At 45.8% G+C, this 144,179-nt stretch overlaps 1 protein-coding gene and 1 long non-coding RNA gene across 10 annotated transcripts; both read left to right on the forward strand.

The window, feature by feature from the left end:
- The first annotated feature begins 45,688 nt into the window (after positions 1-45,688).
- ppargc1a (peroxisome proliferator-activated receptor gamma, coactivator 1 alpha) lies at positions 45,689-80,883 on the forward strand. Of its 9 annotated transcripts, none has more exons than XM_035519711.1 (13): positions 45,689-45,880; positions 48,618-48,797; positions 65,230-65,424; positions 66,425-66,547; positions 67,267-67,603; positions 69,256-69,301; positions 69,503-69,576; positions 72,548-73,580; positions 74,894-74,986; positions 75,372-75,492; positions 77,344-77,465; positions 77,830-77,981; positions 80,592-80,883. In XM_035519711.1, the coding sequence occupies exons 1-13, from the start codon at positions 45,833-45,835 to the stop codon at positions 80,693-80,695; spliced, it is 2,628 nt and encodes an 875-aa protein (XP_035375604.1). In that variant the 5' UTR covers positions 45,689-45,832; the 3' UTR covers positions 80,696-80,883. The 9 variants fall into 9 exon arrangements, with proteins under 9 accessions (XP_035375604.1, XP_035375605.1, XP_026870847.2 ...); XM_035519712.1 differs by having other exon boundaries at positions 65,233-65,424; XM_027015046.2 differs by lacking the exon at positions 45,689-45,880 and adding an exon at positions 63,453-63,526 and having other exon boundaries at positions 48,713-48,797.
- A 32,809-nt stretch (positions 80,884-113,692) lies between these two features.
- On the forward strand, positions 113,693-117,836 carry LOC113580467. Its single transcript, XR_003410966.2, has 3 exons — positions 113,693-113,785; positions 114,158-114,218; positions 116,531-117,836. It is a non-coding gene; the product is annotated as an uncharacterized LOC113580467 (long non-coding RNA).
- The last annotated feature ends 26,343 nt before the right edge of the window (positions 117,837-144,179 follow it).

A 144,179-nucleotide genomic window follows, 5' to 3' on the forward strand; every position in this document is an offset into this window, starting at 1 on the left:
TCAAGCCATATTAAATCATTTTTAAACAAGGGGCTCCAGGTATCTTTAAAAACATCTCACGTCTCTCGTCTAATAGCCATTCTCTGTTTCAAAATCAGGCAGTCATTTACTGTGTTTAACCAGTTGCTTAATGTCAAGTTTCTTCTGTTTCCAGTTTTGAACTGTAATCTTGGCTATAGCAAAACAACAAAGCCAAGAAACTGAATTCCTAGCCATGATATTCATTAGTGATACAGCTCACAAAACACAGTGTAAGGATAAACTTACTTTACAATGTCTCTCCAAAAAGACCGAACCAAAGCACAGTCCCATATGGCATGAGAAATGTTATCTGTTGCATTTGAAGTACAATGAGAACAAGAATTAGTATTTATTGACACCATTCTATAAGGTTTATTCTGAGTAAAACAATCTTTGTGAACCACTTTATACTGAATACGTTTCATTTTACAATTTATAAACGTTTTCTGTTCATAAGAATAGCTTTCCAAACAGATTGCATACCTAAATCCTTTTCTAATTTACTATGGATAGAAATGGTTTTAGCACAAAATGTTCTGCAGTTTAGAAAGTGACAATTTCCTAATGACTTATTTTAACATTTCTTAATGGCTTATGTTCATTTATTAAAAGATAAGGAGCAGATGTTTTTAATGATTTATTGTTCAATACACAATACATGCAATACATGTACAAAATACATGTGCACAACACATGTAAGCCGGATGTACTGATAATATAAGGAATCTTCGGAGTTCTGTCTACTACTTACTTCATGGAACTCCAAAAAGGCGCAATCAATTCACTGATGCACATGAGTTAGACCTCCATGAAGTAAAGGAGAATGTCTTATTGTTAATGAAAAATCAGCTTTTCACCAGATTGGTGAGTATCTATTATGAGCAAGTAGATCATTCAAAAGTGTGTTTGTCCTTCACAATGTGTTTAACGAAAGCGAGATTGAATAATTCCTAACTTTCATGCTTCATTAAGGTTTCTGTCATATATGGCAAGACACTGAAAGGTTCTTCACAGTGATTTTCAATATCTACCCAAGAACAATCGACAGGTCGAAAATATACCCATTTAACAGCATACTGCATCCGTGTTGCCAAAAATGATAGTTTGGAGCATTAAGCTTACCAAGAAGAAGCATTATAGTTTGGGACATACTAAGACAAATATGAATATGTATGTATGCATATATATATGTAGAAAAGAGGAAGATACTGCTGGGTGAGCCCCATGACAAACTCCTTACTGTCAATGGTAAGCCATTGCACACTCAGTTCTAGGACTTGGCTTCCATAAGATATTTTTTAATTAACAAATTTCATACATTAAAAAAAAAAAAAAAAGTTTGGTTGGCATTGGCTGGCCACCAATTTCATTAATCAAATTCTACAAGGTAAACCACAGAGTGCAAAGTTCCAACTAAACAATGTCAAACTAACCATGGAGTACCAATAAATACCAATAAAGCTGGCCATCACTATACAGTCTGAATATTACCAAGGCAACTTTAAAAAATGTTTTAAAATTTTAATTTCTTTTTATAACTTATAAATTTTAGACAACAAACAAAAAATACACACACTGCAGTTTCGGTATTGTTTTTGGGATTCCCTTCAGAGATTCCAGGGAAAATTATATTATCCCACACGTTACGGCATCTTGGCCCTAACATTGTTTCTTTGAGCACCTCGTTTTCGATTTCTAAGCTTCTTACAGTGGCCCATAGCCGAGTTGTTTTCATTGTCATTTCATTCTCTTTCCAGTCCTCCTCGGTCCTCAGTGGCTATATTTGATACTAGTTTTCAGCTCTCCAATGTCACTTTTTAAAGTGTCTAGTAAGTCAAGTGTAGTTAGTTTCCCATGAATAGCCAGAAGAATATCATGACTCACTTCAATTGTTTCTGAGCCGCTGTCATCTGAGAGAGGGGTGTTCGGTTTCTTTTTTTTTGTTCCTCGATGGAAGACTGGATGAGGCGTTTCTGGAGTTTCTGACATTTTTAAATTCCTCAATATAGCAGTCAATGAAATGCTGAAGCTCTACAACTGTTTGGTGGAAAGCAGACTCCGATGACACCAGCGAGGACGAAAAACCTAGTGCATCTCAGCCCGCTTGTAAAACTGACAATTCTAATATGCAGTTGGACACCGATGCACTTTAAACTGCCTGAAATAAATATCACATCTATTTAAAAATCCCTGGAAAAAGGTCTTAAAATTCTGTGGAAGCTCCCCGCAACGTGCAAACAGACTCTATCACGTGTGCGCATGTGCATCGGCGTGGACCGTTTCCAGGAAAGGGGCGTGGCGTTGAACATTTGAGGACAGTACTTCTGGAATGGCAGGGGTGTGGATGACTGTTCCACAGACAGGTTATACTTATATTTGACAAAGCCACGGTGCTTCTATATGAAGAAAACATGTTTCTTGTTACTGTCGAGTAATATAGTAATATATGACCTCGACCTCAAGCCCGTCCTTTTTTTAATTACTACAGCAGCAAATGTCTCCGCCATGTATTTAGATGTGAACTGTTTCCATGCATCTGTTAAGGTGTATAACAATGTAACGCGCTCCCCGTAGCACTTCACTGTTCTCGAGCAGCCGAGCGTACGGGCTCCAGCTGTTCGATCCGTGACCCGGCGCGGGTTCTTTCCCAGGCAGCAGTTGCCAAAAGGAACCCTCACGGACGTCACCACACAGGAGACATGCTGGCATGCAGGGTAATACAGACGAAGGCCCCGGTGCTCATGTGCGGACGCGCTTGTCGGCGTCGGTGTCAGGGGGCATCCAGGCACACACCTCGGAAAGGTGCCAAAGGAGCTTGTGGGCCAGGGCGCTTCTTTGATACCACCAGGGTCTCTCCCTCGAAATCTGCTGGATTTGCGGCTCCGTGGACTCAGCCAGGGAAAGAATGAGCGGGATTAAGTCGGCCGGCATCGGAGAAAGGATTTCACGATGTCATCCGCATGAACGAAGCAGTTAATGGATTAGCATCCAAACAAATGAATACGAATGCTTTGCCCAGAAGTGGGTGGAGGCGGTGCGGGGAGGGGGCAGCTCAGTCTCAGTTATGCAGTAAAGGTGAAGGGTGAACTGGCCTCTGTGGAATTGCAGAACTTTAATCCAACTGATCTAATGACAGGTGGTTGGTTTTGGTCCAAGTTAGAGTAGCTCATGAGAGCAATGGAGCGCTGATCATAATTCAGTCTTCTTTCTTCCCATAGCACTTAACTCAGCCTTTATTTAAAGGTGTTTTCTCTTGATTTATCTGTTGCCGGCTTCCTGGTCCAACCTGCTCTTTTATCACACAGCGGTAACGTCAGTCTGGACAGCCAGAGGTCAGCAGGCAGAGGTCAGGAGGCAGAGGTCAGCAGGCAGAGGTTAACCCGTGAAGGAGCTGCTTCATGCCGAGCGCTCAGCTCCAGCTCTCAACTGTGTAGATGCTATAACCACCGGTGGAGACCTCGGCCAGGTCCAGAGGTTGGTCCTCTCACAAACTCAATTCTCTCTGCGAACTAACTGCAGAAGTCCATCGCAAGGTGTCTTCCTCTGAGAATTTCTGCAGCTCACCTCAGAGTCCAAGCAAAAGCACTGGTCTGCTAAATAGTAACAGAATGAGGTACAGTAAGGGATTTTGCTGATTGGTTTCAATTTGATTGGTTTTTTAAATTTTTTTTATTAGGCTCTCTGGACGCCTCAGTTATCGTTTCGTGCCACCATTTGTTTCCTTTACTCTGAACACAGGAGCCTCTTTGACAACCATGTTCAAAAGACAAAGAAATATTCAATGAAAATTAAAACACCTGCTAAGGTGGAAGTTATAGTAAGAATGGTGTTGTAGTCAACCCTGTTTGGAATGCAAGCTGTAGGTTAAAAACAATATCTACTCCACACCGACTTCAGTGAGACAACCATTCATAAATAATGCACTTCATAAATGATGTGCCTCCTGTACTTTCTATCCAGTAACACTTTCCATGACTGTAGCATTAGACTGCAGTCTTTCCCCTGCTCCAGCTGATTAACCAATCAAGTCAGGAAGGGCTAGATAAACTATCCAAAGCCTTAAATCAGGTGTGTTAGGATACACTAAAGTGTACTGTGCTGCAGGACTCCAAGGAAACATCAATGTGCGGGGAGAATTGTGACCCTCCGTGAGTCCAAGTTCCGTTCCGTCGCTGCTGCCGCTCGACTATTTGAGCATATGACACGAAGAAGCCCCCCCAAATTATCGGCTGCCTGTGCCATGGTGTCCCAGGCGGAATGCGAGCCTCAGCCGCAGCTGTCAGGGAGGCAGTGGGCCGCCAGCCAAGCTCTCCTGCTGCCTGCCCTCCTTATCAAAGAGCCTGGCTGCTCTGAGCTTCCCCGGCGAGAAGGTTAAGGACAGGGCCATGCCACCCTTCCCCAGCAAACGGATCGCCTTTACCAGCGCACGTGCCACCCGGCTTAGGAGGCATCAACCCTGCTGGCTAACTTTGAGCTCCGGTCATTTATTTAATTTATTTATTCTCTGGTGGAGCGAGTGGTCAAATGTTATTGTCTTATGCCCTTCTCAAAACCGGGAGGCAATATACGTGTTTATGGTTAATAAGTGTTGCGGTTTGTTCCTTGTGTTTTTGGTTGGGCTTCATCACACGAACCAAAAGACTGCTTTGTGATTATGTAGTATCAGTACATATTGTGATGTGCTCTGTATGCAAATGCTCGGTTGGAATAACTACAGGATATTCAGTTGGAAGATTGGTCAGCACGGTTACAGCACATTATAAAAATCTGGGTTTCGATATATGGCTTGTTGCCATATTGCAATGCTCTGCGATATAAATATCACCAGTAAAAATATTATCATAAGGGTTATTAAGCAATATATTGCGCAGCCCTGGTTTTTTTTTTTTTATTCACCTTAAACTACATCTCGGATCAATACGTTTCCTAACAGTCATGTTCAGTTCTGGGTGGATGAAGCGTTTAGCCTTGGCTTTGTATCATTTACCCATGCAGTAATCTATTAAAAAAAGGGCTTGGAAAGTCTTACTTACCCACACCAGTAAGCTTCTGTTTTTGTTGTGCGCTGTTCTCCCAGAGCGTCCGAGGGCCGGGATAAAGCGGTGTGTGGGTTGGACTGGACACATCGTGCCCCTCCGAGTCACTCGGCAAGGCCTTCGGCTTTTCACCACACCCCCACCGTAAGAGGTCAGCTGAGGATAGCGCGGCCCCGCGTCAGATCCCGGCCAAGCGTATAGCTGCCGCTAGGCGTGGCAATTACGGAACTCGCGGAGCTGGGATGGGACATGCAACCGCCTTAGCTCACAGGCCACTTGTCTTTCATAAATCACATCTGACGTGCACACAAGAAAGCTAGCTCAACTACAGTAATATTTCAGGGCCTGAGAATCATCAACCAAAACAAGAAGAAATGGCAAGTTATTAAGTTCCCTAAAGTGTCTGTGTGTAGAAGCTGCCGGACGCTCTGCAGCGTCCCTGGTTGCTCTAAAACACTGTTTGTTTGATCAGCAGAGATCTGCACTACAGTAACAGATGGGTCACAGCACGCTAAATAATTGATGAGCCATGTTCCTAATTCAGCTCATGGCTGTCAATCAGTGTGTTGGGATTTCTGTACATATGACAATGCAGCGGGATTGGCGTCAGGAATCCTAGCCTTTCCCCCCAGTAAAGCCCTTGGCACCATCAGCATCTGCTACGCCAAACAGAACAGGGACTGGAATTTCCATTTAATGTGAGCACCATCACGAAAAGCGGGTCGGCCATCACTGCAATGGTTTTCTTGTTTCTTTTTTTTGCCGCAACGCGTGTCAAAACGAAGCCCGAGTTGGTTATTTCCTTCCCAGAGCAAATCAGCGCCTAGAAGTGCATAGTCAGGTTTGCATGTTTTTCACCGACAGGGCGTCGCACGCGTGCGTCCCGTCTGCCTCCTGTACCCGCGCGCTCGTGCGTGAGTGCCGTCGCCGAGGGCAGGCGCGTTAGTGCCCTGCGTTGCGGCCCACGGGAGCTCCATCGCCTCCCTCATCGCCAGGGCGCGTTCAGAGTGCAGGCTGTTTTTCCGTTCCGGCGCCTCTGTTTCTGTCCTCTGAGATTTAATTACCATCTCCCTTTCACCTCTAATTAGAGGGGCCAGGCCTCTCAGCCCTAATGCTAATTCACCACAGCGTCCTGTTCGCTTTAGAAATAAAGCTGTGGGCCTCCCCTTCCTGGATTTCATGCTTTCCCTGCACGCCACGTCTGATGCAAGTGCACTAGGACTGGGTATCACAAGCCTAGTGATTATGTGTTCAGGGTTTTTGCTTATCAGAGCAGTTTAACGATACCTCTGCGTAATTCGCTGCATAATGCATCCAGCCTCCCCTTATGAAAAGGATGCGTAAGTATCTCTCGCCTCTCCCCGTCTGTGCCTGTGTGTGTTTGCGTGCGTGCGTGTGTGTGTGTGTGTGTGTGTGATGAGCCTTAGATCTCTTCCATCTGCTATGTACGTCGGATCCATCATTTCTGTGCTCTCGTCCGACAACGCAGCAATCATTAAGCCGCCGCGCTCTCTACAAGCCTGGGATGAAGGTAGCAGACATGAGTACAAAGAACCCTGAAAGGATCCTGACATCCAAGTTTGAGAGCGTCTGATTCTGCTAATACAGATTAGCTCCTGTATTGATTGAACAACAGAGACAGGCAGAGAAGAATGCACCAACGTTGAATTATCCACACCGACAGACATGAAACCAACATGCAGTTACCCCACCCCCAACCCCACCCCCAGGCCTGCATCAACCCCACCCCTTTTCATGGAAGTTAACTGGCAGAGAGATGTGTGTTTTGGTAATGAGTCTTTGCTTGTTTTGTTTATTTGTTTTCAAGGCGAGTCCATATGTCATTGCGCATCCTCACTTTTTTATTTTTTAATTGGACAGTGGAATTGAATTTGAACTAGGGTTGAATTAGAACTGTATGTGGCTGAGATTATTAAATATGTCATTACAATCACAAACTGTGGTTGTTTTTATCTTTGCAGCAGTTTAGGAATTTCACAGTGGAATACCCTGTAATACCCTCAAGTTTCCTTAGTAAGACTTTCTGCCTTTTTTAAACGTACTATTTACTTAATTTTGATTCATGTGGATGTTATCCGTTCAAATTAATCTCAGATTCAGATTGCTTCCTAGGGAATGTGTGCACTGTCATCCTGATACAGTCATGTGAAAAACTAAATAAACCCCCGTTGAACTCTATGGCTTTACGTATCAGCGCATAATAAGAAATCATCTGGTCCTTAGCAGGTCTTAAAATTAGGTAAATACAACCTCAGATGAACAAAAACATGCAACGGATTCCACCATGTCATTACTCATTTAGCAAAAACGAAGCCGAAATGGACGAGCTGTGTGTGATAAACTGAGTACATCCCATGAGCCAATAGCCTGGAGGACCTCCTTTAGCAGCAGTAACTCGACATAATCGTATTTCGTATGACTGTCAGTCTCACATCACTCTGGAGTAGTTTTGGCCCACTCTCCTTTATAAGAGTGCTTCGGTTCATTGAGGTTTTGGGCTGTTCATTTATGCACAGCTCTCTTAAGGTCCGGCAGCGTTGAGGCCTGGACTTTGACTGGGCCATTGCAACCCCCTAATTATTTTTCTTTGTCAGCCATTTTGTTGTAGATTTGCTGGTGTGTTCGGGACCATTGTCCTGTCGCGCGACCCAGTTTCGGCCGAGTCACGTTCGACTCTAGAGTGCTTCGCTATCTGGAGGAGCTCATGGTCGATTCACTGACTGCAAGGTGCCCAGATGCCCAAAACAAGCCCAAATCCTCACGCCTCCTCCACCACCACACTTGACAGGTAGTGTGAGGTGTGCGCACACTGAGACTGGCTATGCTGTGATTGGTTTTTGGCAAATGTGGCACTGTGAATTATGTGCCAAACATCTCCACTTTGGTTTCGTCTGCCTGACGCGCATCGTTCCGGACATCTCACGGTGCGCTCGGGTGAAAGCCATCCTGCATTGTCCTTTTTAGAAAGCAGAAGCTTTCTCCTGGCAGCCCTTCCAAACAAGCCGTACATTTCCGGCCTTTTTTTTGAGCGTACTGTCATGAACATGAACGCGCTAACTGAGGCTTGTGGCGTTTGAGACACAGCTCTTGTTTTGTTTTTGGTTTTTTTGGGTTTTTTTTACAATTTCTCTGATCATTATGTAGTGTGTCCACTCCTGGGAAGATTGGTAACTGTTCACCGATTGTGAATAATCTCTCTCACCGTAGAATGATGGCCTTACAACAACAGTTACTTTCATACGATCATCGATGATGTCTTTCCTCCTTGGCATTAATGCACCTGAATGATCCAGTCCAAAATGTCTGCTTTTATAGCAGTGGTCACACTCGTTGATGACAATTAATCAAGGCATTTGATTAGCAACACCTGACTGCTACTTACCCTTACGGAACCCCTACAGAAGCAGTAAGGGTGTCCCTCATTTTTCACACACTGCTTCGTTTTGCACTACTTTTTGTTAAATAAATAATGACACGGTGTCATTCGTCGTGTGTTCATCTTAGGATGTATTTACCTCATTTTACGACCTACTAAGGATGATGTTTCATTATGTCCTGATATGTAAAACCACAGAATTCAAAGAGGGTGTACTTTATTTTTCACATGGGTGTAAATGTGCAAATTGCTCTATATATGAGTACCTACCAAATGTCATAAATGTACATGTAACTGTAAATTTAGAAAGAGCTCACATAACAGTTCTGAATTACTCCTGGTCCCTAAATGTCAAGGCCACACTGCCATATTTAAACTCACTAAAGGTCGTCGGACTCACCTATTTTTTATGTGTGGGTTTTGTTTTGTTTGTTTTGTTTGTTTGTCTTGGTCCGCTGAACTTCCATCAAATTTAATCATTAGCATTTAGCACTAATGGCACTATCATATCCACTCGTCATGTCTGGATGCTGACCTCCACTACTCTACTTGGCAAATGACACGTGCTGCCCCAACTCCCACCACCCTCCACCCCCCTCCACCCCCCACCACCCACATTGCCGCCAGGGTCTGGGTCGTTACTGTCAGACATAAAGCAGCAGCCAATGACTGCCTATGCCTGAGGATTCCGGGCTAATGTCACGAGGTCAGGCCATGGGATGATCTCACTCAGCATCAGAGGACCTGGCAGCGATACCCCTGATGTGAAGGGCTTGTCAGAGAGCACTTCATATAAATATTGACATCAGTTTAGACATCTGATTCGCAGTTATTGTTTTTCACCAATTTTTTGTACTCACCCAGCACGGGGCGGTACCGGGGGCTCCGGGATCAAGGGCTCGACGCACCCGCCCGCGGAGGTCTTAAAGCGAGCTGTTCTCGGCCTGCCGTTCACCTGCTCTTGCCTCTCTGTTAAATGAACTCAAACTTCTCAGCTTGTACATCTGTTTGACGGACCCGGCTTAAACAGTGCATGACAAAAGCCCGATTTAAAGACTTTTCATTAAATCTCATGCATATGTAACTGACTGTCACGTGGATCCATTTCCCCATTTACATGGACTTTAGTAGGTAGTGGGTAAGGGCACTCTGATAGGTGTTCACACTGCTGCCAACCAAATGAACAGGTTAATATGCAGATATTACATGTTATCAATTATTTCGATTTCTTATCTTTAATTCTTTTTTTTTCTTTTTTTTTTTTTTAACCAGTGCATCAATAACATTAGTAGGTGGAGTCATTTAACTGAGATTTGTGCAAATATCTATAGCACGTGTACCATTTCTGATCTGACGAGCAAAGATACAAAGACCTTAAATTCACCCTGTGTGTCATACCCATACCATACCCAGCAGGACATCGCTTCAGCTGCCCGTAACGGGAACAAAGGTGTCGTAGTGGCATTCCGATTTACGTCCGTTCAAAGAGCGGGCACCACGGCGCTCGCCCGGGTTCAAACAGGAGACGGGGTTGGCGGAAGGAGGTCGCGGCCGCCGCCGTCGCCGAACGGAGGCCAGAAGCGAGTGGAAGGGAGAGAGCGACGGAGCGAGGCAGAACGGGGCCGGAATAGCGTGGCGCAGGGAGGTGGCGGAGGTCTCCAGAACACCTCCTCTGGGCTCCGTGGACGCGCAACTCTCTTTCTATCGCCAATAACAGAAGCGGTGACGCCGGAATCGAGGGATCCATTTGTGCGGACAAAACCAACCAACCAACCAACAAACAAACAAAAAAGCACAACTGCTTTGTATTATGCCCCCCCCCCCCCCACCTCCCCCCCTCACTTGGCAATGCAGGAAAATTCCGGAGCTGCTCTGCAGTGGCGGAGCCTGTGATGAATGAAGGCTTCGGCAGTCCCGCGGCCTAACGCACTGCTCCGCACATCCCAGCGGACGGAGGGGGCACCCTGACATCCCCTCGCTCTCAGCCACGAAACAAACACAAACGAGCCTTAATGAAAAGGCTTCAGATATTTTTTGCCGTTGGTATTTTATCTTCTCCAAATTCGCAGCAACCATTGCCGGTCTCTTTGAAGGCATTTTTGGAAAAGCCGCATTTCGGCTCGCCCGAATATACACGCTAAATGATATTCATAAGGTCAGCTGTGGATAATCTTAAATAGCGCATGCTTTATGCGCTGTAATATTCTCAATTATGGCTGCAGGACTTTGAGCGCGTCGATGAAGTGTCATTTTTGAGCATCCTAAAACGCAGTTCATTTAAGCTGTGCACAGATGAATTATAAAGTGCATACAAATCATCCACTGACATCCTCTTCTCCCGGGGTTTCTCCTCAAAAACTTTATGATTCATCGTTATGTATTTTTAAAAGTTATATATTTTTCTTTATAAGCCTTATTATGCCTCAAATGGGTTCTTTTGCAATTTTGTTTTAGCATAGCTCCCTTCCAAATTTCTATTGCAAGAATCCCTGTACTATGCTAGTAGTTTCAGTACTGGAGTTGTATTCAGAATTGATATCAGTTGGTGCAACTATATATATTTACACGCACAACACTAAACATGAACTTAAAAGGATAAGAGCTTCTTCATGCTGTAAGTGTCGATCTGGTCTCAGAGATCAGACTCTGTCTCCTGTATCTGATTCACATGCAGCCTCCCTCCGTGAGCCCTCAGTGAGCCCACAGTCACATTGGACTTTTGGCCCTCAGTGGGGTTTCTGGTGATGCAGGATTACACGTTACATAACGAACACGACTTGTTGATGGCCGTCCATGTTGTAGAGGGAGCTGCAGTCTGGGAGTGGCGTGAACTGACCCTGAACTGCAGTCCCGACTCCCTCATGTAGAGATCTGAGGGAGACATGTCTGAAGGCCTCCCACCAAGCTGCTCCCTCGGTGTGTGGATGTGTGTGTGTGTGTGCGTGTGTGTGTGTGCGCGCGTGTGCGTGTGTGCGCATGCGCGTGTGTGTGTGACCACCAGATAAATGAGCTGGGGAGATGTGCTGCCCCCAGGCGCTTGTGTTTTAGAGGTTCCCTTGCTGAAATGTCAAGACACACAGACCCACACCCACACACAAAACTGCTTATCTGGGTCCTATATAGTCACACACAAGCACTTTTTGAGCCCCCCCCCACACACACACACACACGGTCACTTACTGTCACGCACACATCTTCTTTGTATCACACACACACCTATCTGCCGAGGCCATTTCATGTGAAGACCTTGCATTATGGGGGCCCAGAGCAGTACCCCCCCCCACCCACCCCCCATTCCTGGTTTTCAGCTAATCCCTTCCTAGGTTAATACAAGTCGCACCTTCTGCAGCCGCGTGCGCTCTGATGCTATCGTCTCTTTCTTTCATGGCCAGAGTGGACTTCAGTAGATTTCAAAGTCCTGTCGCAGCAATAATAAACCCCAGCTCTGACCCCCAGCGCAGCGAGGCCAATCTGATAGCTGCACTGATGGCCACATGTCCTACCCTCGAAAGCACCCATTTCTGCCTGTTTTTTACTGCAGCCCCTGTGTGGGGAGCTGCTTAGGGCAAATTTGGAGCCTTTTTAAAAAAAAATATATTTTTGGTGCTGCAATTTAGCAGCTGGGTGTAATTAAGTTGGTTAATTTCGAATGTGTCATGTAGTCTCAGTGGCAGTGTGCCACTTTCTAGGGTCCACAGGATGCATTAGCAAACATTACCTTGTGCTAAGTGACAATAAGCTGTAAAGGGAAGATGGGAAACGTCATTGCATAAAAAAGGCATTAGGATTATATCCGCGGCGTTTGCAGGGCGTAAATACGCGGCGCATATAAGTCTAACAGGCCCAAGGTGCACGTTGGCCGGCGGTTTGTATATATGCTCTTTGGAGGATGGAGTGCTCTGTGGTGGGCACCTCGGGCTGACAGGAGTATTCACGCCACGCGGCCCTCGGGTCCGCGCCTCGGCCCAGCCACGGTGGTGATGCCATGGTGTCTAGGTCTGTAGTTTCCTTAAAACCTGCTTTTGGTGGCACGGTAGAAAATGTAACCCCCCCCCCCAACAATCTTATTGGTTGCTGTAATGATTGACATTCGTTAAAGATACTGAATTTCTGTTTCAGTTTGAGCTGCCGAGGGCAGCTGCAGAGCGGAATGCAGCCACTGGCACGACAGGGCCGAGGCGGACGAAGCAGGAGCTCGTGGTGGGAGCGGCGGCCAGGCCAGCACTCCTGACTGTTGTTCTTCGGTGCGGGTGCATCCGAGGAAATGGAGCGCGACGTTCCGTGCCCCATAAGGCTCTAAACCTCGGAAGTCCGCACAGGAGAACAAAGAATGAGGTTGAGCGGTCCAGCCGCTAGCGCATGCCACATTTGCAGCAGTCGAGATTTCCACAGTTATTTCTCCAGATTCACGAGTGACTTCTGCCGCTCACAGATGAAAGACCTAGTTTGTTGAGCTACTAGTGCATATCGATCTGAACACGCTCTGTGAACGCCTTTTTTGCCTTCAAATTATTATATAGTTATTATATAGATATTTATATTATACAGTTACTTATTATATAGTTTGCTTTGGTTTATAGAGGCACTTCCCATTCCTAAAGTCACCGTTCATGGAGAATCTTGAATCAGTTCTTTAAAACCAGTTAAATCGTGTTCGCCACCTTTCTGCTCCTCATCCAGCCAGCCATCCAGCTGTTGTCCAATAAGCCGCCACCATGTCTTCTCTTCGGACAAGTTGCCAGATGTTGGCCGTTCTCGGCATCACGGCAGAGACGCGCGGACCGTAAAAGCCGCTCTCGCAACGGTCGTGTCCTCGGCTAAAGCCACCGGGCACGGACGAGACTGCTCCCGGCCTTGCAGGGGTCATTAAGATTTGGCGCACCCTCATCACTTTTGGTCCATCTGCTTTCAGCCGGATAGCTTTATTACACTAGGGAGGAATGAAACACAGAGATCTGTATCCTATAACTTTTAAGTCCTTTGTTTGGGGTTTGGCAGCATACAAGCCTTCACAGCTGACTGACGGAGGAGACGCATCGGCAGACGGCATTCTGGGAAATAAAGGGAATTCTGTAATAATGAAAAATATGTAGCGAGTAATGGATACGTAGCTGTGCAAATTGAGGCAGCTGTATTTCTTGAACCGGGGCAATCAGTGCGGCTCTACCCATGATCCTGCAGAAATATGCAAAGACAGGGAAATCTAATTTGTTTTCCCTTTCTCTGTACAAAAGAAAGCACACTGTTATTGTATGTGTGTGCCATTCCATGTTTGGGGTGTGGATGACTTTCTGCATGTGTGTGTGTGTGTGTGTGTGTGTGTGTGTGTGTGTATTTGTGTTTGTGTGTGTGCGCGCGTGCGCGCACGGGAGCACGTGCGTGCTCGTATGTGTGCGTGCGCGTCAGGGATTCTCAGCCGACACCTTTGCTTAGCTCAGCACCTCATTACTATTCAAGATGATGTTTATTAAAAGCAGCAGTTGAAAGTAAATAAACAGTACGGCAAAAGCGTGTAAACAGAAAGAGTGAGCGGGTGAATTAAAGTAGCATCTGCACAAAGAAAAACATCCTCCCTCCTTCTGTCTGTCTTTTTCTTTTCTCTCACACTAACGCAGCCTGATAGGTTGTAGTAATCAAAGAGCAGAGAGCTTCTGCTAGTGCTGGATTAAACGTTAGCTGTACAGACATCCATCACAGGGATCAGACACCAGACACAATGTCCAGCACGAGAGTGTGTGTGCGTGTGTGTGTGTGTGTGTGTGTGTTGCAGGCCAGGCTGGCCACTCTGTCTCCAGGGCAGATTATTGCTCCTGCCACAGTGAGCTCAAGAAATTGAGCGAGCACGGCCTGTCGGTTGAGAAATGCTCGCCTTGTGTGCTCTATGGGGAGACGGATTTTCTAAGAGTCCGGCGGCACATTTACCAGGCGCGGGTGTGCTGTTCTGTGTTTGGTGTGTGTGTGTGTGTGTGCGTGCACGTGTAGCTGTGTCTGTAGCTGTGCATGTCTGTGAATACAGCTTTGGAAAAATTAAGAGACCAAAATTTTGTCTCTACATGTGTGACAACCACTCCATTCCAGTATTGAATTCCAACACAGGTACATCTCATTTGGATAAATGTAGTGATTATGTGGCCACCTGAGGAGAGCATGCCAAGATGCATGTCAACTATGATTGAAAATCAGGATTATACCACCAAATATTCTTTTCTGAACCTTATAAAACATATATTTTAAACATATATTTACATATTTATATTACTCGCATTTTAAGTTGCATGTGTTGCATTTGACACCCAGTGGGGTACCAATGGGGGTTTGTTTTCCTACTGTGTCCTGCCTGTGCTTTGGTCCTGATTTCTTGCGTGCTGGGTGCGGGGTCGCTGTGAAAGGGGCCTGGCTGATTGATCGCATGCTTCCCCTTGCACACTGCACCCGGGGGGGGGTGCTGATGGAGTGGACGTTTACAGCCTTTGATCTTACACTAAAACACGCGGATGGCCTCGTCCCACCTCGTGCGCACCCCCTCTCTAGTTGTGCTTTTTCCGTGCCTGTCTCATGCGATTCCCCGGGTCGTGTTGCCTGGGTCGTGTTCCCTCGGCCGCGTGTCATGTTCTTCCAGCCTTTGTGAATTTCGTGACGTTATGGAGAACACGTTTCTCTCTCTCCTAACTTGGTACTTCCGTTCCTGTGGTTCCTGACAACTCTTTCTCTCTCCCACTTCCGCTCTCCCTCCCTCTCTCCCTCCTTTCCTTTTATTGAGCCTTTGTACTCTCTCCTCTTCTGAGAGACGCAGCAGACCTGACCCCACGGCCCCTCCTCCGGACGCAATGCTCTCGTTCTCCTTCTCCGTCCTTTGCCGAGGGCAGTGGAGGATGGAGGGGGAGCCCAAAAAAAAAACTCTACACGAGTGCCAGGCCTCAGGGGAAACTGCACAAGTGTGGCACGAGGCAGCAGGCACACGCGGGCGCACGCGGGCACACGCGGGCACTGCTAATTGCACACGGCGGCATCTGGATCATGCCCGTATTCGTGCTGCTCTGGGCACTGGCCCGAGGTTCTTTCACATTTCACATTAGTCAAGAGAGTGTATTTGATGGGCTGAGTGTGTGAGGCTTGTGCGCACGCGTGTGTCAGTGTGTATGTGCGCGTTTGTGTAGAGCGGTGCGGAATCATTTGCACACGGTGCTAAAGAACACCCTTATCCTTTCCCATGCAGCAGGGCCAGTGTAAACTTAGTGGTTGCTTTTGGGTGCAGAGGACAGGAAGACTGAAATCAGTGGGTATAAATTGTATTTACACAGGCACCTGAGCAGGGACTTTTAGCCAAATTCTGCGTTCGCAGGCACTGTAACAACACCACAGACCACAGCAGTGAGCACAGCCGTACTGAAGTGAGCATTTATGGAGATCCAATAAATACATATGGCCTTAAAGAGATGCGTGCGCCTGGCTGTGCATCACCTCTGGCCCAAATGCAGGCGACCTTTGAAACTTAAATAAATGATCTCTAAGGACCATCGCACGTCGGGACTAGACATATAAGCTGGCTTGCTGGGATGCCAATGAAATGGCGACAATAAAAAAAGGACGGGAAGGATGTAAGGCGCTCTTCTGAGAACAGGTTCAAAAGCCTCTTGCGCATTGGATTGTGTGAACAGATAATAACGCTCTAGGTTTTTTGGCAGGATCTGAGGCCAAAACATACACACGTTTTATCTGGTCAGTGGAATAAAGGCTTATTAAGTTTTTATGTGCAGACTGCATGGGTCCTACCCACACTTTTATAGACGATGTCATAACCCTTGACCAAAGAACGCTAGTAGAACCTCACATCTTATATCATATCTTTCATCATACTTCGGAGATGCAAAAAAATTTAAACCTATGAAGTATTACTGAAATGTCTTAGGCGAAAACATACCTTGTTATTCTAACTGTTCCGTGTTTAAGTGTAAATGGTTACTGCTAGTATTAAAAGATAAATAAAGTAAAACTGATTTCTGGTTCCTTAGTTTACTAGATGTCCTGCATTTGTTTTATTTAAATTCAGGTTTATATGAGTTACTAAACCTAGCCCAGTGGTTAAATCTCTAACTGTTAGGGTTTCAACATCGATGGCTTGAGCTGCATAAATCTTTTATAAGTATAGGTGGATCTCTCCAGTGTCAAGGTAGCTGGTTAAGGTGGCATTCGCTGTGTCAGGGGCTAAGATTTGGGTTTAAGAACCTCTAATAGTTGCGTTTAAGGTTAAATGGCCAAGTCTCGGTTCTCGTCAGAGTAAACTATACTCATGCGTATTGACACTTAGACATGTCAAGGCCTCTGTCACAGATTCTAAATGACTGAGTCAGATGATCAAAGTGACTCTGTGCATATAAGTGAGCAGCTAGCCTACCTGGAGGTGCCACACCGTGGAAGCTGGAGGTTCTTGTGGAGCTCTGTGGCCTCTCTGCCCACGGCCAACGTCGACTTCTGTGAGCCCCCTCCGTCAGAAGGCACAGAGCAACTGCACCCCCGTGCTCAGCTAACCATGGCACCCCAAAAAAAAAAGCCCACGGTCAACTCCTGGCGAGCAGAAGCCTTCAGGCCGGCCAGGGCAGAAGGTCGCCACCTCGCCGCGTGATGGATGGAGCCGAAGCCAGGGTCTCAGCTGGCCTGCATGTTGACCCCGACAGAAGGAGGTTCCGGGATCGGGCTGTCCGGGGGAGTGATCCCCCCAGGCACTACGGGGCTCTCTGACGAACTGACAGGACCAAGTCGGTTCTCGCAGGCTAGACACGTAGCAGATGTGTATGTGGCCATGAGAAACTACTTGAAACGTGTATTGTTGTAGCTGGATAGGTTCACGGTAGTTCATCACCAATATGGGGCCCTGTGTGGGTTTGTGTTACTGTATATGCCCTACTGTAGTGTGTGCGTCAGCCTGTGTGTAGGTGTGTGCACTGGAGCGTATGACTGCATACATTTGTTTTATTGTGCGTTTGTCAGATTTTTGAAAAGTACATTCTTAAATGCTCTGAGTCTTATTTATAGTATACCCTCTCTTTTTCTCTCTCTGTCTCTGGCTGCTGAGAGTGAATGTGTGTGTGTGTGTGAGTGTGTGTGTGTGTGTGTGTGTGTGTGTGTGTGTGTGTGTGTGTGTGTGTGTGTGTGTAAGGGGAGTGTATGTGGATGCATGTGTGCTGAAAACGGAAAAAGAAAAGTTAATGCATAGATCTAATGTTAATGCTCTATGTCAGTTTACCTCAAAACCTCCTTTTGCCCATATGCATACAGAACCAGTGGCAAAGTGTCCTGTGAGTCCTGGGAGGATAGACTCAGTGTTGTACAGCAGATGTTCCTCTGTACTGTATGTCATAAGTTATCAAGTATGATTAGTGTGCCTACATTGGCCCACTGACTCAGCCTCTCTCTCTGCATTGCTCTGACTCATTCACAGAGACGTGACTGCATACCGAAACAAACTCAGGCCAAACTTCTAATCAGTCATCAGGCTTTCTGGAGAATTAGCGCTTAGAGGACCAGGCCATTTCTGCCTTAGTATTAATCCTGCCTTACGCCCCGCCCCTACGGCCCCGCCCACAGACTCTTCCTCTGCGTGCGCTGGCGTTGCGTTGCCTCGCCGCCGTTGCCTCGCCGCCGTTGCCTCGCTTCTGCCCCCCTGAGCTTGGATCTCATGCTGCAGGCTGCCCGCGTCCTTGCACGACCGCTTCAGACCCAGACGTCAGAAGGCCCCCAACATCACATATATAATACAAACTGAGACGTGCACTTTACTCACGCGGCTAACCAAACGGTGCTGTTTCTCTGGACGGCTCGTGAACGTCACTGCAATTTTGACTACCTCTACATCTTTTAGTTGAGCACACCGACACATTTCCTCCCTTGGAATCTTCAGATGTATATAAAAATAAGCCTATCAGTTCTGTCAAGCTCTCCGTCAGGCTTAAGCGCCTGATTTTTATATCTCTCGAGGACAGTATTTCACTTTATCCCCTAGCCTTTACCCGATCTTTCCCCACTAAACCTTTACATTTCATTTAATTTAGTCCAGTTCAAGTTTTTTTTTAAATGAAATATTATCTTTTGTGTTTAAAGCGGTTGTTGTTGACACATGTTTTATGTGCAAGGCACCTTGAATGGCCTTGGGTCTGAAATGTGGTATAGAGACAAACTTGCTCAAGTAAGCACAAGTTCAACTGAAGGGCAGGGGCCCGGGGTCATGTAACTGAATGGCTGTACCCAGGGGCCCCACCTTTAGCAGATCGCACTGTACCTAAGATTCTGTTAACAGCACAGAGTTGAGGAACAGCAAGTCTATTCTCTATCTTGTATTTGTTAAACAAAGGCTTTGTTGTCTGAGTAGGAGTGAGAGTAAAACTAAAGCACGGTCCAGTCAAACATCTCCCTGCAGGACGCAGCCTGCTAGAGTGGAGCCATCATCACACAGCGAACAGGCAGGAGAGACATGCAGCGCTTCAAATGAACACACGCACACAGACACGCACACTGCCTTGAGAGAGCACTAGGTATACACACCGGCACACACACTCTGAGAAAGCAAGCCTGGACTCCAAATCAAACGTAGACCCAACATACCCAGAGAAAGGCTTTCAACTAGGCCTTCCTTTCTCGGGCTCCCTCACCTGCTGACGCGCCAACCAGAACAATGCTCGCTGGCCATTCTAACCCGACACGTCCAATCACACACCACGTTCTCCTGCTCCGAAGGCGCCGCCTGCCTGTTGTTTTCCCTGTCGTTTCCTCTGTGAAATGCAAAGCGTCGGGGCTTCCCACCGTCGCCATGGCAGGCGGAACGCTCGCACGCAAGGTTTTTGCGTCGTTAATCCACCAGCCCGTGCGAGCTAGCAGAGGATGAGGGTGGGGTGGGGGGGTGGGTGGTTTGTTCGCCTGAGCTCCGCAATAGAGCTTATGTTCACTCGGCGGGGAGCGCATCGTCTCCGGCCGCGTTCTCTGACTCACCAGCGCCGGTGCCAGGGCCAGGAACTCCGCCTGCAGCCTTCGTTGTACCTAGAACACATTAGGGTGGGACATGCTCCCTCTGTGTGCCTCTGGAAAAATTTATGTGGGACAGAAATTTATGTAACAGTGCAGGCACAGGAAAGGTGAATCACGAGACTTGTGAAGACTAGAGAGAAAAAAATGACTCTTTGTATGTCAGGGGACCCGCATGTAAGCTTTTGCATGACTAAATTTCATGTAATAGTTGTAACATCTCCACAAACTGGCTTAAAATTTTAAATGAGCGCCGTTAGCTAATGGGTCGTGGGAGCTTGTTGCGTCTAGGATGAAACAAGGAAACCTCTTTGCCATCCCTTGTTTGGGAAGTAGCCGAGATAGCTACGCCTCGATCTGATTGGTGTGTTGCGAGCGTGGTGAGGTGTCTTTTCCTCTGGGCCCAGGGGTTCTGGCACAAAGCGAGTACCATCCCACATCCTTCCCAGCACCACAAGCAAACCATTCACCGACGTTAATTTGTTCGGATACGCTGACGATGTGCTGACGTACTTCAACGGTATATGGTGCCACCAGTCCCTTACTGGGTATCCCGCCAGCCGAAGTCCCTCTGCTCCTCTGCGCGTGAGGGCCGGATAACCTTTTAAGGTGGAAATGGTGACGAAACTGCATTACACAGGGTGAGGGCTGTTGTATACAGTCAGCAGATATTTTCACACTGGTGTGTCGAGCCGATTTACAACTGATCTAATTTTCAGACAGTTTTGACATGTCTAACAAAATCCGTCCAGTTTCTCATTTGCAAATTATTTCATATTTGCATTATGCATGGCCAGAAATAATGGACATGTATATACAAAGTCTTCATATACAAAGTGAAAACATATATTTGTTCATTTTTACTCATTTATACGTGATTTTAGCCTGTTAACTGCTTGATTCACTCATAAAGAGATTTCTGGACCCCTTTGGGCTGTTAAAAAAAGGACATCATGAATATTTGGAATGTGAATTATACTCTTATCTTTGTCTCTACTCATAAAATGTGATTCAATTAATGGGTGACATTTAATGCATACATATAATGTTTTAAACAGCATTAAAATAGCATTGAACTATGCGTGACGCAGTTTCCGATGCTGTCTCCTGGGCTGTGTGCTGAGACAGGCAAAGCACTAGCTGGAAGTCCCATTATCCATGACCTTGCACAAGTGAATGTTGGTTTAATAAGAAAGGAAAGTAATGGAACTCGTTTCTTTCAGGGTTTCACATACATTAACATTTGGATGTTTGTCAGACAATCTTATCCAGGGGGATTTTCAATAAATTTGCAACCAGGCAAAGGTTTTAAGTAGTTTAAGTAAAAAAGCACACAAAGGCCCTGAACCTAAATTACCAGAACATAAAATAACAGGAGTTCTATCCTTGAGTTAGATTGGACAGGTGGAATAGCATGCCGTGACTGAAGATGTGCACAAGTGTGTCATGGTTTAGTAAGAACATGCTGAGGAGTTTGGAATGTTTTGGAAAATGACACCGACGCTAACGTCTATGTCTGCCTGTCTCCTCTGAACAAAGACTTCTATGACCAAACTCACACCGCGTGCTCTCCCAGTGAACTCGTCATCTCCCTTCGCTTATCCCTGCGATCCAATAGGAATCTCCAGCTCGTTTTGTTTTACATAACGAGGGTGTGGGCATGAGGTCCCGTCAGCCAATGGCGCGCCTGGGGCCATCTCCAGCGACTGAGTCGTGTCGGTCGCGTCACCACGCGCAGCTGCATGGTCGCGCAAATAGTTGCTTCGCTCGTTCGAATAAAGACCCCATCCGTCCTGGACACAGTCGTTGGGGCTAAAGAAACGAGGAGGTGTGGAGCGAGGGGTGGCAAGAGGGAGGGAGAGAGGGAGGGAAGGAGAGATGGTGGGGGGGGGGGAGAAGCGGCATTGGAGATTTAGTCAAAGAAAGGGAGGGAGCGTGAGAATGAGAGATGAGAGAGCGAGCTTCTTCACTGTGCATGAAGATCGGGATGGTTTCTCATGAATCACCTTGCGCTCACATCCACACAGTGCTATGATGGGACCCGAGCAGCCAAACAGCTGCTCCAATAAACATTATTGATCCCCCTCTCTCGCCTTCCTCCCCCTCTCATCTGTCTTTTGATATACAGCTTTTTATCACTGGAACGTTACAGGAGATGATCCATATGCTGATTTATACAGCGCCTTCTGTGGGCCTTCATACGGCTGTCCATCCCACAGGTCTTGCCATTGTGTGTGTGTGTGTGTGTGTGTGTGTGTGTGTGTGTGTGTGTGTGTATATACACACACACACACACACACACACACGTGCATTATGCTTTCAAACACACGTGTGTACAATCTTCACATTAACCATGCTCTTCCATGCCGGTCCATTTGCATGTAAGGGCTTCGCACCATTTAGCCAGCAATCCAGGTGGAAAGCGTCTGCTGTTATCAGACTGGCCTGTTCTGGACAACACGCCTGCTATTGAGTCGACTGTTAAATGTGAATTCACGCCGCGCCTTTAGTATATGGCCACAATTTCTTTGTTCTATTGGGCCTTGGGCTTTGGGCCTGCGACTTTGTATTGGAGCCCCACTCTGTGTGTAGGCGATTGCAGTCAAAACGCAAAACCCTTGCTGTTGGTTGGTGGTTATTAATTCTGTTTGTTGAGGTGACGTGGGCAAACACACACACACATACACATACACACACACACACACACACACAAACAAACACACACATACAGAAATGAATAAATAAAAATAAAACAAAGAGGAAAAAGAGTGATTACCAGTAAATCCCCTACCCAAATCCTCAGTCTTAAAATCCAGACTACTACCACCCTCCTACCAACAGAAGGCATCTCACAACTGAAGAAATTGGGATTTCTTTTTGGGAACTGTTTTTTGTTGTGTGGCCCCGAGTGATAGTACTCTACGTGTGTGTGTGTGTGTGTGTGTGTGTGTGTGTGTGTGTGTGTGTATGTTTTGAAGGATCACCCTGATATCATTGTGTTCAGCATACCCATATACGGAGCAACGTCTGCCACAGTGAGTGAACCATGCTGTAAAAACTAGCTTCAAGTGGTAGCCTCAGGCGATGTCTGAGGACTTTCTGGGTTGTTTGTTTTGTTTCAGGTTCAGATTTCTCTTCTGTTACATCAAAACTGTAAAAGAGCCAAAAGGCAGAACTAGGACTGATATTAATGATTTTGCCTAGCCCACAGAGTGTCTGACCGGTTCTTAATGGACATACAAAGAGACAGTGCAGGCAACGTAATAACTTTTTAAACCTGCTAATGTTAGCAAGAACCTTCCAGCCCCAGACACACTATTGACTTGATTTGGACCTTAATGGTAGCACTGTAGACATTGCAGGCCATAGCAATGGCTCAGTGTCTTGTTATCCAATTAAATACACAGCAGGGGCTGGAGAGGTTACATCACAGTGCTTTGGTAAGACTTTTCCAATGTGTAAGAATAATAACTTTATATCCTTTTGTGTGTCCTGCTTATCTCCCGGACTAAATGGCTGCCCCTTTTTGCATATTTTACACTCGGCTATTGGTGATTATTTGCTTGGGTTCCCAAGCAAATATAACATGGACCTTCTTTATCATGCAATGTGAATGTGTAGATTGACACACTGACACAGCCTGTGCATTGTTTTTGTTGAGCTGTTTGGTCTGTAGTGCCAGTAGTTGGTTTTCACTTTGGGTCTCCCAAAACACTCTCAAATTGATCACATCTTTGTGCTCAATCTTGGCTTATCTCCTCAGCCTATAAAGAGCTTTGTCACTCCTAGATGTCTAATTCTGATCGAGAACTCTCTCTCCCTTTTTCCACTTTTTTTTTCCAAACAATCAATAGTCCATAGTTTAGCCTTTCATAGGAAAGATTACAGAGAAATAGCTATTAAGGCTTTGGTGCTATCAATTCTGATATCGTAAAAAGCCACTTAAAGGCCTGAGAAGATCTGGTTAGGATTCTCGACCTAACTCCTCAGTGCAGAGAGAGAAACAGCGAGTGAGAGAGAGAAAGAAAGGGAGAAGGAGACTCAGGCCTTCTGAAAGACATCCTCTGCGTTGCCCACTGAAGATTCTCAGTATTAAAACACTTCCTTGAAATAACATTATAAAAGGCAAATGAAAACACACTGTCACTCAATTACGAAACCCACACACACAAAAAAAAAACAAAACAAAACACCCAAGCACTACTGTGGCAGTTCCTATTGAACTGATGGCACTATTCCCCTACCCGTGTTTCCAGAATGTTCCTTAATGTTAGACAGTGATTGGCCACCACAGCAGGCGGCCTGGAACTGAAGCAGCCCACATAATCAGCGCAGTACAAATGAACTTCACCTCGTCCCTCACCTCCCCCTCCCCCCCGGAGAAGCTGGGGCGTAATGGGCAGATTGAGGCCACATGACCCCCAGGGCTACGGGGTTAACGCCAGTGCAATGCAAGCGGAGCTCTGGGTTCTCATGGCTCACAGTGGGCAGCTCACAGCCTGGCTATGCACCACCCGGTCTTGTGACTGGCTTTCATCTCCCCGGCGTGTTTCCGAATGACACCCTATCCCCCTGTCGAAGCGGCCTCATGTGATACAGCAGAGAGGGCCAGAGCTAAGGGAACTGGGGGGGGGGGGGGGTTGGGTTGGGGTGGTGGGCAGGGACATGCTGCGTTCCACGCCACCGCTTCCACTCGCCGGGGGGCTTACAGCGACCCCGCGGCCATCTCAACTCCTACAGGTCGCAAACGCGTGCTCCGGGTCTGTGTGATAACACCTCAGCGAACAGCTGTCACTGGCCGTGGCGAACTCAAGTGTGACCAACTTATTTAGAAGTACATTCGTGCACCGCAGTCTGAAAGAACGCATCGCTCTATATATAGAGCACATTTATTGGCAGTGGATACAAGCACTGCAGTGGCCAGCACATTACGCTTACGCTGCAGTGACTGGCATGGCCAGCCAATGAGCAGCGTGCGTTTCTGAGTCACGACAAAGCCTCACCCCTCAGTCTAAATCAAACTTTCAAGATTTGAAAGTTTGTTTATCACTCTCGGTGAAGCGCAGATAGTGTTTTGGCTTTGAAAGTTGAACCCAGGCAACGAGAGGGAAATATTCATTTTCTTAAAATAAAGCAGTCATGACCTTACAGTCATATAAAGACAAAGGAAACTTATTTTTATGTGAACCCTGTTTTCAGTGTCCTTCACTCTTCCTTGCTCTCTCCTAATCATTCAATTTGTGCTCATGAGGTCCACTCACTCTTACAGGGTTGGGCTCTCCAAGCAGTCAGTGAACCTGAAACTTGACTACGTATTGAGGGGCCGTGGGCATGGTATAAATTGATAACATAATGTGCCTCTCGTTGTGTACTTAAGCAGTCACTCAGTCAATCTTCCCCCAGCAGTGGCAGAATTTGGCTGACCCAGCTCTCTGGCATGGAAGTTCGGACCATTCTTCTCCTTCTACCTCCCTATACCCACCTGGGTACTGTTACCTAACCAGGTGGAATTGATATAGAAAACCTGTCAATGGAAAATGACTCCAGTCAGTGGAAAATCGTGCTGGTCAACAAAAAACTGCATCACAGTGACACTGTAACACATGACCTGCAGTTTGTTTTTTTATCTATGGGAAAAAAACCCAAAACATTTGAGCATGTATAGTTACCTGAGAAACAGAACCTAGGCATTTAACAGGCAGGCTGTGTTTTAAGGGTGTGCTGCGTTCAGTGTCCACACTATTTACCAGTGTGGTGGGGCCCGTTCTGGATGAAATCGAGAACATAACACTTTTTTCACAGAACTTTCGGCAAAGACCAGGACGTGATCCTGTAGGCACCAATTCGCCACCCGATTTGGCCCTGCCGTGCCTGTGTGGGCTAACGTAGGATGCCAAACCTCCCAGTCAGGCCTGCAGTAACCCTCATCTCCCAGCTGGGCCTCTCACTGGCTGGCCTGTTGCTGTGGCGATATGGCTCCACTATGCCCCTCAAGTTCCCCTCACTGTTTTTCTGGCCGGGACAACTGTGGTTTTGGGCTGCGCTCCAGTTGGCCACCCGCAGCGAAAGCTGGCCCGGGCTCAGCGAGGGGAACGGAGGTGTGATGAGGACACCTGGCCCACCGTCTCTGTGGACTCAGGAGGGTGCAAAAACGAAGGCACCTTTCGCTGCATGTTAGACTCACTTCTGGTCGGAAGACAGAGAAAAGACAGCCACGGATGGAAGGACTTTTTCTGGAGTCAGGTGACACCAATAAATGTTTGCAGTATGAAGTCTGCAAAATGCGGCATGAAGGAAAATACATTTACACTAATAAAGTCTGTGTGTATGAACACACGGGAAACAGCAATATAATGTTTTCAGCGTAAAAGTCGCATAAATTTACTTGCTTATGGTCAGCTTTTGTTCTCACATTATTTACTAGCTAAATGAACCTGATCTCAGACCTCCAACCTCACCACAAAAGCCATTCATTATTTTCCCATGTTCTTAATTGATCAAGGTGTGACCACAGAAAATATGTCATTGTGACCCATCAAGTACAGCGGTGAAGCTTGTCCACTCCAACCATCTCCATGGTGATAGATTAGCATAATTAAATTGCAAAGGATGCTTATGAGGTGACACAAATCCGTGGATCAAAGCGATAAGCATTAGCGGCCTTGTGGAAGGTGTTATCAGGAAGCAGCAAAGCTGTTATCCTTTTTAATTTAGATGATGATTTAAATCCCCCAGGATGAACTGCTCATCAACAAGAAGTGGCACATTGTGTCCGACCCCCAGCCAAACACACACAAAAGTGCTACCAAGCTAAAATAGTCTTGTGGTTTCCCAAATAACTTTTGAATCTGTTTGTATTTGTAGTTGGTGTTTTAGCTATTGCTCACGTTTGCCCACCATAAACAAAGAGCCCACACTGTTTGCGCGGATTCTCTCCGAAGTCAGTCAGAACTCCGAACTCAGCTTCAGACAGAGGTAACAGGATTAGGCATGTGCCATCCAAACGTACACAAACTGTGGGAAAGTATCCCAACACGGGAGACCCAAGCTTTCTGAGCTGAGGATCGTTTCTGTTCTGACGTTTTCCGATCCTTGTTTACACGGGATTAAATGACGTGGGGACCCTCGTCTGACAGAGAGGAGAGACACCGGCGAATGCTGCTCTGGTGGTGCACTCCTTTGTCATGGACCCCTCTCTTTCCCCTCTGCCCTGCCGCCAGAATGCCCACGATATGTCCCACCACCACTGTTTACTGAGTCATTCTCCGAGCGGGAAATGATCATTGCAAGAAGTGGAGGCTTTACACATTATGCAAGTGCTGCTTCATGACTTTTGGAGGGGTACGCACATCTTATTAAAGCTGTGCCGCTCGCCTTCTAATCTATTTCCTGGATTTCGGAAGTTTCAGCAATCCAGGGATTAGAAGGTTTTCTCTCCCCTCGTCACCCGCCCCTCCGTTCGCAGCTTCGTCCTCTGTCCTGTGCTTGTTCGCGTCTGCGTTTTTGGCCATAGTTCCACTGCTCGTCTGCGTGTTTGGGATTTAGGAGGCTCAGATTGTAAACAGTACGAAGTACAACAGTCCCTAGAGTATATAAAAGCAATTAAAATATTTAGCACTGGCTGTCTGGACTAAAAGCTCTTCTAGGCGGTGAGTCCCCGCAGAAACTTTTATTTAGTCTAAGATTAAGTTTAATCCCCATGTGGAAAACCAGTTTGTGTTTTAGCGTTTCCGAAACACTATCGGAGCATTTCTTTTTAAATTTAGTCTCATATTTGCGAGGCTAAAGTTAACAGAGCTACATCTCTCACTTGAGGATACGGGGACATAGCTCCGCGCAGCGCAGCGCCGGTCGCGTTCACGCCAGCGCCCGTGCATGACCTGCCCGGCTACGCGCCATCCGGCCCCTTCTAGCTCTTGGGTCACGTATGTTGGTTCACGCTCCCTCGCCAAAGGCGCCTGTCTGGGCTCGAGTTTCTGATGCTGCACCCTCCTTTTCTGTTCTCTTCAGCAAAGCCTCATCCCGCCCAGTTCAATTTCACCCTTTGACTGAGATGGGAGCTCTAGCAACCCACATGCTAATAATATCCAGTGGGGGGTGGGGGGGTGGGGGGTGGAGGACTGTTTGTTTCAGTGGACCCGAAATGGCATGCTTCTGAAGAGAAACAATGTTAGAATTGACCCAAAGCTTTCCAGGGCTTTCACAGAATGCTCTACTGCTGTTGGGATGCAAACACAACTGTGCTAGCACTGATAATAGGTTCTTAAAATATGGCAATGAATATTTTCAGATTTTAGGTTCAGGGGTTGTTTAAGACCTAATGTAGTTTAATGTCATGCTGAAACTGCATTGTTGTTATGTTTGGGAAACAAATGTTATGGGCTAATGCATGCAGAAAGTGGGTTTTTATGATGAGACAGCTGAACAATGGGGGCCTGGAATGTGTCAAAGGTCATCACATCCTGGCTGGTCATTTTATTTTAAACTGCCAGTATATGCATGCAAGCATGTGCATGTACGTGATGGTGTGTGTGATTGCGTGTGTGTGTGTGTGTGTGTGTGTGTGTGTGTGTGTGTGTGCGTGTGTGTGTGTGTGTGTGAGTGTGTGTGTGAGTGTGTGTGTGTGCATATATCTGCACTGGAAATGCTTTATACTGTCTCTGATTAGTAATCCCTACAAAACACAGACACACCACCACCACCCCCACAACACTAAAGCATAGCAAAGCAGAATAATGTCATCCATCATATACTGCCATACTACATCAATGGTTTCAGCCAATGGAACGACGCTTTTGATCCTGATACAATTATAAAGGTGAGTTCATAGGCAATATACTCAATACTGAGTATATTCATACTCCTATAGAAATGATTACACACTCACACACACACACACACACACACACACACACACACACACACACACATTTGGTATTCATAATCCCAAACAGTTTGTATATATGGATGTGTGTGTGTGTGTGTGTGCGTGCGCGCGTGCGCGTTCGCTCACACTCACACGTGCGTCATGTTTTTATGTATTTTGCGTGTGTCAAGCCAGGCTTCTTCCCCAGCTCTGGGAGGTTTCATGCCGCTGTCATGAGGTCAGGGAATTCAAAACATTATTTCAACCCAGCCCCAAGGCCCGAGGCAGCCGTCCTCTGTCATGTTTGACCTGCGTTTGTAACTTGTTTTGCCCTGTTGTTTTGAGAGAGCTTATGCAGATCTGCGGGATGCAGGATGTGCAACTGCCGCCATGGTAGTGAAACTGAGAGGCCGGTAGATTATCCTCGTGTTTTGTCGAATCTTGTGGCTAAGCTATTGAGCTACTGAGCAGCTAATTCAGCGGCAGATCTAGGGGAAAAACAGAACGCAAATGTGGCATGTTTGACTCCACTGCTCACATACAGTACAAGCACAGTGGGCATTGATTTTAAGTGAATACACTATTACATAAATGCTCTATAAATTAGCATGAACTAAACCGAGTGATGCTCATTACAATGCAACAATAATTAGCCCAAAGCATTGTTCTCGTAGAATGATAATGAGCCTTTTTAATTCCGTGGCTATTCCAACGCGGCAAACAGAGTTCTACCAGGACTCCGCGTCTGAATGAAACCCTTATGTTGCTGTGGATTTTGCCGGACATCCTACAACCCCTCCAGGTGCTACTTGGCTCTCCCGCAACCCCCGCACACACAGACCCACCAAACAGAAAGAGAGAGGATATTTTTTAAAAAAAAAGAAAAAAGAAAAAAAAAACCAACAGATTTGGTCCTAAACATTACCTATTAGCGTACAAAACTCAGGTTTGGCTAGAAGGGAAGGGGCAGAACATCCATTAGCAAAGCCCTCCCATCATTTTAACCTCTGCTTGCATGTGTTTCTAAGCACTTTGGATGCAATGTTAATGTAGTGTTAATGTAATGTTAATTCAGTATTAATGTAATGTTAATTTGTGTAGCTTCACTAATATTCTAAAGCCTTGATATATCGTCACCAACATGGGCAAGGAATTTTGTCCAGTAAGTGAATGTGAACGTAAATAAATCATGCATACAACTTAAAAACAAACAAAAAACAATATTCATAAATCTATAAAAAACACATTTGGTTTATTTGATACCTAGATTTGTCTGGAATCAAACCTTAAACCATACATTCAAACAAACAAACAAACAATTGTGTGGCCACAATAGCTTATTACTGCTGCATCTGCCTCTCCTGTAGGCAGCTTTGATCAGCAGATTTAAATCTATACTATGGCTGTATTGCTGGCCCCCTTTTCTCTGTGCAGCACCTTGCCTGGCTGACACTCTCCTGCCGACGTTTGTTGTAGGTATTGACGTCGGCCTGCCCCTTTGTGCCTTGCTCATTATGTCTCTTTATTGCTACTTTATCAATGAGGCCATGGCCCATTCATATGCCAGTCACAGCAAGCCTCTCTGGATTACTAAGCAGAACACTGACCTTCCACCCGGCCCACACGAATACACGCCTACCCTCCTTCAGACTCACACACACACACACACACACACACACACACACACACACACACACACACAGACACACACACACACACTCTCTCACTCACTCTTCCATGCACACAAGCATTTTTATCCACCGCTCCCTCTTACAAATGGTCTTTTAGGGGTGCCTTGCGGCACTCTTACTTAATCAACCGGCCCCGCATGGAGCGATACAAGCCACCGAGTCGTGTGCCCGGGTTGCTACGGCACTCGTGGGCTCCTTCCTCTTGGCAGGGCCCACACTGGAGGGTGGAGGCTCTCAGAGGTCACTCGCATGCCACAGGCTACAAAGAAAAGCCAGTGATCCACGCTGTTCTGCGGAATGTGCCGGACTAACGGCCAGCACGCTTCATATCCGAGCTGAACTTCCCAGAATGGGCTGCGCTGGCTCCGTAATGAACTGGTTTAAATTCTAGGTAGTGCAGGTGGGTAATGAGCTGCACTAATAAATATATTGTTGGGAAGGTAATATTTGACTCTGCCTGAGAGGCAGCTCGTGCATATTAAGACCCGGAGTCAAAAAATGCAACAAGCAATGGACGTGAAATTCGGGCAACGTTTCTGCGAAATTAGGGCTGCCTGAAATTTCACTTGGGAGAGATTCCAAAGGAGGATATAGTTAATTGGTAATCACATACCTCATATAGAGCCATAATGAATGTATAAATGACTTTGATATGTCATTAAGGGTTAAGTGTGAAGTCATTTACACCAGGAGCTGCTTTCAGCTTATGATCAACACATCCATGTGGGTCCTCCAAACCCCCCAATGTTAACTTTGACCAAAGCTTGAGCATGTAAGACCAAGGAGATGATCCTCTGTCTCCCTGGTAATTACACAGAGTGCACTGAAGTCTCTGATCTGTCTGAAAGTGTGGCTGTTAACACATCAGAGGGTATTGCTGAAATCTCTATGTGTGTGTGTGTGTGTGTGTTTTGTTTTGGGGGGTAGCCCACAGTAGAAGGATATCACACCCAAGGTGTCGGCTCAAAATGACGTCCAGCAGCTGATGCCTTTGTGAGGGTGGTCTTTGGCAGATGGATCTTTCAACCTCGCTCTCCTCTCCTTCACTCCATCTTTGGGTTCCTGTCTCTCTCTCCACCCCCCACCCCCTCTCAGTCTCCTGTGTGAGATCCTCTTGGGGCAGCAGATTGGGAAATGTCCCGTTTGTCAAATGGCACTGAAGAGTAGCTTTGGACTGCTGCGTAGGAGTTGTGGTTCTGTTTTAAGAGGCTTAAGATGGCGGTGGGCTAAAGCCTGTTGTTATTAGCGAGAACTCATCCGTGTGTGCCTGTATTTTATATAATACACTTGAGCTGATCCTATAAGCATCCACCCTTCCTCATCAGACCATCGTCAACATGCCAGATAGATCAGCTAGCTTTGGATTATGAGTGTTTTCCATAACCACTACCAGTGTAGTTGTTATATTCTGATGCAGTCGATCATGTTACCAGGCTTATGTGTCTGTTTCACTGAGTCTCTGCTTCCTATAGATTATATATTGTGTGACTGCACTGCCTTGTCCTGTGTCTGCATATCTTTAGCCTGCTCATGGCTGTGCAGTTTCATGTCATTGCAAATGCACGTCGGAGCTCAGCTCTAAACAATCACCAACGAGTGGAAGTGTCATTACTCTTTTAGCTAACATGGATGTGACATTTTCCTCCTTGCCAGAGGGAAAAATTTGTGCACATTCCTAGGCATCTATTGTGCGTGTAGCCTCTGTAAAGGGGCCTGCGTTGCTCACCTGGGCTCCGAGGTGCGATATTGTTCATATGAAGCATGCAGAGCGCTATGTATTGATTGCATGCTACACACTGGTGTTTGCGCTCTGAGCTTTGTGCCTGCAGGGCCAATTCCCTGTGTCTAGTTTATCTGGACCGGTGCGTGTGCGAGCGAGCAGGGTGTGTGTGTGTGTGTGTGTGTGTGTGTGTGTGTGTCAGGTGGTTTGGGGGAGATGGGGGTGGCAGGTAGTGGACTGGAAGAGCAGCAGACGTAAACCGTGCTTGACGCTGGCTGCTCATGTGGAAGAAGTGAGCGAGGGAGCACGTGCGTGCGCTGCCTCAGATCTGCCTTTCATCGTGTACACACACACCGGTAAGGGGAAACCAGGTGGATGCTCGGTGGAGAGTTGGGGTTTGGGGGATGGTTAGGGGAGTGTGTGTTTGTGGTTTGGCCGGGGGCGGGGGGGTCAGCGATGTAGGTTTGGTTGACTATTCACTACAACTTGGCCTCTGGGTGTAATTCCCTCAAAGTGCTAAAGAATTCACAGAAGCCATGCATTGAAACTACTTCATAATGTTGCAGCTTAGGAGAATTCATTTTGCTCTGATCATTGAGGAGTGGTGCCCTCCTAGAGCTTGAAATGTCAGCAACTCGCATTATGTTCTGAGAGGCTGAAGCCGTAGAAGGAAAAAAAGACAATATGAAAGAAAACAGACTGTTCTTTAGACAAAGAGAGAAAAAAACAAGCTTGTTAGAACACTGTACTCAATTTGCTAGAGTAAGGGATAACTTTATTGCAAGCAACGGTGTTGGGACGAGACGGTATGGTAATTTGCATGTCAGAACAGTGCATTTAATAGGAGCTGTAAATGAGGTTATTCAATATTGGACAAGTCCACAAATCTGGTTTCCGAGCAATCTCGCATGAAAAACCATGCGCGACTTAAAATAGCCGGTGGAGAGCCAATCATAAAGCTTTATTTTGAGAATGTAATTTTCTCGAGCCTCGCCAGTAATTAACCTCGCTACAAAAAAGGTATTGGAAGCACGGTAGCCGCGACTGCAGCTATACGGCGCGAATAGAGCGACCACAGTGCATGATAGGCCGAGCGGGGGAAGGTACAGGAGAAAAAGGAGACGGAGAGGGGAGAAAAAAAGACCGGATTCAACTTTATCTGCGAGCGTAGGGGAGTCTTTTCTTTTCGCGCTCTCTCTCTGGCGCGCGTGTTTCTATTTAAAACTGCTACTTCTTTAGCTTGTGCTGAATTGGGGTTTTGTTCACGGTTAATTCAGCGCCCGCTCATTGGAGGCCTCCTCCGTGCCACTGGGATCGGTTACAATGATGACGGTCAAACACCGTGGCATATAATTGACTGTAGCCGCCTTGTTTTCCAAAGTGACAACAATGGAGACAAAAAAACAAAACAAAACAAAAAAAACAGTGTTTGGTGGAATGCTGGACTTCAACGCTCAGGCTGCTTGGGGCGGTTCTGGGAGACAAGAAAACCCTCTTGCACACAGGATCTTCTCTCTGGTTTACCAAATCTTAGTAATAATGAATAACGATAATTATTCCGTCACATAATCATCACAATTAAAGCACTGTGAGAACTTGAAATAACGTTTTTGCCTCTGACTTTCTCCGCTGGAGAGGAGCTGAAGTTGAAGATGTTAGCATGCGAGGTGAGGTGTGTCGAGGTGTGGGCTGAGGTTGATGTTAAGTAATGCAGGCAAAATGTCAGGACGGGAGACGAGCGAGTGGCTAGCCTTTAGCCCAGCTGGCACATTCATATAGTGCTTATTATAAACACAGAGTTATTTATAAAGGCTAGCATGTGTCACTACCTCCTGATGTGCTATCACACTCTCTGTTTTGACCTGCTGGTTCTTACATCTCTGACTTGTTTACTTGCCAGTCCAAATTGAGGGCAAACTGAGGGCAAGTGTTAACGTACGTAGTCCTTGCTGGGTCCCGCATACCACTAACCACATACAAACACAGACAAACAGCCATGTGCAAGTGGACACACATACCCATCATGCTCTGCGGTAGAGAATTGTTCTCTCGTTCTCGCACTTCCCAATCTGCTGTGCTCTCTCTCCCTCTCTCTCTCTCTCCTCTCTCTCTCTCTCTCTCTCTCTCTCTCTCTCTCTCTCTCTCTCTCTCTCTCTCACACACACACACACACAAGCACCTGTTTAGCTGACTACTTGAGCGTCTCCCCCTCTCTTCTTCCCCGCCACAATCTCATATGTCTCTTTTTCGTTCTCCCTGGCTGACTCCTTAATTGTCTTCTGTCATTACTATATATTCACCTTGTCAACACCTTTATCCAATGCATTTTGATATGACAATGGAAACAACAACGGCTTATTGGTCCACCGTGACACTGTCCTCTACATGCTAAACAAATGTCTCCCCGTTCAACTCTACCTATGCAGTGCTACTTTAACATCACTGCTGGCATCCATGCATGTGCACCATGTATGTCTCTGATGCCAGGGGAGTTCAGGATGCACAGTCCAATGGAGAAACGTGTTTGGAGCTGTCCCAGTGGTCTAGGTCGCAGTGCTGACAAGCGGGATTAGTCAAAGGGCAGGGGACGGAATGTTGCCATTCAGCGAATGAGGCAATGTGACTGAGCCCCGCTCTGAAAATCATCCAATAAAACTGCTGTAACCGCCCGCCACCAACAGTCCTATAAATAGATATAGGAATGTGCATGGAAGTTCTTAAGAAGGCAAGTTCCCTCTTTTAGGGAGATACTACTTCTAATAAAAGGGGGAAGTTGTCATCGGCCGTAAAGCAACAGGGATTCATTCGTGCTTGTCTGCTGATGTGTGGCTATCGGACACCCTGGGTTTTTTTTAATCTCTTTCCTGTGAAGGTCTCTCATAGGTGATCTTTTTTGTGTGTGCTGAAGTCAAAGTAGCTGCAGAAGGAGCATGCTAATATCGCATCGTGCGATGCTACCATCTTTTCAGAAATGAGTGTGATTCATGCTCCATAGCCGAGTGACTTGGAGAAAAAGAGTGTGTTCAGTGGTTCCTGAGTCATACACCACTACTGCTCTCTTTCCCTGAGGAGAATTGGACTGCCCTGTCTGCAAGCAGAAAGCCTGTGCAAGGTATCGGTACACAAATGTTGCCATTAATTAGCACTTCTGGCAGGCCAGTGAGCACGTTCGACCCGAAACACAAACTATATAAACGCACGGAACAGACGTCTAGGGTTAAACCCCAAGATTACTGCGCTTCATTCTCGTAAAACCTATATTTAGATGCTCTACGTTCACTCCCCCTTCATTGTGCAATTCGCTCGTTTTGCCAAATCACACCTTACACTTTCTGCAACCCGAGGGCTCACTGTGCCTTAATTGCATCAGTTTATAGAGTGTACGTTCAGCCAGGGTCACACCGCTCCCGCCTATTTTTTTATAACATTTTTTTTTTTTTTAATGCGGCTCAAAGCTGCCAGGCTCCATCTATATAGGATGGGAATCTGTTCGCCACCATTTCGAGACACTGGCACAGAATGAGAGGCCAGCTGGCTGTCACGTGATTGCCAAGAACCTGGCAGAGCTTGGCCGGTCACACACCGCGCCTGCACGTGCATTTGCACGGCCAGACACCGACGTGTAGATCGCGTCGGTCTTTCTCTTGCATTTCCACCGTGTACCGAACACGCACTCATCACTCTTACGGACTTGTAGATACCTTTAGGTTCACCTCGCGCGGCCGCCCGCACGACAGGCTAATCACAGAGATCCCGTGATAACAGGACGATCGATGGACCTCGACGAATGCGTATTCTTTCGATTTATTATTGAAAAGTCATGCAAATTGAGAACTCAACCTATTAAATCGATGTCAGCACCATAGGCCGATGCTGCACTGACGTTAAGATAAGAGTCCGCCCCCATTGCGTGAATAAAAGCCACGGTGGCATGGTCGGACTCGCAAGATTGCTCTTTCTCACCTTTTTCTGTCTTGTTCCCATCTCTGCTTTAGAAGTGTCTTCCGTAGTGACTTTGCTGGCCTAGCAATTCCTTGTCACATTCAAATTAACTTGTATTTTAAATGGACAATTAACTTCAGATTTTAGTTTAGCACTTTATAGAGTTCAGCGTCTAGTCTTCCATGATGCTGCCTTTGGAGGAGAGCTTAGTATCTTCAGACTTCTTCTTTTGCTCTGTTTGGATCACTTCTGTCTTTTTTAAAGTTTCTTTTTAAAGGTCAAAGTCTATTTATGGTGTTTATGGCCTAGGAAAATACCCACCAACTGCATGCTGTCATCTAAAACTTTACATAATGTATGTCTTAAAATCTGGACAAAGTACACCCAGAGGGGGATTAATGTATAATCCCACGTCATTAAAAACCTAATCTGTTTTCCTCAAGTACACTGTTCTTCAGTCCTTTGCATTATGAATGATTTGCAAAATCGTCATTGTCCTGCATGGTAGACCATTACGTGTAAGTTGTTTAATTCACCCACCGCAAACTAATTGCCAGCATCCTTAAGGGGAGTAATAAAAATGCTATTACATTAAATACCTGTGTCATTAACCTAACTGGGTTAATATGGCAATCAGCAGGACATAATAAACAAAAGAAGTGGTGCCTGCTCCACGCAGGGCCAATTAAAAATGTGCCGTCATTAATTACGTATGCCTTCGTCACAGCAAGAGTTTGGTTCTCATTGGCACTAAGAGTTTTGCCTTCTCCAATGTCTGCACTTTCTTTGATTTGTTTTGGGGGTTTTTTTTGGGGGGGGGGGGCAGATTATGGAGAAAAGACATATAAAATTATTAATAAACTGTTATTGAATTATTACAGTCATCTGTATCTTATATTCCTTCATGAAAATATGTCATTTTGGTTAAAAAAAAAAGTCTAGGATGTATGAATGAAATCAGTCTAGTTCATTTGGAAGATGCTGTGTAGTTACTCACACGATTACGCGATTAACATCACATGCATATCATATGTGTGTCCTCCCCCAAATGAAATTGTATAAAATAGTTCAATTCCATCAGATGGATGTATGCTGTGTCTATGGACAACCACACTGTCATGGACACCCAAGGAGTCTGTTGTATCATTGACATGCCATAAACGAAGACGTGGAGCCCAGTGGAAGTGCACAGTGTGCACTGAAGACCGTTTTCACACTAGACTCATGGGACTGGCTATACTGTGTGCACATAGGACAGGGATTGCAACAGGCTAGCCTTATACATAACAAATAATATCTGTATTACCCAATACTTTTTCAAGAATTGGAGCAAAGGATTCGGACTCTTTAGTGCCTAAAACTCGAGGTTCGATAAGCCCAGTGTAGCTCGAGGTACCCAGGCAAGCTCCAACCGCATGGCATTCTCTTTGTCTTCTTTCTTATTGACTTGTAGCCAATTAAATCTCAACCTGACATATTCAGCGGCCCCCTTCATTGGCATTTTCTCAAGGTGAGTTCATCGGACCCTGAGGCACAACCATGGCGTGGACGGGAGAGTGAACTGTAAATGATACAATGCTTCCCCAGGAGGAACACGCGACAATGGCAGCGTTACGGTAATACTCCTGTGTCCCCTCGCAGCCAGTGTGCCTTTGAAAGGGCCCCTCACGGCTGTCTACAGAAATACCTGCGCGTGTCGTAGCTGAAGTCCCTAGGTCAAGAAAACCATAAAGGAAAACGCATGATGTTACACATTAACCACGCGGTAGACAAGCTCAGATTGGGTTCCTCGGATCTTCAGAGTGGCTCTAGACCCGAGTAACAGATTTTAGTCATAGCGCTGATCTGATTGAGGCACTGGACCAGCCCTGTCAGAGGGGAGTGAAAGCAGGGCAGAGTTTAGGGACAGGAAAGTGCTAAGAAGCCTGCAGGCAAGCACCACGTGTCACGTGAGATTCTGAGTCCACTGAAGAGGAACGTGGCATGACAGATACTGGGAAAGATACAAAATATCTGGCCATTTAAAAATAGCAAGCATCCAGGGAAAAATGCCCCCATGCAAGGTATTTCTTTTTCCACGCTGGTGAGAAATGGCAGCACCGTTTTCCATATGCATGGAGGAAGGAATTTAATGTCCCCCAGAGAATCTGTGAGCTGCCTTTAACTTCACCTTTAAAGGCAGGCACCTTGAATGAGTAATGGGGTGAAATACATGTAGCATTCTGGCTTAACATACTAATACATAATAAATATGCCCAGGAATGAACAAGTGATATGTGACAAGTGAAATGGGTTGTTTTCTGTTGCAGAGCTTCCAGAAAATTGTAAGAAGCTATGACCTAGTTAGTCTCTCCGTACCATGTATGCGTACACAAGGTATATCTTTTTTCTTTGTTAGTTTCTCTCCCTGGCTGGCTATCTCTCCTTCTCTTTCTCTCTCTGCCTGGCTCTCCTCCTATTAAGCGCACGCGCACACATGTTCAAGAGAAGCTCAAAACCCTGATCTGATTGTGGTCTGATTCAAGCAGTAAACCTCTCTCTTCCCCGCTCCACCCTCCCCCCCCACCGTCTGCCAGTCTCCTGTCCTGTTGAGAACGATACACTCGCTATACAGCGCCCCCTCACCCCCACCCCTTTCCGATCTCCCCTTTCTTCTCTCCATCCCCGCCCCCGCCTCCGTCTGTCTCGGGCGGATCGAGAGGCGGAGGGTCTGGCGACAGGATGGCCATCGAAATGGTCGTGATGAGCAATGACCGGGCTGTCTCCGTGAGCCATCGGGCATGCCGTTATGACCCTCCGGCCCCGAGTCGAAGAGTGTCCGCACATCCGCCGCGACGGCGGGAGCCCGCGGCAAATTAGACTGCTCTTGGGGGTTATCTGCCCTGCACGGCGCTGACCACCCACCCTCTGTGCTGTCGGCCGGGTTCTTGCAGGCTTCAGTCGAGTGGATGCTTGCGTTCTTCTGCTTATTCCAGTACTCGGAGGAAAAGCCGGCATGGCTGTTTAAACAGACGTCCGGCACGGTGGTGCTTGTGCCGTGGATTTGTTATTGTAATTGGATCAGACAGTAAACTATGTCAAACACGGCATCTGTCTAAGGTGACCAGTCATCCACCTGGTTTACAATATCACTTGTATTAAGTCGTTAGCCCGCCATGATCTTACACCCCTTTCTTGAATATTCAGTTTTTCTTTTGTTATTTGCTGAATCTGTCTCATTCCATACCTGTCCGAGGCCTTGGATAATGCTTTGTTGTTGTGTGAGATATATTAGCAAGCACCAAGACTTCAGTAAAAACGTGGGTAAATCAGTAAGTTGGCAATTAAGAACACTCAATGAGTTACTGCATGAAAGAGTGTCATTTAGTATGTAAATCAGCGCATAAGTAAGTGACCAGGAGTATAAGTGAATTAGAATGGAAATAGATGAAGAGGTAAATGAATAAAAATGTTATGTAAGTGAGTTTGTATGTAAATGGATGCATAAGAGAGTTTGGGAGCAAGTCAATAAATAGCTTAGTATGTAAATAAATGAATAAATACATGACTTAAAGGAAATGAGTGTGATTTTTGAGGGAGAAAGAAAAAGGAGAGAGTGGATAAGGCAAGTGAACAAATGGTGTCAAATTAAACTTCTAAATGGTTAAAAACACACACACACACACACACACACACACACACACACACACACACACACACACTAGCAAGGGCTCTCCATCTAACTTTTATTAGCCTTGCAAAAAAATTGCTTGGGTGGTGTTTGGACTCATGGGTCACCGTTCCTATCCACAAAAATAAATACATAAAAGGCAAAGCAGCCATTATTAATTGCAAGACTTTCGATGTGTTTCTTAGCTGCAGATGGACCGGTCAGCCCGCCCAGGTCCCGGCTCCCATTTCCGCTGCTTCTCTGGCTCCGTGTCGCCTGCGTTATCTCTGCCCTACCTGGATCATTTTCCCTCATGTCCAGATGATGTGCCAATTACTGCCCAATTACATGCGTCATGTGGATGTGAGCGGCTGTCGGCGGCCTGATAAATCCAGTTTACCACGGCGACGAGCCTCCCGGGCGGCCGCAGCGAGGCCACAAGGGAAGGCGGCGGGAGGACAGACCCGGGGCGAGGAGCCGAGCGAGGGGTAGCCGAGGGCCTGTTCTGAATGCGGCCCCCGGGGCGTGACACTGCTGGCAGGGCTGGGGGCTGTCTGGGAGCGCATTAGGAGTGGATGCGGGCGATGCTGCATATGTGTTTATATACAGGCAAATGCGTTCCACGCGGTGGCACAGGATGGGTTAGAGAGCATCTGCTGTAATGCCTCCATGGAAAAGCAAAGCTAAGTTCTTTATTAGTGTCAAGATACACTGATAGGATTCGTAGCACCAGCAGAAGTATTGTGGGCTGTAGCGTCTCATGGGGGACTTTTGAGGTCACCAACTCTATTCCATCCAAACCCCTTTTAACAGCGCAGACATCGGATAAGCTTTGATATTACCACGCACCGAGGCTTTTTCTCCTCTTGCAGCATTAACTGCTAGCATCTGAGAACCAACCAACCATCCCCACCTTAATTACACTGGTGTTGTGGTGCTGACACTTTGCTGCATGGCTAACTGAGAGGCCATCTAGGCTTCCACACTTGATTGTACACGGTTTAAATGGAGAGAGACATCAGCTATAGACTTCATGACTCAGGACTTTAGGAGCTAGCCAGGAGAGCATTCATTAGCTTGGCCACAGGAGCTGCCTCCAAGAGATCAGATCTCAGCTGAGGACACCACCGAGCCTCCTCATGCAAATGATTCTTGTGGTCGACCCAAGAGGGCCATAAACGATAAGTAGCCACAGGCCCCCAATTGTATTGCTTAAACAAATTCTGGTCTGGTTTGAGGGGTTTTTTTTTCTCCCTCCTCTGAACAGTCACTAGGCAGTGAATCAGATCGCAGTTATTCATGTTGCATGTTGAGATTTCTCATAGCAGAATAGTTCATAAAAATTTCTGTGAAAAATGCTACATGCTCTCCGTGCGAGGCGATATTCACTTCGGCCTTAGTTGAGGGTTTGCTTATGCTTTAAAGCAAGGAGGAGGGAACAGATATTACTCATGTTACTGTAAATGAACGCGCAGCACAGCCAGTGGTGGGTAAGATGCACATCATAAGCAAGGAGAGCTGGAAATGCAGGGTATGGGGTCAGCAGAAACTCGGGGCATTGATAGTAAGAATGGGCGAGGAGTCACGGAGGGGCAGAATCGGGTTTGGACAGTGGAGTTTGGTGTGTATTTGGTGTGGGTATTTGCATGGGACATCTGCTTCTCTGATTATCCGTTGTTAGGTGTTCCTGTCTTTGCTAACACTGTAAAGTCGTTGACTTCTCCTTTTTGCCTTCTGTTTATTGCTGTCTTGTCGAGCATCACTATCTTTGTGATCTGCCCAGTATCTGATTTCACTGCTCTCATTCACTTAGTCTCCATTATTCCCCCTCTCTCTCTCTCTCTCTCTCTCTCTCTCTCTCTCTGCCCGTCTCCCTAACTGTGAATGTGTGCGCGCGCGTGCGCGCGCGTGCGTGTCTCCTTGTAACTGTAAGGAGCCTCAGTGGAATGAACTGTGTTGTCTCTTCCCAGTTGCCCCAACAGAAGTCAGCGTGTTGGGGGTGGGGTGGGGGGTGGGGGGTGGGGGGGTGGAGAGAGAGAAAGTTCCACTGTAAGGGGAAAAAAAGATGATGATACACTGTTTTTTATGATGCCGTAAGGATATTTAGCCTCACCGTTCCACCGTGTATGCAGGCCAGCCACAGAAATGCATCTTGCATTTAATTTCTTTTTTCCCTCAGCCGCTCACGTTTTCTCAAAATAATTAGGCCGGTCATGGGCAGTGCACAGCTTTTTGATAACGTTTCGTGAATGTTCCACCTACTGTGCCTTAGCCGACAACCTCGCCCCTCCGTCAGCTGCCACCCGCCGCCACCACCTCATGATATGATTTTAACATAGAATTGCAGCTAGCACACCATTCAAATAGTGACCTAATTCTTCTCTGGCATGCACACACTGCTGAGGGAGCGAGAGAGACGAACTCATCTTCTCACACAAAGGGACTTCTAGTTCTAATCATGCCACAGTTTCATAAGAGCAGCTGCTAATAATGCACGTTCCACGTTCCTCGGTTTAATGAAGCTAACGCTTTTGATGATTTGGTCGTGTGGCCTCGTCCGGTTCGGCTGTCACCTCCGCAGGAGGACCGAAAACCGTCCGTTAACGCGCTTTTTTCGATTTCGCGCCGGAATCTAACCTCCCCACGGCTTTCGTGCGCGTATGTCATTCAAGACTCAAGGAAAGTTGCCCGACCGCTGAATCCTTTTCCTGACGGATTCACGTTGTTGGCAGTGCATCTTTTATGACTAGTGATTCTAACTCACCTTAATGACAGCCTCAGACAGGGGTAGCTTTTTTTCTCCCACACATCACTGCAGCGTGAGGCGATGTCCTTCTCTCTTACGTGACTGGGGAGGAGAATCGAAGCTTCCACCGAGCGAGGCCTCTTCACAAAGCAACGCAGGCTCTCCCCACTGAGCCCGTGAGCCCCCCCTCCCCCCCATCCCCATCCCAAAGTCATTTCCCATTGTTGACATACCTCTGTTTCACGCCATCGTTATTTCCGATTTCATAGTCGAGCCCTGGCTAGCGTCTCCCACCCGAGGTACGACATTCACTGCAGTAATACGCGCCGGACTCTGCAAGGTGGCAATCAGCCACACTCCAAACTCTCTGTGTAATGGCTGACTTCGTCAATAGAAAGGCTATTGTTCTGCCAGAGAGGGGCTGAATGCCTTGCTTTCATTCTCCTCTGGAGATGACTTCCTTTCAGAAGTGTGGGCTTTGATTTGCTGTAATTGTCGTCAGCTTTATTTGTGGACTTAAGACGGTATCCTGTGCGCTAAGGTGGAAACGCATTTTGTGGGAAGAATATTTTGGTCTCTCTCATTATTTTATAAGTAGCTTTCATCTTTTTTTTCCCTTTTGGTTTTTTTGTTTGTTTGTTAGGTTTTTTTTGTGATTTTGGTTTTGCAAGGGATATGTAAAGCTCTCCGAGAGTGGTAGAAAGCTTTACAGATGTTGGATTTGAGCAGGACTTGAGCACAACAGAACAGTATTGCACTTTGGTATAGCGTTCCTGTCACTTTTACATATGAGTTATAAAGTGCATCACATGGACACTGGTGAGACTTCCTATTTCATAACAGATGTACGTATCACCCAGTCGTTCTCTCTTTTCCAACATAGTCTGTGGTTTTAGTGGAAACACACTGTGGCAACAGGCCTGTACCGAAGGGCTTTTGGTATGTTAGCTGTATACTTACTTGGACCGGCACCCTACGATTCCAACACGATCCTCATATGTTTTCTAGAGTAGCGCAATGACAGAATGCCTGAGAATATCAGTGTGTCTTGCAGGCTGAACGAGCACTGCTTCGATGTGTGGATAATCATATCCGATGGATAGTTGTAGTCTGTTCCAGAATGTCTAAACCATCGGCTCACCCTATCTTAGTTAAACTGTAATATGTAACTCAAACACACAAGATTACAAAATGCATAGATGCCACATTGAAGGAATCATAGACACTCTTTCCCTGTGTCTTGGAACCATGGGTCCCCCCAACACAAATGGTGGGATACGGCCCACAAAAGGAAAGAGTCAGCTTAGCAAACATGAGCACAGATGCCTTTAAACTGCGAGGTAAGCTCCACAGGCTTTGCCCCAGATCTGCCTCCAAGCCCATGTTAATAAATGTTTTACTGGGCTGGTGTCTCAAAGCCTTCAGTGCACATGGCTTATCAGTGCATTTCTATGGGCAAGTAACCTTATCTAAAAGAATTATACGTGTGCTATCTTTACTGGCTAGTAAAGGGGGAAAAAATGCATGGTCTACTTCCAGTATGCAATTATGTGGTCATATCTGAATTAACTGAGATCTTATCGTCGTTTTAAATAAGACATACACTCAAATTGCTGTATTTTTGGATTACTGTGCACTGCTGAGATTTATGGCATCATGATTTATCAGGCCCGGAATATGGGCCAGAATGATATATCTTGTGATTCTGTTGATTTTAAGCTATTTGAGTGCATTCTTGCTTTGCCAAATCAGTGTACAATCCTTATACGTGTGCTTATTGAGTACACACTACATACTGGTCTTGCTCTGTCTAGAACAGACCAAATCTACTTTCGTTACATCTGCCAGCAAGGAGACAAGCAAACCCAATCAAGAGCCATTTGAAAGGAAATCGCAACAGACAAACTATTTTTAGCCTACGTTTTCTTAATTAGCATGACGAGTGCAATCAGATAAGGTATGTAAGTTTGCGAGTGTGTGCGTGTGATTTGTGTGTGTGTGTGTGTGTGTGTGTGTGTGTGTGTGTGTGTGTGTGTGTGTGTGTGCAACCATCCGTTTCCGACCCTTCTGCTTTAGCCTGCACTCGTAACACTGGTGGGCTGCAGATTCATTTCTTTTACCCTGATATTGTATTTACTCGATCATGCACGAGTTACCCAATATCCGAAAATCATCGTGACCGCCCGTGACACTTGTTTGAGGAACTGCTATTGTCGCTGCAAATGCTTTGGCCACCATAACTCCATAATTGACTTATTATGAAATAGATCCTGCTTATCTGTGCCCATGCCTTTGTGCATTACATGCACTTGTTACTCTTTGGTGTCCCACGTGCGTTTTCGTTATTTTATAGTAGACTAATCATGAAATACCTCTGGTCGGTCCGCGAATATTATTAGTTATTTTCCTTTAGACGCATTAAGAAAGGAGTTGGTTTATTGTCCCTTTAAAAGTCCACATGATATTCCTACCGATGGCAGTATTAACTGACTTGGCAAATGAAGAGTTCTTCGTGAATAGCCCGTAATGGTGGGCTGCATTTCCGAAGTTGTTGGTAGTCAGCGGTAGACTATTACCTTATGCTGTGTTTGGACTGTCTACAGACGGTTTGTTTGTGTTTTCTGTGCTCGTGTTTCATATACATGCAATGTTGACACTGTACACCTTGTCACCTGCTGCTTCTTGCCGTTTGTGTGCAAAAAAAATAGCCATCGAAAACGGATACAACTAATCTCGCAGTGGCGACGATTTTCCATCGCAGGCAAATCGGCTTTGATAACTGACTCCAAACCCAAAGAAGGGGCTTGAATAAGCGCTCTGCGCTCGGACGGCAAATCTATAAGGCTGTATATAGATAACGTAAATGAGAAGATTGTCTCTATTACTCATTCACTACCTGTCAAGCTGCACACGGAAATAAGACAGAAGACTTCTGGCTCCGTTGAGGTCGGAACGAGCCCACTTTCCGTCCTCACCCGTGGGACCCGAGCAAAAACGACTCGGGATCACGATGTTACCGAACGCCTACCGACGCGGTTCTCTCAGCCGGTGCATTATTTATTTATTTATTTATTTCCCGAGCATGTTTAGAAATTTGCGATAGATTGTCTTAGTAATATAGCCTACAGCAACTGTTTACCTCGCTGAACGAAAGCAATTAAGGATTAAGAGCTTTTCTTAAGCAGCGCCAATGTAGTAATTACACTGATACGGCCTCGGTGTAGTTGCACTGCGATCTATAGTCTCCGTAGCTAAAGCGAGACCGTTATGTTGGAACAGAGACAACATGCCCACTTTAAATATCATCCCGCTTGTTTTAAACCAAACCGATCTCAGATGGAGCATAACAATACAGTGGCCTGCTTTTTCCCCCCACTTCCAATCAAACTCCACTCCGCGGTGTGAAATCTGGCGTTGCAAATTGGGGGAGACGTCCGATATTAAAGCACGCGGTTAGGACCGAGCGCCTTTATAGTCGGTGGAAGGTTTACTATGCGCGCGCCAGCCCCCGCCCGCTGTGCGGTCGGTACGTCATTGGCGAGTAGCGGCTAAGGGGAGTCACTCCCCTGCCTTACTTTTAATAGCTTTGTCATGTGATGGAAAGCGGTTGTAAGACAGGTGCCCTCGGTTCATTCTCAGTGAGGGGGCACTTCCCTGCACGAGAGCGATCTGGGACGGTTTGGATTTGCTCCTTTTTCCCCCTGATTTTCTTTTTTTTGGTTTTTTCGTGCCGTCATTCAGCGGCTGGATGGCGTGGGACAGGTGCAACCAGGATCCGGTGTGGAGAGAGCTAGAGGTGAGAATTATTGTGAAACTCGGTTATCCGCATCGGAACTCCGTTTTTGGGGGAAAGGCGGATCGCGTAGTGCATTCGGCACCGGTCCGATTGCTTAAAATGCCACTTTCCGTTATGTGAAGTCGCCGCCGCTATCCGGTAACCTGGGCGAAGGATACGGGAGCTCCAGATGCACAGGAATATACCAGGTCGTGAGAGAAAAGCTATGTTTTTTCAGCAGAAATGCTGGTGTGTGTGTCCCCCCCCCCCCCCTGTCTGGTATGTATTTTTTTATCCGATGGTAGCCTGTGCTTTTGCAAGCAGGGCAGGAGTTGAGCGGCGCCGGTCTACTTAGGACGTCTTGTCGTCGGAAATTGTGTTTACATGCCAGTGGAAGTCTTTCCAGTCCCGGAGACGATGAGACAGGTATCTGCACGAGTCAGAGCTTAGAGACGCTGGCGATGTGGTGGGATTACTGATATGTATCCGCGTCAGGTATTGGACATTGCAACTTTTTGTCGGTTTTTTAGATTTTAATGGACTAGAGAGGTGAATACCTTACTTTAACTGTAGAGTGAGCATTTGGCTACATTGTCTGATGGCAAAGAGAGACTTTCAGACATCATATCGCGGCTCATCGTCGATGAGGAGAACTGGTTAAGATTTGCTTGGATACAAGTAGGCTTCAAAGGAATAAAATGCGTTGCACAATTTGTTCTGACATCTATTATCTTGCCAGCGTTGTAAATAAAGGAAAGTGTTGTATTTTAATCGCATATAAGTCATGTAATTTAATATAAACTACACCTCAGCCTCGAGTTTACGTTATTTTGCTGTTGTGTTTTTAATGATCGGAACTTAAATGATGGGCTTATTCCTGAACCATTTTGCCAGTCGCCTTTCTTCCAGCGCTTGAGTGAAATGGTGAGATTACACTTTCTGATCGCACCGCTTTATTTCTAATGGGAATTACTGATAGTGAGCTGGTGTCATTTGGCCAGCGCCAGACCTACTTGGTTGCTTAATATGTATGTATGTATGTATGTATGTATGTATGTATGTATGTATGTAACCTATGTATGTCTTTCTTTTATTTGTACATTTATCTACCTTCTTTGGCTCGCTTGTTCATTTATTCATTTGCTTACTGGACCAGTATAAATATGCACGATTGAAGTAATATGTAAGACTTCAATTATTCATAATGGAGATGGCTCAAGGCTGAGGTTCGATATCGATTTTCTTAGCCTATGTATAGTCTTCGAATCTTACATTACTTGCGTTGCTGCTTTTTTGAGCGCAGTGTGTTTAATATTTCAAAACGTCTTGTCATAGGAGCATAAACCCAACACAGAACACTCGACGAATCGTTCCTCACTGCTAGTCCTATAGTTCTCCTCACCTTAGTATGGACGTCCTTGCAGGTGCTTTTCTTTATACCCACCATAGGACAACATCGCAGTAGCGCTTCATCTTATCTCTGTTTCTGTCTCTGTCTCTCTCTCTCTCTCTCTCTCTCTCTCTCTCTCTCTCTCTCTCTCTCTCTCTCTCTCTCTCTCAGAGAAATATTCTGTTAACCAATACCCGAAGAAGTCGAGGGAGAACGAAAGACCTTTTAGTTTTTGAAGGATCTCTTTTAGATCTGCATAATCGTTTTAATCTGCTTAAGCGGAGGTTTGAATCGGTGCTCCGCGGTAGCGCTCCCGTAATGAATCTGTGTGGATTTGCTAACTGCAAACGGATTTTTCTGTATGGTAAATAAAAGCCATGTCATGTAAGGCACGGCGTTATAGTAATAATCAAGCGTGGCACACTGGTGCGGGGTCCACCAGCGTGTTCGTTTCTTCTGCGCCTTGGTAACGTGCCCGGGGGCCTTGTGCACGCCCCGAGACGAACTCAGCACTCGTGGGCAAGCGTCTACCTTCAAGAAGCTCTTATAGATTGACTCCCCGCCCCCCACAGCCCTCTCTCTCTCTCTCTCTCTCTCTCTCTCTCTCTCTCTCTCTCTCTCTCACACACACACACACACACACACACACACACACACACACACACACACACACACTGGCACGCGCGCGCAAATATGTGCAGAAAAGATCAAGCTTGCAGAAGTAGCTCGTGTCACTGGGAAAGGAAGAAAAAAACGGAGAGACTGGGAATCTAGAAACGACCAGTCGAGCAAGGGTGACTACAATACCGCAGCTCGAGCGTTGCGATTATAACCAGCCTGCTTGGTTCACTTTTTTGAGTTGCAAACACAACCTGATTTGGACGCATTTTTCTATGTTATGATTATGCATCCATAACGCTATAACGTAGGCCTATATATTGACACGACTCCAGTTCCTGTATAATAATAATAATAATAATAATAATAATAATGATAATAATAATAATATAGTTTTGCAAAAGCATTTTAGTTTGTTTACACAGAAAATGCCACCCATTTGTACACATACAGTGCTATAGAACCTCAGCTAGAACTGAAGCCTGGCAGATTTAAAGTGTGTTGATCCCTGTGTTAGCAGTTCGATGAAGCCTGTAATTTGTGTGCGAGGAGCCACAAAGCAGCTGTCGTGCAGTTGCATACTGAGGCGAGCAGTGAACAGTCAAAATATTAATAGGCAGCTCCATACAGCAGTGAAGTCTTTTTAAAGCAGAAAGAGAAACAAACAAGCAACAACAAAAACACGTTATCCATATGCCTGGGAAGCAATGTGTTGAAAAAAGTCCCAGCATCTCCCTTCTCCATTTGCAGTGTGCTGCCTTGGTTGGGGAAGATCAACCCCTTTGTCCCGATCTGCCTGAACTGGACCTTTCCGAGCTGGACGTCAGTGACCTGGACGCGGATAGCTTTCTGGGTGGACTGAAGTGGTACAGCGACCAATCAGAAATCATTTCCAGCCAGTATGGCAATGAGTCATCCAACCTGTTCGAGGTAAGCAGGGCCATTTTTTTTGCTGTGTACATAGTGGTTTTGAGATGGGGTTTTAAGTTGACTGGATAGGTGCATATTGGATAAGGCCCTTAGTGCATTGTACTGAAGGCCTTGACTGAAACAGTGGGAAAGGAAGCTGAACTCAGTGGAGCATATCATTAGCATGCAGGAGATTCCAGCCCATTGGATTCTCACACCCTAGTTTACGGTGATTAGAGATAATGGAAAGTGCGCTGAATCCTGGATTTTTAAACGCTCTAGTAGTTAATATTGGATAAATTGCTGTGCATGAGCTTTCAAGCGGTAAACATCGCCAAGAACAAAGTAAAATACTCCATGCACACTGTTTTATGAGTTATCAGTGAGATATTGTGATAAGCCGTCAACCTTTGCCATTCCCTTATGGATGCCTTATCAATCCTTAAACTGTTCACATACAGAGGACTTTATGATCAGACCTCTTATGACCTCATTACTACTCGAGGGTTTGTGGTGGAGTGACGCTGTTTTGCTTCTGATTGTGAATGGAGGAAACTGTAGCCATCTCTGAGCGTCATTTGTCGGCTAACACCTCAAGTGATCCGCACAATCATTTGCACGCTGATACCCTCCTTTCATGCCACAGTGGATCCTTTAGAATTAGTGGAGCAACTTGCCGCTGAAAACTCACGGGTGTAGCGGTAGGCGCAGCGGCTAAATCCCACGTGCCGGCCTCTAAACCGGCTGTGCTGACATGTTTCTGAAAGAGGAGGAGGAGGGGCATGAGGAGGAAGGGCTTAGAGTTCTACACTTGTTACTCGACTACAACGTTTCCATCACTCACGCAGAAAGCAAAGTCCAGAGGAAAGGAAACGTGGCAGCTAAAAAAGTACGGTGGAGGCCTGAGCGAACCGGCTAGTTCATTAGGCCTTATCTGTGGAGATAGGGGTCAGGCGGGGGGGGTGGGGGGTGGGGAGGGGGGTGGAAAGGCTTTGATAATGCTGCTCTTCGTCAGTGGAGCTCCTGGCCAAGCAGCAGCATTAGCTGTTTTGCTCAGGCTCGTGAGTGGTCGTGAGAGTCACTGCAGGGCTGGGAACCTGGGCGACTCTGTGGGGCCCCACAGTTCCTGTGACAAGAAAGGGAGTCGTGAAAAGATAAAAAGCCTGCGCGTATGTGTTATGTCTTTCTTGAAAGTAAGTATCAGTGTCAGGGTTCACGAAGTGGTTAGGAATCCATTTTCAGGCACTGCCAGTTGTGTGTGTGTGTGTGTGTGTGTGTGTGTGTGTGTGTGTGTGTGTGTGTGTGTGTGTGTATGCGTGTACATATGCTTGTGTGTGCATGTCCCTGTGCTGAAGAGAATCATAAGAAAAAAGTATTTCTTGTTCATCTCAATAAAATCAATAAAAGGAATACAACATTGGTTGTGCTTAACCATTTTCCCTTTTGCTTGTGCTTAAAATCAGAGGAATGTGAGTTCATTTAAAATATTAATATTTTCTGCAAACTGTGGTAAAGCGACTTACATGCTCTGATATTCTTAGCTGTTATTAGTGAGTGAGGTAGGCTTCCATTTCCCCAGGCCAGGGCTATCACCAGGCCCCTCAAGCAGTCGCTCACTGTATAGGTGCCTGTGTGTTTCCAGAGCACTCCCAGCACTGGCCTGTGTGGGTCAGTACAGCGACATGTTAATAGACAGGTTAATAAATGGCCCACTCTTGTGTAAAGTGACTTGGCGAAACTTTATCATTCCTCTCCTTGCTTCCATATGAACTCCTGGCAGTGTTTTTTTAAACCCGCATGACTGCAGTGTAGTTAATAGATGGCCTGCCTAGTCTGCTGATCTCCTACACTCATACTTTCTCACACGTGCTTTCTCACAGACTCTCTCTATCTCTCTTTCTGTCTCTCTCTCTCAAACCTCTCCCCCTTTCCTCTCTTCCTCCACCTCACACAACAACCACACCGTGTCCCATTATTGCAGGGCGGCGCGGGGCAGTCTGGCAGGTAGATGAGGCAGGGATATGGCAGAGCAGACCGGTGCAGCCTAGCGATTGTGTGTGACATGACAGCTGATGCCCTTCAGTGCCAGCTCAGCCCCCCGGTTATCAGGGCCGTCTGGGGCCAGAATGTTCCCGGGGGGGGGCGCCACTGGCCCCCTGCTCAGTTCCAGGGAGGGTTCTCTCAGGCAGGGCTGGGCTGTCACTGCTGGTGACTCTACCGGGATAGGACTGGAGGCAAGTTAGCACCACTCATGTTGCATATGCTCTGCACATTTACATTGATGTCAAATGTTATATCATGGCACCGTGTCAATGTTGATGTTACAACATGTCAAACAGATTTCATGTGCTGTGTATTTTCAGACAGTACTTCAACAGTCAGGTTTTACTGTGTCGTCTCAAGCAGCCTATTTTAATTATACCTCTGTAGTTATTCACCAAATATTGATAGATACGTTGTGGATAGAGTGGGGAGGAGGTTGAATACATTCCCAATGCTAAATGCGTAGTACTCGCAGAAACTTTTTTGCTCTCCTGGAATTAGTTATAAGTCTAGTAATGCGATAGTCACTTACTTACAGAGCTACAAAAGTCTTTAGTATAAGGATTGGTTACAAAAGTGGCACACACACTTTTCTTTGGTTCAACATGCATGCGGTTCAAAACCGTCAGCTAAATGAACAAAAAACAGTGGCTAATGTGTAAAGGGACAGTAACCAAGCAGCAAAATTTCACAGGAATGAAAGAATCTGCACTTCAGCAAGGGAGCGGGTTTGATGATTAACCTGGGAGTGGGGGTGGGGGGGGGGTGAAGCTGTTTGCATCGACTCGTCTTTGACATGAATGGAGAACGTCAGTATTCTGACCAGTCACCAGCACAGATCCTGACCCCGCAGGCCATCAGAGCAGGCCTCCCTGACGCTGGGAGCCCGGGGCGTAACAAGAGCCCTTGTCTATTTATACCTCCTCAAATATAGACCATTTCATTAATTTCATTCACAAGCTAAAACATGCCAGCAATTGTGCTTGCACCCGGCTCAGCTGCGTGCCAGATTGGCACGCTGCAACCGAACCGCGCCGTCTGGCCTAGAAGCGCTCCCGAGAATCAGATCAAGGCAGAGAAGCGCCCCCTTATCGCGCGCCTTCACGGGGGAGCCGCCTGCCCACCGCCCTCGTGTGCCTGTCGGCTGTAACCTGGCACGAAGGCACCTGGATAGCCCTTGCCTACCGACTCCAAGCTGAAGTACGTCCTCTGTGGGCAATGCGTGGAATGGAACACTCTCCCAGTTCCAAGAGGTCACGGCAGCCACTTGACACCTAGTCAAAAAAACAACAACAAAAAAGTCATCCCCTCATGCCCACAGACTGCGCTCCTGTATTAGGTCATCCCAGGAGGACCTATTTCCACACGCAAATGTACTGCCAGAGACTTTGTGGAATTATGACTTGTACACAATGTAAAAAGTCCTGCCTTTTGAGTGAGCAAGGCTGGTGTCAGTTGATGGAGATTTTGACCACACATCAAGCTGTCACCCAGCACGTGGGGGCGGCACACCCAAAGGGAGCAGAAAGGGAGTGTGTGGGTGCGCATGTGTTTGTGCTTGTGTGTGTGTGTGTGTGCTTGTGTGTGTAAGCACCCTTGCAAATTAGTTTTTGAAGTAAAAGAGACTGCAACATATCACATAGCACACATGCACACTCCCCTGGACAGTAGACTTCCTGCTTGTCTACTAATTCATTGATCTATCACATAGACACATCTGCCCAGTCATACATCAAACAATGGACGGAGCAGGGGATCGATTGATTATTCCATGGCTATGCTGCATTCCAGGATCAACAAGCACCCCCCCCCACACACACACACACACGTGTTACCAGTGACTGCTGATGGCTGATGGCTTTGCATGTTTAATTTGCAAATTTATGCTGACATTTGAAGGCACAGCACTACTTCGGCTGCTGCAGTTCAGCTGGGCCGAACACATTATCATATTGTGCTGTATAATATGATGTCCTCAAGTGAACACTTATGGAACACACACACACAAACACACACACGCACGCACACACACGCACACACTCGCATGCACGCACTCACACACACACACACACACACACACACGCACCCTGCTCTCTTCTGCATTTCTAAGTGGCTCAGAGTCAGCCCACTCAGATACACTGCTAGCATTTGGGTAAATCGCTATATAGTTTGGTTATGTTTAACAGTGTCTGAAGTGACTGTCATTTCTTTTTCTTGAGGGGGGGATTTGTTTACAGTGCAGTGTCATCTCACCTCCAAAGAAGCTGTTGCCAGCAGCTCTGCTTTGATCCTGGTGTTTTCTTCAACGGAACTTGTGTAATTTAAGCACACTATTTGTGAGATAATTTAATTTTAATCAAAGCGCCAGAACTTTTGGTGAATATCGATGGTTTTTACATTTTAGACTACTTTAATTTATGTGAGCAAGACTGTAGGCACGTTTTGTGTTAGGATAAAGATATGCCCATTACTGCAGGGACAGGCACATTATGGCAGGAGCAGACATTACTGCAGGTACTGATATGTTACTGCAGGTACTGATGTGTTACTACGGGTAGTGATGTGTTACTGCAGATACTGATGTGTGTGTTACTGCAGATACTGATGTGTCACTGCAGGTACTGATGTGTTACTGATATGTTATAGATGTGTTACTGATGTGTTACTGCAGATACTGATGTGTTACTGATGTGTTACTGCAGATACTCATGTGTTATTGATGTGTTACTACAGGTACTGATGTGTTACTACAGGTACTGATGCGTTACTGCAGGTACTGATGTGTTACTGATGTGTTACTGCAGATACTGATGTGTTACTGCAGATACTGATGTGTTACTGCAGATACTGATGTATTACTGATGTGTTACTGCAGATACTGATGTATTACTGATGTGTTGCTGCAGGTACTGATGTGTTACTAATGTGTTGCTGCCGGTACTGATGTGTTACTGTAGGTACTGATGTGTTACTACAGAGACAGACACATTGCTGCAGGTAATGTGGGTACAGGCACACTACTGCAGGTACTGACACATTGGTGCAGGTACAGACACATCACTGCAGTTACAGACACTTTGTTGCAGGCACACACTCGATGTGGGTACAGAAACATGACTTCAGGTCTAGACACAATACTGCATCAGACACAATACGAAAATGCAGATACAATACTGCAAGTGTGCGTAAAGCATTCTAAATGAGCCTCTCCTCCATGCTTTGGGCGTTTTTAACCCGGCCTCATGCCTCAGCTTGTTGTCGTCTGCGCACCAGTGCTCCGGAGGCCAGCTGAACAGCTGGGGAGGAGCTGTAGCGCTCCCTGTAGCCAAAGGCAAACGTTTGCCATGGGGTAAAGAAGGGTGAGCGAAAGGAAATGCAAGGGAGCATGGGGAGGAGAGGGGAAGAGAGGAGAGGAGGTACAGAAGGAGCAAAGTATCACTTGTAGTCGGAAAAGTGTACCCAAGGGGCATGTTTGGAAGAGCAAGTTAACAACTTAACATCTCCTAGGTGTTAGTTGGCTTCTACCACATCTCTCTATCGCTCTCTTTCTCTCCCTCTCCCTGTCTTCCCATGTCTTCCCTTCCTCTCTCTCTTTATACATTTCCTCTCCCTATTTTCATCTTTTTCTCATGTGCACCCCCCCCATCACGTGTTCCTCCTTGGCGTTATGTTCCATGTGTGTCTGGCCGTGTCTCGCCTGGCCTGGCTCTCGCTCTCTAGGCCGTGAGCACTCTGAAGGCGGGGCTTGAATAAGACTTAAGGAGCGTGAGCATAAACTCACTTTATCATATTCAGCACATTGTTGTTATAAGCTGAAACAGACTGATGGTGAGGAAGGAGCCGTGCGCTGAGCAAAAAAAAACCTAAAGTCTGTGCTTGTGTGCAGCCAACTTTGCCAACTTTAAGCCAAGAACAGAGTGTTGTTTTGCTTAATTACGGTAAGCAATGCAAGTCGCTTTTAAGTGATAAAGTTACAAACATGCTAGAAGTGCAGGGACAAATAGCAGCGTAGTGCGTTTATGTGGTGGATCGCTCAGCCAAAGGGTCTCCATGTAGTCTGCATCTCTGGGCGGAGAGACCGACCGAGATAGCTGCAGTATGTCTTAGGAAGAATCCAAAGGGAGAGGGTCACAAACTCCGTCCTACAATTGGAACGACTTAAAAAGAATGAGAAGCGCTGGTGTAAGGACCAAGACAAGAATGAGTTTATAGGTTATAGACTGATGGGAGTTTTGATCTGTATTTTTTGAAAGTGAGGTGAGCGTGCACTATGACTAACCATTAAGTTGTCACAGTATAAAGACCCTAATGCATTTTTTTGTTGTTGATTTCTGATCTTTGCGTATGTACACATTCACCATTGTGCCTGTGATAACAGTTTAGCAACACTGCATGTGCATACTAATTAACTGTTGCTTTCATGTTGCCTCCCTGGTGTGTGTACATGTCTGCATGTGTGTGCATGAGTGCATTTGTGTGTGTGTGTGTGTGTGTGTTCATGATTAGTAGTGTTTACCAGCACTTTAGATGTGCATACTAATCCTCATGTACTGCTTTCATGTTGCTGGTGTGTATTACCCAAGCATTCCTGTGTGTTTGTGCATGCGTGTGTGTGCATGTGTGTGTGTTTGCATGTGTGTGTGTGTGTGTGTGCCACACTGGCATTTGTCTGATTATAAAAAAAGCTTTGCCTGCTGCAGTCCAGGGACACACTGTTCTGTGGCATACGTTTCAGCTGACCTGCCCACTATTTAAGGTTAGGCCCGAAGCTGGGCATGCATGACTTCAGGGGCCTTCCGTGACATGGAGATCAGTGCCGTAAGTCACATTTTACTCGTGTAAATTAAGTTCCTCGTTATAGAAGATACCCTTTTTCACAGCTGTTAGAGTTGCTCCTTTCACTCCACCACTCGTCTGAACCGTTCTAAGAGAAATCGGCACAGAAAATACATAGATCAAACAGCACAGGGCAGTCAACTAAATTTGTAAATACAACCTCGGGGGTACAGGAATAGTTGGGTGCCTGCAAATGATTCAGTTCAATTCCACGTTGCTCAATTATACATATGCAACACAGTGTACATGCATGTGCTGTACGCGACATGCAGCACTTTTCACCCACAGCTGCGTGCGGAGCATTAGCGGTGCATTAGTGCTAGCGGTGCATTAGTGCTAGTAGCAAGGGTGAGCTACCACAGGCTATTTTTAGCCCGGGTGGGTCATCTCTTCTAAGACCCCCGGTGCTCTCTTAACCTGACCGGAAATGCTAAACCAATAAGCCACGGGCGTCTCTCACCCGGTCGAGAGAAACCAGGAGGGAGGGACCTTACGTAACTGTTCATCCCATTGATAAGAGGAACTTTGTGTGTGTGTGTGTGTGATTGCAGAAACACTGCTTCTCTCTGGATAGCAGCTGTTTTCAGCTGTACTTCTCCATGCCTGGGGGGATATGGCATGGCTCATCATAGCAGCAAAGCACGATTCAAATTCGGGCTTTTGTTCAGTTAAGAGACGGGTAATAACAGCGCAGTGAATACTTTGAGACAGTCGAGTGTTTTGAGGTGGTATAATGAACACTTTAGCATTCGACTGGCAGCAGAGTGCATTCTTTCCCACACGCAGGATCCATCTGTGCAAAGCCCCCAAACTATCTTGATAGAAGATGAATTGTCCATTTCTGGTAAACCATCCTCTAGTCCCGATGGAGGTAAGAGAGGTTCTGCTTACCTGATCGAGCTGGGCTGAAGTGGCCTGCAAGTTTGCAGTGCCAGTCACTGTTGATAGATCGGCTAATGAAATGTACGCATTTGATAGAGCAGTCCATCCTTGTCACTGAGGATGGCGAAGGGGAGATTTTGTTTTCTTTCTTCCAGTGAAATCCAATCCAATCTTCCTTCCTGTTTTCTGGCCTGGCTATCGATTTCTGCTCCCTGTACAGGTTTTCCCTATTTAACCACACGTTAGATGGGTTTTCTGAGACGTCTCTTATGTTTAACAGCCACGTGCGTCGTAGCCAAAGTCATACCCTTAGAAGGTCACACACACACACACACACAAAATGCAGGAAACACACAGGAATAATCTCCTTACCAAGTCAAGGTCTGATAGAGCTTCCCTCAACGATACCCCAGGCCCTTTGAGAGAGAGAGAAAGAGAGAGAGAGAGAGAGATTTGGAAGTCAAGGTAAAAAGATAATGCATTTATTTAGTAATCAGCAAAGAGCTTTTATGCAGTGGGATGTGGGTGCAGCGGCACACTCTGATAAGATCATTTGCTTTCAGGTGTTTTTGGCTACTGTACTTTGCACCGAGTGTAAATTGAATAGCATGACCTTTTCCCGCTGAATCAAATTGACTGCATTTCCACAAAGATTTGGTGGTTTCAATTACCATAAATTTTTGATATTGGGGATGTAACCTCTCCCCCTCGGCGCAGATTCAGACATGTGCACACACATAAACACACACACACACACACACACACACACACACACACACACACACACACAACCCAGTGCAAGTGCACACACAGCCCTGCGCTGTCATTGAAGGCAGGGTGGGGCTGGGTGGGGCTGGGTGGGGCAGGATGGGGCTGGGTGGGGCAGGGTGGGGCTGGGTGGGGCTGGGTGGGGCAGGGTGGGGCTGGGTGGGGCAGCGTGGGGCTGGGTGGGGCTGGCCCGGTGTGGTGGCAGTGCTGATGGCATGCCCTCGCCACTGCTGCTGGTGATAAACGACAGGCTGACCTGCGTCAGTGCCACCACTGAGCGGTCGAGAGGTCAGATGGTGGCTGTGGAGGGTAATGAAAAGAGGGCGAGCACACACAAGAGGGTGAGCACACACAAGAGGGTGAGCACACACAAGAGCACACACAAGAGGGTGAGCACACACAAGAGCACACACAAGAGGGTGAGCACACACAAGCGCACACACAAGAGGGTGAGCACACACAAGAGGGTGAGCACACACAAGAGCACACACAAGAGCACACACAAGAGGGTGAGCACACACAAGAGCACACACAAGAGGGTGAGCACACACAAGAGCACACACAAGAGGGTGAGCGCAAACAAGAGCACACACAAGAGGGTGAGCACACACAAGAGCACACACAAGAGGGTGAGCGCAAACAAGAGCACACACAAGAGGGTGAGCACACACAAGAGCACACACAAGAGGGTGAGCGCAAACAAGAGCACACGCAAGAGGGTGAGCGCAAACAAGAGCACACACAAGAGGGTGAGCACACACAAGAGCACACACAAGAGGGTGAGCACACACAAGAGCACACACAAAAGGGTGAGTGCAAACAAGAGCACACACAAGAGGGTGAGCACACACAAGAGCACATGCAAGAGGGTGAGCGCAAACAAGAGCACACGCAAGAGGGTGAGCGCAAACAAGAGCACACACAAGAGGGTGAGCGCAAGCAAGAGCACATGCAAGAGGGTGAGCACAAACAAGAGCACACGCAAGAGGGTGAGCACACACAAGAGCACACGCAAGAGGGTGAGCACACACAAGAGGGTGAGCACACACAAGAGCACACACAAGAGGGTGAGCGCAAAAAAGAGCACACACAAGAGGGTGAGCGCAAACGAGCACACGCAAGAGGGTGAGCGCAAACAAGAGCACACACAAGAGGGTGAGCGCAAACAAGAGCACACACAAGAGGGTGAGCGCAAACAAGAGCACACACAAGAGGGTGAGCGCAGACAAGAGCACACACAAGAGGGTGAGCGCAAACAAGAGCACACACAAGAGGGCGAGCGCAAACAAGAGCACACACAAGAGGGTGAGCACACACAAGAGCACACACAAGAGGGTGAGCGCAAACAAGAGCACACACAAGAGGGTGAGCACAAACAAGAGCACACACAAGAGAGCAAGCACAAACGAGCACACATAAGAGGGTGAGCGCAAACAAGAGCACACACAAGAGGGCGAGCGCAAACAAGAGCACACACAAGAGGGTGAGCACACACAAGAGCACACACAAGAGGGTGAGCGCAAACAAGAGCACACACAAGAGGGTGAGCACACACAAGAAGCACACACAAGAGGGTGAGCGCAAACAAGAGCACACCCAAGAGGGTGAGCGCAAACAAGAGCACACACAAGAGAGCCAGCACAAACAAGAGCACACACAAGAGGGTGAGCGCAAACAAGAGCACACACAAGAGGGTGAGCACAAACAAGAGGGTGAGCACACACAAGAGGGTGAGCACACACAAGAGGGTGAGCACAAACAAGAGCACACACAAGAGGGTGAGCACACGCAAGAGGGTGAGTGCAAACAAGAGCACACACAAGAGGGTGAGCAGACACAAGAGGGTGAGCGCAAACAAGAGCACACACAAGAGGGTGAGCACAAACAAGAGCACACACAAGAGGGTGAGCGCAAACAAGAGCACACACAAGAGAGCAAGCACAAACAAGAGCACACACAAGAGGGTGAGCGCAAACAAGAGCACACACAAGAGGGTGAGCACAAACAAGAGGGTGAGCACACACAAGAGGGTGAGCACAAACAAGAGCACACACAAGAGGGTGAGCACACGCAAGAGGGTGAGTGCAAACAAGAGCACACACAAGAGGGTGAGCAGACACAAGAGGGTGAGCGCAAACAAGAGCACACACAAGAGGGTGAGCACAAACAAGAGCACACAAGAGGGTGAGCACACACAAGAGCACACAAGAGGGTGAGCACACACAAGAGGGTGAACACAAACAAGAGGGTGAGCACACACAAGAGAGTGAGCATAAACAAGAGCACACACAAGAGGGTGAGCGCAAACAAGAGCACACACAAGAGGGTGAGCGCAAACAAGAGCACACGCAAGAGGGTGAGCACAAACAAGAGCACACAAGAGGGTGAGCACACACAAGAGCACACAAGAGGGTGAGCACACACAAGAGGGTGAACACAAACAAGAGGGTGAGCAGACACAAGAGAGTGAGCATAAACAAGAGCACACACAAGAGGGTGAGCGCAAACAAGAGCACACACAAGAGGGTGAGCGCAAACAAGAGCACACACAAGAGGGTTAACACAAACAAGAGGGTGAGCACAAACAAGAGCACACACAAGAGGGTGAGCACAAACAGGAGGGTGAGCACAAACAGGAGGGTGAGCACAAACAAGAGGGTGTGCACACACCAGCTGAATGCATAAAGCCACATGCAACAGCAGGGAGTGAGTGCACATGTACCCACAGTTCTCCATACTTGCCAGTTCCACCTGCAATCTCAATTAAAGACCAATGCTTCGATATTACCGCTTAACACACACACACACACACACACACACACACACACACACACACACAGAGCCATATCGTTCTCATATGCACTATCCTGTCTGTCTCTCCCTTCTCTCTCTCTCTGCATGTTTGTACATTTCTCACAGCGTGCTCTGGAATGAAATGTGACATTCCCCATTTAACAGCATGAGGTCAATTTTGTATTCCCTTCACCTCTAAATACATTTATCCAGTGGCCAGTAGTTTTTCCTCTCCGCCGCCTGCTCTGCGCCGCGTATTCGCCCCTGCGCACGAAGCACGGGCCTCTTTGCGGCCTCGCAAAATGGCGTTTTCTGCATTTTCTTTTGTCAGCGTTTCTGTTTGCTCTACCACAGCCATTGAAGTGTCTGATTTCGGCGAAAGGCTTTCTTGAGGTAACACGAGAGTGCTGTGACAGCCTGTGACAGCACTGCCATGCCAAACGCTAAAAAAAGAGCCGCGATATGTTTGAGCATCCAAACATTACCCTCTGTTAGAACAGCCCTGGATACAACCCCCTTGACCATCTGTTGTGCAGCAGATGACGAGCCTTAATTCTACACATAAGCCTAAGAAGCTGTTTCACCACCTCATGTTGATTCTCTTCTTTCCTCTTTTCTATTTGTGTGCCTTTCTGGGGTTTTTTTTTATCCTGCCTGCTCTTTTTTCGTGGTCGCTCGCTCGCTTTCTCTCGCCTTCTTTCTCCCCCTCTCTCTATCTCTCTCTCTCTCTCTCTCTCTCTCTCTCTCTCTCTCTCTCTCTCTCTCTCTCGATCTTCCTCTTTCCCTCTGTATCTCCCACCCTCTCCCCTGTTCATCCCTGGGGGATGGGATGCTACTGTATAGCCACATGGGTAAACCCCAGTGGAACCAGCTCTGCTTGCCGGAGATCTCCAGCTGGCGTCAGAGAAGGTGAGCAGAGCACTGTTGGCCCCCTTGGGGGTCCTGAGGGCTTGCTGTTGCCTCATACATGCACCCTCTTTGGAACAGGCTCCTGACTGTGGTTCCCCACCAGTTTCTAAAGTGTCTACATGTGGAATTCATTTTTCTCTACCCTGTTTAAGTGTTCAGCGTATCATTATATCACTGTGATTTACAGTGAGAGCGGAAAGCGTGCGATTCCACTAGCGTCAGCCACGAGCGTCGCTTCAGCGTGCCTCTCTGAAAGTGCTGTTGACACTAATGGAGTAGTCCAATAAGCGATCGCACCACTCGTCAATATGTTTGACTAGCAAAAATGACTCCACGACTCACAACTGGGCCCTTCCTCGTTTTGGTCCAATTAGGGCCAGAGATCCGTGCCATGCCGTGCCTTTGCCAGGGCGGGTTTTCAGGCTAAAGGACGGCACATCCGGCCAGGTGGGGGCATGGCGCGGGCCGGGTCGCTGTGATGTCTGAGGATGTTATGAAAAGTTAATCCGCGTGGTAGCCTGCCACACTGTGATCATTGCCTCTGGTGCTGGTATGCATCAGTGGGTGGCTTGTGGGATCATTTGCAGGGGAAATGAGGTCTAAAATAGTGCTAGTGATTCCACTGGCCGAATCCTATTTTGTGGTTGACAGATGAATGCCGGGCCATTTTTATATGTGCTGTGACATTATCTGGTAGACGCATTAGAATATGATGGATAACGTGAAATTACCCGGATTTTCTCTTTATTGTCAGTTTTGGGTGTGCTGTGTGGCGCACAGTTGTGCTCATAAACACTGTTTTGTACAATGATTGAACAGCACACTTGTGTTTTTGTATTTATCTCGCCCAAGCGTTTTTCTAGATCACATTTCCCTGCCTTTCCTCTATTAATCTTGCGGCTCTGTCCCAGGATTTGCTGCAGCCCCCTGCATAAGCGATGCGGGATGACCAGGCGGTGCGCGTGAGCACAGTTCATGTATTGCTTCAAGTGACATTGACTTATTTGCTCTGAAATCAGGAGGCAAACTAATCATGCAGACTGACAATATTTGCTTAGCAGATCTAATATGCTTTCTCAGTGTGTCCGAAACACTGGGACTCAATTCCCTGCACACATGTTCACGTATCTGGTTGTTTTGATTAGCGAATCTGCCAAATTCCTGAACCTAATCTTGGATCTTTTTTGTTTACATGTGTGAGGGGATATATATATATATATATATATATATATATATATATGGTTTTTTTTCCCGTGAGTGTGTGTATGGAAGTGAGGGAGAGACTGAGTGAGAGAGCGAGACAAAGCCTCTGAGATAAGGTAGATATCATCGGAAAATTTCAACTCATTCCTAGTCACTCAATGTTTCTTATGCTACCGCTGGTGCAAGGTTTTGCTTGTAAAACTGAGTAATTGCATTCAGTTTTATTACCTACTGAATGCCTTTCTTCTATCATGTGTATGGCTGTGGACACACATGACATTTTATCTATTACACCATATTATTTTGGAGTGGATTTCTACAGCAGTATGTGTTTGCTTAAATTTTATGTATTTGCCTTGAACCATTCAAACGTATTTAGTGAAGCAAAAATAGCAAAATATATATATATAAAAAACTATTGCCTGTTATCTGTTGCATGAATTGTATCTTGGGAACATAATGGCTCATGTGGAACTCAATAAAAGAGTTAAAGAAAGGACGATTTCAAAGACAGCCTGTCTGATAACAAAAGGACTCACCTGATAATGAACACTGCCTTGCCTCCTGTGGGGATGGGGGGTGGGGCGCTGAGGGGTTGGAGATGGCGTGAAGGCGTCTGGTGCTTGCCAGTGTCTTTTATGGCTAATTGAAGCATTTGGAGTAAAACAGCCGTGAATGGCACCCTTTAGAATTGAATCGGGTTAATATATTGTGATCCCACAATTAGCCCGTGATTGTTAAGATGACTTTAATTCTGTTGGGCCCATTAAACAGGATTGGAAGACGTTGGCTATTTTTCTTTTACTTCTTCTTCTAGCCCAGGCTCGCCACATCTGTCAAGAGTGATTGATGGAGGTGCACATGCCTATTGTGGGACTGTTGGTCATTTCTGGCAGATCCTCCCACTAACATTTTCCCTGGCACTAGAATCTGCTTTGCTGTTTCAGTCGGAATGGACACTCCAAATGAGGCTTATGGAGTCCACACCAGTTGTAGTGGCAACGGAGATTGACAGGGATGCCATTTCTGACACATCTCCATGGCTTTGATTGTTGGGCAAAGTATGGAACACCATATACCCTCTTAGATGCCTCCTTACCAGGAATGGACGCTGTGTTTGACTGATTTTAGCTTTGGTGTGCTACTAATGTGAAGGCTATTTTCACCAGTAAGGTGACTAGGTCACAGACTAGATTTCGCTGAACACTAAGTGATGTACCTCTTTTCTTTCTGTGAAATCAGAGACGTGGACACTCCTGGTGACATTCCCGATGACGTTCCCGGTGACATTCCTGGTGACATTCCCAGGCCTGAAGGTGTCCTGCTCTGTGACCTTTAAATGAACATGGGCTGATGGTAGCCTTCCACTTCAGGCACCTCATCTTCCCAGGAAGGCATCATTCTCTTTCATGGCGTGATGAGATAAAAGATTTACCCAAACCTGTATGGAAAGTTTTGATCCGAACCTAATGGAGAACACAACCAGATGGTTGACTATTAAAGCAACATTTGAAATAATCTTGAGTGATCTGAGATATAATCAGCATGGTGAGAAGTGCACTGTAAAATGAACAGAAGGCTTTAGTCTACATCAACTGCCAGAGCTCACTTTCTCAGTGCCTCAATGGGAATGATATACTGTATATTAAAGTGCTGAAATAAAGTACTGAAAAGCAACCAGGGTCCAGTGAAGGGACAGGGAATCATTAGCTGGCAATTACACTGCATGCTAATTCACAGGCAACAGTTGTCTCCAAGCAGTTTCACCATCAGAGCTCAGAGATCCCAGTGGGTATTTGGTTATCTGTGAAATGCTTCTGTTATCATTTTCAATAATGAATGATGGAGGATCCCCCAGAATGGCGTTATCTTCTCAATGAAGCTTCACTTAGGCTTCTCTGCTTGTCTGTGGTTCATCGAATGCCAGCGCTATCAACCACTGGGGTCCGGTAAATGGGGAGAGATAGGTGGAACGGCCCCTGTTTTGATTTCTCAAAAGCGTCTCCCATGAGGATGGGGCTATGTTGGCATGTAATCACGGGAAACTAGGAATAGAAAGAGGATCAAACAGGGTGATCGCTGCACATGGGACCAGCAGCTAAGCAGTGCTGTGCAGCTATCTAAAGAGGACTCTTTGCCTGTAGCCCCAATGATTGCACCCGAACGCTATCGGCAAGCGATACTAATCCTGTGGTGTGCATAAAAGGATTTGTTCTTGTTAGGCTGCATGTGCCATGACCCACAGCAGTTTGGGTGTTTATCTTCCGTTGCTAAGTCCCGTGGGTTTTGGCAGTGGAACCTCCAGTGCCTGTCACAGCTCCTCCCCCTCCCCGGTTGCCATTCCTCAGAAAAAGCCCCTCCCCGGTTACCATGACCACAAGGGAAAATGCCTCAGCAATGCTTTACATGTGAAATATCAGGATGGATACTACACATGTAAACGGCCTGCCGCCAGCTTTTGTTTTTAAACCAGTTTGATGATTCTGCGCTTACCGCCATCCACGCTGTTCATTTTCTAGCATTTCTTAAAAATTGATCACGTTTACTCGCATAGCATTAGCAGTTGATATTTGTCCTGCGTATGGATTGCTTGCAACATTTTGCAGATCGGTTGCCATGTTTTGTTTGTCCTCTGCGGAGACAGAGTTAGGCGCTGGAGCAACTTTCCCTCCCTTTCCCTGGGTGGTTGCTGTGTGTCAGTCCAGTTAATGGGTTTCTTAGGGGAGATATTATTTTGGTCCAGTAAGCCGCATGCTTAATGTATGACTGACAGCACTAACTCGTGTGGCTAAGGCAATTTGTAGTTGAAAGAAATGTCTGTGCACACTTTCCTGTACAGCACTGCAGCGAAAAAAAAAAAAGGCGGGGAAGCCCTCCGTAGTCTATTAACAACGGCAGAGTCGCACCTCTCCCCACCGTGCTCGCATAAAGACGGACAGAAATCGACTTCTCCAAACTAAACTGTCCTATTTTTGCCCACTGTTCTTTCTCCTGCCCCTTTCCTTTTCCACCTCCTAAGAAGATAGATGAGGAAAATGAGGCCAACTTGCTGGCAGTGCTCACAGAAACCCTGGACAGTATCCCGGTGGACGAGGACGGATTGCCTTCGTTCGAGGCCCTGGCAGATGGGGACGTGACCAACGCCAGTGATCAGAGCTGTCCCTCCACCCCTGACGGCTCGCCGCGCACCCCAGAGCTGGAGGAGCCCTCCCTGGTAAGGCCCACCTCCTTCTACCCACCTCCCTCTACCCACTCCGTGTCGGCACCCCTCCTCCTCCATCTCCAACCCTGCCGTGACCACGTCCAGGCCTGCTCTCACTCAGCATCTGCGGGTGCCGCGTTCCCCTCTTGCACTCCCTTGCCCTCAAAGGCACCAGATAAGGCAACGCTGCGGACCCGTGACCAAAAACGGGCCCAGCCGCGGCAGACCCGTAGCACTGGCAAGTGGCATGAACGGCAGAGCAAAATGGATCAGTGTTTTCTGGATGTTACTGGCATCGTAATGTACTTAGGAAGAGGATGATACGTTTCAGTATCCCCTGCTCGAACACAGCAGCTGGGCATATGGGTCACTGGCTTAACGCACGTTAGGACCTGCAGACTTTTAGGCTGCTTGGAGGGTCACAGCTGGCATTCCGGTCAAGGGATCACCAGATCTGAGCGTGGGTCCAGTCCCCTTTGTGCCACATATCCTTGTTTGTTTATTATTAATTGGTCATAGTTCAATGTGTGTGCCGTGGGTACTCCCTACTGTTGTCCACCATGTCAGACCTGTTTCCAGCAGCTACTCATGACACCCCACAGTCTCTATATTTTGCTCAACACAAAATCTTTTAAAGTATCTGTGTGGGCGAATGTGTTATGACAACAATTACTTGATTTGGTTTGATCTTTTAGCACAAACAATTAAAGGTATTTGCGGAATCTTTGTTCCATTGGTTTAGGGTTAGTGTTAAGGTTATCACTGATAAGGCAAACACTTTCACAATCCTATGAGGAAGCATTAGTTTTTCCATAGGATTAGTATTAGATGTAGTAGTAGAAAAGCTAAATTATTTAGAATGGCACATTGCTTAGAACTGATCCAAGTGACACAAGCAAGTATATCCAGTAATCGTTTGAAATTTAACTTTTGAAGTCTGCCTTTTAGTAGTTCATTTTATTCTGGTTTTGTTAATACTCATCTTCTAATTATTTCTTTGCTGTGTTTGCAGCTGAAGAAACTCCTCTTGGCTCCCCCTAACTCCCAGCTCAGCTATAATCAATACCCAGGTGGTAAGGCACAGAACCATGCAGCCGGCAACCACAGGATCAGACCCACACCTGCTGTTGCCAAGGTAGCTACGTGCCACGTGCTTCATCAAAAGCCTGTGTTCCTATACCTCTCTCTCCTAGTTCTTTCCTCTTTTTATTTATTTCCTCTGCGAAACCTTTTTGCAGTTTCTCACAGACACTATATTTTGAAGATATCACGAATGAGAGCAAGATGTTTAATTTTTGACTTGTCTGTAACTGAGTATATTGAAAATTTTACAGAGAGATGACAATTTTCCTATTTTCCAATGTTTTCCTGTTTTGTCCTCTAAATTTAGCACCTCAAATTATATTATCCTCTGTGATAGGAGAAAAAAAGCTTCCTATTTACCTGTACTTATCTGCTACATTATCTATAAAAGTTAAGTTATCAGTTATTGGGTGTCATCTACCCTCAGTCACCTACACACATCATGTGCAACTTTACTGCGCACATTCATGTGGCTTTCTTTGAGTAGTTCATTTTCTTTAATGACTTTGACTCCTCTGTTTCTGGAGCGCTGCACATGGCAGGCTCCCAGAGGACACTACACCGCCTTCCCCCTGCCCCTGGCATGTAGATCTCACCGGAGCTATCCCGAGACCTCGTAATTAAGATGCCGGGCGAATCCCGCTTTCATTACGCTGTGCAGAGACAACACTGAGCTAACTTTTTCCCCCTCTCCTCCTCTTCTCCCCTTTTTCTCCCTCTTCGTCCCTTCACCATGCCTTTTGTGTCTCCCTCCTGGCTACGATTATCCAGACGGAAAATCCCTGGAGCAGCAGACAAAGAGGGGTTTGTCCCCAGCCGGGCCGCCTGGTGAGGCGCCCCTGCACCGAGCTGCTCAAGTACCTCACCGCAAGCGACGATGCCTTCCCAACCAGAGCCGGCGAATCCAAAAGCACGTGGCCAGGCTATGGCAAAGACAGGGGCGGGCCCGGTGCCTCCTCCTGCTCGTCCTCTTCCTCACCGTCCTCCTCGTCCACCTCCTCCTTCTCCTCCCTCTCCTCCTGCTCGTCCTCTTCCGCCTCGAAGAAGAAGTCCTCTTCAGCCCCCCTGTCGTCGCAGCAACAGCAGCTGGCAGCGCAGGCCCAGAGAGGTGAGAGCCAGGCGGCTGGGGCGTGTAGTGTGGCTGGTGAGGGGGCAGGGCAGTGGCAGCCGTGTCCACACGGGGAGCGATCCGCCCCCGCTGTTCCGTCCTGCGGAAGCGGCTGTGGCCCCGCCTGCTCCGGCGAAGAGGGGAGGCCACCGGGCCTACAGCCGGGCGCCGACGCGGGCGGCCTGGCTGCCGCCCGCTTCATTAGGTACATGCACTCTTACTCTCTCCTGCCTAGAGAAACGGGTCGCTCAGGCAGCTGTGGCCGTTGTCTTGAGGCGGGCGGCTGGGCTGGGCCCAGCTCTGCCGACAGGCACATCACAGTTACCAATAGGAAGAAGAGGCGAGAGCAAGAGCACCCAATGCTCAGCCAGCTGCTGACCTCCAGCAACAGGCAGGGCCGTTACCGGGCCCGTCTGCACAAGTCCAGTGTCCCCCAGGCAGACAAGCGGGACCGGCCCAAAATACCTCCTACAGATGTAGGGAGGCACACAGTGAAAGCTAGTCAGAGATACAAGAATGGAAAAGCCATTCCAGAAGGCAAGGAGCCTAGTCAGGCTGACCCATCAGATCTTGAGCTCTCTATGCTGGGTGACTTGGACTTAGAAAGCTGGCTAATGAAATTAGAGCAGGAGATAAGAGGGTCAACAGATCCAGTGGGCCAAACTAGGGCAGATGTTTGTGATGATGTCGTGGGCAACCCCATGTCATTCCCATGGGGTCCACCAAGTCCACTCTTCCCAGACTCTTTAGTTCCAGAGCACATCCCCTCCGCCACACAAGGGCAGAACCCACACAGACAGGCAGTCTGCAAGCACCCCGATGACCAGGTTCCACCACCGTTAGGTAATCATTGCTGCATCCCTGCCCTCTCTCTCCTGCCTCTCCTTCTCTAACTGCTTCCCAGTTTGACTACAGACTAACCCAGATGCTAACTTAAGCTAGACACTAGAAAACCAAAATGCAGCCAGCTGCACCATGTCTTCCAAAGGGCAACGTTCTGAATGGGCAGAGATCCTTGGCTTGACACTAATGAGCAGCAGGTGAGCTAGCTACTCATTGGCGCTCAGATGCAATTGGAGTCGACCAGTTTCTAGCGTTTTACATGTGAGCTCAGGAAAACATGGCCACCTTGCCATATTTTAATGGAAAGACATTCCCTAGCTGCAGTCGGAGACAGTCGCTGCCTCAGGCAACTGCACATGCTTCCTCGACTCTTCTTTCTTCTCCTGCTTTGGTTTTAAAATGCATGCCAAATATTTTGCTCTTCTGTTGGGTTCCCACCATTGCCATTTGTAATGCGTGTGCTGTTTATTTTCTTTCTCAACTCATTCTCTTCTCATTTTCTGTCTTCTGTGTTGTGGGGAAACGTTCATGTGGGTTGGATATCTGAACACATGCCATCATACCATCTTGCCTCAGAAAGTGAACAGTCAGACACACAAAACAAAAAGATTTTAAAACGTGAAGAAGCAATGGGGTCAAGTTGCTTTTTAAATGGCTGATAATACTCTAGTCACGTTGTATTGGGTTGAGAGTGCCACATCATTGTTCTTAATCGAAATCTGAAATTGATTTGTAGATGTGGACCTGATATCTTTTGGGCACATTGTAATTTAGTTAATTAATTACCCATGCTCCTTTGTGTTCTGCAGCCAAACCAACCACCTTGCCACTTCCTTTGACCCCAGAGTCTCCAAAGTAAGTGAGAGAGTTTTTCCACCATTCTTGTAGATCAGACACAATCTGAACTAGAACACCAAACCAAAAAAAAAGTGATCTAAACCAGCAATGAGGCATTTTTCTTAGATTTCATTTCCATTTGTAAGCTCTGGAACCACACAACCGTTTTAAAAGTGCCCCTTCGCTGTTATTACAACATTTACTTTTTATGTGTTGCAGTGACCACAAGGGATCTCCATTTGAGAACAAGACCATTGAACGCACATTGAGTGTGGAGATCTCTGGAACCCCAGGTAAGCAAATCAGTGAAGCTTGCTGAAAACACACACAACAGACAGGCACAATTTCAATTCTTAACTCGTACAAACTGAAAATCTACAGTGCACCTTTTCTACTCTCTGGCAGGTCTTTCTTTCACTTTCACTTGGTTATAGTCTAATGTTTTCGGATTGGGAGTCTCCATACATCGGAAGCAAATTGATGCGTTGTTTGCAGCATTAGTCCTGTTTTTAATTAGTTTTGCCATGCAATTTGGTTTGCTGATGTTATCTGTAACGTTGCTGTTTGGCAATTTGATTAGAGTCATTGGCATGTTTCCATTGTCCCGTCCAATATTTATAGGTAGCACAGCATTTGCCAAATAGGGTCAATGTGAAAGGATTTTATTATTCTTATTGGTGTCAGTACTGTCCGTTACATGTGTCATACATTTATTAATAAAGCACGTTGGTAAAAGCTGTAGGCAAAAGGTAATTAAAGTCAAATGAAGTGAATGTCGGTTAAGGGTAAAACACAAAGCTTCAGCAGTTCTGCCCCCCACACCCCCCCTCCTCTTTCTCTCTCTCAGCGTAAATCATGCAGGTAATTATTTCAGTAGCCCCCATGCAGAGATTAATCATTCCAGGTCAATAAAAACAAAATGGCTGCTCTTTTCCTCCCCCAACGTGTCAGAATGAATAGGCCATTTGATATTCATTTACCACCACATAATGGCTCTCAATGCACAGATTTGACCTAGCCATGAGATTCAAGGTAACACTTTGTTTGGTGCTGTCTTGTAGTGGCTTAACGAAAGCACATGGAGGATTTTTGTGGAATCTGTGGTTCTCGCGACCCTTTACATTTTGACCTCGTTGGACATGCCACTTAACCTTGTGTTTATGTAAGAGTTAAAGGTTACACTGGGTCTCCCCTCAAGCCACTAAAGTTGCGCTCATAAGTCATCAAGGGCCATTAATTTTCCTCTCTGTTTATTGCACATGACTATATCTCCTAGCCTGAGGCAAAATCCAGCTCCGTTTATGCAAAGATGCTTTTATTCTCCACAAACTCTCCCCGTTACACAACACAGATTTGGGATTAGATATTAGCGTAAAGCAGCCATTAAGGCAAACACTTTGATGAAGTCTTTTCCAAGGATTAGTTGTCCTACACTGGTTCTGCGTCCTTTGGCCTACCTTAAGCTCTCCAGGCTTAGATAATGTTGATCTGCGGAGTATATTTCCTGTCACGGCTGATTAATTGGTAACGAGTCAGTGCAGCTGTAAGGGCGGCAGAGATAGTTTATTCAGGAGTAAATTTTCATCTCAGCAATACAAATTGTAACATTTCCTTTCCAAGGCTTCTGTGGCCATGACAGTTTCCTCTGACGCTGAGAAAACTGGAGAGGTAGAAAGAGTGCAATGGTTATGATGTGCTAGAGAGAATATTTAAGTTAGTCAAGGCTGGCGTGGAGAAAACGACAGAAGCAAGACACCTGCAGAATAGACAGTGGACAGGAGCTTTAACACTGCTCGCTAATCCCCTCCTCTCTAATAGATTTACTGTGGGCTACTGGTGTCTTTAATTATGGTATCTATAACAGCCAGGTCAGTCTACGTGTCACTCTCATGGCTTTTAGAGATTACCTCGGGGATCAGCTCCGTAAGCTTTTGGTAGTAATTCGCTCAGAGGTCCCTGTGCAATTCCCACCTGGATGGAAACAGATGAACCCCCCCCCCCCCCCCCCCCAGCTGTTTGATTAGTGTTTGTGTCTACGTCACATCCATCACTGACTGAGTGGCATGCATTTATCTAATTCTGATTTATTCCGGAGGCACTAATGGCTCTTAGTTTACAACCCTGTGTGCATTGTTTTGCCCAGATGCTGTTTCGCTGGTAGAATCTGCCCTGACAGCAGCTTTCCTCTCTACTTTTCACGGCTCTTGTGTTGCCATAATGGTACTTATAATATGAGCCCCGTGTTTTCAAAATACAGCACCAGCCATGCTGGTAATGGCGCCGCATCCTTCTAATGGACAGACGGACATAAACAATGCTAGAGGGTGGTTTTAAGGAGAAAGACTGAGACATTTCCTTTTGTTAAAATTTGAGATAAAAATTTTGCCTCAAGTCTCGCTCAACTACTTAATAATCATATCTATAACAAACTGAGAAAGAAGTGCCACAACAACGCAAGAGGCACAACAGACACCCTTCAGAAGGAATTCAGAACTATATGCTTTAGGAACTCAGACATAGGAAGTCAAAAATTCAGATGATTCCTAGAGAGGAAACACACAGAGAAGAGAGAAGCAGAGACAGAGGGAGAACTACATTCAGTTGTTTGTGCAAGTGCATTAACAATGTCGTAAAACGACACATCTCAGGATTTCTCATATAACTGCCATCTGGTGCCACATAAATCTGTCAGGAGTGCTGTGGTTCATGAGGGGAACGCAGTGGCAGAGCCGAGGAGAATAATAATACATTCTCCAACAGCCACTGAGCTCTCGTTCCAGCCTCAAAGACATGTAGCTGTTGTCTGTACCAAAGTAAGCTATCAACATACTAGCCAAGGATTTAGATGTAAGGACTTTCTCAGGCCTTGGTGAGGTTGATTGGACCAAAATGATCAGTCTCTATTACAAAGAAACCCTAGAGCTCTATGTGTGTCCTGTGTGTGTGTGTGTGTGTGGGGCGGGGGTGGGGGGGGGTTGCTAATGTAATATGGTTGCCTAACAGGCCACTTTTTTTTATTTATAAAGAATGGGGTTATCCAAGGTCAGTAGGAAATTAGGAGGAGTGACTCAAGCCCTTTCAGTGTTCCATCTGAGGTTTCATTAATCTGTCAATATTCCAATAAAATGCAGATCAGGATTAGGAATATTTTAATCAAAGCTATTTTCAACATGCCAGCCAAGCGGATAGGCTCTGGGCTGCGCTGTATTGTAACATAAACCTGTACTGTGAATTTATACCTGGCATCTGTACTCTTCTACACAGGTCTGACACCACCAACCACGCCTCCTCACAAAGCCAGTCAAGAGAACCCTTTCAAAGTATCACTCAAAACCAAGCTGTCTTCATGCTCCTCTTCAGCCTTGACATGCAAGAGGGCCAAGCTGAGCACTGGAGGCCCTTGCACTCAGCCAGACAGTGGCCCTGACAGGAAAGGGCCCAAGCAGACTGAGCTCTATGCCCAGCTGAGCAAGGTGTCCATCGCCCTGCCTCTGGAGGGCTCGGAGGAGCGGCGGAGCAAGCGGCCCACGCCCCGCGTCTTTGGCGATCATGACTATTGCCAGTCCTCGAGCACAAAACGAGACGGCGGCTCCACCGTCCCCGCCGTCGCCGGGCCGGCGGGGGGCCGGCACGCGGAACGTAAGGACTCAGCCGCGCTGCCCTCCTCTGCTCCCGCATCCTCTTCGTCTTCCGATCGCCCCTCATCTTCCTCTCTGGCCGGGCAGCCGCACAGCAGCGCTCTGCCCATGGTCCAGGAGGCTCGTCCGGACAAGGGGGCTAGGGGGCAGGACTGCAGCCCCGTGTCAGGCGCTGAAGCATCCGCGGAGCTCAGCGGCTCTGCCGGCAGGAAGCCTCTGTGTGACCAGGAGATACGGGACGAGCTCAACAGGCACTTCGGTAATCCGCAGCAGGCATTCTTCAGCGAGGCCGAGCCGAGAGGCTTCCAGCCAGTGGACGAATGCGACTCGGGCGATGAGCACTACTCCCCTTTCGGGGGCTACATGCACCCGGGCCTGGCCGACTTCGACGGGCTGGAGGCAGGCGGTGAGCGCTTTCTCTGCTCATGGGAAGGGACTCCTCTGGAGCTGCTCCTCGAGAGCTCGGCCTCCTGCTCCCCCTCCAGCAGCTCGCCGTCCCGGAGCTCCATCTCGCCGCCCTCCACTCTGCTGTCTCCACGGCACTTCCGCTGGCCACAGTCGGGCTCGCGCTCCAGGTCTTCCTCCCGCCACAGATGCAGGTCCCTGTCCAGGTCCCCATACTCACGCTCGCAGTCCCCTGACAGCCGCTCCCCCTCTTGGTAAGTACCAGCGGAGGGGGTCTTGCTTACACCTACGCGGTCTCTGTAGCCCGGACACGAACGCGCACAATTCAGTACAGGCCACATAGGGAAGAAAATCTCCTCTGTGGGCTATCATGGGATACACCCAGAACAAGAGTCTCTCAGCATGACCACTTAAGGCCAGACAGCTGACCGTGCACATCCTGAGAGGAGAATGACTTGTTACACGCTGCACAGAGGGCCTTGGCGTCAGGAGGGGAAATGCACTTTGAGCATTCTTGATCACGAAGTCTTGACATGGCTTATGCGATCCAGCTGTTATGCTACATGAGTTGCACCCACCACCATTACATTTGGCATTAGAAATTTTTAATGTTAAATAAGCCAACTTGAAAAGCACGTAGCTTTATAGCGCGTAGATTTAACAGTCTTACTGTGTCCCCTCATTTCTGTGCGATTCATTCATTCTTCTCAATAGGGACTTTTTTGTGTTGTCTTGATCACACAAACGTATTAGAGTGTGTGAAGATCTCCTACCTCTGAACACCGCCTCCCCATCTTTTCTGTGTTCTGTCGGACCATAGATGGTGTCCCAACACTGTTTGATGGAGCTTTGTTGTTTTTAGTGGCAGCTGTTATTTTTGCTCATCAGCATTAGCTGCTAGGAGGCCCCTGGGAGATAAATGCAGCGGAGCCTTTTAAAAGCCATTACATCATCACAGGGAAGCCGGGGAGAGAATACTCGCAGCGCTGCCTTTGATTTTGCGGCACAGGATAGGAGGGTGCGCGCCGAAAAGGGGATTCTCCAAAAAACGGCATTTCCGAGGCATTCCTGTAGTGCTGCGCCATCTCTGCCTGCTGCCTGATGAATGAGATTTGCCTCGCAAGTTCGCAAGCATACTCAGATTGGATAATTGCTGGTTTATGTTTGGTTTTCACAAAAAAAGATGTCATTTCATGGCTCGCTCCATGTAGAGATGGATAAGTTCAAAGCATGTGTATTGAAATTCCAAACAGGAATTTTAGACCAAAAATGTTCCCCTCTGCAGTAGAAAACATTGTCATTTATATTTAAAGATTATCTTTTTAAACTTTGATGTGTTCGATGCGCTCGAGTGTTTTAATGGTAAAATTTTGAGAGCAAACCTGCAGTATAGAATTTTTAAACCCATGCACTACACAGTGTGAATATGTGTCAGTTTATGTTAAGACCCAGTATAACCCATTTGTCTATAGTCCTAAAGGAGTGTAAAATAGATAGGATATTCTGTGGAAACTAGGATATCTGTAATATGTAGTTTTTACATGTTTACTTGATATTCGCTACACAGGTCTCGTCACACTGTTGACAACAGCACTCTCAAATCCAGGAGTCACAGAAGCCCTCAAACCCAGTCACGCTCTGTTCTTGGTCGGAGGCCCAGGTAAACATCTAACAAAGCTCCTTTGCATCACTACAGTGTTAGCAGCCTTTCTTGCGCCTTTAAAGCCTGTTTTGCAAACGAGTTTCAGCCAATTGCAGATCAGGAGAAAAGCTCCATTTCTGGGTAGGAAGCTCAGCCTCAGCAGACAGTTAAAGCACAAGAAGGTGTGCTAACAGATGCAGCTGCCCAGTTCCTGACATGCCCCCTCTAGAGTCCCACTTAGGGGAGCCAGGAGACATCTTAATAATGTGTTTATTTGTCTTCTTCACTCAGGGAAAAAATAAATTAACGGGGAGGGGACTATGATCTCGCCATTTCACCTATATGAAACCAATGCATGAAGGTGCACGATAGCTTTGTGACATGACCCCTCCCCCGCGCATAGGTACGACAGCTATGAAGAGTACCAGCACGAACAGCTGAAGAGGGAGGAGTACCAGTGGAACCATGACAAACAGGAGGGCGAAAAGTCCGAACAGAGGGAGCGACAACGGCAACAAGCGATAGTGAGTAGGCATGTGTCCCCCATCGTTCGGTTTCCAAACTTAATTTGTTCATTTCCTACGTCGCTCCTTTTTGCCGCCCTGCAGACCTGATGCGGATCCGTCCTCCTGCGCCTGCAGAGCCTTTCCCCTCACGCTATTGCCGTTCAGGCTACCTTTCAGTGTTCCCTCTTTATCGCCCGCTTATGTGTTTTTTACACCTCCTTGGCATCTTGGAGTGGTGCTGGATCCTATTAATCACATCATGGGGTAAATATTCTCGACCAGACAGCGGGGTGGCGTGGCGCGGCAGGGGGAGTGGGGATAATTATGTTAAAATAAGACAACTCATATCAAAGCTGCGGAAACATGACATGGATTTAGAGCGGGTATCTCTTTTAAATAGTTCCATTTGAGAAAATATCAGGTTTTCCTTCCATTTGTGCTCGACCAAATTGTGAAACGAGACAGCTTGGCTCAGCCCTTTACCGATAAAAGTAAATGTGATTTGGCCTTGCCATTATCTCCCCCGCCCCCCCATGGCGCTACCGACCCACCCCTACTTCCGTTTTTTCTGAAGGCAGAGGATTATGGGTAACATGGGCCGAGCCGTCAGAAGCAGTTTGGGGGGCTGGAGGACGTGAGAGCGTCACACGGGGCGCCAGCCTCCAGGTGACATGTTTGAAACCTCGCCGTCAGCAAACTAAACCACCAATTCAGCAAACTGTTTTGTCTCTCGCATGAACGTGACGGCAGGGAGGAGGAGGAGATGACGAGCAAACGGGGAATAAAAAGAAAATGAAGTTGCATGCTCCGCTTAATTTGTAATGTCTTGCCTTGTCGGAGGAAGGAGCAGCGTCGTGACTGGCAATGCTGCGTCATGCGTCAGGGTGTACCATTAGTTTGGTGCCAGGCAATTGATTTACATGTGTAAGTTACGGCAGGCCTCTGGATATGACTCTAAATTATAAGTATTTGTAGATTTTTCAGTGAGCACAATGACAGGCAAGTGTTTGAGCGCATAAATAAATAATGTCAGTAATACAAAAATAGCCTGAGGCTTGTACTGTGTCTTGTGATTAACAAACAGAAATAAATGTCTCTAAATGTATATGTTTAGCCTGGCGAGGTCTTTAAGCTCTGCCACTCCACACTGTGACCCTCTCATTCTCATTCCTCCATAGCACAGTGGGAGAATCGGTTTCTCCTCCATCTGTGGCAGACTTGCTAGGATTTGACCACAGTTGGCCAGGTCAGTTGGAGGGATGTGGCCAGTGCAAGACTGTCCAGCTATCCTCCCAGCTTCAGCATCAAGGCAGTTTGGCTTTTTAATTTCTTTTTTGTGCGGCGTAGACGGCACTAGGGCCCAGGCCATCTGCATATTCCGTGCTCAGACGAGTGAGGTGCAGCATCTCTGCGGCTCTGTGTTCGAATGAGCAGCGGTCGTTATTCCATAAAAGATCCATAAAAGATCCGTGTTAACGCTGGAGAGGGGGGAAAAAACCCACTCTCTTTTTTTTTCTCGTTCCCTTTTATCTGATGTTCATACTTCTGTGGTCAAATCTTTAGTTGTCATAAACTGGAACATTCTAGATGAGTTCTAGGGCTGTTCAGGGCTGCCCAGATTGAATCTTACATCAGATAAGAGGAGGGGTTTAGCTGTGGTGTGTACACACACACACACACAACACACACACACACACACACAAAGAAAAGATGAGCCCTCCAATCTCTCCCTGTGTACCGTTCTTGGCTTTCCCACAGTGGTGTGTTAATTACAGTGATGGAGTGAGAGTCTGAGAGCACAGCGAGAGGAGATAGAGGCAGAGGAGTCATGCTTTTCTAATCCCCCCCCGCCTTGCCATTAATGACCAGGAGGAGCGGCGGGTGTTGTACGTGGGACGTCTTCGGGCCGACAGCACGCGCTCCGAGCTCAAGAGCCGCTTTGAAGTCTTTGGCGAGATCGAGGAGTGCGCTGTCAACTTGAGACCTGACGGGTAAGGTCTTTAGCACATGTGCGGGTGCATGCACCTTGTGTACAGTGGCAAAGAGGCTCAATTCCCATCTTAGTCTGAAAAACGTATCATTTGTTGCCATTTTCAGGCAAATAATAGGGCATACATGGATTCCTCTGAACTGTCATAGCTAATCATACAAAAGCTAGCTAGAAAGCTAGTTTATAGTAAGGCCAGACAAAGCATAGGCCTCACTTGAAAATAAACAGGAATATGCTGTTATGACCCCAAAAAGGAACAGCAAGATGTCACACTTTTATTGATTCCAGTTTTGCATTTATATGCAAAAGCCACATCGGAGTCCCCAGCCGACGGGCTGACGCTTCATTTTCTGTTCCTGCTGCAGGGAAAATTTTGGCTTCATCACCTACCGCTACACCTGTGACGCCTTCGCTGCCCTTGAGAACGGCCACACCCTGCGCAGGTCGAACGAGCCTCAGTTCGAGCTTTGCTTCGGAAAACAAAAGCAGTTCTGCAAATCGGATTACACAGACTTGGGTAAGCGCGCCCGCCCGGCCCCGCCACGCACGCCAGCCCGGAGCCATCGCTGACAAAAGGCTGCCTTTCAAAGCGGAAATAAATAGCTGCGAAGCAAAAGGTTTGAGTGATGCCTCAAACTCGGGGGACGCTTCTGCCATATCCCCTCCAGGCAGGTATCTTTCGCTTAGGCATTGAAGAGGGCACGTGGAGTTCAGGCAGCCACTCCGATTTTGACCCAAGAATAGAGCCATACCCCTATACGTCTTTTAGCTATAGTGGCATCTTGAGGAATGTGCAAGGTGCCTCATTACCAACACTATGCCGCTTTTGACAGTTAATCAGCATAGCGGTGATTCGGCAAGGAAAAGACTTTGAAATGCCCCGGGGGGCCGGTTTGATACTGTACACGCGTGCATGCATTTTTCATGCTCTTGCCTCCCTGGGTGGTGAAAGGAGAGATGTAAAAATGGAGGGAGAGGAGAGGAACACAAGGGCATGTCTCATCAGCCAGCGCTTCCTGTGCGGGGCTCTGTCTGCTACCAGCTGCTGGGGAGTGGGGGGTGGTGGAGTTCCACAGAGGCTGGATCGCCGTGACACGGCCGCTGCACGTAGAGAAACGGGGGCAGGAGGTGAGGAGGAAGGCAGTGAAAGAGGCATATAGATGGAGCGAGAGAGAGAATGGGAAAGAGAGAAAATGAGAGAAGAGGGAAGTGTGGGTGAGCTTGGAGAGCTTCCACTTGGAGGGTCTGATTTAATCAGCTCTATCCCCATCTCTCCATATCTCTCCTATTCTCCGTCACCTTCTGACACTCTCTCTCTGTTTTTCTTTTGATTTTCAGTCCTCTGTTTTATAGCTTTCCCCTTTCCTCTGTTTTCATTCAGAATGTATTTCCCCCTTACCTGTCGTGCCCAGCCCAGCCCAGCCCAAAGCCCCTCTCCCTAGATCGCTGTCATCTAATGCTTTTATAGCCTGATGGAGCATTTTTATCAAGGCCCAAGTTTTAAAAGTTTTTCTTGCACAGGGTCTACTATTTCTGGCTTTTGGGCCATCTCATACATGGTCTCCATATCATCGTGGGCTTTACATTGCACATACCACACTCAGAAAGCAATCAGAGAATGCAGTGAATAAGACTTGTGTAGGCTACCTTTTCTCATGGATTAATAGATCCTCAGGGACCAGTTGTAGGCCCTCTTCTGATCACAATGTCTATAATGGAAGAGTATAAAGAAACAGCCAGCAATGATCTCCTTGATGAAAGGAGAAAGTGTCTTATTTGGGAGGAAAAAAAGAAAAAGCAAAGTGGGAGAACCCTAAGGAAAGAGTAAACATATACGAGCTCTGGGAGATGCTGTTCATTAAAGGTAAACGGAAGATAATTTGTTCCCGTTATAGTCCAGAGAATGGAGGACTCTGGTGGTGACTTTAATAGTTAGTCAATTTTCTACTATATGTTTATTTCCTACAAAATGTGAGCTCAGAGATGCATACTTGTAGGGGATGCTTGGAGGATTTGTGTCTGCGTCCCTGATGCCTGTGCAGGTCAATGGAAGGGAACAAGAGCACTTTCCTTCAAATAATGAGCACATTACAGTGCATTTCAAAGGTTGAGGGTAAGGCCAAAGGTATTCAGATGGCAGATATAATATGTCCTCCAAAGCTGAGCAGCCTGGCAGTTGTTACCTTAAGGGCCATACGGAGGCATTGTGTTTAAGAGACCACCTCCACCTTGCAGGAAATGGATAGGGAGACCTTCATTTTGCTGCTCTTTTTTAAAAAAAAGCAGAGGCTTTCGTGCCGAGTTTGGGCTGAACAGCAGAGACGCTTTCAGACCGAGACTGGGGGTGGAGGCAGCTTGAATGATGCTGCACCCAAGCGGTGCCCTGCTCTCGAGCCCGGGCGTGTCTTTTTGCTCTCTCCTTGTTGTTTCTGAGACACTGTCCATTAGTTCTAAGTAGAGCGCAGGGGCATCTTTCATCCTTCAAGGTGCACGACGTGACACAATCCTCCCCTTAGCCACAGTATTAGATCACGACTGGCATCTCCTGCTCGCCACGGTCGTTCCCATTTCTCACACAGCTCAACCGCGCCGCGGTCCGTGTGTGGGGGCCCCATTTGTGAAGCGGCCTGCCACCAGAGATAAGACGGCCGTATTTATTATCTCAGCTACCAATCATAATGCATGCCTTCCGCTGACCGCATTCTCGTTTTTGACACTGGCTTTGATAGGGCTGGGTTGTTGTTGTTGTTTTTTATTAGTGTTCAGGCATCGTTTAATTACTTAAAAGGGCATTTTAGATAACCTGCTTGTATGATGCTTGTAAGATTACACCATGGGTAGAAGCGCACTTGGGTCTCTCGGGCAAAATGCAGAAGTTGTGCGATGCCTCAGTTCCTGCCACGATTCTGAGATTTCACAACGTTAGCGAGTTCCTTGTAGTGTTCAAGACATTTACTAGCTACTACTGCTATATAAACAAAGGAAAGAAGTCATAGCAGGTTATTCCACAGTGGTGAAATAACAGAGGCAAAGCATCACCCGAGTTTAAAGTGCATGGAAGTGGCTGTGAGGCCAACTTTCCTGTCCAGTGCTGACAAGTTCTGTCGATATCTCCTACTTCTTTCAGACTCTCATTGTGACGACTTTGATCCAGCTTCCACTAAGAGCAAGTATGACTCTATGGATTTCGACAGCTTGTTGCGTGAGGCCCAATGCAGCCTGAGAAGGTAACGAGCTCTACCACATCTGCTGGCGACCAGGAGAGGATCCGTGATACCTCACTGCTGTTTCAGTCCTCTGAACATGAAGTTTTACATGTAAGAGCAAAGTCTGTATAAAGACGCAGAGAAATATATGAATATACACACACACTCACATGCGCACACACACGCACGCACACGCACACACACACACACACACACACACACACACACACACACACAAACACACACAGATATATATATATATATATATATATATATATATATATATATATATATATATATATATATAAAGATATATATATATAAAGATATATATATGTATATCTAAAAGCAAAAGTTTACATGAACCTAGCTGCTGCAAAGCTGAGGTGAGACATTACTTGTGGGGATAGCCAATGAAACTTTAGAGGAATGCACAGATGTGCGTGTTCTGTGCTTCTGGGAGACTGTGATCTCCACAAGAATTTTCTCCTCGCGCTGTTCCAGTCTCAGCACTTTGAGGGATGATACGGTGCAGCCTGTTCAGTCAGTTTTTATTTGATTTGTTTCTTTTTAGCCTTTTTTATTTAACTTGGTATTTGGATGTGGTGTTACAATATTGTTAAGAGTGTGGGATAAATATCAAGATAATATTGTCTACATTTGGGGAAAATAATGTAGTCAGATATTTACAGATATTAAATTGAATATTTTTATTTTGTGTACATATCAAGGCAAAGTTCTTTATTTGTTACAGCTATGCACTGTAAAATGCAGCCTTTTTAAGATGAAACTTTCTTAATTGAGAATGTTGATCTGTAGTCATTACAATGATGTGTAACCAACATGGCAATGTGGTTAGGTAATGTGATATGATTGTAAAAATGTGTATGGAGGTTGATGGCTCTTGGGGGGGAGCATGCGAACAGATTTTTTTTTTTCAAAGACTTTTGTTTTTAAATGTCATTAGTCATGCGTCTTTGAGCTTTCTTCTTACCCAGCCTACGTATGATACATTTTAATACTTTTATGTCCATAACTGTATAAAATGAAAGCCCTATCATTTTTTTTTCTTTTGACGGAATCAAGCTTGAATTCATTTCTTTGTGTAATGATCATTTTGGTAATTCACTTTCACTGAGAGATGATTGTGCTCCCTCAAACACAGAGAAACTCCTGCTCATTTCTCATGAGGAAAATAGATATTTATTTCAGTATTCTGATCAAAATATTTAAGGTTGTCATCAAATATGATGAGCCTTACAAATTTATATTGTTATTTGATTTATTATTTAACATTCACTGAGAAAGATGTACAAGTAAATGCTTAATGGAAATATCATTTTCTATGCCTTTAAGAAACAAAAACGTTCATATAAACAAAAATGTTCATGTGACCACTACAAGCACTAGTAGACAATGAACTATGTTTCTCTGGAGTGGTTTCTTTCCAAAATGGATTTTTTGCCTATGGTCTGCAGTCATATCAGATCTTCAGCCCCCGTGTTTCTTTTCTAAAACACATAAAGCAATAAACTCGTTTTGCAGGTATTTTATTGTACCACAATGAATCTGTCTCGTTGCTCCTCACACGCTTGGTTATGTGAATGCCAAACTAAAGTTTACAGTTTCCTTTCCTGAATTTTTTAAAAATCTTGTATTTGATGTAAAAAAAAACAAAACATATATATATATATATATATAAATATATATATATATAAAATACTAATCTTCACATTATTCACAATAACTATCAAAAATAAAGAGTAATAATGAAAGACAAAAATATGTATAAAAAAAAAGGTAAAAATAAAAAGCAATAAATTATTTTTCAAAGTTGTATTTTAGCTCATGTTGTTGTATGGTTTGACCTGACCTGGTACCCAGCCTCTGTCTAAACATGGGCGCTTCATTCCAGTGATTTAGTATATGTCAGCACACTGTAGCTGAGGAAGTCCTTTTATCGTGTTTGTACTGTCTATTTAGACATGCGTATCTTTTGGAGGAAAGAAGAGCAAAAGTGAGAAAAATACCACATTACCACTGACCTACGGGTAATATTATAACAATGATTAACAATAATAAAAAGAAGAAACTTTATATAGGTTAGTACCTTTCATACATAAATAATGCAGCTCAGAGTGCTTTAAAATACAAATTAAAAACATTGCAGAAAGAAAAAGGTCATCAAGAAATAAAAGAGATTTTGCAGAAATTGCAGAATTTTGGGTGGATTCTGTTCGCCAGAATACCTGTCCACTTGTAGGGGCAGATCACAATTTCTCTTTAAATGTTATGCTGAATAAAAAGGCTGTGTTTTGATGCCAGCCTGTTTAGGAACCCTCTATAACGTCAGAAAAACTTGCAAAGCTGAAACGTCGACCAGACATTGTCCTGCCATTGAAGGCAACCTTGTGGTTTGTAGTATAATTAATGACTGATTTATAGTGAGGATAATAAGAAAAAAAGTCTCTTTTCAAAAGAGTGCAAGATCTTTTGTATTAATTGCAGAACAACTTTCATGAAGTAAGACTGTGTAGATGAGACCTCTCCAAAAAGAGGCAAAAAGAGGCAATATATGAAGGGTGAGGAAAAACCCTTCCTTGTTTTGTCTGTAGTGTTCTTTTTTCTGCACAGAGCTTGGGTAATAGTGTCACGTCCCATTTGATATGTGGCTTTTAATCATTGTGATATATATCTATTAAAAATGCTTTGTAAATTGCTAGAGTAGCAATATATTGCAATCCCCAGCAGGGGGTTTTGAGTGTGTGACAGTTTTTACCAATGTGATCTCCTGAGGGATTTGACACTGCTGTAGATGTTTGTTTGTGACTGATCATGTTTCCTTTGGAAGTTCAAGACATGCGTGTTGTTGCTGAGTATGAATGAGAGTGGATATGAGTGGCTATACTCATTATATTGGGGTTTGGGGGGGTGGGGGGGGGTAGGGGTGTTGGTTGTATTTTTTTAATCTTTTTTTTTCTTTTGGTCCTATCCATGTTGCCTTCTGCTGAGTCCTACCAATGCCTTTGTGGTTCTACCTGTTGTACTCTCTTCCTTGTGAACTTTATTTTTTATGTGCAATTCTCATCAGCCTCACAATGCCAATAAAGGGAAATGTGTTTCAAAGAAACGCACTGGATACCCCTAATTTGGTCCTCTCCTTTATTTCTCCTGGTTGAACTACATTTATATTTGATGGGGGGGGGGGGGGGGGATGTGCTATTAATCCACACTCAGGAACTGTATTTGAGTACTTGACTTGGACTCCTTTGTCAATAATTGGCTAGTAGTAGCTCCACAGTGGGATTTTCTTCCTTAAAGAACCTCAATGGATGAAACACATGTAAGTGTAGGTTTATTTCATATTGAACCTAGACGGATTTCATTGAACGTTCTATATTTTTCATTAGGCGGTGGAAAAAATATCCATTGTTATGGATGGCTCACTTGCAGTCTTAGTTATTTTTGGGCTGATGTTTGTGTTTTTGCCAGCTCCGCACAAACCAGGGAAATGAACGGCGATGATCCTACAGCGGCTCTTTGCTAACACACAGAACCGGTTCGGACAGGTTTTGCATATGAATTAAAACAAAAGCAAAATCCCAGAGCTTTAAAGCAGCCGATATGTCTTCAGCTGTAACGTGCTACATCTGATACCATATCTGTCCAGCTGAAATGTAATACCACGCCATTATTATTCAACCTGTAAGCGAATCTCATAGTGAGGGTGAATAACCTTTTCTCTGCTTCGAGAAATATGGCAGGAGTAAGGCATTAAATTTTAAAGCTGAGGGATCCGATTGTATTTTTTTTTTTTTTCATTAATGCAGCAGTTTAGCCCCAGAGAAAAGAGCTGTTTCTTTCATTTTGGCCGGGCAGCCATACACTGGCAGGAGGTCTCCTTGTATTGCCCTTTCTCACACAATGGAACTGGAACTCCACTTCCCTGCAATCCTACATCATGATAAAGAGTCCCAGCATCTGATCCTCTTTTAGTCCCCAAGCAGTGCTCATCTTCACTAATCAGGTACTGGCCCTTCGACTTCCTAAATGAGCTAACAGTAGGGATGTGGTGGGGGGATATACTGGGTACAAAAAATGTGATGGATACATGGAGCTTATCACATCACATCACATGTTTCGCGCACACAAGCTGCGGCGATCAGAGGAAACAGATGCGGATCTGGGCACGAGAATTAGCCTATATCAATGACACAAAACATCCTGGTACTGCAAATAATGATGAGCGACCCTCGTGAGCTGAGCTGGCAGTCTTCCAGCCTACCAGTGTGTTGGTCTGAGGCGTCATAGTCACAGAGTTCCAACTCAGGCTCCTACTCCCTTTTCTTATTTTAGAGAGCTCCACTGCACAATCGGTTCGTTGGAAACATATTGTACCAGTTTGTTAGAATTACCTAGCTTGCAACTTCTAGGCCACTACACAAGGTACACCAATCTTATAGGTCCATTTAATAAATATACAGTTATGGACTGTAGCTCACTGCTTGATGCGTGCAATTCATCAAACTCCTTCTTACCTTTTCATCATTCGTTTTTGACCACAGAATTACTGCTTAATGAAAATTTGAATGGCTGGTCCTTCTCAGCAGGACATGGCATAGTTATGGTTTTTGAGCTAGTCGTATTTGTCCAGTCCAATACTGGGGTATGTCCCAACCCTGCCCCTGGTTCAACAGCTAGTAAATTACCCATTTTTTTGTTACATTGTAAAATCGTTCCAGTGCACTGGATCTTTGGCACACTGTACAGTTCCAATGCACTGTAAAAACACATATGCACTGTTACTCATTACTCACTCTCTGACAGGCACAGCAGTTTCCAGTTGGATTTTCAGAGTTTTTAAAAATAGATTTTGCAACTTCGCCTTTGTGTTTTTAAAGTATATTTAACTAAGAGCTTTCTTACCTAGTTCCAGCCATTATAATGTTATGTCAGCCCGGTTAGGACATTTCTACTGCCCAAGCAGCCAGAAGCCTTTTGTTGCCAGAGCAAGTGATCACTGCAAAGGAAAGCTTGGCCATTTCTTAAATACATTTTTTATTAGGTTTTATATATTATCTCATTAATTTGAGCTTGTTTCTTTTACTGCATTTTTCTTCAGATTTCCTAGATTTCCATCATTTAATACATTTTGCTATCTTAATTGATTAAATGCCAAACAAGAAATAGGACCTAATATTAAATATTTTATTAGATTTTTTTAACATATCTAGGTATTTTATTCTCCATTTCGCCTGAATACACTGCATCCGGGTGAAGTAAATGGGGAGAAATAAGATTCAGCATTTTTGTGTCCCATTGATGGGAGGCCTCCAGTTGCAGCTGTTGTCTCTCTTGTTTCCTCCTGTTGTTTTGGATAACATCCCTGTAATCACCTTATGCATTGTCAAATAACCAACATATCCCAACTACATTTAAAAATTTGTTCATCTTAAAAATGGAGCACAGCATGCCAGCTAGCCCCACATGTAACTGACACCAATGTTCCGGTATTCCTCGTATCAGCGACCTACTCCGTTTTGGTTCATCTACTGGATGACAACCGGGGTCAACGTCTCACCAGGTGCAAAGCCTGATTCTTGAGCAGGTTGGCTTGCTGCTTAACGCATATGATAATTAAGATTATTGCATGGCGACAAAAAGCATTAGGCCTGCGGTATACATAGATTTCATATGCAATGCAATACGTTGGTGTTTGTCGCTGATTTAAAGTCGCTACAACATCCCACCTCTTAATATTTGTATCGGCCTAGGAAGCAGCTTGGTGTGGGATGGAGTCAATGCACAGGACAGATCTACTGTATGGAAGCAGTGGTCTGTTTGCAGGTCCTCTGAATGATGGTAAGTAATTTTTTATTTATTTATGCATCTGTGTACAAGATGAGGACTTCGTTGTGTTGGCGTTAACCCCCTTCTCCCCATCAGCCGATTGCAGATTCACTTAAAATAACATCCCTAATTAGCTGGGTATAAAAGCAAACCGGTTGGCTCTTAACTGTCCAAAAGTATTTGCCATTTCCAGAACAACTTCATGATCAAGCTGAAACAAAAGCATTCCACCCCCCACCCCCCCTTGTGTTCTGCCATTTTAAGCTTTAAGGAGTGTAATGAGCAACAGAAGGCAAAATATTATCCTTTCCCCAAAGTAGCAACTTTTGGGACCACAACGTATACTTCGCTTGATAACTAATAACACCAGGCAAACAACAGCTGATCGAGCAACTCGCTGCCGTTCTAATTCACCATCTGGTCCGCCGCCAAACCACAACGCTAATTACTTCAAGCGCACCAAAGATGCGTTTATTAATTAGAATGGCTTTAAAAAAAAAAGACATTTGGAGAGCATAATAAAAAAAAAAAGACAGCGAGGAGGAAATGAACCGTCAGCTTAGCGCGAGCGCAGACGGCAGGCGCTGCAGTCGTGAGGCTGTAGGGGAGAGGAGCGCGGAGGAGCGCGCCCCCAGGGCCAGCACGGGGCCCTTTTCAGAATGCTGCGCGTGCACCACGGGGGCCCATCAGCAGAAAGGCACGCGTCCGTGACGACTGGGGTGACCGCGGGGACAGCCAGCTGACAGAGTCGGTTAAGATGGAAAGGAGTGGATGTACTTTTTTTTTTTTCAATGCATTACCTGAGAAAGAGGATGGGGTGGAGAGTTTAATATAAGAGAGAAAGAAGTGTAGTGGATGAGGGGTTGACTCCAGAGAGGAATGGAGGGAGGGAGGCTGGGTGCTATGGGGATGTGGGTAAATATTAACTTGAACTGACATTACTGCTCATTGGTTTATGAGCTTGGGAAATGTTGCATTTTAATGAAATAATTATGTAGCTTGTTGCACTCACATTGAATAAAACATGCAAATGTAATGATGTGAAAGTATTTGCCATATCATCAGTAAGTTGGTAATTATCAACTGCCATCAATACTCATTAGTAAATGATATTGGACATTCACTTGGCCTGTAATGACATACACTGACAAGTCAAATGGCTTAATTTGCACATTTAGACAGCCGTTCACTGAATGTTTTTACCCTAATGAGCTAATGTTTTCTCTTTAATGCAATAAACAAAACGTTAAAAATAGCACGCTCATTTACAGTGTTGTAAGATTAACTGTGTACATCCTTGCCTTGATCGTATGGTTGTGTCCTTACAAAGTGAAAAAATTGATTTTGTTTTGCAGTGAACTTTTTAAATAGCTTGCGCTGACCTTTTCAGTATGAAATTATCTCATTTTAATATTTGCATCCTGTAGTCTCTTCTTTTACACGATAACAAGGTGAATTAAAGGATTTGTCTCTTACGCCATTATATGCTTTTGTGACTAGTTTAGAACCTCTACAAACTGGTTAGTTTTTGAAGACTTTTTGAAGTCTTTTCTGCACAGTGAAATATCAGCTTGCTGCAGACTGGTTTGTGTGCTTCGTGTCTCTGGGCCTGATAGTGTTTACTTCTTATGTGAAACTAAATCAAGGATTTTTTGTTTCATTTTCATAGTTTTTTTTTATTTTTATGTATCAGCAATGTAAACACTGATATCTTATAATGCAACCCAGCCCTGTCCTTTTAAAGGTGTCTTTTTATATGCATGTCATTTTTTTTTATGCTTAGCATAAGAATTAGTACAAAAATGTACTAATGTGTCCAAATTCCTATTAAAATAAACATACAGCCAAGTCATAATTACTTGTTAATTATTATTTCTTAGAACTAATTTGGTTGCTAAATAAAAATCATGAGCTGTTTATCTCCCCACACACAAACCTTTGCTTCAGGTTTTGTCAGGCGTGTGAATTTTTTGGTATACACCAAAGCATGTGTAAACACAGAAATAAATTCAGTGTCACCTGCTTCAATGTACATTGTCATAGTCTTCCTCTGCAAGCATTCCAGTGTTCTTGCCCTCCTCTGTCACGGGCTTCTGACATATCGGATCGAAGAACTTTTTCCATGCTCTTGCAGAGAAGGTCGCTGGGCCAGCCCAAAACTAGACCCCTGAAAGCAAGCCAAGAGTTTCACTGGTGTCTTTCAAATTAGCATTGGACGTGCATGCCATTCCCAAGCAGATCAGATGGTGTGAAGGACAGAGCAGAGCCGTCTCCCGTTCAACCGCAACACTCCCCCCCCGTCACAGGCCCACTGCTAGGCCTTGTGGTTTCCACACTTTATCATCGAAATTAATAGCCCTCAAAACAGGTTTATCACACAGGCAGTCCCTGGCCTAGCTTTAGGGGAAAGTGTTGTCACTGCTATGGCTAAGGAACCAGCTGCTGCCATGCTGGGTCAGCTGCAGAAGGGAAAATAACACCATGGAACAGAGAAAATAGTGGTTAGGAATGTTTTATTTATTTATTTATTTATTTTTGATACAGCTGTTTTGTGCTTATTATTGTTCAGCAGATGATTTGAAATGTTTTATTACTGAATTAATCATTCCTATTCAGTGTGTAATCAATAGCCTGGGGAACTGCTAGAACTAAGATGAGTGTTGCCCTTAAACTGTTTTTGAGGCAGTTTAGTCAGTGGTGCAGTTGCAAGCCATCGCACATAATGAGGACTTCTGTCTTAAAGTGTTAACAAGATACATATTGTAAAGTCAAAAAAAAAGGATCTTGATGTTTGGCCTGGCACTTAAATCAATACACTTCTTTTTTTCAGTAAATATCTATCATAATGTGACATAACTGAAGAATAAAATAAATGCATCACTATGCTGTCACCGCAGCAGCACAAAAGCAAGTACTTAGGTTATCGGGGAGCTATTTTTACTGCGGCCCAAAAGTGTGGCATAAAAGGCGAAAGGGGGGGACTTTTTTGTGTGTGTGTGTGTCATGGTGGCCGTTCGGGAGCATGAAACGGTGCACGTTAATCATCCAGACAGCAGAGACATTAACTGTGCATGAAGCCAAGTCTCTGGACGTCATACAGCAATGTACACTCCTCAGATAGAGGCGAGGCCAGGGCAGCAATACAGGGATTCACACACAAACACACACACACACACAAACACACACACACTGCTGCTAGCCCGAGTGCTGCTGAAGCCCCCAGCAAATCCGTTCGGCCACTGTCACCGTCGCGCCGTGGGAGCGCTGAAAGAGGACTCAGCACATAAACCTCACGATTTCTGTCTGCTTCCAGCTAACATTTTCCAAAAATACCGTCAAGCATTGCCAGCAAATCACGTTCCCACGTTTATGTGCCTTGTAAATATGGCAGACAGAAGCGGCACTGCTGATGGGTACATTTGTAAAAGTAACTGCGTCTTTTTGAGCGCCTCCATTGTTTGAAGCCCTTCATACGTGTGGGGAGCTGGGTCACGCCTTTTGTGCGTATTTTCGGCATCGCTGATTTGCCGTGACCTACTTGGGAAGTTGGAAGGTAGAGTCCATGAAGCGTGGATACGTGGAGTACTATCTTTTTTTTTTTTTAAACGATCACAAATCCTTCATAGTCTGGATTGCTAACAGCAATCCTTCCACTACTCTGCCACGCATGACAAATGAGTCATCAGTGTAATGAGCACAGTACAGATGACTTTCAGTCAGTTGATTAATTTAAAAAGCTTTGGCCAAATTACAGCATTACTGATAAGCCATTGCTCTGAATACGTATCACCCTTCTTTAGGTCAATTTGATACAGTAAGATAGATGATAGCATTCATTAGAAATAACCCAGCGCCTTAAATGAGCCCGTGTCTGTTGCATTTCTGCTCGTTGTCAGGTGTATTAGCAGAGTTTTATGGTAGTGGCAGTGCCTGTCAGGCTGATGGCACGTGTAAAAGAAGCGTCTGCTTTATGATGGATAGCTCAGCTGTCATGCCTTCGCCTTGGGGGCATCTTTTTCAGCTCAGTCTCATCACCTCTCGGTTGCTTTGGGAGGGATTTGGTATAGCATGTTCAGCACACTAATTTCAAAATGACAAGTCTTGAGCTTTTACCGTGGCCTGTGCATTTTAATTCAAGATTTCTGTCCAACCATTTGCCGTAATGGGTTTCATTCATTTCCACAGGACGCTCCCAAATGTCGCTCCCGTGCTCTCGCATTTCTCCCCATGTGCCTTTTCTGTACGTTTCTTGCACAACCGAACGCATACACGCACATGCACACACAAGCACACACACAGATACACACACAGAACTGGGTTTCTTAAAGATGCAAAGCTGGGGATTTTCATTTATGCTGGGGGGGGGGGGGGGGGGTTGCACCTGCAGATGTGATTTAACTGCAGTGCTATACTCTTACAGGGCAGATAAGACGAGGTATGATGTCGTTGCCAGATTTGTTTTGGGCTTCAGATAATAGACTCTGCAAGCAGATTCAGTAAAGGAGCACAGAGCCCTGTAATTGTCTTCACTGCAGCCAGGGCTTCACTGAAATTCAGGTATTGAACTTTGCACACAGTAGAAAATGAATAATTCTCCAACTCAAATGAATGCAGAGATACTTCCTTATTCAGAGGCTAGGAAATGTCAAGAATGTGAGGTTTTTATGCTGCCTTAGCATAGTCAGTAAAATTACTTTCTGTGAGTTCAGAGAGCGGTAGCCCTTATGTGTGGATATGATTCTTGATTATGGTTTAAAAAAATGCCTTATTACATTTACCCATCACATCAAACAAACAAAACAGTGCCATACTGTAAATGGATCTCATCAGTCACATGTCGATATGGCTTAGTAATACGTTATGGCAGTATCTGACTGGAATTTGTACCCAGATAATGCCTCTTTTGCAAATGAAGCATAGTATCTGAATAGCACATCAACCTCACTTCCCTGTATGTCATCGGCAGGGATGAAGAAAGGAGAAAGAGAAATCCGCACCCGTTCGTGGAGAAGGGGAATGAAGGTGTTATGTGGCTTTTATGTTTCCTAATAAGCCCCCAAGGTGCTTGAGCATTACAGCCCGCCGTTTTACAACTGCCGATTGGCTGAACGCAGGGGTTCCGGAGGGGTTTTAGAACCTGGGAATATCTGTGTGGTATTACCGTTTGCCAGCGTATCCGAGGCTAAGTTGTTCTTCCTCATTCCTCTTTGTGATCATTCGCCTGATAAATAGGGGGAGCATTCCTTTAGCAGAGGGAATGGGGCATGACTGGCATTCTAATGAGGGGCTCTGGACGGTGCCAGTGCTATCCCCAGGTCTATCTCGGCTAAGCTGATATCTTAATCATGTCATAGCGGGCAAGGGCGATCTGCTCTAAATGCATCAGGTATGTGTGCAGGAGCCATTTACAGTGGCACATTTAGTGCCATTTAATGCCTAGGTCCCGATGAAAGAACCAAGTTCATTAGTTATGGGTTCTCCTGGACAACAGCTCCGTGTCGAGGTCATTTTTGTACACTGTTATCTCACCATCTTTCCGTAAATATTAGCATTGAGTATTATACAAAAGCTCATTCACAATTTGGAGTAGCGACATCTGTCAAAAGGAGAACTTTATTTTCCAAGGCCTGTTTTTATGCCTGATTTCTTCTTAAATGAATAAACAGATGAAGTTTTTCGATAGCGTTTGATGCTGGAACGTGTCTCTGGCTTCCATCTGAACACATCGACAGCAAACATCGACGGGTTTTGCCTCTGAGTCGCAGCTATATGACTGGCTCTGGCAGTTCAGAGGTTGCAGACGTCCGACTTGGCCCGGCGCTTCAGAGTGATGGGTCTTTTAGATCAGGTGACCCTAAAAGAGCTTCTCGTCTCTTTTGAGGTTTCTACTCACACGCTTTTCAGTGCGAACCAATCAGCTTTGAATGGTCGAAGCAGGCAGACCACATCTCGCATTTAGTCAGTCGAGCGTGACCATTGATCTGATGCTCTTCCATGCTGGTAAAGTTGCCCTTTTAAGATGATCGGAGATGTGTTTTCAGAGAGCCTTGCAACCGACTGGGCTCATGCTTCATAATTTTCCTTCAGGACAAGGTTCTCAAAGTGCGTTTTATCACCTTTTTCTTCTTAACGGTATGACTTTGCTCTCAGTTGTTTGTGTGTTTTAGTAGATGCGCCTACAAATGAAACACAGATCTCCATATATTTCCATACGTAGTGCCACAAGTACCATATACAAATCATATAAAAATCATGTCTTTTATCCTTTGAATTAGCCTTCTACTTAAATGCACCACATTGTATTTGGATTTCTGTGGAACATTTAATCACACGTGGGACAGCATTATTTTGTAATGTTTAGCTTGTCTGTCAAGCAACTGAACATTCAAAATTACTGCAAGAGTGATTTAAACTCTCTTGTATAATTTTGCTGCAATTGTCATTGGTTTTATATGGAAAAATAAGATCCTATCAGCCTGTGAAGAGAGGATTTAGTTTTGATTAAAAGCTTATCTTGTTGTATCACTGCTAATATAGCAAACAAATTGATCTTCAAAGTCACTCTGTCATTATGGCCACCGCACAAAGACAGACTTCAGAAAAAAATTAATTTTCAGCACATTGCCTGCCAAGAGCATTAATGTCTGAGCAGATGCATATCAACAAAAGGGCTATCAGCTGTACCTGCACCGGTGGTTTGGAGAAAGACTTGCGTTCAGTGGCCTGACTTTCAGCCACTGCGTTCAGTGGTGGTTTATTGACTCCGTGCGTGCGTGTGTATTTGAATCATTGTGTTTGTTAAGTTTGTATTCTGTGCCTTCGTGTTTCTTAGCCCCAAGTTTTCCTAGCGTCTTTTGTTGTAGCCTGCTTCCCGTTTGCCTTCGTCTGTTTTGATTGCTAATCATGTATCCCCATACTCTCTGTATTGGTATTTGACTCTGGACTGTTATACCAACTCTGATTCTGGATTTGCCCTGAATAAATCTCGCTCTTCTCCACACGTCCGCCTCCTCACCGTTCACCGTTACAAGTACACTTGCTAGTCAACACTGCAGTACATAGGAAGCCATTTTGGATACAACCTACAGTATGCCACAACAAAAGTATAGTACACCTAAAAACTCTCCTTATGTCCACAAGCTATCACTGGTACTTACCAATAACAATGTATATATATTTTCAGCAGTTACGTTATAGTGGCGTGTAATTACACAGGTATTGGAGACCATTATATAATATAAAATGTAGCCCAAAATCCTGTAACTCCACATGTGATTGTAAAGGAAGAGGTAATTCATTTCCTGCACTCATGAATTCTAGAACATCCGAGCACTTTTTTTTTGCACTCGTGCAAGCAAGCACATACATGCACACACCTACACGCACACACATAGACACACACTTGTTTGAGTTCTTCCCAGAATACAATCCACCATAAAATCAATTCTATAAAAATATGTAGACACTTTAGATCAATGAGAGAGATCACTAACTCATACCTTTGTGCAGTGCATTCAAAAAATAGCCTTTGGTTGTGTCTGCACAGATGTGCTGTGGGTTTGGACTCTAAAAGACATGTGTAACAGCTGCATAACTGTGGTTTAATCTTTATTCATTTATTGTTTATTTTAAGTTAATAGCAATGTGCGCCCTCTTTTCAGACTGGAATATGTGTTCCTGTTTGTGTCAGTAGATTTTACCTCCAGGCTCATTACTGGATTCCCCCCCCCCCCCCCCCAAGTCTCCTTGTCGTGATGTTTCATTTCTGCTCATTAATGCAGATTCTTTTTCGATGAGACACCAGGACATGAAGTGTCGAAGGCGGCGTGGTTGTCCTGAAGTTGTTGCGTGCCTGCTGCAGCGCGAGCTCTGTATTTTGGCACCCTAGGAACATCTCCATACACAACTCTCGTGTATTTAAACCGATTTAAATTCAGGAATGCTGATCTGTCAGCATTCGATAACAAACTTTCAAAATGTAGCAGATGTCGAGATCCCCGTCCAAGGCGCAATTTTGTTTATGGTGCTTGATCTATATCTCGTTAACGCTGCTCTGTGATACAGGCAAAACAGGAGTACAGCAGATAGCAAGCTGCTGCCAGATTACTAAGCACCTTGTCACAGTTTAAGCCGCACACTAGAAGTGAGAGGAACTCTGCCTCATTTTGTCGGACCCCTGCCACTATTCGACAGAGCTGAGATCTTTTTGAAGGTCTGCAGAAATCCCGACGCAGAGCCAGTTTTGAAGGGGTCACCGTGAGATACTTGCCGCTTGGACCTCCTTCCACTGCCTCAGGTTTCCACAAGTGCTTAACGCAGCAGTTCAGCTTCAAAGGGTACCAATCTGGAACGGAGAGGGGAGTGCAGCAGGAACGCTCTGGGGATTAGCAGATGGAGAGTTGACCATTAAGGGGAGTGGGGATTTGCTGAGCGCCCGCTGCATGGATCAGCTTGGGTGTGCTGCAGCCAAAGGTCATGTGTAGCTGTAGCACAAACACACATACACACGCACACATACACACGCACACACACCAATAAATGTACATTTTTACTAGAGTGATCCTTTGTCTTGTTGCGTTTCAGTGTGGCTAAACACGACTATAATCCTGCGTGCACGGACCATGCACATAAGACGCTTTCGTCAAGGAGAGGGACCGTACGCCTTGAGAAGAAGCCCCAGAGTGCAGAACTGAGGCTGAAGGCAGGCAGAGAGGAGAAATGGAGCAGTGCAGACAAAGGCCAGCAGAAGGCCTTTTGCCCTCTGCCCATCCCCCAAAATGATGAACGGACAATTAACCGGTCAGTCCTACCCGTGTGCGTGTGGTCAGAAGCAGTGAGCCATGCGCTCCTGCCTCGAGGACGGTCATTCAGCTCACACACACACGCTCTCTCTCTCTCTCTCTCTCTCTCTCTCTCTCTCTCTCTCTCTTTCTCTCTCTCTCTCAAGCACATGTGGGCCTCTCTCACGAGGCCCATTTCATAGTCACTGCGCGAGTGCCTCTTGGCACCCTCCATTATTTAGGAGACCCTCAAACGAGCCAGCTCATTGGCAGTCCACTTGCATGGAGAGGTGACGAGCCACTGGACCTGCCCACCTCACCCACTGAAATGCGCACACACGGCTCGTTTGTGTGGTGTGGGTGTGGTTGGTGCGGGGTGGACTTTGGGTGCCAAAGCGATTATTTTGCACCTTTTTAACGTCTACCATTTTTATTCTGTGACCTCTTTTGCATTCGCTGCCTGTGTCTTCCCCCCCAGACGAAGATGTGCAGTAGAATTTCTTTGAATCTTTTTTTTATGCCTTCATGGTTACATAATATGCCAGAGGATATGTCCCCCAAAACAAATCTTCTCTCCAGACTCCTGCTGAAAATGTTATCAAAGACGATTTAGGATTGATTTAATTAACATAGTCCAGAGGGCAGTGTGCATTGTCCGTCATGAATCAAACCCAGATTCATCATCCAGGCTCTGCGCAAGGACAGCGAGGGTCAGAAGGTGACCCGAGGTGTGTCAGGTGTCGTTAGAGAAAGTTGCGCCTCTGAGGCTGATGAGATGTTCGGCCTTGTTCGTGGGACGGCTCTCGGATTAGGCCGCCTCTTTAATATCGTCGACTGCTTCGGAGCCCCTTTTTAGCAGTGCTTTAGTACACACTAGTCGCTGTTGTTGTTTAGAGACATTTGTAAAGGGTACTCAGAGAATGGCTTCGAATAGTCAGGCATACCAGAAAACCCTTTGATGCCCCATCTATGGAATGCTTATTAAGATGCAGCTCGTACAGTGTACTTTTATTGATCCCACGCGAAAGAGAATTTTTATGGACATCTGGCATTTAAATCTCACTCTTGTTTAAGCTAGGGTAGACCAATTCACTGCACCAAGAGAGACCACTTTCTGTTTTATTCCATTGCTAATCCAATCACATCCAAGTCCGTTTCCTATGATTCAGACTGCTCCCTCGGGCGGTGTATTCGTAATCTGTCCTAAACCACAGTTCATTCCTCTCACATCAAGAATATCATTTGGTTGCACCATTTTCTAATACTGAAACTGCAGTGCTATTGCGTGGGGGGAGGGGGGGGGTTGTCACGTAAACAACAAACTCCAGCAAACACAACAAAATGCATTAGAGAGGAAGCAGAGACAGAGAACAGAGCTTTCGTTTTCCTCTGGGCCAGAATCGTGCAGCCATATAGCGGTACGGAGAGTGTTCCCGTCCTGAGCAAGTGTCATGTATTTAACATACAAGTCGGCCGAATAAGCGAATAAGATGCCTACAGCGAATAGGATGACTGAAAAGCCACAATGATGTGAGTCTTTTTGACGTGGTCAGTGCCTCCTGTATTGGTCACAGTCTCCAATGAGTCCACAGTGATTTTGCCTGTAATCCAGACATCCCTGGAACCATCATGTATCCAAAAATAACTGTTAATTTTTTTCATAGAAATTTTGACCTCGGTGTCAGTGCCTGGCTTTAAGGGAGGAAGCTGTCGAGTGAGAGTGAGACACTGCACCAGTCCTTGTTTTGTATCTTTAGGAAAAACCCCTAACCTCTGTGTTGGGTTGGTACACCGCACCACCTTCACGGCTCTCCCTCATCAAATCCACTCAGACTCACTCATGTAAGACATGATTTCTAATTGCTATATTTAATGTGTTAATGATTTAATTATTCTTTTAATTAATTTGTTACGACTAAATGATTGACTTAATTCAAGGGCTCTCGGCTTTTCTCGGGGTGATGAAGGACTGAGTGGCAGTTGTTTGCTGATGGCTTGCAATGTTGTATTTAGAAATGCAAACTTTCACTGTTTGTGTGTGTGTGTGTGTGTGTGTGTGTGTGTGTGTGTGTGTGTGTGTGTGTGTGTGTGTGTGTGTGTGGTGGTGGGGGGGGGGGTGTTAGCACATGTATGTGTGTGCAATGGATATGCATGTGGTAAAGTCTTTGTTAGATGAAATTCCAAAATAATGGGATTCTTTATCTGATGTACAAGAAACAGCTCATTATAATGCATCATAATATCCAACTATGAGATTATAGATATTATGGATATTAAAAGATAGATGGATAAAGAAAAAAGAGTTACAGGTAAAACTGTTACACCTAACCAGGAATATCTTAAACATTAACAAAGGAAAATAAAAAGGTACAGCAAATTAACAATGTAATCGCTTCGACTGTGCCATTTTTCATTAACTGGAGTCAGGTAAATCATAAATAGTAGTGGACTATGTTCTGAAAAACGCATTCATACCTCTGTGGAGAATGCAGTCAATTTTTTACGCATGTGAATACATAACAGTTCATCAGAGTTTTCTCTCTTGTCACAAATGGTCAAAAGATTGACTTTAAAGGAGAAGGATCTGTGTTTGTTCAAGAAGCGCTACCTCGATGACGAGCAAAAGCTTAAAAACTAGCAACACTGTTCGTTTGCAATTGATGAGGATAGTTTTTTTTTTCCTTTCAGTGTTGCAGTTATAAAGATTCTTTTCCCCATCCTGTCAGCATCCAGGGGTTTCAGCATGATTATCAAGAACATAAAGGCCACAAAACCGTCATGTCTATCAAGATGTGCCCCTCAGCCTGGCCCGCTTCACTACTCACAAAAAGGGGGTTACACAAATACCCGCATCACCTATTTCTCACAAAGGAACCCACCAAAATAGCCTTAAAGTCATCCCATGCTATTAGCAGCAGTCGATTCTTGTATTTCAGTCTAGGGGCTTATACACGTACCCGCCTCCACCCCCTCCTCGAAGGATGAGATTTTAACGTGATAACCGGCATGATGGAGGCCAATGGAGAGTAATAGGAGATTAATTATGGGAATACAGCGTGGCTGGTTTAGTGCGCACGCACGCGGCGGCATCTGTTGCTGTAGGGTAATCTGGATAAATCTGGATTTGGTGGGAGCGTGTACTCACAGGTGTCAGCTATCCTTTGAAAGGCTTACCAAAGATGTTAGCAGAAGTGCTGTCGTGTTGGAATATATGACCCGTGACACGGTGTTACCCCTGGGTAGATAAACACCAGGGATAGGAATGCACAGAAAAGGTTAGGTCACAGGATGGAATAAAATATGACATAACGGTGTGACATCAGGATCATAATTGGTCTGAGCTCCTGGTTGGCAATGCGAGGATTAGCTCATTGACACTACGCTAAATATAAAGGAAACACCCACGTGGATTAAAGACTAGATTATAGCGCAGAGGTAAAGCAAGCAAAGATGAGTAAGGTCACGTTTGTGATAGAATTACAGCTAATTCGTACACAATCCACAGCTGCCACCCAGCAGACTATCTGCCTCCGTAACTGATACTAATGTTCTCCCCTTCACAACATCAAACATGGTGATCAAAATCGGATTGAAATAGCTCACTGGCTCAAAGTGAGGCAGCACACGAGCCACGGCAGGAAACGGGCGCCTCCAAGACGTCTATCGCATAACTATCCTGGCTGAGAGACTGCAGGGGCCAATTCCTTAGCAGTCTCAGGCTCTAGGGCTCTGGACTTTCTCGAGGCTAAATAAGATGGAGCACTGGGAGAGCCCCACACGAGTGTTTACTCTGAAAATATTTGCCTGTTTCCGAGATCCAATGCCCATCGGAGGGCACGCGGGAGGCAGCACTTCCCACGGCATCTCCAGTCCCGTAGCCCTGCGCCCTTCGTTGTTAAACTCTGCCTGATCGCCTCTTATCATATAAATGTCTGTGGCGCTTCCAGCATTTTCCTCATGCACCCTTGTCTACTTTGTCGTGGTAGCATCTGTTCACACGCGATTTTCTCTCTCAGTCACGTGCGGGGGAGAAGCCTGCCCTTCCCTTAAGCTGTGATTTTAGCCAATAACTGCTCCTCAGTGTGTGACCCACTGTGTTGGTGGCATATCGACAAGCAGTCGTTTCTGCAAGCCGCCATCTGACAGTGCTGCTTATTATTCCATGGAACTGTCCTCGCCGAGGATGCTGGGATAGATCAGCACTCCAAAAACTGCCCCAACAGTGTGGGGCTGGGCACGCTCATCTACGGGAATGCACAAAGGACAATCTTATTAGAATGAGCTGACGGTTACTTATTTCACAAGCAAAGGCACATTGTATCAACAACCGAGGTATAATGGTTTTAAATAAAATGATGGTGTATTTGTTTAAATATTTCAATATTTCTCTCTCTGAATGCTCTAGTAATAGTAGTCATTTTTAAGAAATCAGTATGCGATGGGCCAGATAAGGAGCCTTTGAAAACATGTGTCCGGTCATGTGACTAGCACATTTTTGAATACCTTGGTGTGAACCAACTGCTGCGACAGTTTCAGTTGGCCTTGCGGTTTCCATGCCGACGCGAGAAGTCCTTTACCTCGTCTGGCTGTGCTGGAGCACCAGGCTGGCTCCCGTGTTCCCACGGTGACGGCACTTGGCGCTGCAGGGTGGTGGGGCTGGCGGCGTGGGCACAGTGCTGGAAAGCGCCAGTCTTAGCCCAGCAGCCTTCCTGGGCCCAGCGATGAGCTAAATTATTTTTAATGGATCTTCATAAAAGCATCTGTAGCGGCGCACCTGCCCACTGGATGGGCTATCGACAGAATGATTAGGACTGCAGGATCCACGATTTGCTCCAAAATGTGTAATCATTTTGTTGTCATCTTTGCCACATGTTTTTTCTTAACCTCCTGGTGTTTTGTTTTTGTTTTTTTTTTGCTTTGTTTGTTGTTGGTTTTGTTTGTTTGTTGTTGTTTTTTATTCGTGAGGTGCCACATCCTCCGCTCCATTTCTCGGTTGTCGCCAGCAAGTTCATTTGTTCTCATCGTGCTAACACATCCGGCGCTTCTCTTGGGTCTCCTGAAGTGTGCGCGGAGGTAATGATCGTAAATGGGCTCTTTGACCTGGCTGCAGGTGCCATGTCCGTGATAAATAAAGGTTAATTGTATAAGTTAATCTCTCCGGCTTTCCAAAGTAATAAAGCCCACAAGCCGTTCTGGCTCTATTATGATATGCATACTTCTTCTGCATGCGTTGCCTGCTGTTGGCGCCCGGCGCCGTTAATCTCCATTAAACACTTGACCACATCCTTCATGAAATTAGCATAAGTTGGATTATCACAATGGAGACCTGTGTGAACGGGATGTCGAGATCCTCGGGAACAGGATGTCGAGTAACGGCATTTCATTCCTCAGCGTTCTTCCATGCATTGTCCACGTTTAGCAATTTGATATTGTATTAAATGTAGCCCGCTGACTTTGGATGATATTCTCTGAAAGTGTTGTTAATCATGGAATTATCAAATATCTTGGATTGTTCAGGGCAGAGCTGCTTCAAACCACACATAGAATATTCCAATGTGTCACGCTGACTCTCCAACCCTTTTTTTTATTTATTTATCTGGACTTATTTATTTCTTTTCCTCCAGGGACAACCCTCAGGTGCCCTTTAAGACTGTGATTTATTCAAGACATTGTCCTTGCATGCTTGGCAGATAGCTTAACAAAATTGAATGAGATCAAATTTAGTGCAGTGTCCATTGGGGCCGGCCACATTATTTTGAAGTGCTTCATTACTGTGCCAGTGGGGGCTGGATATCTTCATTTGGGACGCCGCGGTCCTCATTCATCACGCTAGATAAAGAAGCGGGGAAGCGCCGCAGCAACAGGGAGCCGCGGAGGCAAGCGTCGGGCGCAGCGTCTTGCCCGCACCTTGATTCCATTAGCCAGAGTAACCAGGATTCTTACTGGGAAGGCCGTCCAGACAGTCATCCCCAGCTTTGAGTAGGAAAGGCGGGTAAGGGCAGATGTGTAGAGCATCTCGTGTGCATGGCATGCATATCTAGTTTTTTCAGGACCCGGATCCTAATGCCTTTTTTCCTCCCATTACGACACCAATAAATCCTTCCATTTGTGTCACAATATGCTGATGTATGACCTACAAAGTGACATTTACATCAGGGCGTTCTTCTAAATCAGAGCTGCACCGCTAATATCCTTCCCCCAGTTTGGTTCTGAATATGCACGGAACATATGGAGCCCATACCACACGATGGTGTGCCAGCGAAAACTTTATGGCGTCAAAGAGGCCTTAACCAGCCGATGTGATCAAGGAGGTTCTGGTTGGTTAAATCACAACTGGCGTTTCATAGCTGAGAGCAGTTCGGCTACCATCGGAGTGTGAATGGAAGCAACGGTGGACCGCAGATTGGTTTCATTTGCGCTGCGCTTCAATTAAACGGAACTCACTTGAGCGCTGCTGCGCTGAGACCCAAAGCCCAGTAGAAGTGGAGGAAGCATTTGGTCTGACCACATGTGTCCTTCCAAAAGGTGCCATTTTGTTCCTGGTCCAGATGTGGCTGTGATGTCAGCTGAGGGACTTGTGTCCCCACTCTCAGCTATCTCTTTATCTTTGCAGGCTTCTGAAGCCTCTCTCTCTCTCCTTCTCTCTTAGTGTCCCTCTCTCTTTCTCCCTCTCTCTCTTTCTCTTTCTCAGTCTCTCTCTCTCTCTCTCTCTCTCCCTCCCTCCCTCCCTCCCCTTTTCGCCTTTCCCCCCCTCCTTCCTCACCCTCTGTATAGACAGTATCTCCTTAACTATCTCTTCCTGTCTGTTGTTTGTTTGTTCTCTCTTTCATCCTCTCCCATTAGCTCTTCCTATCTTGCTCTCATCCTCTCTATCTGATGTTATGGGCAGATGCTCAGGGACCCCTGAGAAGGGGCGAGTGTCTGTAAAATAAAGGCTTTAATGAATCACCCCAACTGTTCAGGCGCTCAGCGCCAGCCACCACATCTGTATGCTTCGCAGTGGCACAAGCCCCGCCTTCATCCCAAAGAGAATCACTGAGCATTCACCTGTCTAAAAGTCTTCAGGGACCGAGAACTAATACTTTTTAGAACTTCTCCATCCTAATGCTGAAGAGCACCGAATAGAGACTCTCCAAAGGTGAGCGTTAATCTGAATTTAAATGCGTTTTACTATGATGTGACTGATCTGGGTTCTGTGTTGGTGATACACCGCCGCTGCATAATCAGGAAGGATCTTCCGCTGCGCTGAAATGTTTGACCTACAATGTTTGGCCTGTTCTTAATTGCTAATTGCTGGAAAGCTAAACCGGGATGTAAGGACTGTGACGGTGAGTGGAGCTTCTGCCCTTTGCCCTCCATGATGAAGTAATCACAGGCTCATTAGTAATTAATGTGTATCCTTAACGTCCTCCAGCTCGACGGCAGCCAGTTTGCCTGGGAACAGAAAGGCATCACCTGGTCCCCCTATTACAGACGATGGACTCATTGATTGATGTGTTCTCCGAAGTTTCAGTGCTGCTGAGTTTGGTTGTTTATTTCATTATGTTAAGCACAGTTATGAGTGTAATGGAAGCTTAGAGGAACAGGTGATGGGGCTAATTAGTCATTAGTGAGGACCCTCAGGTCCCAAATGACAAGTGCCTGCTTTACAAGGTCATAATTTGATTAAAGTGCTTGGCCGTGATGGCGAAGACTGCTCAGACATGATTAAGTTGTCTCTCCATGCTCGGGAAGGGGCACAGCAGTCTAAGCATCGCGCGTGTAGGACCACGTGTGTTTGTAAACTCGCATCACTTTACAGGTGAGTAGCTCACATGGTGACACATTGTGCTTGTGGTTTCAACATGACACTTGGGTCAGAAGGTCCTGGAAGCTTTGTTTTAGGTTTGCTGTGTACTTCCATGTTGTTGTTAGTTTTGTTTTTTTTTGTTTTAAAGACGACCATGCAGGAAGTTTTGAGGTCACTACCAAGGACTGGGGAATTTGGCACTGGGACAATTTTCAGCTCTCAAGAGAGCAATTTAGCCTCAAACTGCTTCTCTATGTTCCTTTGACATTGTTATAAACACCTGGAAAATATTATTCCAGAGAAGACCTTCTTCAAAGTTAAAACACTAGCAGTAGCAACAATATCAGGGGACCATATTAAGTGAGTAAATGTTAGATAAAACTATAACAATTAACCCAGTGTTAGGAGGATATGTGTGTTACCATTTGATTGAAATAAATGGCATCTCATAAATTAAAACAAATAAATAAATAAAGTGCAAAGGAAATATGCAAACAGGATTTTAGAATACGTTTTAGTTTTGCATGAGGATTATTGAGGAACAACTAAAACAAAAATTGATAGATTAATAAACGATTCTTGAATAATAGGTATTAACAAAATAATACAAATGTTATGTTAGATTTTTGAGGGGAAAAATGAAATAAGAACTTGGTGGACTCAGACTTCTGATGCCTATTGTATTGTGTGTGCCTTCTTTAGCATCTTGGAGTAGCTTGACACGTTCCCATCTGCCTTTCATCTGCCATTGTACTGGAGTTTTCTTATAGGTCACCTGCCAACACGGCAAGCTTCTTATTTTTGTTTCTGTTTTTTAGTTTTTTGTGCACGAAGGAGCCGAGCTTGAACACCAGCTGTGCAGGCGAGCGTGTCAAGCTAGGACCGAGTGCCACGGAAATGCGACTCTCACCACATCGATAAGCGGGTGAATCCCGCCTTGACCCTCTCCTGACCCGACCCTCGAAAAGCAGGTAAAGCCAGCCTCGGCTCTCTCCTGACCTGACCCCTTGGTTCCCTCTCCTGCCACCCTCCCTACATTGCAAAACTTTGTGACTTAAAACTGTCAAAGTGCTTGGATGAGATTTATGTTTTCAGGAGGAGGGAGAAAGCTCTTTAAACAGCCGCACAGGCTGCGGAATGCCGCTGTACTTCTCAGCGTGCGAGCACTTTCATATTTTATTAAGCATTATGATCAGTTTTACTTTGTTAGGGGTGCTGAATACTAACAAGGCAGAAACAGATTAAGAGCTGCAAGACCTTTCCTGCACTGTGAATTCACTACAAAGGCACAAGAAAAGATTATAGGCTTGAAAATACTAAAAATCCCGGAAGGGCCTGGGTAAAAGTGCAAGACTCCGGAGGCAGATATGGCCTGTATAGCGCCTATATGCCAAGCACTCTTTATGTTCGGAGAGTGATGAGCAATATTGAGTCAGGCTCATTCATTTTTAATCCTTTCAGAGTAGCCATGGTCAAGAAGCAGGTAAATCTTGATAGGCCAGAGCTCCTCCTTGCTCTTTTCTTTCTCCTTCCCACCCTCCCTCCTTCCTAGTCTTTCACTCTCATGTACATGCACGCACACACACACACACACACACACACACACACACACACACACACACACAGAGATCACAGAGCACTGGTAGTGAAGATGTCCAGGCTTCTTTACCTCTCCTGCATCGGCGGATCAAAAAAGCCAGAAAGATGGCCGTCCCTCCCTTTTGTGAGCTATGCAAATTTTACCTCCTTAAATATGCAAATTGCCCCTCTCTTGTGATTGTGGGTAATTTAAGGAAGTGCGCCAATCGATCTGAGCGGAGGCATTTTTGGGAGGTGGAGTCCCAGAGAACATGGGTCTCTCTCTCGCTCTCTCTGCCTCTCTCTCTTTCTTTCTCTCTCTCTCTCTCTCTCTCTCTCTCTCTCTCTCTCTTTCTCTCTCTTTTCCCTTACCCCAGACAGCACCTCGTTTATATTCATGCTTCTCCACAGGATGCAGTGGCTCCTTGAAGATGTCACTCTGTGCCACTTTAACAGATGAACATATCTGGAGTGAGCTATGGTGCTGAAGCACTCAAACAGATGTGGAGTTGGCATTTTAATTTCCTCTCGCACACTCGCACACCAGCACACACTCGCACACATGCACATTTCATATACATCACATGAGGACACAGTGGCACATCCACCCCACCAACACAAACGTTTTGGTCACAAGCATTACTCCAGAGCTTACGTCATACGAGGACAGACCTGTTTGTTTAGTATCTTGTCAGTACTAGTATGCCCGCATTTGTTATTAAAAGCCGGTTTCCTTCATGGTAGTTGAATTTCTTAGTATGTAACAAGAAAAAAAGTACAAACCAGTGTATTACAAGGTATCATTTTAAAACTATAGTCAATACTTATCTATTCTTATTCTGAAGATCTCCCGTATATTAAGACATTATACAAGACATTATATGAGACAGTTTAGGTTTTTGTTCATAGCTTAACTTTGATAACTTTGTGTTTTTAATCAAACCAATCTGTGTAGTAAATAAGTGGAGATGTGTACAATCAATACATGTTTTAAGCACATAAAGTATTGAAAATCAAACCTGAAGGTTTCCCACTGAGGCATATAGAGAGCAGGCCACTCCTTTCTGTTTGGTTCTCCTGTTTTGTGTGTGTGTGTGTGTGTGTGTGTGTGTGTGTGACTGACCTGTGTTCAATGAGCATATTTTATTTCGCACCTACAATGAACTTGCTTGAAGTAATGGTGGAGTTCATTTCTATCCAGGGTCAGGCTCTTCTCTGCATTTGACATCTGAGCGCTAGGATATTGTATAAATACTGCTTTGAAAATGGTGGCTCAGGGATTGGTCACTGTAGGGTGAAATCTCTCTCTTTCACAGAAATACACACACACACACACTCTCTCTTTCTCTCTCTCTCTCTCTCTCTCTCTCTCTCTCATGAAAACGTCTTTTTCAGCAGAATAGATATATGTGGCATGTATTATTGGCTGTTGCCACTCTCAAGAGGTGACTACAGAGCTTTAACATAATCCAGCAATTAATATTCGAAGCCCATGGTCATCCTCACAACCTTCGAATGCAAAGAAGAAGGTGTCAGTCTGCAAACCTTCTGCAGACCTTCCCCATAAGCCATGGAGCAGCGAGGAACCGGCCATCACTGGAGAAAAACAGAACAGAGACATCGATGACAAACCAAAGCCCCGACTGCAGGGCTGCGAAATGCACGAAAACAATCCCTATTCCCAAAGGTTGCTCTCAGTGGTACTGGGGAAATGAAATGAAAGGGGGGGAACAAAATTTAAAAGAAAACAAAAAACAAGTTTTCTTTTTATCCATTTTGACCAGCCCAAAACGCATCAGCTGTTTTCCTCTTCCCCTTCCTCTGGCCTTGAGCACAGTCATTTCAGAATTGATTTTCATGGCTGAAGCAGAAATAATGGGCACTCTTCTAATGTAGAAAATGTCTGTGTTCCTTTTGGTTAACCAGTACAGGCCATATTTCAGGCTTGTCAGGAAGGGTAGTGGAGAAATCTCTCATCCCAGGCCGAGATCCATCCTCATGGCCGAGAAGCAGCACATCACCTGCCCAAATCAATCATCTAAATTCAACCGTTCGATCAGCAGAGAGGGCCAAAGGCCTTACGGGCGCCTCACATTTATTCGCAGCACACTACGCGGGCCTTTGATAGGCAGAGCGGAAAAAGAGCGGTGGAACACCAGCGTAATGACGGCTGACCACTCCAATTTGAACTTGAGAGGGGCGAGATGCTCCACCCGCACGTCCTGGTCCGGGAACGCCTCTCGCGGACAAACGGTCTACGTCCCCGCGACTACGTCGCTAATTATTTGCAACACGCGGGTGAAGCCCCGAGTTGTCCCGTTGCTCGTCTGCTGCAGTCTGCCGGCGTGAATGTCGCAATGTGCATTTAAAAGAGCTTTCCACGCTGTGCAGAGAAAGGCTAACAGCAGAGCAAGCATAGAAGCCAGAGTCTATTTAGCGCAGGGTATTGATCAAGAGGTGTCCAACATGGCCCGAACGTCCTGGCTGCACTATAAGAGCCCAGATTCACTGACTCATTATCACCCCCGACATGTCAGAGGTTATTAATGATATCAAGCCTCGGGGTGAATGAGAGTATTGATTGACGTCGGATACTGTAGGGCTGGCCTGCGCCGAGGCCTCCAGACTCATTGTGCAGCCAAGAGCAGAGAAGGATGCCAACGTGCGGTTTTATCTCAGGTGACGCCCTATAATCATGGATTCTTGGCAGAAGAAACGACGACCCAGACGAAACGATACAGGGAAGAAAAAAAAGAGCCTTTGTTCTTTTCTTTCTTTTTTTTTCTTTTTTACTTTTGTCTCCTCCGTTTTTCATAAGCATTCCTTTCATATGCTTTTGCAAGGGAACCCGTAGCACGCATGCCTAAAAGCGGCGGGAGACGGTTTGCGTTTAAAGGCGTGGGCTTTGAAACCGTGCCCGCAAGAAAACCAGACCCTGACCCGACACCGCAGAAGCAAAGGGATCATGTGACGCTACCCCACAGCTGGTGCGCGGGAGCGGGAGCCGACACATTCAGGCCTCGTTATCGCAAGAAAAAGGTCAAGCTTCAGGCTCGAGTTTGACCAAATGAATATTAGTCATTTCCCTAAAGCGCGGCTTGTCCGCAGGCCGCAGCTACGCAGCGCAGGGACGAGCGGAGGAGCACGCCGCCGTCTGGCAGCGACGGCTCCGATGGAGCGAAAGGCGGAGTCTGAGGGAGGGGCAGGGTGGCGAAGATGGTTCGTCTGCATCAGGGCAAGAAGTCGGATGACAATCGCGCCCTTTATCTGACAAGTGGTCCAGCAGTTCCTTTTGGCTTTATCATGGAAGCCATTAACAAATGGTGAAAAGTCGAAAAGTGGAAATGTTTGCGCGGGCTCACGCGTGTACGTTGCGCCGTGCCGAAAGGACAGGAACGTCGGGCCTCAAATGGTCCCCTTTCTTCCCTGCGTATATTTTACAGTTGCAAAAGTTTCCGAAACAATTCAGCGGTCCGTCCCCGAAGGTTCTTGCCACACTTCTTAAAGCCTCCTGTCAGGATGGTGAAATGCTTTTGCTTGGTAGCTCCTTTGCAGATTTGACAAGTAGACGTCAGTATAATTGCTCGTCTTCTCTATCAGTGCTCCTTGAGCCAGTGTATTTGAGGGGCAGACTCATCTCCACTTGAGCACTTTGCGTTCTGTTTCTTTAAGCGTGGTGTTAGAGCTGTCAGAGCTGTCTTTCCTTTTTAGGGTGCGGACATCCAGTAAGTAATTAAAGAAATATTACACAAGAGGGAATGGGCTACTGCAGGCCGGGCACAGATGTATATGGCGACTATAAAATACTCTTCCAGTAGTGTTATGTTAAGATTGTTGTGTTGTGCTGGTCTCCGTTACTAAGGGATACACGATGACATTTGACAATTTAGATTTTTCTGTGTATGACTTGTCATTTGTAATATGAACGTAACACCGTACCACACTGAAGAGTTTCTCCACAGAACTGACGTTTAGGAAGTTCGGCAGCCCCAGAATCGAGCCATGCAACGTCTGTGTTTGGACCCCAACGCAATGAACTGGCAAGGCTACACACGGGTGAAATCTGGCTCTTCTCTCTAGCAAGAGACCTGTTGTTGGTACTGAAACATGCTTGCTCTCATGCTCATACTCGGGGGGACACAGTTTGAGAACCTACTGCAGCTTCATCTAAATTTTAAATGGGTATCAATTATTCATTTATGACTAATGCTGACTAATTGTGGGTCTTTTTTTTCCCTGACCAAGGTTAGAGAAAGGCAGAATATAGAAAATCCCAGCTGACACTAAAGCTGACTTGGGCAGCTTGTGAGGTTGAAGGATTCTCTTGTTATTACTTTTTAATGGTTTTAGCTGCGTTTTTCTTTCTTTCTTTGGCCTTGGGCGCTTGCTATAAATTTGGAGCCTCTTAAGAGACAAGAATCATATTTGTTTGTCTGTTATTAAACTGTTTACTATAACTGAACAGTTGCCCGCTATTACTGAAAATATATGGTGATGAAATCCGCAATTTGGAATATGTTAGTAGATTATGGCATACGTTATGAACAGCAGATATATACTGTAAACATGACAAAACATTATTTGCTTTGTAACAAAAACCTAAGCGGTTCCATTTATCTGACATAGTTTTGTCATTTTCAGCGTGATCCTCCTGATCCTCTTTGTAATGCAGAGATCAGCTTAACTCTACGACATGCCAAAATTAAATTTGTGAACTAAGATCCTTTTCGAAAGTTTCTATGACTAGAGCCTTCAGGAGTTTCAGGAAACTGGGTCACAATATTACTGTATTTCGGGGCAAGCAGATGGTCCTAGGTGTTGAGAATGATGTGTCGTCATCAAATGGTCAACCTTCAGCCTAGAGAGAGAGAGAATGCTTGTACGTAAGTGAGACAGGTGGAGGCAGGACAGACAGAGAGAGTGAGAGGTAGAGAGAAAGAGCAAAGGAGATAAACTGGGTACAACAGAGGCTTGAAAAACGAGAGACGCCTGGACGATCTGCTCCCCTGGCCCTCCCTTAATTGCACTTCTCTCTCTGTGGACTGAAATTCATCCTCCCCTCCCCCCGCTCGAGGAAATATAACAGCAAGAAGATGCCCACAGGCCCTGCTCCTGTCCTCTTTACATCATAGAACTGTACAAGCAAGCACACACACATGTGTGGGCAAGTGTGTGTGTGTGTGTGTGTGTGTGTGAGGGGCTGTCTGCTGAAAGAAGGCAAGCTGTGAGCTTGCGCTTGCTCCACTAAATGCCAACTGTAACAGACTGTGTACAATGCATAATATGTGGCCTATGGTTATACATTTTCCAACCCAGGGGTGACCTCTTTACTTCAGTGGCTGACGAGAGCAAACAAAATTAGCATAGCTAGCCTTTCACCAAAAGTTGTTCTTCCCCAGCCACAATAACCTGACGCCGAGCACGTGCCATGTTGTGTTTCTAGCGAAACAATTAATAAAAGTACATATAGATGTGCAAAGCTGCGTTTCATCGTTGCACGCATCTGTGTGGGTGTGGGTGTGGGGGTGCGGGTGTGTGTGTGCATGTCTGACAGCTCTATCTGAAGTGGCAGGCACAGGTGTGCGTGCGCTGTGCATGGAGCTCCTGCTGGTTTGTGGGCAGGCAGATGGTGCGGAAGGTGGAATGCTGGGTTAAAGCTGTTGGGTGGGTGGGTGTGGTGCCAGTCTGTGCAGCTCTGGCCCAGAGACGTGTTGCAGATCAGCTCCTGCTCCAGAGTGTCCCCGGGGGACCTCGCTCGCCACTCGTTCTCATTTACCACACATGCACTCCGGGCACGCACAGGCCGCCTGCGCTGATCCGGGACCAGCTCACGCTGCCCAAGGCCCCACTTTGATAACTATGAGACAGACGTCGACTGATTTTGGGTCAGCATGAAAGAGACGTGTACTGTGCTAATAAAAGATACAGGCCACACTCAGTAGTAGTCATTACACTTGCACTTAAAGCCTTTGTTTTTAAAAAAAAAAAATTCTTCAAAATTCTTTTCATCACCTCCAAACATACGGCCCTTGAAGCTTCAAGATGGAATCACAGGTGACATTAGCGCGAAGAAAACTTTGCGCGCTCGCAAGAGCGGCGCGGTCAGCGGGTTTGTTTTTAACGGCGTTTGCTTTTCAAGCCTGTCTACGAGCCATTAATATTAATGAGAGCCCTGAACCGGGAGGTGGAGAAACAGTGTCCCCAGGTTGGAAAATCAGAACTGATTGAGTTTAATGCTGCCGCAGCCTCTCTGTGGTGCTCATATTTTCTGTTAATCCCCTCCGCATGAATACTAATCGCTCAGCCCATTTAATGGCCTCGAGAATCACATATTTGATTTCCACTTTTCAAAGTGACCTTTTCCATGCTAATAGCCCTCACCTGTGCTATATCACACGGTAACAGGACTGACCTTAATATGGCGGGATCCACGCAGGATGGTTCCCCCCCCTCCCCCCTTCTAGACAGACGGTATTTGCATGAGATGCGCAGCGCGGGGCTTTTGAGCCGGTTAGGGGCTGTCGAGGCGACGTGTTCCACCACACGGACCACGACAGCACTCTTCGTGCTGCGGTTCATCACTCTGGCGGCGCTAAACTGTTTGTTAATGCTCACGTAACTGGTCGTTTTCTCAGTCAGGCTTCATCTGGGAAGTCGCGCAGCCTTTCAGATCTAACATATAGTTAGCCTTTATGTGTTGTATCAAAATGTCACATCAATACAGTCTCATGTTGCGTGGGGGGGGGGGCGTTGTTACTGGCCCCTACGTATAGTAGTTTGTATATGCAAAGCGAAGTGACAGGCTACTTCGATTTTTTCCGAATCAATATTTATATATGTATTCAGAATCAATCTCATGTATTTACACACTGAAAATGGAGTCAAATGTCTTTTCCAAACAGAGCATTCTGATATGACTGTCTGCCACAGAGCAGAACGTCTGTTGTCAAAATGTCACCCGTGCTGCCTTCTCTCTGAGCTCTGGTGCAGAGCGGGAACGCTGTGCTTTTCTGGCTGGCTTGTCGCCCTTTCTGAGTGATGAGAGCACTCGTTCTCACATCTTCCTCTATGGTGTTTGTGCTGTCACAACCTACCATTCTTTTTGTTTTTGTTTCTGTTTTTTTTTCCTTTCAGATTTAAATATTGGTTTATTTATTCAAGTAACATGGAAATAATCATTAAACTTAAACATGGTGGGGTACGTGTTGCACAGACATGTTCGAAGCGCTCCCACCAATACTAATTAGATGTGTATTTTCCTACGGTGTAGCTAGGCATGATCTTGGGGTCAACTAGGGTAACCTTAACTTAACCTAAACTGGTCAGCATGTTGTGTAGAAGTCAGCTTGGAGATGAGCACCTAGATGCATGGACCCACCACCATGGAATCAGCTCCCTTTAGGGATGTCAGCCATTTTTGACTGGAGACTAAAACATATTTGGGTGTCTGGTGCCAAGACTAGAGCTGGAGCAGTTTTTGGGTTTATTTTCGAGTTTGTTTTCAAGCAAGGAAATGTGAGCTATTTGGCTAATTGTAAACATCAAACGGTTTAGTCACTTGTCCTTAAAGAGTACAACTCCCAGACACGGACATGCCCCAAAAAAGTCTAACAAAACTCAGAACAACAAAAACAAAAAGCAAAAAAAACCCAAAAACGGTCAAGCAGACCATGTAAAACATGAAGATCAGTAAGCTGGTTTTGAACCTGTCTGCATTCTGCAGACCTCGTGTAACTGACGCTCCTATGAACAAACGCACAACCCGATGTAATGAGAACAAATCCCAGAAAGCCAAAGAAAGACTTCAACCCACATTGCTGCTCCCAGATGGAGAACGTGACAGCGGGTCCGTCTCCTTCCGGAGTGGCCCAGATTCCCGCTATAAACCGTTCAATACATAAATGTATAAGAGCATTCAAAGAAGGGCTGGGACTACCCTGAAAGGCGGAGGAGGCGAGTGGATATTCATATTCCGCCTGGTGCTTGGTGTCTGCTGCTCCTCTCCACTTCCAGACATGCCATTTCTCAATAGAGTGTAGTCTAGTGAGGCTGTGTTTGACGGCGGCTTATATATACGTATGCTCGTGTGTATGTACTGTGACACGGCCCTGTAAGTTGCCATATGCCCAATTTATTATTAGGAGGAACATATGATGATGTATGATAACATGTTATAAATGGAAATGAATGGAATTATGAATGGGAATAATATTGGATAAACAAGAGGACAAAGGAACAGGCTACATAAAAGCCCATCATAAAGAAATAAATAAATATATGGAATATTGATGGAAGTGATATTGGAAACGTTATGTATATTCATATTATCAGGAATATAATTTTTTGTACATTCTTTATTACTGACCATAGTTTCCTGTATATTGATCGGTGGTGATAAATTGTATCAGATGTATTGGAACTGCTGGGAAGCGGCATCCATATAGATATCTTCCCACAAGCCCACCTGAAGAAAGCGAGGAGAACGACGAAAGGACGTCCCTAAAAAAACGGAGCTGAAGACAGCCGTGTGTCAGCAGAATGAGAGAGAGAAGAAAAAAACACTGGACCTGGACCCCTCGAAAGCATCTAGACCGTCTAAAAACAGTTGTGATTGATGTGGGGGAGATGAGCTCGTCTGGAGACTCCGTCCATGTGGAGCGGAGTGGTGTGGGGGCCGGCCGGCGCGGGGACGGCGGCCCGGGGAGCAGGGGAGAGGTGGAGCAGATGGGCCGATAAGACGCCCGGGTCACCCCCGCGCGAAGCCCAGGTACAAACAGCCTGTCTCCGCTGATAGATGTTTGTCAAGGGGCCCTGGCAGGAGAACAGTGAGTAAAGGCTGACGATCATTTAGGGTCACTCCTGTGTCTCTGTCTCGCTCTGCCCTCCCGCATACCAGGGATAGCGGGGGCTGAGGCCACGTTCCAAAAGGAAGCCACTTGGACGACAGAGGAGGCAGGATAAATTCAGGAGATTCTGGGGGCGATTTAGGCGGAAAGAGAACGGAAGAGAGGCTTGTGCCTGTGGTGTGAGGAGCAGGTGGCCCTATGATAAGCTAACTCACCTGGACAGCACCACAGCTCCCTCATGCAGCAGAGCGAGAAAGAGATAGCAACACGAGGTCAGTTACTACGCATCAATGACAGCTATAAAAACGGTCTGGTTTGGTATTAGTTTCCTGAGTTTCATTTAGTGTATGATCACTTAAAATCATTCATAGCCACTCTCAAAATGTATTGAAAATGAACTCCTTGAGCTGTTGCAGAGGAGCAAAACGTACTGTTTCGCCGAATATGTTTTGCGTTCATGTACGATCTCTGGGCTTTGTCATTAATAGCATCCATATTTAGTAACAGGTCCTCAATATAAAGCGTTCAGTGCGAGCACTGAAACAGCGCACTGCCCTGACCCTGATTTCAACTATGCATAGAGTAAATGGTAACATAATTGTGTACATAACTCTTTCTTTCTCCCTCTCTTCACTTTTTATCAGGGAAGCATAATTAATGGTGGCAAGGCCAAGGAACATGCTACAGCTTTATGGATTTTTGATGGTAATCGGCCGGATTAATTATGTGATATATGTCCCTTGTTAAGGTAATCGTACTGGGGTAAATACGATGCATGAACTTTGATAACGAACTGGCAGCTAGGTCCCCAGCCTCCTAAATCAATTGAGTTGCCCAAATCACTCACGCCAGCGCCAGTGAAATGTGCACGCTATCTCGCGTTCGCAGCGAGACGAGGGGTTGCGTATTTGGCGAGTGGCGAAATAGGGAAAATAATTATAATGATTATGATGATAATTCAGCAGTGATGGCTTTGTAGGACGAGGCAATCGCTCACCCAGCATGCGGGAAAAACTCATCAGCTCGCTGCTCCTGGCAGTGTAGGTACAGCCTGATCAGTGGGTGCACGTTTGTTTCGTCAAGCTTTAGATGACCGCCTAAATGAAGTGGACATCTAAATGTGGACTCGTCTAGATCTAAACAGAGCAGCATTATGCGGAGGCTTGGGTCGCCTAATGAAGCGTGGGTCGCCACGGTCGCATGTGTGTAGAGCTGATCGCGCTTGTGGAGCACGCGAGGGGAGGGTGCTGCCGATCTCCTTGGTGCAGGAGCATGGCGCTTGCCACTGAGGGCGTTAGAGAAGTAAACAAGCCCCTGGCCACCAGACCCCAGAGCGGCTACACGCCCCCAACCCACCCGTAATAAGTGGACGAGGACAGACCGGAGGCGTGGGTCTCTCCCCTCATCCAGCTTGCATGATCCCTCTACCCCAGGCCCAGCAGGGGAGTGATTTATTCATTGAGGAGTGCGCCGCGTGTGTGCGCGCGCGCGCGTGCGGCGGCGAGGGCATCCGCACCGCTCCAGTAAGAGCCGTAAACAGGCTCCCTGCAGGGCTGCCGAATGGAAAACACCTCCTCCCAGGAACGACGCGTATCCCTCCTCCCGCGCTTGTGCCCGTGTGGGTCCGCCACCCCCTCCCTCATGCCGGGATGATGAGATATGACCTGCCTCATGCAATGCACACTTGTAGGAGGGGCGGCCGACACGTATGGTGGAATGCGGGATGAAGAATTGATTTATCCTTACCTCTTAACAAAATTAACACGCACACCGCTGACACCACCACACCTCGGAACAGTGGCCACGCTGTCACGCGCATACACAAAAAAAACGGATGGCTACGACACAGCCCATTCCGTCTGATTGATCACTGTTGTTATGTGGGTTTGTGCAAAGATTCTACAGGCACCAGGAATATGATGGGTCATAAATAAATGCCAAACCGTTGAAGGTAAAAAGCTTAAATATAAAAAGGATTTTTGTTCAGTGCCTGTCTGACATTTTAAAACTTGCATTAGACAAATAGGCAACTAGGTATTAAGCAATTCATTTCGACAATTATTATGAATAAATAGATTGGGGAGTGGATTATAAGGTTTTAAGGACCCTTCCCTGCTCACAAAGCCACGCAGCAGTGCCTGCCATTAAATCCATCAAGTCTTAACTGAGACTCTGCTGAGGAATGAATCACTCGCCCCCAGTCTACAACGCTTGGTCTCGGGTGCCGTGCCAGCTCCGAAGACTAACAGCCTGCTTGTGTCTGAGCCGAAGGTTAACGGCGTGGCTCGGTGACCTCTGTCGCGAGAGACCAGGCACCCAAGGCCGCCACCTCCGCTTGTCTCCCGAGACCACCCGCGCGTCTACAGGGACGTCGTCCCCTTCACCCCGGCCTTTGCCAGCATTCCTGTCCCATTGTCCTGTATTAATAAGCTATTGATCCGCGTTGACACCCCCACCCCACCCGACCCCTCGCACCCTGCTAAAGCTGACCCATATTGATGTACAAGCTGCAAAAAGCACCCGTAATTGATACGCAGAGGCAGTGGGAGCCCCTGGATATTTTGGGGGGTGTGGGGGGCTATTTTTGTGTTCTGTTGCTTGTAAGACCCCTTTTCAACAAGTGAGGGCCCGTGGGAAAAGGGGAAGTGTCGGCCAGATCACCCCTGACATCAGCATGCCGGGGTGTGCCGTGGGGGCCGCCTGCGTTTCTGCTGCTCCGCCTCGTGCCCGCCAACATGATGGATTATTCGGGTCTTCTGTCTCCAGCCATGCGTCTCGCCCTTACTGAGTTGGAAAACACAAATGACATCAACCGTCAACACGGATCAAATTTTTGATCCGTGTATGTGTTTATGTTTAGAACCAGATATAAATACAGAGTTGGTTTCTCACAGCAGTTTTGCCTTTTCTCTATAAGCAGCTCATCTGAAGAGAGTTCCAACATGTTCTTTGTGTCAAGGTTACACCTGGTGCTTTGCCGTCCTGTGTGTGGTTTATTTTTACATTTTTTTCCCCAGCATTCCAGCAGGAGCTTAGCATGTAGCGTCACATGGGTCCAAGACTGCCTTCCTTCCTGCAGCTCAGTGATGACACCAGGCTGCACGTGACACCAGCGAGACGGAGGCCTCGCGAGAGCTGTTCCGTTCCACTGCGCAGGTGCTGTCAGGAGCTGGTTGACGGCACAGGCGCTACCGAGGCCCGACACGTCGCCCGGTGAGGATTCCCTGTGTCATTTTCCCTCCATCACGTAAATCATGCAAAACGCATCTGAGACGACGGCATTTCAGTGAGTGCTCATCTTTGATGGCCGGCTCACTTTGAGGTCCCCTGCCGGTCCCCCGCCGATCCGATTCGAGGCCCTCGCGGAACCTCCAGGCGAAAAGGAACTCGGGCGACTTACTTCTGCAGGTTCTGCAGAGCCAACAAACTCAACATGGAAATATGGCTTAATGGGGCCTGCATTATGAATGGAGTCTTTAAAGCACATTTAAGAGAGTCGACAGTATTTCAGAGCGATCCGGTCGGAGACAGATGTGGTGTGAAGCGGAGGAGAGACAAGACCATTTGAAACCCTTCCTACGCAGCCGTGCCCAACACCAGGCGGAGGAAGTGCAGGGACAGAGAGGGAAGGGAGCACAACTAACATGAGCCTTCCTGCACTTCGAACCAAAGCCATCCATTTAGCGTAATAATTTCCAGCACTGGAGCATCATTACCATAACAGCAGATTGATTCAGCGTCGTTTCGGAGGTGTCGGCGGTGCAGGGGAATAAAGTGACGCAGATGGACAGCTCATTAATTCCTATGCATGCCCGTGCCTAGAACAGCACTTTTTTTTTTCTGTTGTTGTTGTTGTTTGTATTTTTTTCCACTACATGCTGGAAATTTACAGCGTTGACAGACTAACTGAGCACACTCCTAATTTGTATCATCTCAGATTTGTTTTTGTTTTGGTGTCATCTTTATTCTTTACTGCAAATTACAGAGCGCCCCTCGAGTAATCTGGCCGGGCCTAGGGAAGTTGATGAGCTGGTCGCAGGGATTTACTGGGGCGGCGAGCATCAGCCCTGGTGTTTATGATAATTGTGGCTCTTCATCCTGCACAGACGAAGTTTGGCCATTTTTCTCGGCCCTCCTTTTAGCAGCGCGGCCTTTCAGAGAGAAAGCGCCAGGTTTAGGCTTGCAGATCTCATGACTCCATCACAAGGCTTCCATGATACGCTCATTGTACTCACAGTGATCTGTCTGTTGCTCATTGCATTAACAGGCTTTCTTTGTTAACATAACTGTATTACCACAAATAAACTACCATTTCCCTATTCATGAAGGACGCTGTCGCATTGAAATCTGCATGAATAGGGCAGAGCATTTAGGTGAATGGCAAGAACAACAGATATGTCTCTCTCTTAGAGACAGTACAGCCAAAACACATGCATGGATGTTCTGGGTATTAGCTGATATACTGAGGGTATAACCTGGAATAACCTGCTAGCTGGTCATCCCTGATAATGTAAGATTTTCTTAGTTAATATACTTTATTTTTCATTGTAGACACAGTGGCCTACAGCAACTAATAGTTTTTAGGATAATTCAAATAAGGTTGCTTCTTTATTACTCGGCTGAGTATGCTATACTTATTCACACACATTCATTAATAAGTAATTCATCTCATGGTGACGGTTTAAGCTTGGGATTTCATAGCCCCGGTATTTTACATCCTCATTTATCCTTAGGCATTGACATGACCCCAACTCTCTCTTCTCGCAGGTCCTGATGTGTCCTGACAGGTCCTGCGCGTTGCCTCCTGCCCCTATCGTAGAATCATGCCCAAATCAGTTTACCAATACTCTTATCAGCACGGAACAACTTGCGAAGGGATGATTAAGCCCGATGGATGGACTTTTTAAACTGCACTCACTAAGCTGCTTTAGCGCCGGCCACAGGGAGAACTGAACTTCATTTGTCCTTTGACAGCAGTTCCATCCGGGCAGGATGGGAGACGAGGTGCCTGGCAAACCTGGCTGCTCGAATTTTTTAACATGTCATTTCTGAAATTGAGTTTTGATAACTGACAATTTGTTCAGCCGGTGAAAAATGCCAGAATCCAGGAAGATTGATGAAGTGCATAATAGATATTCTCTCAGATTGACCTCTGTGAGAGTGTGTGTGTGTGTGTGTGTGTGCGTGCGTGTCTGTGTGCGTGCGTGTCTGTGTGTGTGCGTGTCCGTGTGTGTGCGTGTCCGTGTGTGTGGGTGTTCATGTGTGAGTGTATGAGAGGGAGCCTGAGGTGATAAGGTTTTAATTTGTTAGAGGCAACTTCACACATTTGTGAGGAGTCTTGTGTAGTGTTTGAGAAGAAGATGTGTAGGCGTTGTGGTGCTGAAATCGTTTTTAAGGCTAATTGTGGCTCAACCACAGCACTGCCCGATGTTTCAGCCACAAAGACAGCACATTACAACGTGCTGGTTAAAAGCAAACATCTCGCAATGCCCACAGCATTGCGAGATGTTTGCTTTTAACCGGCACATTGTAATTCATAGTGTCCTGTATTGTACTGATTGTTCCATTATTGGTGGTGGAGACCCAAATTTCATGGATGCCTCAAGTGTTCAGAAGAAGTGCAAATGTATGCAAGCATGCATAATGATACGTTCTACCTTGGACCAGAGTACTAATAAAATAGTAGTAAAGTATGAATCAAAAAAGTTGACTCATTCTTCATATAGAGTTTAAGTACAGTTATTCTTATAAACAATACCACATTTGATCTGTCATCTGTCATGAGGTGATGTAAAGAAAGAAATTCTTCTTGGGAATAACAGAGATCTCTTAGCCCTCCACAATTGTAGCACTTCAGTGGTTCACTTTAGTCTTACCCACCCCCCCCCCACCCCCGGTCCCCCGCGGCCCCCACCTTCTCACCCCCACCCTTCACCCGCCCCTTTGCCCCCCCAAGCTTTGCTGCCATGATTTCAGTGTTCAGCATTGTTCCAAAACGCCTTGTTACCTTTGGTCGTCCTCCATTAGTTTTGCAGACATGCAGTACCAATAAGCCTGAGGGGCTTTGGGAGACGTCCAGCAACTACCTGTCATAAGAAAGGATTTTTGAAGAGCACAGGGAACAGGGCTGAGGGAATACCGGTCACAACAGCACACTCGCACCTTCCTTAAACCCTTTTACCATGGCAGGCTTTGAGCCCATGCCTGTTCTAATCAGTCACACCTGTAAAGTGAACTCTGGGCTGACACATAGACCTAAGGGATGTAAAATATTAACTGTCTGACTGAAACTTAGCACAAGATTCTGTTTTATTAGCAGCATTTTGGTAATTTATTAAAAGTGTTACAGCAGGTGGGTCAATGGTATTTTTTAACTGCTCGTGTGCTGTTAAATATTTTGAGGCTATATACAGTTTAGCAGTAGCCTACATTTTATGAGGAATTATGTCTTGGCTTTCCAAAGCAATAATTTTACTAGTTCAAATTCTAGCCAGGCGCATTTCAGGGAAAAGCTATTTTCTGGAAGATGCATTTTTTGAAAATAAATTGGGAGGAGCATTATTATTATAATTAATTTTTGTTATCCACATATTTGAGCAATGAGGGGAGAAAATGGTGACTGGGTTTAGAAAGCCCCTCATGCACCTTTTACCATTTACATTCCAGGTCTGTTTGTTTGCCGCAGAATATCTGCTTCCATCTGCTGCAGACTAATTTACTTCTCCTTGCTATTAGCTTCTGAAGTTTAATAAGTGTTTGGTTACCTCACAGTATCTAAAGAAATGTATTCTTAGCATGCACTTTTAATGTTCATGCTCAAATAAACCCATTTGTCTGTAAAGTACTAAAAGGAGCCTTATCGCTACACATCTTGGAAAGTGGCCAATCGGCACTGTTTTATATTCTGACGTTGCCTGCTGGTTTTGGGATTGGGCTTGTCAAGAGAATGGAAAGGACTCCCAGAATGCCATGCACCTCTCTGCTTACTTTATTTAATTAAAAACAAAATTTTCTAAGTGGCTGATTTGTGTGAATGCATTTTAGTCATGTTTCTCTAGTTTATTAGTGTATCTTCATGATGTGTGTGTCCTTTCAGTCAGCCCTCCCTGTTTCCCCCATCTGAATTCAGTTTCCATTCTGCTTGTTTTCCTGTGCATGGGCCTTGATAGAGGCTTTGTTGTCGCAATAAAGCCAATTTCCTTGAGCAGAAATGTTTTTCTTCCACGCCGACGCTACCTTGGTGTCAGAAGTGGGATGCAGTCGCCGAGCTAAAATAAATTGAGCAGCGCTTCGACAAACTGGAAGGCAGAGAGCAAAGACGACCTGGCCCAGACGGGCCCAGCTAGCCAAGAGCAAGGCGTCTGGCTGGGGAGAGATCATGAAGAGAGCAGCGTGGTGAGGCTCAGCAGCAAAGCCTGGCTGGCGTCCGGCGAGAGAGATGACGATAGCAGAAAGTGTGACTTTGGTGCTGACACAAAGCACATACAACTTGCTGCTCTGACTAACATCCAAGCGGCAGCCTCCGAAGCAGAAAGAACAGAGCTCATCCTCTGCGTTAGTTCACCACAGTGAACAAAACAGTGCCAAGTGGCCCCAGCTGAGTGACAGTGGAGGGATTGGTGTGCTGGCAGTGCAGAAAGAGGACGCCACACCAGTCAGTGGCGCAAACCTGAGCCTCGGCGTCAGCACCGCGAAGAGATGGGCTGCCGACATGGACTGTGGACTCAAAACGAATAGGCAACAAATGGATCATCACCCTCATTGACTGCCGTTGACTGTAACTGCCTGTAACTGTAACTGTAACTGCTGTTACACTGCTATGATCAGACATGCTCCCTCATACCACAAACAGCGCACCGAGCGCACCGAGTATTTAGCTTGCGCCTATACAGTATGCGAACATACTTCATTTGGATTTCCTCATGGCAACTATAAACACTGGGCTTAAAAAGGAGACAAGTCAAGCTGTCAGCAGCGGGAAACAGCAAAGCGGAGGCAGACAGTCGGTACTCCGTAGCAGCGTGGTCCTCACTCCCTGGGCGAAGTGATGTAGCGGGACGGGCTCACCACGTTCCCCTGAGAAAGAGATTGTGTTGGGCCAACTGTTGAGGTGCCATAGCTCTGAGAGCACGGCTCAGAAAAAAGACTGAGGAGAGGTGGCAGACTGTGATTCTTGGGTGGGGGGGGGGGGTTACCACTAGATTTGGGAGTGGTCCAGTCAGGAGGGCAGAAAGGCATGGACTCCCAGAATGCTGTGCACCTCTCTGTGGACTTTATTTAATGAAAAATGTTGTATATAGTTGTGTGTTTGATGTATTCTAGTAATGTCTTTTTAGTTTATTAGTGTATTAGAAACATACCAACTTGGTGATGTGCATGCCTTTTAGCTATCCTCTCTCCATATCCCCCCATTAGGGTTTCGTTTCCATTCTTGTTAATTTGCTGTGTGTGAGACTTGTTAAAGGCTATACCAGTGCAATTAAGCAGTTTTCCTTAAGAAGAAATGTCTTCTCTTGGCTCTTCATTTGCGCCTGACGCTACAATATAATTAACCGTATGTGGCTAGAAAATAAGCAATGTATTTACGTAGCTCTTTACCTTGATGCATTTTCTGTTTTTTGTTGGGATTTTTTTTTTTGCTTTTTTTACTCAAACATACCCAAAGGACAGCAAAAACAGAACTTCAGTGTTCCCATCTGCTTCATCCTGAGCTCTCTACTGAGGTTAATTTGACACCTGTGTGTTTTAGTCTGGCTATGAAACAGAGGATGCTCAACACGGGAGTTGACTGCCTTTTCCAGGTGTTTCGATGCTAATGGTCGTTTCGTGTGTTTGGAGTGGAGAGATATCAAACTGCAGTCTTGGATACCTGGTTCCCTCCTCATCATTAGCTTAATTAGTCCCTTTCAGGGTCTCGCATATGAATGCACGGTCGAGCCAGTCGCTTAAAGATGTCGGGGTACTTTGCAAATTACCTATGATTCACAACTTGATTGTGCCATGTTGTTGTGGGTGCTGTGATTAGAAAGGCACGTAATTGCCGGTGTGCATTAGCAGTCGTCATAACTCGCCTAATGTTGAGTGCTTCTAATTCGGAGACACTCGAGAAATGCTCCCCGTGTTGGGCAGAACTTCATTACGCAGCATTGTGCTGGTTTGCGTGTTCACATTGTTCTTCTCCAGTTCAAGTATAGTTTGCGTTTTTGTTTATTTATTTGTTTTAACTTCTTGGACTGAAAGTGCTGATCTAGGGTATGCTTTTGCCTTTAACTTTTTTATGAATATATAACTGCGCACCTGGCCTTAGTGTTAGCTGCTTGATAAATAGGCTCCCAGATTTTTTCCTCTCTGAAAAAAAAAGCTTCAGATCCTAAAAATTCCTTCAGTTAGATCTCTGTTCCAGCTAACCTGCCATGTCAATTCCCATGACACGTTTCACAAATTCATTCCTCTGAAAAACGTTTCTCCCAAAAACTGCCGTCAATACACTTCCTAGTACAGTCCCCGTACTCTCATCCTACCTCAGCTTTTCTCGGCTATGCACACACTCCTGGGTTCAGCTGACATCCCACACATCAAAACAATAGCTGCTATTGAACTGAAGGAAAGCTGCTGCTTCTTATCCAACACCAACCTACCACATATGCGACATCGCTCTACAGGACAGTGGTCTGAGTCATCACCCGCTCCGTGCCGATGAATAAGCCAATTGCTGATGGATCACCTGGGATCTGTGCATGTGGCAACATCTGCATCAGCTATTTCTGTGGCCTGATACACTCTTAAGAGGTGGAAGACGGTGCAAGAGAAAAAAAATAAGTGTGTTCGAGTGTCTGCTCTGTCGGGGAGATGGATGTGAAGGCTTGTACTCACTTGCTGCTGGAAAGAGCTTTGAACAAGGATTGCCATAGCTTTCTCTACTTCTACCCCAGCTCAGGGGAGGCAGGACACTCTGAGGTAAAATGTGTCAGGGTCAACTGATGCAGTGGCATGCAGTAAGTAGAGCGTGCGTGGGTGCGTGCGTGGGCGTGGGTGTGTGTGTGTGTGTGTGTGTGTGTGTGTGTGAATGAGAGAGAGGGGGGGAAAAGGTTATAGGCTAAGGAGGTTCCCATAAGAAATAAACCTTTATTACCACCCCAACCTTGTAGTGTTCTTTTCACAGAGATTGATGGCTTGACATCTGTTATGTGTTTGGACCCAACACACAGCAATCAACATGTGAGGAAATAAAACTAAGTTGAGCGGAAGGCATGTGTCCATCAAACTGACAATTTTGCATATATTCATATCATCATCAGCAAATGCGGATTGATTTGTGCATTATCAATACGTGGGCAGTTCAGTTTTTTTTTTGTTTTTTTTTTGGGACTGACCTACTGGTTGTGAATAATTTGATTATTTTGAAACATCTGTCCTATGCAGACTAAAGTCCGGTATGGTCCTGTCTGTCTCCAGTCTGTCCTATTTTAGACTCTTCCTTCGTCAGCGAACAGTCTCTGCTGTTCGGCAAGCCGTCTTTGTTTTGATGACCTACCCCTGGGGTCTCACACCATGCAGTGATAAGCCCACTGATTGCGACTTCAGTCCCACTCGTGCAAGTGATGAGTAACAGAACATGAGCCACAGCACCGGTACCTTTTTAAGGACTAATGCCGAATGTTAATTCAGGAGCATGTGGGGTAAAAATACACCATTTCTCGAAGGCCTGGTTTGGTTAAGATAGGGACTGTATGAGACCTTCACAATCGTGGATTAAAACGGCCTATTGACTGCCTTAGCCATTCTGTGCCCATTTTAATGGAAAGCTTTTATGTGCACCAAGTGCCTATTCATTAAAACCAGGAGGCAAAAGACTCAAGAGGTACATCGTTGGGGCTTCATATTAAAAATTAATCATGTTACTTTATTATTATTATCACACACAAATCATAACAGAGAGAAAAAACATACAATAATGCTGATAACCTATCATAGAAAGTGGTTATAACTTGTTTAGCAGATGTTACTCATCCAGTGGTCTAATTAAGAGGAGGTCAGTGTTTGCTTTTCCCTTGACTTTTCCCTTAAGCTATGAGACAAATTTGGGAAAAGTTGAGAGGAAGTCATTCATTGCTGGAGACAAGGAGATGTTTATGAACTTAAAAATTATTTTATCCTTAAACACCAGTCTTGTGCTCATCATAAATTGTATTAGTCTTTAAATAGTGGCACACACAATATGAAGATGTGGCTCCATGGTCTTCCCCATGGATTTTTCAGAAATGGTGTGATAGGATTTGGGGTTGTGAATTGGAACAAATCCCTGAAGCAGTCAATAAAATGGCCAGATTTCAGTGCTTAGCAGAAGCCAAAAGCATGCAATTGCTAGATCATGTAATATATACACTGCCAAATGCAGCATATGCACTCATGCACATAAATGCAAAATGTGTTGTCAGTAAGGTCTTCCTTCATGCAAACCAAAATTCCTGTTTTCCTGTGGTTTATTTAAGACTAAGTTCAATGAGTGTGCGTATTACATGTGGATCAAGCCAAGATGTGCATGCTAAGTGCAGTGTTTTTATCTGACAATTCCTGTTTTTTGTCAGCTTGTACTTTCTCAATATTTTCTTGCTTTCTTGATTCCTTGCTATATTGTTTTGATTTTGGTTTGTATAAACGTGTTCTTTGATCACAGCAAGCTTTTCTTTTACATCCTATGTTTTTAAAAAGTAAACATGCTGCAGTTGTTGGTGGAGTCTACCTAAAAGAAGCAGCGCTAAATCTCTTTTCAAAAGATGTTTGGAGCATTCAAAATTAGTGGGAATCCTGAAGTTTCAGAGAAGACCCTGACTTCCCTCAGATCTGTGAACCCAAGCGTACACGTGCATTTTGGATCGACGTTGATGACACTTTTCACTTTGGTAAGCATGCGATTAGCATCTCTGAGTGATTACCCTTTTTACATTAAAGGGCACTATTTCGTGCTGATTTGTGTGTCGATGTTGAGCACTACAAAGGCGTCTTTACCTCCTTGCTGCGTGCACTGCTGCTAATTTAGCACTGAAGGGGAGAATGAAGCTCACTGGTATGGAGCGGGCTCAGCGAACACCCGGGCTAATGAACACCGCTTTGACAACGGCGTTCGTCGCCACGTTGGAGAGCAGCCCTTGTAAGCGCGTTGGATTTCCCAGAGGTCCTTCTGTTTTGTATCTGCCAACCCCCCCCCCCCCCCTTCCCAGGCCTCGGCATGTGCAGAGAAAATACGTTTTTTTAAAGAATTCTGATCATAACATCAGCGCATAGTGTTTGTTCAGTGGTGAGGGGTAGAAAAGCGAGACAAGGGTGGAGGCAGATGAGGTGCAGTAACTGGAGGGGAGGTGGGTAAGGGGAGTAGAGGCCAAAAGTGGAGCAGGTTGGCTCGCTCGTAAGAATTATTCAAGGAGAAATGGCACCTGGCCTGGGGGAAATCAAGGCCGCCTTCAGCGGGATTGCTCTTGGCACAATACGGACACGGTCTTGTTTGATGTCCCCCTCCCATCTGTCTTGTATGTAGTCTTTTATCTCACTCTAACGTAATATAGTCTTCACTGCAATTCAATAATGGCCCAGCCTAGCCTGTCGGCCCACGTTTGCTGCTTATCTCACACGCTTGGCCCCCACCACTTCAAGTGGTGTGTGAGGGTGTGTGTTCCTGGAAGCAAGGGGGCATGTAGGTGTGTGTATGTGGAATAGAAGGAGATAAGTGAGTGTGCAGGGATTGTGTTGGATAGTGTGTTTGTGTGCTACCTGGTTATCCCCTGCTGTGATCTAAATGGGGACTCAGTACTGGTGATTGGGCTGTCCATGTGTGTTGGGATTCCTCAGCGCCATGTGGACTTTTTAAAGTGAACTCATATCCTAATTGGATGAAAGGGAGATAAACTCTACCGTGACCCTGGAAATCAAGCCTGACACATCTCTGGGAATGGGAGCAATTTAGCCTGAGATTGACAGCTGTGTTACTGTTTGAGGCTCTTTCCCTGAGAAAGGAAACCATGGCTGATATACAGAGTCATTAAGAAGGCTCTCTCTCTCTCTCTCTCTCTCTCTCTCTCTCTCTCTCTCTCTCTCTGTTCCCCTTTGTTCCATATTGATATTACTTCAAATCTGAATTATTAGAAGAGGCCTGTTTATTCTGGACTGTAAACATAAGTGGCAAGTATGTTGCCATATTGTTTACCTTGAGGCTTCCTTTAAGATGCAGTCATTTACTTTGGAGTCTTCTCACATATATCACACTCTTCATACACATCGGCTCGCTCCTTATAATCACCCATAACATTGCCCTGAGTCATATAACAGCAGTTCTACTTCTGTCATCATGTACATGTACTCAGGGAATAACGGACGTTTATGAGAATCAGTGCGCCTCAAAGCCCTCCCAGCTAACACACTGTATTCCCTGCTTGCTTTTTACAAGAAGAGGAATGGTCTTCTTTTAAAAGGTAAGTTTCTGTGTTTATTCCTTAAGGCGTGTTCAGTTGACTGAAGACATGGCCTGTGCTCACAAGATGCATGTTATTCAACAGGACTGTTTAAATATTCTGGAAAAATTCAGAAAAACACGACGTCAGCTGAAATGTCATAATGTGAAGCTTTGCTGTTTTCAGCCTCTATAAGAATTAATAAAACCCTAAATAAAAAGACCTCAGTAACTACTCTGCTTTACTGGGTTGCCTTTTCTACAGGTGTGATTTTCATACACCTGTAAACTTCATTTACGCAATTATCTAGAATGGCTTGTATTTCTAAGTATTTGTATATCAGTCAGCAATACCATAGCTGGACTACATGGAAGAGCATATGGGCACAGTATGACTCAAGGAGCTTCTGTATTAAATTTAATGGAGGTGCTAGCATGTGCTGAGGAAACATCCTGCTGCTACTTTGAGACCTAGTGGGGTCAGGCAGATGTAGTGTGTGCGTGTTTGTGTGTGTGTGTGTGTGTGTGTGTGTGTGTGTGTGTGTGTGTGTTTGTGTTTGTGTGAGTGTGTGTGTGTGTGTGTGTGTGTGTGTGTGTGTGTGTTTGTGTGTGTGTGTGTTCTGAAATCAACTCTGGTCCATGTAGACCTCCACTGTCTGCCAGAACCCACCCACGGAGGAGGCCATCCTATCCAGCTTTCTTCCTGTTCAAAGTTCAAAGTCAGCTTTATTGTCATTCAGACTATACAACAAGTAGTGCACAGCTGAACGAGCTGTTCATCTGGTTCTGACCCTGGTGCTTCTGTCAACGGGTCCAGCCCAGCCCCGTGTCTCTGTGTTGACTGTTTTCCGCAGTCTCTTAACCTCATGGACGCTCTTAACTTCATCCTTTTTAGCATCGCAACACAGAAATAAGCTGCTGCGTTTGCTCTTCACATCAGCCGGTCCACCTTCTTTGCAGCTCAGCGCAAAACAATCCAGCAATCATGTGAGCCCCAGCATGTCGACATACCCTTGCTATAGACGTCACCGTGTTTTATCTAGAACTGCCGTGCTGTTGACTCTGACCTCCTCCGTTATGTTGAGTGCCAGCTTTATCATTTGTGAAGGAAAGGGCAAGTGGACTTCGAGGTGTTAATGACTAACTAAACATTTCAGAAGATTAATGGGCATTTGGAACTGGACTAGTGCATTCTTCTGCATGTCATGTGAACAGTAACCTATTTGGGATTTGGCTCTGATGCCATGCGCCTCTCCTTCATGGGTCCGGTGAATGGTCCCCTTCACGGCCGACGGTTTGTGGTGCTTGTGGGTCGGGTGGAGGTGCGCGGGACAAAAAGGCACAAGTGTCTGACACAGGTCATCAGAAGTAAAGTGTAGTAAAGTTAATTAAAGTTGGTTTGATTCTAGAATCGTAAAAAACGTTTGTGTCTAATCTGTAGAATCTGCCAGTGGGGGTGTATTAATACTTGATTTGTTCCTTTATTGGCGTTCCAGTCCAGTGGTGTGCTATATCATTCCTGGTTTTATCTGACTTTGTCAGTCATTTGGGTAAATCCAGCAAGGGAAAGCTTCATCCCAGCACTTGTATGAACCCCAAAATGGTGACTATAAGCTCAGTGGACCTCCAGCATAATAGCTTCCTCTAAAATAGGACATAAAAAGGAGGCTCCTCACACGCCCTTACTCCAACACACGCATTTCTCTGCCTCTTCAATAAAAAAATCCACTCAGCTCAAAGGCAGCATTGATTTCTCAGCATATCTCATGATAAAATGAGTTCCTCTCCAGCCGCCCCTGACCGCCCTGTTTGAGTGTCTCTGATTGGCAGGGACATTGCAGAGCTGGACGGGGGGTTTAGGCATGCACTTGGCCAGGGAGAGGCTCTGTGGGACAACTCAAGGACTCTCCAGCAGTCCCAGTTTTACTGCTAGCCTTGACTGTAATAATGACAACTTCTAGGAGGCAGCGAAATGAACAATTATTGGAGAGCCAATCAGATTAATTAATATTAATATTTCAGAGTGTGATGTTATGAAGAGATAGTCGGTCTTGTGTAAGTCAGAGAGTCCGATACAATAAAATAATAGCAGTAGTTAAAGATTAGTACAGAATTCGGAATGTTCATTGTAATTGTTTCTGTATCATTACACAAATATAATTGATTTGGGAAACAGCAGTCAAAAACTCCTGCCAGATCATGAACCAGGAGACTCTATTATAAGAATTATAGTAAGGGTAGATGAAAGTGTGGGTGGGGGGGGGGGGTCATAAAACCCGTACATCACAACATATCACAATATTTGTCCATGTCGTCACACTGAAGATTAGTTGGTTTTCAATGGTGCGGTAAACATAACACTAGAAGAATCAGAATGCAGAAAAGCTGTCCCAGGTCTGGGCCCATACTCCTTAATGAAGAGGTGTTTGGGCCAGTGTACTTTGTCATGATCTACAAATCTCTGATTTTGATGCAATAGAAAACCAATCACTTGTGGCACTACGCCAGGCAAAGCATTAGTCATCATGTCTTTGACACCACTGTCGAATTGGGTCATTCGTTTAAATTAAAACAGCTCATTTGTAAATATACACTTACAGACAAAAGACACTCTTCTCCCTTATTTTGATAAATGGAAGAATAAAATAATGTTACCTTTATGATATAGTGGAGTGATGGAATATGGGCTCAGGTCTCACAAAACATTGTTTAACAGGCACAATGATTCATGGGTTATGTGCAAACATCCTTTTTTTAAAGACACAATTATTGTGGCTTTGTGGGATGTTGATGTCATTTCCAGTGTCAAACTTTAATCAAAGTTCAAAAGAGAATAGAACAACATTTTTAAAGAGAATCTGGTACTCTTGACAAATTATTTGGATCATTATTGCTGTCATTAAATGAAGAGAGTTAATGATGCTAAAGTTGCCTTTCAAATGTTTGCCATAAAAAACTCACAAAATTTTGTCACAGAACCACGGTAATGTTAAGTTCACTGTAACTATTATTTGAATTTACATTTACAATGTTTAGCAGACGCTCTAGTCTAGACTTTCAACTTCTTTGTTGCCTCCTTCATAGTTATTCTTTTGCCTGTTCAGGTAAGCCAGAGGTACTAGGTTTACCTACCTAGATCCATGTCAGAGAAAATCCAAGAAAAATTCAAATAGTTTTGTACACATTCACAAGAGTTAACATATACAAGAGTTATGTATTCAGATTAGTGAGTACAGGATCAGCAATTGATCAAATGTGCCTAGGAATCGTTAAAGAGCATTTAGAAGAGGTGGGTCTTCAGCCTACATTTGAAGCCAGCAAGGAACTCCACAGTACAGGCAGGAAGTGGAAGTTTATTCTTCCTCCTGGGTGCTAATGCAGAAAAGAGTTTATGCATCTTCCCTGTCTCTTGAGAGGTGGCAGTTCAAGCGAGATATGATGCGGGCTGAGACGAGTGCTTTCAGTTAGGAGGGGGGGCTGGTCCATTTTTGGCTTTGTAGGCAAGCGTCAGGGTTTTAAATCTGATATGGGTGACTACAGGAAGCCAGTGAAGGGAAAAAGCAGTAGAGTGATGTGTGTGTGCTTGGGAAGATTGAATATGAGTCATGCAGCTGCATTCTGGACCAGCTGCAGAAGACAACTGGCATCTACACGGAGACCTGCCGATAGAAAATCTATTAATAGTATTTACTAGAGATGGCATTTTCTACATGTGCCTAAGGGAAATTTTTTAAAAAATGGAGCACATGTGTTTTATGAGAAGTTCAGGCAAGCCAATAGATGGCGGTGGTAATCAATATAGGAACATGGTGGAAGGAGGTGTGTTGATGCACATGGCAGTGTATTACCTTCATGACCTAAAGCATCGAGAATGTAACTGTTAATTCAACTGCTGTTTTTTTTTTTATTATCCCATTTCCAAGCTTTTTATGTGTCAATATAAAAACGCTACGGGGGGGGAGGGGGGGGGGGAATAGGCTTTCTGCACATATCAAAACCGATCCATCTTGACGTTCCGTTGAATGGGAGCTGGTGTTTTGAAAGTGTTGGGAGTGGCTATCTTACAGGCAGCTCCAAGCTGAATCAGATGTAATCTGGTTCTTTGGGATCAATCAATGGGCTAGTACTTCACTGGAACAAGTGTCATTATCCACGTCCTACAGATCGAGCATGAGGATGCCAGTGCATTTGGAATGAGAGCAAAGCAGTCTTCAAGCATTCCCTACACATGCATTCACATCCCGGTGGACAACTGATCACAATTCCAAAAAAGACATTTTGAAAAAAGCTGCAGTGAGAGTCATTTCAACGGTTCCTGTACATTTCAGTACTGTGATGTAATAATAATGAGAGCTTGGGCCTTCACTGGAAGGGGGTCATTTTGGGCATGAGCATGTAATGGGAAGATAAGATTCTAAAGAGGAGTCTTAACCAATCCTGAATCCTCCTTCATTACATTAAGATAACTGTCAGAGTATAAATAATCCACCTAGCCATGGGTCGGGTCTGAACCCCCGGCACAGGATGAAGAAGGCTCACACTACCACGACTGACTTCAGGTCAGCTCTCGTCCCGTCACGCATGGTGGCTTCAAACTTGTTAAAGGCATGGGGCCAGCAGACAAACCGGGGTGGGGTGGGCCAGACGAGGTCTCGGGTGGGAAAGCAGAGGGGTCAGGAGCAGGGCACCGCCGTGAGGAGCGTGGCGGGGGGGGGGTGCAATAAGTTCAGCACCTCTCTCCACGTCACACGGTGCCGCAATCCCTCCCTCCCTGACGCCGCACCCTGCCCCCAAATCAGCGCCACGGATACACAGAGAGCTGGAGAAAAAAGGAACTACTGGAAGTCAGGAAACATACAGACTAGGCGAGGAAATGCAGGAAGGGCACAAGAAAAATGGAGTATATGAGGGAGGAGCTAATGAACAATATGTACCATTATTTAGGAATTATTGCTAGAACACCAAGTCAGCTGTGATAGACTTTAGCTTTACAAAATAAAAGCTGATGTATGTGCAAAGCAGGTCACAGAAATGACCAGCATGCGCTGTGGTGAGATATCGCTCATGTTTGTATAGTTCCTGTGAGCACCATTTCATTATTACCCAATGGACCGATAACTCCTTTGCAAAGCCAGTTGTGACATCTTTGCCAAACTCAATTCAGAGGCTCAGACAGACAGTAGGTGTAGACAGAAGGTAGGGGAAGGCAAACTGGAAACATGGCCATTAACGTTATCATTAATCTTCGGCACAGCTCAAAGGTTTCATGGCATGGCATCTGTAGAAGTCAATGGACCCAACTTCTAGTTTAGCTTAGCGACATGGAGGGAGAGACATACAGGCTAGCGAACTACTATCTTTTTCTGTGAAAATTAAATACTTATGATTAAACCTGAATTACGAGGATTAAAAAAAAAACCAAACTTCAATTTGTTTGATTTTTTTTTTTTTTTTTTTTGAAGGGCTTTAAATCTGAAGCGAGGGAAAACATTTCTTTAGGAATAACAGACACAACATTGCGTCTCTTTCAGTGTTGATACTCTGCAGTTGAAGATAACTTCACTCTGGATATTCACTCGAGCAGTTATGCAGGGACACGTCTCCATGTGCTGCTCTCAGTGTGCCTTCTAGCAGATTCCATTTTGAGAGGTCTGCTTTTGCATTTTCGAGAGGTTCGGTTGTCTTACTCCACTGCACTGAAGACAACTGATGATTCATAGGCTGTGACACTTTGACAGATGGACAGATTTGAGGTATTTTGGGGACTTCATCCTTGATGCAGGTGGTAAAATGGAAAACATTTTTCATTGTGTTTGAGGGAGAGTTAGTGTAGGTTGTGCGCACTTGTGTGTGTGTGTGTGTGTGTGTGTGTGTAGAGGGGCACAGCTACTGTTTCTACACCTGTCAAGTTACACTGAATGCAATGCTCCTTGCATATGTGAGAAATATTCTAAGAGTAGTGAATGTTCTCTTTACATTCACTAGGCATACACAAACGTGTGTGTGTGTGTGTGTGTGTGTGTGTGTGTGTGAGAGAGAGAGAGAGAGAGAGAGAGAGAGAGAGAGAGAGATGGTCATTCATTATTCACAGTCAGAATCTCTGTCCCTCTTTCTCACTTCGATATCTTAAGTGCTGTGTTCCATCACACACTCCTACTGCATGTGATACTGCTGTCCACTGCTGCCGCTCTATTCTAAAACACGCACACACACACACACACACACACGCACGCACGCACTTACTCCCAACAGTTGAGAGTGATGTACATAAAGAAAGTGCACATAAGAAAATAGATCTGCTTTTGTCTCCGAGTGGTTATTAACATGACTCTGTGCTTTTTCATTGGTTGAGCCTGATGATTTAAGCATTAAACTGTGTGTTCTGCTGGTTTTTTTTTTTTATTCCATTCAGGCAAGTAATTGTAGCACACACTCGTGCCGCTCCCCCATACGCGCACTTTACATTTCTCAGCACTTCCTCAGTACATTTTGTCATCCATTGGGACAAGCTGTTCCCCTTAAAAGTGCCGAATGTGGACAAAATGTCCACTTTGTCGGCCTAAGCAAATAATTACTCCAATTAATTAAGCAAGCTGTGGATGACTGGAGGCACAATTTCTATTTTATGTCGGAAAGTGGCTGCATAATGGGTGGATAACCACTAGAGGGCAATGCCAAATGACCCAGAGTGGAGAAAAAAAAGGGTTGTCAGTTACGTCACGGGGTGTCAGGGTGCTCTACACTGGGGCGGTGTCGGGGCGCGGGATTTGGAGCCACGGTTTAAAAGCCTACTGGGTGAGCTTTTCAGAGACGGCATAACCTTATTACACATCCGGTAATGAATAGCTCATGTTCACATGTGTTTGCGGAGGAGTGTGTGAGTGTATGTACATGTGTGACACGTTACGAGCTGTGGGAGAAGAGGAAATGGATGGGGGAACCATTCTGACTCAAATATCACTTTAAAATCTTAGTAGACAACGAAAAGTGAGCCTGACTTCCTCTTGCACACGGAGCAGAACAAGGATCATCCATTTACGAAACGCGAGCTCCGGTCTTAGCATGATCTGAAAATGACTAAGCTGATTGTGCGCTCTGGTCCTCGGACCACTTTTGAAATGCTCGCACAGCATTCAAGGTGGGGACTGGCAGCAGGCTGCAGGAGGCTGATCAGCTTCCGTCCAGCCTTGCAGGCTGGCCCCCCAAGCACTGCTGGGAAGGATAAGAAGCTGGACTGGCCTCAGCCTTATCGGCTGTATACAAAAACCCCCTCTAGTGGCATCTGGCCGAACGTCCAGCCCGGCCGGCCCATGCTTCTTACGCAACCCCATGGCTCAGGCCCAGGCCAGAATGTGTTCATTTATCTGCCGGAGGGGTGAGGAAAGCTATAAAAAAAACCAAACAACAGCCCTTCTGAATGAGAAGCGGTTTCAGAGGTGTTTCTCGAGAAAGACAGAAGATATTTCTCACATGTCCCTGGAAGACGTTTTCCCTGGAGGACGCTTTGAGGGGTGCATTGTTTTGGGGGTGGGGGTATGATTTTAATCTGTACTGTATTTGTGCGCAAATGAACTAATGCAGCGAATTGTGCAGAACTGGCGTGTTTGTTATCAGAGGCGGAGCAGCAGGAGCCCAAAGTGCGAGGAAATTGCGCTCAGCGCCAGCACCCAGTGAATAGTCCCACTTTAGCTTTTTTCGGGGGGGGGTGAAAAATGACAGTGGAAAAAAGAATCAGTTTCATTTTATCGTAGTTTTATCGATCGATATAGCATGTGTGTTGCCCTCAGCCAGCTTTATTTGATGCCTCTAAACTCTATCCTCACTGCCGTTAGGAGGGGGCACCTAATGGTAACTGAATGTATGCAGCCCGGCCGTGATGCGTGGAAACGCCGGTGCTGCCGGAAAGGAGGCAATTTACAGCTCTAACAGGTATGACAGGCGTGGCTGCAGTCGAGGAAAGGCCGCAGGTAAGCCAGTGCTCCGATCCCATCTCCATTCGGCACTACGCAACCGCTCGCTGGCGGGGTGGAAGAGCGACCCCGGTCAGATAACCGGCAGCCTCCGCGCTGGTCCGCCTTTTTCCTGCCCGCCGTGGCTTCCCGTCCGTAGCGTTCCACAATGGCAGACAAGGGCACTCGCGCCGCACTTGTATGCATGTGTATGTTGGTGGGGATGGGTGTGCTGGTGTGTGTGAGTGATTGCAGCATGGCCGCCAGCCAGAATAGGGATATTTGGCATGACAGAGGAAAGAATGACATCCTCTGGCTTGGGGAAAATGCTTGCCCATGGGCGAGAGGACTGTCCCAGGAAGGGCCATCATATATTTCCACCTTCCCAATGCTAAATCCATTAGTGACACAATTTCCTTCGCCCTAACCATGCTCCCCTTGATAGCATCCGCCATCTATTTTATTTTATTCTTATTTTCAATTTTGCGGATGGGGAAAGGTTAGGATTAGTTATCGACAGGCTCCGTCTGAACACCACTGAGGAAGCAAGCAACACAGGATGGGACTCCCTAAGCCCATTTTCCGCATGCCTGGCTGGGTGTGTGTGCATGGATGTGCCTGTGTGTGCATAGATGTGCGTGTGTGGAAAAGAGGTTTTCGGTGAGTATTTGTAAAGTTAGGAATTGGGCACTGATCTATAAAAGACACACTTCTGTTGATTCTGCCCTTAAGCCACTTTTCACTCCTATTGTTTAGATTCTTTCCATGTTTCATCGTTATCCTCTTAAAAGTGCCTGGTACCTTTACGGCTAATGAATCCCACTGTCCATGACATACTAAGGGCCAAGGTACACATGTTATGGATGCTGGAGACACTCCATTAGTTTTATTTCTATTGGCCAGCTCAGCACACCCCCAAAATACCTAAATATGCTCTTTCTTCATCAAGACCAGAGTCCTATATTCGATAAATAACCTTTCACCCTTCTCTCTCTTTCTCTCTCACACACACACACACACACACACACACACACCCGCCTTGCTCTCTCCTTCGCTCTGTCTCTCTCTCTCTCTCTTGCTGATACACACACACACACACACACCCGCCTTGCTCTCTCCTTCGCTCTGTCTCTCTCTCTCTCTCTTGCTGATACACACACACACACACACATACACACACACACACACACACACACACACACACCTGGAATGATGATAGAGGACTGATGTCCTGCTGCCCATCTATCTTGATCTCTCGCTTGGCTGTCTCTCCATCCAGAGCCCAAGCCCCCCAGACTCATTTCATCTGGGCGATCTACCCACGTGTTCCTCCCCTGGCCCGGGCCTGTATAGAGGAGTGCAAAGGTAGCTCGATGCCTTCACCTCTGGAGCCATCATTAGGCTGGTGCAGTGTTCTGCTTCCTGTAGGATCCTTTACCCCTCGTAAAACACAGCTGTGGAAATCTAAATTGACACAGCGGCACATCCAGTTTGTTTAATGTCATAATAATCCTCTTGCACATCAGGTGTTTAGGTGGGAATGTTTACTGTTAGCCTTCACAGATATATTTCACTGATGCTCACTGATGTTATGAACCGTGGTACAGGCACTGTGGGGATCAATGCTGCAGTTTCATGGGCACACACTGGAGAGGTTTGTCTGCGTTTCTTATATTTGCCCTTAAAAGTAAAGAAATCAATCCAGCAAAACCATTATCAGCTGTAATGGGTCTCACAGCCACTTTTATGAAGACGGATCTCAGGCCCACATAAGAAATCTTAATGAAACTTAGCATAACAGAAATTAAAACAGGCTACATTTGTTATTCCAGGCCCGGGGGCCCTATTTCCATATAAAGTAATAGAGGGGTGTATTATTCAACCATTACTAGCTTACATTCCACTTCTGTATGGAATATTGTGAGATGGATGGGTGTGCTATATTTTTGGCTGCTGTTGACTGGGGTGTTATATATAGCTGCTGTATCAGAGCTTGCATACTACCTCTTGCTCACGTGGTCCTCTGTGGGGAGGTGCGTTTAGCCCACTGGATGCTGCCCATGCTGGCCTTTGAAATGTTTATTAGCACGCATATAATGCAGACCTACTTGGTAATATAAGGTCATTTTGCTGCATGTTATAGTAAAGTTCACTGGGAGTTATTTCTGTGAAGGCATTGCCAATGCTGAGCTTTATCAGTGTGTGATATTATTGTAAACCCAGCATTATCATTAACAAGCTTTATACCTGGTGCCATTGCAAATCACTGCGGCGACATGTTTGGCGTGGGTGTTAGGATGGCAGTGTGTCCAGCGTGTTTGTGGCTTGTTTCTGTGTTTGCATTCTCCGGATTCTTTGAGCTGGTGAAGGATGGGAACTGTTCAAATGAAATCGCACTCAGTGTTCACTCTGATTTATGCTAAGCATGTTCAGACACCATGTCTTAATGGGAATTCGAGAGTGCAGGTACACCAAGACCAAATAACAAGCTACAAGGAGGCATTTTATGTTCCTGTCATCCTTTTGATACTTCTTTTTATGAATCACCATTTAATCATTATTAAATCATTTCATGCGCCCTAATTATCACTCGTATCTTGTTACATTTTTTTAAACTACGTTAAGGGCCTGGAATGGGGTCATTGTGTCAAGTATGACAAAACATACTCAGTATGAGGCAGTATGTGTCTTAATTGTATATCCTCTTTGTGTGTCGATGTGTGTCAAAATGGCTGAGGTTTTTGGTCGTGACCATAATTCAGCAAGTCGGCTTTTTTCTCTCTTCTTTGAGAAGAGCATATGTACATTTACTGTGTGTTTTTATACTTCCAATGCCAAAGGCAGGATACCAAAAAGACATTAAAAAGATGGTCTTGTTGGTTTGATCTTCATCGGTTTATTGCTGATGTCATCTGGAACGGAGTTGGAATTGCCCCCGCACCCGCCTGACAACCGCCAATGTAACGTCGTGCGGCGACGCCTCGCCGTTGACCCTGGCGTGTGCCCAGCTGGGTGCCCGTGCGAGTAACCCGGTGCCGGAGACAAAACCAGGTGCAGGAGACAAGGTGGTGGAAGGTGAATGTCAGCCCCGTCCTCCATGTGGCAAACAGAATGGAAGGAGACAAAGGTGCCAAAAGGCTATTTAAAGCCTGATCATTCATTTCCACTCTCTCTCTTAATCCATCTCTCCAGGGGAATGGGCCTGCCTTCTCTCACCTGAGGCTACCAATCTATTCCTGCCCCTGCGTTTTAAATCCATCCAAAGACAGCCAGCAAGGACAAAATGCTGTGTACTCTGACATCATCTCCTTATTACAGCCTGAAATGTTACGAGATCTGTTGTTTCCTGAAACGGCGGCGTGCTAGCAGGCATAGCCGGACAGTGCGGTGCCGGGCGCTGTTTTAATCGTCTTAGGGAAGAGGGCACAAAGCGAGAGGAAAGATCTGTGGTAAAAGAGTGGATTTTGAATTTGGACGATTGAACGTCAGCGCGCGTGCTTTAAATCGCACTTGCTTCCTGATTCCGATCGACAGTGTGCCTTCAAGCCAAACGGGCGCCTTGTTGAGCTAACGAGACACGGGAACAGCACGCTAGTTACTGACCACGGCTACAGCAACTACAATGAAAACTATTAGCCGCCTCAGATACCCATGTAGAGCTATAAGATTTCAAAATTTGTGTTAAAAAAATGTGCATACTACAGAATCATAACAGACAGCCACAAAATCTTTTAATAGCATTGTTGCACTGGGCACACGGAACATATAGTGTGGAATATAGTCTGCATACATAAATAATTTGTTATTAAATTTGTTTTTTTGTTTTTTTTACTAAACCTTTACTTTCTACTGACTTTCATTAAAGTATTGATATATTTGATTAAGCTATGAGATATGTTAGTAGCTTGAGGTGTAAGCTATACGCACCCACTTCGGTTGCGCTCAAGAATAACCATGCAATTTATACGTCGTGCCGGAGACCTGCAGCGCCTTTATTTCAATACTTGGCTCTGCTTGTCCATCAGTTCATCACCCGCCAACCAAATCTCCTTAGCTGTGATGGGGCCAGCGTACGATGGTTCTCCATTATGTGGCCTCCATGTCTTGGAAAATCCCCTAATTCAGAAGAATGAGCGCAGTGAGCCAGGTCTCGGTTCTGGCTCCCTAAGCGATGGGCTTCCAACTCGCTGTCATGGATGCGCTCAGGACGGGCGCCGAGTGTGCCCCCAAGGTTTCCTCTCGTTCGAGCCGTGCCGCTTAATTGCCGCAATCGTTTTGATAAATTGACGCCATTTGGGCCTTGTCTGCATGCTTCAGCAGTTATTTAGAGGTATTGTCAAGCACGCTGGATTCTGCCTGCATCTTTCCAGGGGGAAAAAAAAGCTGAAAATGTTAAATATGTACAGTTGGGCCAGTAACGAGATTAATAAAGTCTAAATGAGTGCTGGAGTAGGAAATGAGAGTGAAGATCTGTCATCCTCTGAGGGCCTGCCAGTGGAACACATTATCTGTCCAAAGTGGAAATGGGATTTAGAAGTTTTATGCTGTAGTTTCCTTGCACTTGCTTCTCCCTTTGTCTGACTTCAAATCCTGTGTGTGTGTTTTTTTTTTTGTTGTTTTTTTTTTCTCCAAACCTTCTTGGACTGTTCATAGTTGCAGCTGTATCACTTTTGAGCTGAGAAACAGAGCTAAAATGGGAAGAGGTTTAGAAGTTCTTGTGTTTGAAATAAGGTCGTGAGAACACCTGTGCAATGGAGTCAAGGAAATGAAATCCATGGGGATACCCATATCGGTATATTCCTGCTAATTTTATATTCTCTTTATAGCCTCTGTGTGGATTATGTATGTTCTCTATACATTCCCCAAAGGTTTTGTGTGAGAGAGGGAGAGAGAAGGAATGTGGTGCGATGCAAGCATGCTATTGTTTTAGCACATCGTGATGGTTATGGTAGATACATACTGAAAATTGCAGCTGATACTGGATTAAACTTCCATCTCATGCTTACATGTACTTCCCCCAGTTCTGGTGCACTTATTAAAAATTGCACTGCTCTTTTTGGAAATCGATTGGATCCAAGCCGCTTTCCCTGTAAACGATTCATCTTCCCAGTACCTTAAACCTCAAAGCACCAACAATGTTTGGCATGATGGCAACACAGAGGCGGTTGAAAAATTGCTGGGAAGATGTGTATATTCTTCAAAGTAAGACTTCAGCGTGTGTGTGTGTGTGTGTGTGTGTGTGTGTGTGCGTATGTGCGTGTGTGCGTGCGTGCATGCGTGCGTGCGTATGTGTGTGTGTGTGCGTATGTGCGTGTGTGCGTGCGTGCATGCGTGCGTGCGTATGTGTGCATGTGTGTGTGTGTGTGTGTGTGTGTGTGTGTGTGTGTGTGTGTGTGTGTGTGTGTGTGTGTGGAGTACTCAGCTTTGCTTTGTGAACAGGCAAATGAATGGGAAGAATAAACCTTCAGCCACTTGCTCTCCGCACAGAGCATATCCCAGCATGCTACACCTGTCCTGCACCTACAGCTTCACTACCCCGATAGACATGCCGGCCATACCCAAAGAGTGTCAAATGACAAACTCTCCCCTTATGTGTCTACTGAACAGAGCAAATGCCGCCTTTTTCGAGAAGGCTCTCTAGAATGTGGGGTGTTCGTGCCCTTCTTTAGTGGGCATCAGACACATGAAAGCACAGAAGAAATGGCTTCCTAAGGGCTTACACAATTCACACTGAATGCCAAACAATGCGGGCGAGAGAAGATGGGAGGAAGAGCGGCCATTGCATCATCAAAGGCACCTTACATCAGCTATTTTAGCCGACGTGGATTAATTATACAGCGGTGCAATTTAGCCATGCCGCCGCTGAAATTCTTCAGAAAAGAAAAAAAAAAGACTTGAAGTTTGATTCTGACATCAGGGAATAAGGATGTGGAGAAATAGCTTTAAGTGTTGCGGGGGAACTAGAGGGTTGTGTTCCATTCATTCTCGTGTTTTATAAAACAATGCGTGAGTTTTGCCATTGCTTGGGCAGAAGCATCACCCAGTGAGCATTGTTCGTGCCCAACAATACTGTGCCGTTAATACAAACAGAAAGTGCACTGATCAAGTTGATTCATGTACACGCTTTGTCCGTATCTAGACCTTCCTAGAAATGATTTCGTGGACTGTGCTATTCTAGTCTGTGCATTGGTGCTGTGTGAGGTATAACGTCCATTAGGTGCACATATGCAGCACGGATGATACGTTCAAGGGATGTTTACACTCTCTTATCCAGAACGACTCACATATTTATCAGTATGACAGAGTGTGCTGCCTGGGATTCAAACCCATAACCTTGGTGTTGCCAGCACCTTAATCTGCCTGCTCCGATTTTGAACTCCTGTGATGTTATTGTGCTTACCACCCCCCACAGTTTCTTTATTCTTTATTTCCCCATAAACGTGCCGCATAGAATTAATCTTTACAGATTTACAACTGCAATGAGTAGAGGTTTAGAAGTTCTCGTATTTCAAATAAGGTCATGAGAACACCTTTAGAAAATATAGTAGATAAATAATTGTTTTGTATTAGAATGCACAACCAACGAGAGCTTAACATCGTAGCCCGGTGCTGCTTCGCGACTTGCGGTCACTGGGCGGAGAGCTATTGTACTCCGCAGCAGAGGCCTAACGGGGCTTTTTTTATTTTTCTTTCTTCTTTTTGTCCTTTTTTTTAAGAAAAGAAATGTGCCTTGTTTTCTGCTCTCATCATTCAATCAAAGCAGTGCGCACAGAGGGTCCGGCCCAGTTTCCATCTGCCATCGTCTGAGTGTAAAATCCAGCTCTGCGTTCTTGGTGTGGTCTCAGCGCCGCTCTCGGGTGCGGCAGTGGCTAAGCGCGCACGTTCGCGCGCACCAAGAGCGGCCTGCCGAGGCAGACGCGTGAGCACCGGTGGCCAGCGGTGCCGTTCCATGGCATGTGCAGAGGACGACTGGGTCACTACAATTATCGGCCACTATATTTAGTACGTGCAGCCCCAGTGACGAATGCCAAGTAACGTTTTCTCAGCATTGTTGCTTAATTCAGTGACAGCTCATTTAAAAAGCAATAAATCTTATGGGCTTTGGGGAGTGGGAGTGGATGAAAGGGGGGTGTGTGTGTGTGTGTGTGTGTGTGTGTGTGTGTGTGTGTGTGTGTGTGTGCATGCGCATTTGTGTGTCTGTGTGTATGTGTGCGTGTGCGTGTGTGTGTGTGTGCATGCGCATGTGTGTGTGTGTGTGTGTGTGTGTGCATGCGCATTTGTGTGTCTGTGTGTATGTGTGCGTGTGTGTGTGTGTGTGTGCATGCTCGTGTGTGTGTCTGTGTGCATGTGCGCATGAGTGTGTGTCTGTGTGCATGTGTGTGTGTGTGTGTGTCTGTGTGCGTGTGTGTGTGTGTGTGGGCACGTGTGCATGCGCATGTGTGTGTGTGTGTGTGGGCACGTGTGCATGCGCATGTGTGTGTGTGTGTGTGTGTGTGGGCACGTGTGCGTGTGTGTGTGCGTGTGCATATGTGTGGGAAGCTAAGGTGTGTGACCTAATGTTTGTGAAGCTTGCTTAGAGACACAAGGTTAAGTGGCCAGGCCAGAGGGCTCTTGGTCTTTGCTAAGTGATTGACCGATCAATGATGTAGGCCACAAAGCCAGAGGTCAGGGTGGCAGAGAGTGTCTGTGTGTGTGTGTGTGTGTGTGTGTGTGTGTGTGTGTCTGTGTGTGTGTGTGTGTGTGTGTGTGTGTGTGTGTGTGTGTGTGTGCGCGTGCGTGTGCATTTGTGTGTGTGTGTTTGTTTTTACGTGTGATGTGAGAGACAGAGACAGAGAGAGAGAGAGAGAGAGAGAGAGAGAGAGAGAGAAACATTTGACCTGCATTGATATATCTTTGTCACCTTTTGTCAACTTCTACATTGAGAGCATTTTTGAAACCTGACGATGCTCTTGTGGTTACGATATTTTCCTCTACCATCTTCATATCGCCCGATAAACTTGACATGCTACACAGAATGAATCTTTACTCTTATAATACACAGCAAACACCCGGCTGCGTTGTTTGCACATGTGCGTGCCTCATGATCTGAGGCACGTCTTCTGACAGACGGCCAGTTCCTTCATCCTCTCCCTACTCTCTCTGGATCAGATCACAGCCCCTGTGAAGAACCTGTCAGCATATTAAGTTCATCGCGCACCCCGCTGGCAAATCACCAGCACGCACTCCGCCCGAGATTGCCGCACAACCTGTTGTTGCATAATGCTCGGCTTTCTGCAGGTTTTCCACACTGACAGTGTGCAGGCACCTATCAAACTGCCATGATATGCAAACGAGTGACAGTAGATCAGTGACATACGAGTGTGTTTGGGGTGGGGGGTGGGGGCGATGTTCAGAAATCCAAACCCAACCATAGCTCTGAGCCGACAAAGTCCAGATGCATGCTGTGCATTCAAATTGCCCGGCACTGCCTGACAGGCATCCGTGGTGCCTGTCTAAGGATCTGAGCCTGGATGGCTGTTTATTTGTGCCAGCGTGCTCCGAGGCTATCTTCTGGCTGTCTTCAGGGGCATGGTCACGTGTCTGCTACAGCAAAACCCCTGTCAGCTCCTATTATCAAAACATTTCAAGTTTGAGCATCATTTTGGGTCAGAGGATAACAGAGGAGCGGCAGTTACCAGCATGGCTTAAAAACCAGAATATAATAAATGCTAAGAGGATTTACTGCTTTAAAATGCTGCTTTTTATTGTGTACTGATAACAATTGACGTATGTATGTTTGTATAGTTATAATATTGTACATATTACAGTACACATACAATTATATATCCACACAGAGATTGTGTGTGCGTGTGCGTGTGTGTGTGTGTGTGTGTGTGTGTGTGTGTGTGTGATTGCTATCTGTGTTTGTGAACTCCTGTGTAGTTATGAAAGGATAAAAAGTTAATTTTAATAGATAATTCAAGATAATTCACTTGGCCATAGTAGCCAAATTACTGTTGATTTGGTAGCTATTCAGGTATACGTACAGAATATTAGAAAAAATGGATGCAAAATCCCCACACCTTCTGTAGAAGTACAAAATTAAGATGTCACATAACAGTGGAGTTCTTCCAAAATTGTGCTGTATTACTTGTTTTTTTGGTTTTTGTTGTTGTTGTTTTTTGGGGTTTTTTTTGTTTCATTCCAGCAATATATAGTAATACATGGTGGGAATACATACGATGCCATGTGTGATAAAGCAATGATTTCTCCATCAGAAACCTTGAACCCCTT

The sequence above is a fragment of the Electrophorus electricus genome, chromosome 19 (genome assembly GCF_013358815.1).
Source record: "Electrophorus electricus isolate fEleEle1 chromosome 19, fEleEle1.pri, whole genome shotgun sequence".
In the NCBI taxonomy this organism is placed as follows: domain Eukaryota; kingdom Metazoa; phylum Chordata; class Actinopteri; order Gymnotiformes; family Gymnotidae; genus Electrophorus; species Electrophorus electricus.

Coding starts and splice junctions, on each gene's coding strand:
- ppargc1a (XM_035519711.1), top strand. CDS start 45,833: ATGGCGTGGGACAGGTGCAACCAGGATCCGGTGTGGAGAGAGCTAGAG. Junction 74,987..75,371: donor GTTCTTGGTCGGAGGCCCAG/GTAAACATCTAA, acceptor CCCCGCGCATAG/GTACGACAGCTATGAAGAGT. Junction 77,982..80,591: donor ATCGGATTACACAGACTTGG/GTAAGCGCGCCC, acceptor TACTTCTTTCAG/ACTCTCATTGTGACGACTTT.